We start from the raw sequence: 144,179 nt of genomic DNA, 5'->3' as shown, positions 1-144,179 counted from the left end.
AAGAACATGTGGTGCCAATATGGCCGCTGCTGGCAGAAGACCCTACCAGATCCAGATCTTCATCTCAACCTGATCATAATAACACATTTTGCCTTGTGTTTAACATTTAACTCTCCAACTGAGCAGCGGTTTGACGCATTCACTTGCCCTAATTGCACCCTCATTAAAAATTGTAGTATATCAGGAAAGCAACATTAGTTCAACCTGGATAGCTACCAAAATTACATTTGTCCTGAAACAAAGATCTGACAAACACAAAACAACTGATGATGTTGCCAAAATCGCAAGGGAAAAGAAGTTAACCTATTAATAGTTTAATTAAGGGACCCCATTGGAATAAAGCAAAGACATTATGTTAAACCAAAACCGAGTCTCCAAATAATTACTCCAGAAGGTTAGAGATTACACTATTACTATGCATTATTATCATGCAGAGTGTTAGAGGCTGGGGTGCAGCAGCAGACACAAGGATAGCTCCGTATGTTCAGCAAAAGGAACCATGCATCCTTAATCAAAAAGGCTATTCATCACATAGGCTACATCCACCATAATGATGCGCATAGATAAGGAGATAATAAGGTAAATGAGAGGGAGAGTTAAAATAATACCGTAGCCGGCACGGTTCATGCACTGTTGCACGGCTGATGAATGATACAGGTCTCTCTCCTCCCTTTTGCAGCTCCTGCCTCTTTTCTTTCTTTCCCTTTTGCCCACTGCAGCCTCATTTCCTGATATTGAGTAGAAATGGGAAAGTGCGGTGGTACAAATAATTTGTCTGCATTTAATGTCCCAAATGCAATTTGTTGGAAACATATTGACAACAAAACAAAATGTGCCAATGCAGAAGACACAATAAACCTACAGACGTAGACATACACTAGGAACACAGTTTTAGCTGCATACATACTGCACTGAGACAAATGCAGACAAATATACACAGACCTTAAGACAGATGTGGACACACACACATATGCGTACACACACACTAAGCCTCTCACGACTCACCTGTTGGAGTTGGCAGATGGTTCTGCCCAGGAGAACTGGTAATAACAGAACAATAGCCAATTAAGGAGTGATTGAGAAGCCGAGGGGGCCAAGACAGTTCATGGATAGATTCAGTCAATTAGTCAAACGCTCCATTAGGAGATTGTCCACAGACGCCGTCCTGATCGTCTTCCATTATGCACAGCAATCTACTCTGTGTTATGTTTGGGTTTCTACTATATGATTATAACATGTATGGAATTCACTATATGGTATTCATGAGCATTTAAAGTGTATTAATAATGACTTTGAGCCCGTTCCCCTCCAGGTTCTGCTTCATGCGAGTGTCATGTTGTGCGACAAAGATTCGACTTAGTGTGAGTTAATCAAGACACACACCTACAGCATGAGAATCAGCGGACACATGCAGCACGTGCTAATTGCACACACACAAAGAAGAAAAGAGGAGAGCTAGTGTGGCATCCGTGGCACTCTGTAACCTTGTGACTTCGCCCAATTAAGCACAGTCTTTGTCTTAGCCTGACACATGTACATGCGCACGAGCACACACACACATGCATATGCACACATACTCACACAGGAATCTGCCAAAAGCTGAGAAAAGCATGGCGCAAAGAAGGCATATCTCTCGCACACACACACACACACACACACACGCACACACACACAGACATATAATAGAGACATGCTCATGCATTAAACATGCACATGCATGCATGCTGAACCACGTAAACACACCCACACACACAGCATGCTGACTCCGCCATCCATCTCCTCTTTGCACAACACACACACATAGAAATGCACACGTATGCGCACACACACCGTCACACATTCTTTGTGTTGGGATCAAAGATATGCTGTCTTCAGATGTGCCCTTCCCTTCTTCATGACCTTAAGCTGTCAGTGTTATCTGCTCCAGACACACACACACACACACACACACACACACACACACACACACCAACCCAGAGCATCCCCACAAACTCACTTTGCCTCGAAAACACACACATGCATACTAACAAATCTCATGGAGGCAATTACAGAGCTGAGGCTGAGCCCTTCATGTTGGCTGTGTATCAAATGTTTTTCTCCCCTCTCCCAGTATTGTGTGTGTGTGTGTGTGTGTGTGTGTGTGTGTGTGTGTGTGTGCGCTTCCGGGGGAGCTAGCATGCTTGCTGCCTACACAGCTGTGCCACAAGTTGAGACATATGACTAACACAAATATAGCTGCTATCATTAATGCAGAGGTTTTATGGTGTTTTGGACACTTTGTGTACACTTAAGTGTCTATAACTTTCAAATATTCGAATCCTGTGCTGTTATGTGAATAAGTGGGTAAAGCATTTAAAATGTGTGTGTCTGTGTGTGTGTGTGTGTGTGTGTGTGTGTGTGTGTGTGTGTGTGTGTGTGTGTGTGTGTGCGTGTGTGTGTGTGCGTGTCTTCCATTGTTTGGCATGTGGCAGTATGCTGCCTTGTGTTGTCTTGTCTGTTCAACTCTACACATCCTCAGATTGGCACTTTTACATTAGCGCAAATAAGAAGTAAGGGAACCTGCTGCCTGTTGTCACATAACCTGGTAACAGCAACCATAGCAACCCCTCATAGCCAACCACTTTGCATACAAACGATTGTGACAGAAGTGTGTATGTGAGTATTTGCATGAGATGTGCTGGTGCCAGTTTGTTGGTGGGTGGCGATACAAATTTGGGTGTGTGTCAGTGTGTGAGCATGTGAGTGTGTGTCGGTGTGTGAGCATGTGAGTGTGTGTTTGTGTGTGTGTGTGCGTGTGCGTGTGTGTGTGTCTGCTCTCGCTTGTGTGAGCCTGCACACATGCATACATGCATGTGAAAGAGAGAGAGAAAGAGACAGGGAATTAGTAGGAAAGAGGGAAGAGTGAGAGCACTGAGACCAATTAAATTTGTACTTGCCTTTTGATTTCAGTGTGAATACGTTATGCGCTGAGGCCAGCACTTGATCTGCGCATCAGGTGGTGCTTATATTCAGGGCTTTTATGTATGAAAATGCATGAGAGATAGCAAGCCCCATTTCTGTCTCTTGTAGTTTGATCACATACGCCACCTAACATCTTTATCATCATTATCATTACTATAGCCTATTTGGTTGTTAATGTCTTTATATAATTCATGTCTTCAGTACATAGAGTATAAAATATCTGAATACCAATTAGGAATGTGGAAGAGTGAAGTTCAAGGTACGTGGGCTCCAGACTACTCGGTGCTTTTCATAAAGTTTGAATCATATTTTGAATATTGTTATATTAACTGTGCTACTATCACACAACTGTAGTTTGAATCATCGTTGTCATCAGTGTAAAACAATGAAAATATCGTCTTCACCATCTGCTTCATTGCAGCGTAAAGTCAGAATTTTGTCAAAGAGCTTTTCATATCTCAAGTTGCCCAAAAAAATTAGGCTCTTTGGCAACTAATGGGGTTGGAAATAGCTCCAAGTAATCTTGGCAAATTTATAATGGAAAGCAAGCTAGCATCAATACAGGGCAAACTAACAAAGGATAATGAAGACGCACCCGTGATTGTCAGCCTGTGTGTAAACTATGCTTATGTGTGTTTAAGTGTTTATGTGTGTGTGTGTGTGTGTGTGTGTGTGTGTGTGTGTGTGTGATGCGTATTCGTGTTTGTGTATGTGTATGCTTGTGTTTCATTGTGTGTGTAAGAGCGCAGGGAGGGAGAAACATTTGTTAAGCAACGGGGGAAGATTGTGTTGATTGTCTTTTCCTCCCCTGGCCCTGGCAGCTTGCCCAACATCTGCAGGCGTGTGTTGTAGCTCTGCTATCATATCAGGGTGGTACAGCCCATGATGGATTACAGTCATTGCACAGGTACCCATGCAAAACTAATGTGTATATAAGCAGGTGTTAACAGCTACGATGGTGTGTGTGTGTGTTTACGTGTGTTGTGTGTGGGTGTGGGAGTGTTTGCGATCAGGTGGGAGGGTGTTGTGAGTGTGTGTGTGGGTGTGTGTATGGCGATGTCATGAGTGAGTGAGGTAAAAGACCTTGGATGTGTAAACTGACACTTACCTTGTGCATCTGATGTTCCAAGTGACATTGGAGGGAAGTAGAGCAATATTACACATCAGTGTGTGTCTATGTGTATGCTTGTGTTTCTGTGTGTGTGAGTGTATGCATGTGTGTGAGTTTGCCCAAACAAACTATCATCTCATCATCTGAAACATACAGTGAGGCAGACAGGCTGACCCAAAGTTCTAAAACAGTGGAAAGCTCAACCTCTTCAAGCAGCTTCTTGGAGCTTTTAGCCTTCTGGCTGTTTCAGCTTGCTTGGTTCCCCCCTTGGCTCTCCTTTCTCTTGATATCACATGCATTGCAGTCTGAGTAGCCCAACCGGCATCGCCTGTCTATGAAAAATGGATTTCTCCCAGTCCGCATTGCCATGGCGATGTGCGGCTTACCCGGCAGTTCTGCCCTTTTAAGGATTTGCATCAAAGTTGCCGCGGCGATAGGGAGGTGAGGAGTGTGTGGGTAGAGAGCGATTTCTCCCCTCACATAGTGCTGGAACCCTTTTGTACTTGCTGGAATTCTTCAGTCCTACAGCAACCATATTTGGCAGGTGGGCTCCTATGCCCCCCCCCCCCCCCCCCCCCCACTCAGGGAAGGCAGTCAACCCACATTGGCCAGATGGTGGCGCTATAACAAGCAACTTTATGTTTTGGCCAATAACTTCTGAACAGTCATATAACCATGTGTTACTGTCCATGGACAGTGACACTCAGCGTTCACTTTGTATTGCAAATGGCCTAGCAAAAATCTACAATTTAACACATCTTAGCAAGTCTTTCATCAACAATATGAATATAAATATTTTTGATACTTTATGAGTGCAACTAAAGATGATTATTAAGATAAACATGATTTAATTTTTTAGGTTTGTAATGAGATGCCTTGTATTGTTGTGGGTCAAATTGACCTGTTTCAACTTTTTTTACAAACTGGAAAAGTACAAATTTCTTTCAGTTGAATACCCTCTCTGCTTGCCTCAATTACTGTAATGAACATGTAAAAAGAAAAAAGAAAAAATCTAATTTTGAGCATAGGCAAGCCACCCCATCATCTTTATGTCTCAGAGATAACATTTGGATCACTTTGACCAGGTTAAGTGTATGGAGACTAAATAGGAGTAAAAAGGTCAAAATTAGCCCAAAACCTATTAGATCTTTGCAAATGATAAAGATAAAGTTGATTGCCCACTTCCTCCCTCAGTATTTCTTCAACTAAATCTGTCACCACACACACACACACACACACACACACACACCCTACCCACCACCTCCCACCCCTCCAATATGTAATTGCTATTGTCAGTGATTGTGAATGTTTCAACGTCTCTGTTGAAAAATCTATCTTAGCTCGATATGTGTCTGATGATAAAGAAGCTTTATCATCAGACACAGTACAGTAAATTGCAGTCCTTTACCAAGCTAAGGCTGTTATGTACACAGCCTTGTACCCATGACTTTTTTCTTGCTTTTCTCAAATTTCAAAATGCAAATCCAATTTAGTTATACATTACTCTTGCATTGTAAATTCTCTGATCAATTGAATGAGTGGAACCACGTGGATCCAGCTATTTTGAAATCGGAGTGCTACAAATGAACGGCCAAAACATTTCTTAAACCTTGATGATGTCAGGATTACCTTGTGACTAGCCAGCTCCATAGCAGAAGATTCTTGCTTGTAGTCCATTCTGGGTTTTGTAGTTCATTATCTATGTATTTCTCTATCAACATATGCTTTATTTCCATTGGCCTATATGTGCTATTTTGACAAAAAATCTAAATCATGGAAAAAAAAATTGGAGAAAACTTTCGTACTTGCCCTTCATAGCCAAATATCAGCCTTCATCATAGTGAATAATAATAATAATAATAATAATAATAATAATAATAATAATTTAATGTTTTCTTGCTTTTTGTTTTTTACTGAAAAAAGTGCCATATTTAAAGCAAAATGGTCTCTCAGTGAAAAAACAGCTACATTTAGAATAAATATTAGTAATAGAGGTAAAGAAAATGTTAATGGCCAACATATATTTACTAATTCCATTACACTTTCACTGCTTTAGGCTACAGGTTACCCATAACTGCAGGAATAAAGGTGTGTTTTGAAGAAATGTGCAAAGACACTATAACAGTAGTGTGCAAAGAAATGTATTCAAATAAAATGATTCAGTTGTTAAATTCTGTAAAGTGGATAGGAAGATGACAGACTTCAGAAGTGGACTGCAGGTGAGAGGCTGTTCAAGCAGGGCTTTGGCTCTCCTTCTGTTTGGCAGGTCTGTTGGAGTGGCGTCTCTGCCATGTTGTCAGCCTAAGAAGAAATGAGAAGTGACTTTTTAATTTTGGTTACAAAATGATTTTGCATTTGATACAATACGATTTTAGGTTAACTGAATTGATTGAACTGTGAAAACAAGCATGAAGACTAAAACTGCAACTTACATCAGCAGATTTCTTGTTCTTCTTCCGGAATATGCGGGATAGCCAAGAAAAGAAGCCACGCTTCTTCTTCTTTGGTTTTGTCGACAGGCTGTCTTTGGCACTGGAACTCTGAGGTCCTGTAGGTTTGACCAGCTGGACGGGTGCAAGTGTATTTTCCAGGGTCAGACAGGACAGATCCTTGGTGTTCTTGGTCTCATGGAAGAAACTGCTAGACGCCTTGATGTGAACAACAGCCTCACACACATGGAGAAGAGTTGTTGCACCTGAAGCTTCAGCCTCCTGAATGGGTGGAGGGTGGTCAGCCTGGTTGTCCTTGGCTTCATGGACTGCGCTTGATACACTGATATCCTCCTGGTTCAGAATGGCTGCTGCCTTGTTGTCTGCGGCCTTCATAGTTTCAACCTCCTGGATCAGGCTTGGTGGAGCCTTGACCTCAACCTGGATGACTGGAGCCTCTGACTCCTGAAGTAGGTTGGTTGATCCTTCCTTAAGCAGGTGTATTCAGCAAGAGAGACGGGGAGAGCCTCCTCTGAGTTGTCAGGTCCAGCAGATAGAACAGTGACTTTTGTTCCCTTACAGCATTCAGGTTGATGCAGGACGGTGACAGAGCTTTCAGCAGCGGCCTCAGTCTGTGCTCAAGAAATGATCGCTTCCCTCTTGATGATAACAGGACAGTGTTCGTCCTCCTTCTCCAAGTCCTGGAGGAACAGCATCAGTTTAGAATCAGCTTTGACGATTGGCTCCCATTCATCAAGATGATCTTGAGTAGGGGCATGGTGTGCAGCGCAAGCAGCCATAAATGTAGAACTCACTGTTGAGGAAGCGTTCATGTGCTTTTCACCAAGTTCTCCTCCTCCAGGAGGACAGAGAGGAACTGCATCAGGTGAGAATCAGTGCTGCTGACAAGTGGTTCCCATTTGTCAAGATGGTCCAGAGATGGCCCATGCTGTGGGGAGCAGTCAACTACAAATCTAGAGAGATGTGATGAAGCGAAGAGGAGCTCCTCACCAAATGCCTCCTTCTCCAAGTGTCCAACTGTCTCCAGGTGGTAGTCATCATCAAAACCAAAGGGGGAGTGCTGAAGCAGCCTCAATCTCTCAATGATTTTGAAGTCATCAGTTTGAGCCTCATGGGATGGAGTCTCAACAAGGCGGAGCAGGTTGGATTGAGCCTCAACATGCTGAGCTGGGTGGATGGATGCTCCAGCATTACCTAACGCTTGTCTTCGGTCATGAGAGGGGACTCTTTCTCTGTGGGAGGAAGGTCTCCTTTGTCCATATCCAAGAGAAGTTTGCATGCTGATGAATCTGTGGTGGCTATTGGTTCCCATATATTAAGGCTCTCAAACCCACAAGCAGGTTTGGAGCCGAGACCAACAGCAGACTGAGGTGAAAGGTCACAGTCAAGCTCAGCAGTCACTCCAGAGAAACAAGAGGCTTCAGAGATGTCTTGCTTTGTATATGGTTTATAACCTAAACATGATTAAAAAAATACATAATTGAATATTTGGAATTTGTATTAAGATACCCTATTTTTTATGTAGGAAACATCTTTGACTACTTAGTTACTCATTCCCATTGCATTTCACTGTTTTAAGCCACAAGTTAGCTCACTCTAATCTTAACTGCTATCATATCTGAGGGGATACTTAAGGAAAATAATTTGATTTTGCTGAAGTTATTCATCCTCAAGTCAGATTTTCAGGTGTAGAATTTCTCTTTTCCAAAACAACCTGTGCATCAACCCATGCAGTTAATAGAAACCTGCGTGACACTTTACAATGGCCTTTACAATGGTGTATTAACCTGTGTATTGACCTATGGAAAGGTATTGTAAGTGTATAATATTACTGTGTAGGTACCTGACAAAAATCTCCCTGACTTGTACTTACAACAGTGTAACAACACAGTGTAACTTCAAAGTGTACAAACATAAATACTTACAAAAGAGTTCGGCACCTGACACAAGTAGTGCTGAGTTATGTGACATTTCCCACTCTTTTCTTTACTGAATTAATGTTATGTTGTGCCTCTTGTCCTTTCTGAAGTCACAGTGAACAAGGGCCATATTTTCCAATAGAAAGTTTGGCCATTGTGAATAACTTCAACAATGTGGTTGCATTGAAATGATAAATTTGTCACAGGCTAACACAAAATTATCCATAATAATAGACTGAGTGTCTGATCTCCACAACTTGTCTGTTTGTATGTGTGTCTGTCTACCGTCTGTAACTTTTTGGCCTATCTGTCTGTCTTTTCAAATTGTGCTTGGACTCTGCAATCGGTGCTTGCAGCCGTATTTCATAAAAAAAAATGTATTATACTGATATGCTGTACCATAATAGTATAGTGGGTGCAAGTGTGTGTTGCTCTGTAGCAGTGTGTTTGTGTTTGTGTGTGCGTGTGTGTGTGTGTGTGTGTGTGTGTGTGTGTGCGTGTTAGCAGTAGCACAGACCATCTTTCACCACTCTCCCTGCGACCCTAAGTAATTAACTATGAACACTCATCTCTTTTAACAGCATTACAATTTATGTGGCTTAGACCAGCTAAAATTGATGAATGAATGTGTAACGAGGCCTTTCCACACCTTAGAGGTGATAGGATATGATAACATATTGCTAGTAATGGTGAAGCAGTATGAAAATGCATGAATTATGCGGGCATGATGCACATACAGTGCTCATCACCCCAAAGATACCCCAAAGAGATAGGTATATGGAACCTGAAGAGATGTAACTAAACCTGTCCAAAAGAGGGAGCAATCTACCATAAACAATTAAACCAGATTAAACTTCAGGTCAAAAATAGAATTTCCAAATCTGGGTCAACATTATCCTTAAATTATGCAGATGTTGCTGGGGCAAGTTTGAATATCATTCTATTTCATGTCTTCTATCACCCCCAAAAAATCTCAGGCATTCTAAATGTTGTCAAACCCTTCATAAATTTCAAGGTCCAATGTTTCAGTGAACAACAAAGACCAACAATTCTTTGTGGATATCTGTCACTCTATCGAGACAAGGCTGCTACTTTCTTTTTTACAAGCAACACAAGACACATTGTAATCTGCTGTGAAGTGTGTCGCTGGTGGGTTAAAAAGGATTTGCCAGGCCCTTATCGTACCTTTGAACACAACTCTGATTAAGACAGAGATTTCAGACGGCTCGGATAAACAACCGGAGGTATTGGAGACTTGTAAACAAGTTTTTGAACAAAAAACACGAAAACAATAAAAGGTTTCTAATTCTATGGAGAGCTGAGAAAGCAGCTGAGTTGTAACATTTTGAAAAAGTAGTTCTCTGTTGATTATACTGAGAAGGAGGAAAGGGGAAGAAAGAATAAAGAGTATTTTTGATCATTTTTTCTTTTTTGTTATTGAGATGAGTAATAACTATTTTAGGGTCACGTTTTAACGAGGCAGTGGCAAGACAATGTTAATCAGACACATTAATTGTCAGCACTAATCTTTGAAGTTGCACGTCTGCATAGCAATGCACTCCATAAAATCCAATTTAGTCCGGCGTGCTATTAGACAGCATTTTCACCGCTAATTGTCTTATCATGTCATTTGGATCCTTCAAAGCTTTTTGTGCATGTGGTGATGGTGGCATGGTGATGCATTTACAGGCACTTAAATCTTGTTTGACCTAAGCCGAGATCTATCCATATACCATACATTCAACTCACGTGTGGATTTTGGATTCAACATATCTGACAATGAGACTATATCCTACTCGCTCACAGGATTCTGCATAAATTCCATCCCCCTCTTCCCTTATTCTCTTGGCTGCAGATGGAAATGAGCTTGATGATCTGAGCGAGCGCTCTTTCACCTGCCCAGCCAGCCAGTTAGTCCTTCTGTTGCACCTCTGGCTGCCTTGACTGTGTCTCAGGACTGACACCAGGGTTAGGACATGGTCAGTAGTGAGGGTACTGTCTCCGTCTGTTCTCTTCCACACTCCATTTCCCCCCTTTCATTCTCTTTTTGTATTCCTCTTTTTTATGCAAAGCTTATCCCTCCCTCCCTGCATCACTCCAGAGCCTCCTGTTCCTCCACCACTGTCATAACGCATTGTTTCTCTCTCTTTTCCAAATCACTCCTCCCTTTCCCCACGTCCCCCCTCCTCCCCATCCTTCTCTCTTTCCCTCTTGCATCTGTTTGCAGTATTCCCAAGGGCCGTGAGGGGCCAGAAGGGTCCATGAATAAGTCATTAACACTGGCCCCCAAGACTCTGTGATCATCGTCAACCTGTTCAAAAACATGGCGCCCCGCCACCTCTCTCTCTCCCCTGCACCCCTCTTTCCGCATCCATAAGCAATGAAAATATAAATAAATAAAGCATTAGGGACTATATGTGTGTGTGTGTGTGTGTTTGTGTGTGTGTTCCCACCTGAAGTCAAGTTTTGGCAGGGCGAGATGATGATGTTGAGATGATACTGTAACAAGAATAAGTAGCCAAATCAGTTTGGAGTTTAGTGCTGCACAGTACGTTGTCTAGTTATTATATCTTTTGTTGTCAAAGCATATTTCCATTGGTCTAGGAAGACATACATTTTGCTTCCATCCAAGTATTTTTATGCATATTATCTTGTGTTGAATTAGAAAGACTTAACGGAAATGGCGAATTTTGATAAAGTGGATTTATTGAATAAATGGTGATGTATAAACACTTTCTTTTCATGGATGTGTTTGTGACGAGGCCTATATATATTCACTTCAGCCTAGCTGATGGAAACACATCTGAAACACATTTTATTTTCTGTGACCTCTCAAAGATTCTCTTAAAATGCACTTGACAGTTGGATGAAAACAGCTATCGAGGCAGAATTTTGCTTCAATGAAGTGGAATTGCACTTCATACAGATGTGGGCCTGTGTATAAAAAATATCACAAGGGATAAAATGCCAAACTGATGACTCACGATGATTCACTTATTCAAATATGTGACAATGAGGAACCTCAACACGCTCGACCAAAGTGCAGCTTTGATCTGATATAGGTTTGGAACACATAGAAAACCATAAAATCTAAGTTAGTCAAACATGTTGAGGCCCAAGTACTGCCTCGTCCATCTATCCAAAATATTCTGCCAGAATCCTTACCTGAAATAACCTACAATGAGTGTTTCTGGTAGGCAGCAGGTAGCTGGAAAGGGACAAGAAGTTTCTTGCTCTCTGATAATTTGACTGAAAAAACCTGAGCTCCTGGTCGATGGGCAGTTCGTAAGGTCAGCCGAAACTAAATACTTGTAGAATAATGAGAATTCTAGATGAATTTGATCAATAAAAACACTGTTAATTAGTCTTCTGCTAATGAAGGAAACTCATCCTTTGAATTTCAATGTGCTGCTGTGCAAATAGGGGCAGAGTGGACAGATGTTGCTCAGGACACCAAACTTTGTTTCAAAGTAACCTAAGTTTTCTTCTATCTGTTCATTTGGTTGGTTATTCATGTCTAATGAGTAAAAAAATATAGGATTTACTTGCATTGACAAACATCAGTGAGAAGAATATGAACCATGTGAACCATGATACAAACATTACCCATCATATCTGTGTCATATTTTATCATAAACACACTCACTGACATTAAAAATGGAGCATGTGGAGCAACTGGCTACAGCTATGTTTACATGTACACCATTACTTCAGTCTTAGTAGAGAATACTGCAATCAATTGGTTATATGGGCCATGAAAATCGAATAAATCTGATCATGTTACTTTGGCTAAGACCATATTTGGAGAAATAATACATTACTATAATTAAGATGTGTGGCATAGTGCAACAGTAGTCACATTATTGGACAGTTTTTTGGAAATGCACACTTTCTTAATCGCCTGAGGGGGAAATTCTGTTTTGCCCTCAGGGTCAGCCAGCTAGTTTGATGCCTTTGGAGCAGGTGGGAGTCAAATATCTGGCTCAGGGACACTTGTTTGGCTGCACAGGATGTCGAACTCGGGCTCCAGTTGAGGGACGGGCCGTCCTCCCTTGCGGGGTCTCTGCATCGTACTGCGGATAAGCCTGTCCATCAAAAGTTTCACGACTTGCAACACTTGCAAAAATTTACCTTGAGTTGTTTTTATAGCTACAATCTTTGTGTACATCCAACCATGCATGAAAATGTGAATATTATCAAAGCCTCTTTTGTTATGCATGTTAACAACTTTATCAAAGCATTCTCATAATCAAAGTAAGGTCATGATTACATTATTGTGTGCATATAACAGGGATTTCCATGTATTAATTATCCTAGACGGGCGGCACAGTGGCTCAGTGGTGCTGCCTCACAACAAGCTCCTGTGTTTGAGTCCCAGCCGTTTCTGTATGGAGTTTGCATGTTCTCCCCGTGTTCCCCTGGGTTTCCTCCTATAGTCCAAAGACATGCAAGTCAGGTGGACTGGAGGCTCTAAATTGCCCATAGGTATGAATGTGAGTGTGTTTGTCTGTCTATCTGATTTGTCCATCTGCGTTCGCCCTGTGATAAACTGGCAACCTGTCCAGAGTATTTCCTGCCTTCCACCCAATACATGCTGGGATAGGCTCCAGGCCCCTGTGACCCTGAATAGGAATAAGCGGGTAAAGACAATGAATGAGTGAACAAGGCGACAGTAAACATGTCGTCCCCCTGTCTCCTTGTTTTGACCTATAGTAGTAGCGTCATTGTGGGCCAATTAGCGTTTGAAAATACTGAAACACAGTGGTGAGATGCAGTTTTGCCAAAATCTGACCAGTGGTGTCTGAGATATCGTGCAACACATGGACAAACAAGTAAACAAATGTTGTTGCGCCCCGCTCAGGCTAATCAATGCAATTTAAAAAATGCATCATTCCCCAAATTTTTGTCAAAATCCAACCAGTGAGATATTGTGCGTAACGGACAGACCGGGGCTGATCCATAGTCCCTCCCCCCATTTCATCGTCGGAGACAATGAAGTATCCAAGTCCGTGAAAGCTGGCTAGTTTGTCTCCTAAGTCATAGTGATGTTGGCATCGTCATACAACATGCCCAGTGATCCTAGATCAGTAGTCCAATTCTTAGAAACATATATGGACCCAGATTTATGCAAAAAAGAGAAAGAGAAAACAGAGATTCAGGATTGAGTTTCCAGTGTCTCACAAGGCTGAGTGAGGAAGAGGCAGGCCACAACCATAATGACTTCACACCCTCTAATCACACTTTGGTCCTTTTGACATTCCATGCTGGGCTGCCTTGGTGGCATTACAGCTGTGGCAGCACCTTGCATACTTAACCCAGGCACTTTAAAAGGACACAGGCTGAGAGACAGAGCTGAAGCATGAGCCTTGTTCAGTCAATATGAACTACCTAGAAAAAGAAAGGCAATTCATTTCTTTGTTTTATTCTCTCTCAGTCTCCTACAGCACATCCCGCTTGGGCTCTTACCTTCCCGGTCATACTTTTTCCCCTTCATCGCTGTCCTCATGCAACCTCTCCTCTGTCATGACTTGGTGTGTTTCTCTCTCTCTCTCTCTCTCTCTCTCTCTGCACTCACTCTCTGTCTCTCTGTTAAAAAATTAAACTCTTGTATTATATAATACCTACATGTAATGAGAAGCAGCTGAACAGTGCACACTCTGCTGTAGAGGGTGAATAATGACAGCACTTATACACTTTCAACAGCCCCCCCCCCCCCCCCACACACACACACACACACATACGTACAAAGCTTGTGGCCTATTGCAGATGAAGTCTTTGACATTTTAAAGCAGCAGTATAGTACTTTTCCAATCGCCCATAATATCTATATTTCTTTCAACAGCCCAAGGCAAACTCCATTCACATACGGCATTCCCATCTGAACAGGATAAAGAGACATCCAGAATTTGCTTCAGATTTCCAGCAGCAGCCTCTCCTCTCCTCTCCTCTCCAATTCAAGAACGACCCCAGTCATGGAATTATGAAAGGACTAAGATTCTTGTATAATGTAAAGCATTTTACCAGTTTTAAAGTTTTATTGTTTTTCCAAAAGTATTCTCAAGTAGACATCACCTCTCCAACATAGAATGGCAAAGCATTCCTTTTCTCTGTGCAAAGACCTATAATCTGTTATGTGAATTATAGAAACAACTTGTGACTGTATATTTAAAGATGCACTAGGCAGCGTCATGCTTCTGCAGCCCCAAGTGGCAGCGAGAGATAACTGTTTGAATTTTTGAATGCTTGAAGGGCTTCATTACCCAGAACTCATGTAATGTGGTGTCAGTAAACTCTTCAGACCTAGATTCCTTCTTCTTGGTGGCTTGTAGGGGTGGAGAAGGTGCAAAACATTTTTGGTAGAGGGTTCAGCCATCATTGGTAAGTTCAGATTTCTCCGGACAGACCTTTTGATCGCTGCTGTTTAGAAAATTTCACCTGACACCTGAAATTCATTTGGGAAAATAGGGTGAATATATAGCCTCTTACTGTAACTAGTGTGGATGGGACGCTCTTCTCTGTTGCAGCCCAAATTCGTGATTTAGATGGATATGAAGGGTGAAAATCTTTCTCTAGTGCAGCTTTGGTACGAGATGAGACAAGCTAGCTGTAGAGTCTAGGGCTCTTTCAGGACACACTCGTGGCAGATGAGTCCTAATGCATAAGGAGTGGATGAGCAGCTGTGTGCCATACAGGACAGGGGAGGGGGATAGAGGGAGGATAAAGGGAGGGGAAGCAGGTGGGACGGACGGGGTGGAGGAGGAGACGTCTGCCAGGAGGGCTGGCTTGGCTCTACATTGGCGGGGACAGAAGGAAGAAAGAAAGTCTCTCAGGCATCCCTCATTTCTCTCTACCCATTTATCAGTCTCTGCCTTTTCCTGCCACCCCCCGTTTTCACACCACATCTGGACTCACTCTATCCCTTTTTTTTCTTTCTTTTAACACCATTGCTGGCTTCCTCTCTTTGCCTCTCTCTCTCTCTCTCTCTCTCTTTCTTTCTCCCTGTCCAGCCTCCACACGTCCTCTCCTCTTTCATCCTCTTCTTTCATTCCTTTCATAGTTCTCTATCTATCCGTGCCACCTTCTTTCCACTTCTGTCTCTTTGTGTATTTTAGCCGTCCTCTCGTTCCCCCATCTTTTCACCACGAAAGAGCTTGGCGAGAGATCTGTGCCAGTGCGGTCTAGATTGTGCCACCCTACCAGGAGAGTGGGTGTCAAACACAGACACCGGCACAGCTTGCCAGGGAATGGAGAGATGGCACCGCGTTGGAGCCAATGGCTGCAGAGAAACATGAATATATGTCTGCTGCCACCCACTCATCCAGGACCCGATCCTTTTGGTTCGCTTGGATCTGAAGGAATAAGTCTATTTGAAATTAAAACCAGAAGCGCTTTTGCTGTGCTGTTCATATTTCTACTAAAGGAATATACCAGTGTTTTGGGAGATTGGCCCGTTGGTCAGCTTGCCTGCTAAGTGACGAGAACATAGACACCAAAATCATCCATGTGTCCCTGGTAGATCCTTTGCTCCTCTGCTCCATGCTAACTCTTTAGCATACATTGTGTTGAGTGATAGTAGATGGCACTATAGCTGTCTCTATAGTCGATGTAGCCGATGTAGTCAGGTTTATTTTTGGAACTATTTCAGGTAAGCAACCATATACTCAAGTGATTTTTAGCAGTATATAGTCTCCCATTTCCCACCACCTTCACTTTATGTAGCTAAATCTTCTGCACTGTCAGGTTTAGCTGCATATCTTTTAAGAACCATTACTTGTGACTTGTAGCAGCTTTAGAGCTGCTACAAGTCACATTTTCTCACTTTTGAGTAAATGCTAGTCGCCCACTTAACATAGTGTATGCTAAAGTGTTAGCATGGAGCACCAGAGAAAATGATCTACTGGGGACCCGTGCATGATTTTACTGTCTGCGTTCTCATCAGGTTGACCAATGAGCCAATCTCCCAAAAACTTGGTGTATTCCTTAACCTATCCATGCATTCTTGTGTGTGCCATTGATTCCTTTTGGCAATATATTTTCTGCCAAGCCATAGATAGATTTTAAAGGGAATCTTATGAGGTAAGGACTTGAAAGAGTCTCTCAGAAGATGGGTATAAAAAGTGCTGCGTCCACCATTCATTGAATCTGCGAAGTGACACAAACAGTACCTGGTGTTTTCATCTTATATCGTACACCGCAATTCTCTGCACAGCTTGTACCTGTGTGCAGCACTGCTATGCGTGGAGACAGCGTTCTATTCATAACATGCTTTTTGATTCTATATCGGGCCTTATTGAAGAATGGCACACACAGAGCTTGTGCATAAACAAGAATAGTGTGAAAAACAGTTCAGGTACCTCAAAGAAAAAAATACATGCATTAGCTCCCTGATTAGCAGGCAAAATTCACAACATGTTCAAAACAGCCACACAGAGCCACGGTGGTAAATCTCAGTGTTGTGGTGTAGGGCTTTGTCTGACAAGAAAAGAGAAAATGAGCAGGAAACTTAGAGAGAAATGAGAGAATGCATGAGAGGTGGAAACGATGAAAGAGCAGAGTAACGTGAATGAAAAAAACAAGTGGAGAGGTGAGAGATTTAAGAGTGGAAATGGGTGAGAAAAAATTGGGTGGCAATAGGCAGACACAGGCACACAGAGAAACAGAAAAAAAACAGAGGTGGAAAGACAAAGAAGAGGGCCGAGGGAAAATGAGAGAGAGAAAGAGAGAGATGCAATGAAGACAAAAGAAAATGAAGGAGCCGGTGCTGCTGATGCGCAACTTGTGAACCGTGTTCATTTTGGATAAGTCTTTTCGGTAATATTATGATCAACAAATTGATTATCAGATTAATTGAGTCAAGTTATGAATGCTGTAATGTCTTGTCATCACTGCAAGAGGTCAGCATTGAGTCAACCACTGTTTGATACTGGAGTCAGTTCCAGTGAATGCAAACCATGCAGAACTAAAGTCTCTCAACGGCATCAACAGCGTTCATCCCACCCTAAAACTGAGCAATACATACTGTATATATACAGGATGCAAAACAGCACTCCCCAAAAATGTGTTTAACTTTCCATCCCTTGCATGTGCAGTTTGTATATGTGCATACATGCAGTACTGGAGTGAAACTGACACCCAAAGCCATTATTCATAAAAGACGCATAATAGAATCATAATCGCAGTGCTTATTATGATAAATTACGACATTAGATATTACAATCGTCTCCCTGATGCCTTGTCCCAAGCAGAGGCTCCACAGAGAAATACACCATCAGAACAATCAGCGAGGATCTGAACAAAGACAAGACGGCTACTGTTAGTATTGTAATTTCCACCCCAGAGTCTATTCACTGACCCTGAAGGGAAGCCTCTTCTCATCCCACTAGAAATCCATGACTCTGCTAGGTGCACACTCAAACACACACACACACACATGTTCTCTCTCACACACACAAAACATATACACAATTTGTGCTTCCACACACAAACACATGCAGCATCAACATCACAGCCATGCTCCCGCTGAAACACCCTCTTCCACACCTTCCACACACACACACACATACTAACACGGCGACTTGTACCCCTCCTGACCCCCACAGTCCCAGTGGAAGCACCCCCAGCTCCGCAGCGCGACCGCGGGGTGGCGAGCGGCCCGGGCCGGTGTGACGACCCCGCTCTGACAGAGTGTCAATACAAAGCAATTTACAAGCGCATGAAAAATCGACCCTCGATAACAGGCAATTTCTCTGCTCCGCTGGCTCAGGAGGCGTGACCCGCCCCACAAAAGAGAGAGAGGGTGGGGGGGGGGGGGGGGAGAAGAAGACAAAGAGGAGGAAGAGGGGGATCATGGTCCGGTGGATGTGATTACAGCCTACCATGCTCACATGGGGGACAGGGAGGGAGGAAAGTGTTGGGGGGGGGGACCAAAATTGAACGGTAATAGTTCAGAGAAGGGGAATAGCCGTGAGCGATTGTAATAGTGATGTGTGGAGCGGAGAAATCACTGTGATGAGGATGATGGTGATGGTTGGAATCTGCTTGTGTGAAGAGAGATGGAGAGAGGAATGGATTTTGAGCTTTTGAACCAGAAATGGAGACTGACAAGGAGAAATAGAGAAGAACAATCAGCAGAAGAGTAGACAAAGAGAGAGGTCGACTCGGGATAAAGTGGAGGTAGAGAGAGAGGGGGGAAAAGAAGAAATAGAAGCCACAGATACGTGGGTGGAATCGGTGCATGTGAGAGGAAGGAAGGAAGAGATTGCGGAGAGAGAGAGAGAGAGAGGGAGCGAGAGATTGAGAGTCAAAGAAGAGAGGTTGAAAGCTAGGGAGGGGCAGAGGTGTTGTTGTTGATGAAATGTGGATTGTGTGTGTGTGTGTGTGTGTCTGTGTGTGTGTGTGTGTGGACCAGAGGCCACAGGTGAGGACAGAGATAATGACCTCATTCCTCTTCTCTTTTGCCAAGACACTTTCTTCCACACCACTCTATTCATCAAGCCCTCTATCCATCTCACTATCCCTCGCTCCCCTCTTTCTTCTAATTCTCGCTCTTCTCTCTTGAAAAGCCAGAGGTCATACCTTCATCCGAACAGACAGGAACACACACAAAGAAAGAAATGTGTGTGTGCGTGTGTGTGTGTGTGTGCGTGTGTGTGTTTCTCATAGGAACACACATACAATGCATGGGGATGGATGTCACGGACTGAAATTGAAAAAGAAGTTCTATTCAACAACACTTCATCATGAGTCCATCTGTGTCACGATCAAAAGCTGCCTCTATACCACAAGAGAAGAGGTCTGATCAAATTTACCACTGCCAGGCCAAAACAAAAGTTATGGAATAGGAAAGACAACTTTTTCAGACTTGTAGAAGTTTCTTTTTAAACTAGAAACCAACAAAATTCCTTGAAGTGGAGTTGTTGTAAAATTGAGATTATAATTATACATTATTATTATTATATATTATTATATGAGATTATGTGTGTGTGTGTGTGTGTGTGTGTGTGTGTGTGTGTGTGTGTGACAGTGTTAGGCTTGTTTCTCAAAAAAGTATGATCCCAGCCAACATTTTGACACTGAATAGATGCACCAGTGTTGAAAACCTGTGTGAATATAGTGTCAAAATGAAATTTGAGAAAAGGTCTGTAGTAGCTGCTACCTGCATCACTTTGTGAAATCAAAACCTAAATGTCTTTCTGATATCAGAAAGATATTTAGGTGATATCAGTTCAAAACAGTTTCCAAAGTTAACATGAATTTGCCACGATGCCACACTGTGACGATGAACTTGCACCGCCCTCCATCAAATGCCTACTGGGATATTACTGATTACTCGTTGCTCATTTCAAAAGTAATATCATTTCTTAACTTTTTACTCCCTCAGAGCAATAATTCATTCATTACTCATTACATCACCACCTCCAAATGTGGTGATTGTGTCCTCTTGCACCTTTAGAAACTGAGATGACTCAGTTGCTTCACCTTTGTGCTTCAGTGTGAATGATCAGGGTGAACAAATAGCTCGATGTCCAATGTTCTGCTCGTCCTTTTGCTAAATTCAAAGTAGAGAAAGTCAACTTTTCTGCCATTTCTCATCTATGCCAGCTCAGTGTGTGTGCCCACATCAGCTGAGAGGCTGATGGCTAATTATGAGGAAAATGAATCAGGGTGTAGGTGTAGTCATAGTTTTTTTTCAATTTCAATTTGATATTTAAAAGTGTAATAAGTAAGAGTTTTACTGTGCCATAGCACAAAATGATGATAATACATCTGCAGGGGTTTGATAGGGATGTGGATCAATACCAATGATACCAGTGACTATGGGGGTGTAACCATTCACTGAGTCAAATCGATGCACCGGGCTTAATGTGTAAGATAAGGCTACATCAATTCAGCCAGCCTGTTTCGGGCAAAAGCTGGGAGGGGATCGCAGCTAAATCGATGTAGGCTTACGATATGACACAGGTATCTTTTTTATTTTAGCATTTAATTATGTCCTTTACTTTCTCCATCTGAGTTCATATGCTCGTCTCTGCCGGTGTTGTCAGCCCAGTGAAGGCTCACGTCACGTGTCCGAAAGAAAACAACCCCCCCGTCCCATTGTTGTCATTGAATGTCAGCTGATTAGCAGCAGCACGGTGGCTCAGTGGTTAGACTGACACACACTCACAGCAAAATGATCCTGGATTTGAAACTCGGTCCTTTCTGTGTGCAGTCTGCATGTTTTCCGTGTGTTTATGTGGGTTTCCTCCCACAGTATGAAGACATGCAAGTGAAGTGGATAAGAGACTCTAAATTGCCCCTGGGTATGAATGTGAGTGTGTTTGTCTGTCTGTGTTAGTCCGCTTGCCCAATATAGGCTTCAGCCCCCCATGACAACGAATAGGATATGGACAATGAATGAATGAATGTCGACCGACAGAGAACAAATATACAACCCGCTTTTTTATAGGAAAGATAGAAAACTTGATCAAAGTGTGGCAGTATGCAGGAATAACTTGCGAGAGACGCCATAGACTCGCTGTGGGAGAGAGTAGCACCAGCAATGAAAAAGGTATCAAAATATTATTCTGTGCTTCACTCACCAAAAGCTCTGCACAGTCAACTGAAGCCTTTGCACTCTTTATGTGTGGATGGATCTGCAACCATATAGCTTGGTAGAGAATGAGGGGTTTAGACACCTGCTGCACACACTGGAAGCAGGTATAACATACCAAGCAGGCAGTGCTTCACTGAAAACTACATCACCAGGCTGTCTCACTGATTCTCATTTTCACTATCAACAAATGTGAATCCAAATAGGATGTTATCATGGTCATCAAAATGTGAAGGACACCATTTTAATGTACATCCTTCTTTTTCGCACAAAACTGGACAGATTTATGCCTCAAGATTTCTTTTTGCAACTAAGTGCAAAACTATAGTAGAAGTAAAATGGAACGAAATATTGAATCGTATCGTATTGCATTGTATCATAATCATATTGCATCAAGACAGGGCTGAATCGAATCGTATTGAATTGTTGGCTGCTTAAAATGTATCTCAGGTGCACTGAATCGTTGATTTCATATCACGATGTGTCTCAGAAAGAGAGATACACACTCCCACCAGTGACACACTCCTACCGGTTACTTTGCCCGAACTCTCTGTTAGCACTGTCCAATAATGGAGGACGATGGGCAACAAATTTTGTTCTTGTCCAAAAAAGCAAATGACAAAGCAATACTGCGCATCTTGATATATTACCTTTCACTAGACATTTCTGTTGGATCTCTGCTCTCATTAGCTGCTTACTCATCTCCACTGTGAAAATGTGACATTATTATTTATGTCAATTACAGGCCAGTGTAAGCTGTGACAGAGATCTGGCAATGTTGTTGCAATTTCTTGGTTGAGGTTGATAAAAATCATACATTCCTTAATGCTCCTTTCACCGGGGTGATGAAAGTAACGGTTAATGTTTTTCATTGGTAACTGCATTATTTCTGAAACTGGAATAGTAATTCCTTACACTACTCATTACTAGCAAAAATAATAATATCACTGCACTGCATTACTGAGGAGCATGTTACCACCCAGTGTTGGTGTGTGTGTGTGTGTTTGTGCGCTCGCAAAGCTCCTGCATGCTTATGGAATATCATATTGTTGATTCAGTCGCTTCAAATGTCAAACGGATATCACCAGTATGTACATGTAGGTCACATGTTATATTGGAATGGATTACAGTCACTCAGGATATTTCTCCTTCCAGTGTTCCCAGCATCCCTGATGTTGTTTTTGTCAGTGAGGAATGACAGGCTGCCCATTTCAGCTGTTATGTGGAACAAGCCCTCTCAGTCCAACTGACCAAGTGCTAGCCCTTCACTGTGCATGTCACAGTTCCTGGGCCGCAGGAGGTATTGAGCCACACACTGGTCTTCCTGAGACAGGAAAATGTGTTTGAGTTCCCTGCCCTCCTGTCTTGTACTGCGCCCTCACTGAACAAAGACCCCCTGCGCAGCACACCTGGGGTATCCTCATAAAAAGCTCTCCGACTAACATATTCAGCTGTGTGTGTGGGAGTGCAACAGAGTGAGAGAGAGAGAGAGAGAGAGAGACTTTGGCCTAGATTGTTCCCTCTCCACATCATCTCTGCTAGCTCAGATCTAAGAAGACAAAGAAAAAAGGGAAGGAAGCTACTTGTGCTAATAAGGTGCACCCTCCTCCTCTACATACTCTACATTTCATATGAAAAGTAATACTTGGAGAATCTAGAGTAAAAAGAATACTGCAGACTAAATGTTGAACATCAAGTTCAAGTGCACTTCTCATTGACATTATTGCAATACAATAACAACAAATCAAATCAAATCAAATCAAACTTTATTTATATAGCACCATTCAGGCAAGCAAATGCAATTCAAAGTGCTTTTCAGAATAATAAAAAGACAAATCAAATGTAAAAAACAGAATAAAAGAAACAAGATGAAAAACCAACAAATAAAATACAATAAAACAGCAATAACAATAAGAAGAAGAAAAGGAAAATCCTTATGCAAAGGCTAGGCTAAAAAGGTAAGTTTTAAGATTCCTTTTAAACGTGCTCACTGATGGTGAGTTCCTCAGATCCTCTGGCAGGCTATTCCAAAGCCTTGGACCATAGACACTAAAGGCTGTCTCCCCATAGTTCTTGGTCCTCGTCCTTGGAGCAAGAAGAAGTCCGGTACCAGAGGACCTGAGAGATCGACTAGGCTCATACCTTAAGAGCATATCAGACATGTACTGGGGGCCTAGGCCATTAAGAGATTTAAACACTAATAAAAGAACCTTAAAATCCACTCTAGAACGTACCGGTAACCAATGAAGTGATTTTAAAATAGGGGTAATGTGTGCTCTCCTGTTGGTCTTTGTCAAGAGGCGTGCAGCGGCGTTCTGCATTAGCTGAGGTCTCCCTAGTGCAGACTCGGGTGGACCAGACAGGAGAGCATTGCAGTAATCTAAATGACATGTAATAAAAGCATGCATTAGTTTTTCAGTATCACCCTGGATTAAAAGCAGCTGTACTTTTGCAATGTTTCGAAGATGATAAAAGGCCGTTTTGGTGACATTTCTGATATGTGATTTAAAGTTAAGATCCGGGTCTAAGATCACTCCAAGGTTTTTTGCTTTTGGCTTCATGTTTTGTGCTAAACTTCCTAAATGCGTGGTTATGGTTTCTCTTTTTGCCTTGGGTCCAATAATCATGACTTCTGTTTTTTCTGTGTTAAGCTGTAAAAAATTGTGAGACATCCATATGTTAATACTTTCAATGCATTGAATCAGTGCGCCAATAGGGCTAAAATCATCAGGCAAGACAGAAATATATAGTTGGGTGTCGTCAGCATATGAATGAAAATCAATATTATGATCTCTGAGGATGTTTCCAAGTGGGAGCATGTGAAATGTCCTTCAAAGCAAGAAGAAAACTATTGTATTATTGTATATGATGGAGATGAATGAGAGACAGGGAAGAAAATGGGCTTTAAGGTGAGATTTACTGTAAATGCAGCCACTGGTTCTCTCAATATGGCACAGAGGATGTGCCAAAACACTCCACAGTAAAATGAATTATGTACAAGCAGAGTGAGATCCCTTGTCATTACACGGGCTATTTTGTTCAATGATTTAAGATACTTGGTGAGTCGTGTGTATCGAATGTCAGGCGCATGACAATGTATTCTCCTTCCTCTATTGTCTGCATCTCCTTCCAAACCTTTTTTTTTACATTGTTCATTCAATAGTAATTCTCTCTCTCTCTCTGACTCTTCTCCTCCTCCCTACATACTCATCTTTTCGCTTGTCACTTTCTCTTCATGTCAATTACCATCTCCCTCTACTTTCTCCCCCTCTTCTGCCACCGCTCGTCCTCTCTCTCTTTTCGCTCCCCCCCCCCTCGCTTTCAATCTCCCCATTTTCCTCTCTGTGCGTCTCATTCCTCCTTCTTAGCCTCCATCCCCTCCACTTTCTTATCCTCCACAATTTTCTTCTTCTTCCCTGCTCGCTATGCGCGCTCCTGTTCGGTTTTTTTTATCTCCTCCCAATCCCTTTCTTATCCATTCACTTTATCCTTCCATTTCTGTCATTCTCTTCCTCACCCATCGCACCGCTCCTCTTCGCCCCCTTTCCTCTCTTGTCATCTTTCGCTCCCTCTCTCTTCTGCTAAAGCCCTAACATATTTATTTCGTCTTCCTGCAGGACTTGAGCTGTTCCCGTCTTTTACCTCTTCGGTCTCTGCTCTTCAGCGCTCCAGTCATCTCCGCTTTTGCCTCAACCGGCTCAACCCCCACACACGCACTCTCTCTCTTTCATTCCCTCTCCTCCAACATGCAGCATCTTCTCTCCTTCTCCTTCTATATTCATCCCAGCAGTGAGTGAGTGACCTGGATCTGTCTCCTTGCATTACCAGCCCCTCCCTTCCGCAGCTCAGGAACACCTTCGAAAAACCAATAGCGCGGCTGCCACCCTGCCTCGTTTGTGTGTGTATTTGCGTTTGGATGTGTGCGTTTGAACGTGAGCGTGTGTAATTGGACCTGGAATGATAAGGCATCCGGCCTTTGTGCGCTCGTAACATAAGTGCATAAGACTTGGCCGCGCCTCGTGTGTGTTTGCATGCGAGAGCCAGCTTGTTGGAGGCGATGGGTGTGAGTGGGAGAGTGTGTGCACTTTCTATACAGTATGTTTATCAGTCTGCCAAGCTGGGAGCCTTAAATGGATTTTAGCTCAAATGTATTCCCTTTTCCTCTCATTTTCAGAAAGAAAGAAACTGAAGATTATCTCACATTGCCAGTGTCTTGTGTGTGCGTGCGTTGTCTTGTGTGTGTGTGTGTATATATATATATATATGTGTGTGTGTGTGTGTGTGAGTGTGAGAGTGTGATATCTTCTATGTGCACAATGTCTGGTATGTTGTCTGTAATTGCCTGTGCCTTACCATCCATCACAGAGCTGTTTTTCTCATGCTTGCTTTATTCTCTCCAGTCACAAAGTTGTTCTCTCTTCTGCGGGGAGAAAAGCAAAAACTTTTTCAAAATGACTCTGACAAGTGTTTTTTTTTTCCAGGCTGAACGAAAGCATACATAACAAACTTTCTAGAGAGAGATTGCGTGGGGGGCTGGATGGGGAGGAAGAAACATCATATCTGCCAAGTAGGAAAACAATCAAGGCGGATCGAGCTAAGTTGTCAAAGATTGTGACACAACCAAAACACTGGGATCGCACCCTGGGAAAATGAACAACATTGCAGCAACACAAAACACAACACCCATTCCAAACTTAGTTTTACATTCAATTTATTCCCGCACTACCTCACCTAAACTTTCATTACTCAATGTATTCTACCAAGATGCAGCTGCACTAACTTTGCCAGTAAATTATCTTGGTGCTCGCTGGCTAATTGCCACACTCACCTGAACATTTTCCATGGCTTTGTTGTCTGAATACTAAGCATGTACACAAGGGAGAAAAAAGGGAAACGAATGAGAGCTGGAAAGTTCATTACCTGTAGAGGTTTTTGGTCAGAGGACCACAGTACATACTAACTAGTCGAGGTGTTTTTGTGGCAAAGATGTTCTAAAGTAGTAGATCTATGAAGAAAAGCCTCACGACTCGCACAGTCCCTTCAAATCCTATTCTTAAACAGACATTTAAAGTGGGATGCAGACAGTGAGGAGAGTCCTTTGAGAAAAATGGGAAAGTAGAAAAATTCTTCACTGCTTGTTTTCTCCCTAATTGACTAAAGCAGCAAGAATGACAGGCATCACAAAGCCCTATCAAAACAAGATAAAACCAACTGTGCCACTAAAACGACTCAGAATTCAGGGACTGCAGTTCTTGTCCATTACTTACTTACTTGTTCATTACTTACTGTATATATTCTGTCTAAATTGTGTTTTTTTTCTTATAAACTAACACACTGGATCTGTTTGTATTATTGTATTGTAATATGTTTCCAGTAACATCTTTGTGTTGATCAGTTTATATTTGCCATGTCAAGTGTTTCTGTATGTATGTCACTTTTGAAGAGAGATGACTGGCACATGGCTTAATCATGTGTTAATCATTAACACAGTTTATATGTACCTGCGAGCCATTTATTACACCCTGAGGAAGGCAGCTTGCCTGTCAAAACATCAGTAATAGGAACACGTTATTCTGTATCAAAGTTATAAGTGTGCTGCTCTCCTTTGAAGTCGTATAACCTCTGTCTCACCTTACCAGAGGAGTGTAGAGACAACACAGTCTCAAATTTTGTGTGAAATGAGCACAAACTGAAACACAGATTACGTGTTGTGGACACAAATAATGTGAAGATTACCTTCCACCACCTCGACTTGGATTTTGTGACAATAACACTAACTGGACAGGCCATTACCTAATGGTCAAGTTTAGGCTAAGGTTGGCTAAGGTTAGGGTTAGGTTTTGGTCATTAAATTAAAAAAAAAAAAACGTGCTAAAAATGTAACCTGACATGTCCGTTGTCTTGATTCATCATTTACATACCTGGCCCTTTCTTATCACTGCACTCTGACATTTGCCAGTAGCAGGAGATTTGTTCTTTCATGTCAAGAGGAAAATGTAATCGTAAAACACTGTAGCATCCAGTGGGACCAGGCACACACCCTGGAGTTCATGCTCCAGCAACAACACCAGCACAGCACCAACACATATTCTATTTAGCAGAGTAGCTCACAAGCCATCACAGGCTCGCTACAATACTGAAATCTTCATAGGGATTTTTCAAAGATGCCTTGTGAGTCCTTGCTCTTACCTTGGTTTCACAGTTAGTTAGGCATGTGACTTGGTAAACACGAGTGTGTGTCACGTTTTAGATTTGGACCAGAGAAGTGTAACCCACAGAGGAGCATTCTGCCAAGCTGAGAGCAAAACCCTCCACTGCCAATGATGTCCGCAGGGAGAAGAGAGGACAAGATAAGAGAGGACAAGATTTTAAATGCATACAATTTTCTCCATAGTTATATCCTTAATGCCAATTTGACAGTGACTTAAAATTCCATCGGAGAGTTTTTAATGTGTAAATTTGATTAATACTGTCACTTGCTTGGGAGTCAAAATGTATCTCCTCATTCCCTTCTACAGAGTGAATTTACTATCCTACCTTGACCAACCAAAATACAGACAGTGAACAGCTTGCAAGTCAACTGGTTGGACTGGTGCGCTTCACATTAGCAAAGCCAGAGAGCTCATGTTTAGTCAAAAGAATATTACGAATAAATATAAAAGTAAATAAATCATGAGTAATGAGAAAGCCCTAAGTGTGTGTGTGTGTGTGTGTGTGTGTGTTTGATCTTATCCAGTTTCAAAACAACTCATTGTAAGTTGCTCTGTATAAGAGCATGTATAAGAGCAGCGAGATATTTAGAACTTGTGACTACAGTATATGGACAATTTCAGTGTCAATATGTGTGCCTATGTGTAAAGGTGGAAAAGTGAAATAGTCTATGGTGTGTGTGTGTGTGTATGTGTGTCCACAAAGCCGGTGACCTGGACGCAGTAGTGGAGTGGGCCCAGTTAAATGGAGCGTGGCTGAGGCAGTGGACCCGGTCAGTGAGCGCTTTGCTTTAGGTGGCAGACACTGTGGGGGCCACCACTCAGCTGCACTGTGAAATCACACAGTCACAGCTCAATATGCCACATCAGGCACCGCCACACACTGTGTGGGAATCAGTGAGGTATTAACCGTGACATTTTGTTGGGAGCGTACAACATGCTGTCATTGGTTACAGTCAACAATAATCTAATGCTGTAATAGATACATTCATTGATTAGCAGCATGCCCATTTATATTTCTTCAAACCTGCATTAGGCAAGATTTGTATGTAAAAATGCACCTGTCTTATCAGCCTAAATGTCAAATTGAGACTACAACAGAGAAGAGCATCCCATTCTCACTAATTGTGACCCCTTAGATTTGCCCAGTGTGCCCAAATTAATTTCTGCCATATGGTCTGGTCTGGTATGGTCACTGGCAAGAAATCTTCTCATCGCATAGGAAGTCAAAATCAAAATTTAAAAACGAAATACAACACCGTGCAGAGATAGCTGAACTCACCAAAGATTGCTGAACCTGCTGCAAAAATACGTTTTCCACCATCCCTGCCAGCCACAAAGAAACTTCATAGATGTCACCTTTAATGATTTCTGGGTAATGAAGGAACGAATTGCTTGAAAAGAGCTAGTTAACATATTCCTGCAATGCCTCATCAAACCATCACACCATATTATCACAGTGAGCCATTTTCATCAGCATAATCAGTGATAATATTTCTTTCTTGCTTGATATAATGCCTTGAATGTCACTGTATATTATATATTCTGTACACCTGTGATGTTGTGACAATGTATTACAGGCCTTTGTTGTCATCATTCCCAGCCGTTGCCTGCCAATCATTACAAAGTTGCCTTTGGATCAGACGTTTGTCTCTTAGCTCTCAAAATCGAACCATATGTTTAAAGCTGGACTATAGGCAATATTGAAGTACTTCAAACTTTCAAAACCCCAAACAGTTCCGCCGCCAAAGTGCGATATTGCCTATAGTCCAGCTTTAAACATATGGCTACACATGTCCCAACATCACAGGTGTACAGAATATATAATATACAGTGACATTCAAGGCATTATATCAAGCAAGAAAGAAATATTATAAAAATATAAATATTATGATTATGCTGATGAAAACGGCTCACTGTGATAACATGGTGTGATGGTTTGATGAGGCATTGCAGGAATATGTTAACTAGCTCTTTTCAAGCAATTCGTTCCTCATGCAAACACTCCCGACTATTTCCCCAACCACTTACGGCAGCGTGTCAGTTCTGCAGTTTCGTCCCCGTCTTTGTTCTCCAACAGTCCGGTCATCTATTTGGCTGCGGTGCCTGGCTTTGACAAGAGCTCAGGTGGACGAATAGATGGAAGGGAAGATGGAGATGGAGGGAGAGGTTGATAGGATGACTGGCTCATCTTCGCATCACCTCCCTGGGCTCTTGGTTCCTTTCACCCCCCCCCACCCCCCCCACCCCCCCCACCCCCCCACCCACCCACCCACCCACACCCCACATCCGACCCCCCTTGGCCCCCCGCTTCCCTCCCTCTGTCTCCCCCCCCCCCTCCTCCTCTTGGACTCACTAGAGCGATGGAGGGAAACAGCCCAGCCGTCTCCACCTGGTCATTATCATCCACGCACCTGCTGCCTCTTCCCCCCTCCCTCCTTTTCTCTCTTTGTCCTCCCTTGCTTTGCTATAAGTTCCTTGTCCTCACTCAGCCCTGACTAATGGGGATATCTCATTTTTGATTTTTTTGGCAGTTTTTGTGTGGGTGTGTGCTGAGGCAAAAAACACAAAACGTCCAGGATGATAAATGTTTTTAAAAAACAGTGGGCGTCATCAGCATGTTAGTAGGGTACACGCCTTGTACCTGCATTTTCTTCTTCTTGTGTTTGGCATGATTTGTTTGTACAAATTGACACTGACAAGCTGTAGTTTCCCTTGACATCATTTATCCACAAACCACCTCCACTAGAAAACAAAACGCTTTGCCATTGTGTGAAGTGCAAGGTGAAATGTGCTAAACCAGTTGTTACCATCACTCTCAACTTTCTCCCAACAACCCCATGATGTCTCCTGTCTGACAGGTTACCATGACTACCTGACATTGAAGGCACCTCTCCATCCATCTGTGCTGCAGCAATCGCCTCCACCGCGCCCTGCTCTAACCTTCCCTCTCTTTCTCTCCCTCCCCTCCACCACTTTTTCCACTGCAACAAAAATGCCATTCACTCAGAGTGGAGAGGAGAAGGTCGAGGCTGCCGGCTTTTTTGAAGGCTCCGGCAGAACTGAACTCGCTCAACAAAGGGAGGAGAGAGGGAGCGACAAGCAACAGGGGCTATGAAAAATTCATGGTCAATAGAAAGGCACTGGGAGTCCGGCGGTATGGAGTATAAAGTGTACTGTGAACTTCTTCCCTGTTTGTCTCCCCTCTCTCTCTCTCTCTCTCTCTCTATCTCTCTCTCTCTGTTGCAGTAGTTTTTCTATTGATGTTCTCTACTGGAGTCTTAGCCTTCAGAACTTTATTGTTTTTTTATTGTACAGACTATACTGTGAGGAAATCTAAAGTGAAGTCAGTGCCACTGCTGTGAAAGTGGATTTTAGATCGATGTGCGCTCGCTACACTGGAGGACGTGATTGGAGATATATCAAAACTTTATTGAAATGTATCACTGATAAACATTTGACTAATTCCAAGCTTACCTCTGCCCTCTGTGTCATTACAATCAGCTATTCGGTAACGCTTTATTTTACAGCCCGCTAATTACGGTGTAACTAGTTTGTAATTATGTGGTACTAATAAAATAACAATACTGTAGTTACAGGATAACAAAACAAGATGTCCGGGAATTAAGGGGTAACAATTTTGTAATTTTGAGAGATTTATAGTTATGGCGTAACTGTTTTCGTAATTACTTAAAAAATTATTACAGGGTACAATAACGTAATTAGGGGGACTAAACAAATGTTATCGGTGCTTAAAGGTTCATGCACTGGCAGAAGGCCATTGTAAAGTGCTACCTATGTTTCTATTAACTGCATGGGTGCACAGGTTGTTCTGGAAAAATGTGATGAAGGAGCTTTAACCTGTTCTTCCCTGCCGCCCCCGTCACTGGGTCCATCATTACAGATGCAGGTTGCACGGCCAAGCTTTGTTCAAACCCACAGAACTTTATTTTAAATTCTAGTCAAAATAACAAGTTTTCCAAAGACACCAAATATGTCATGCTACATTCAGGGAAATGTGTATATAATGATGCACAAACATCTAGATTTTTTCCATTTGATGTAATGGTGCAGCCATAAAAACATGGCGTCTTGTATTTGAATATTTCATTCAATATAAGCAGCTAGAGCTTCAAGAAAGCGTTGGAACAGCAGATACAGAATATGGATGTGACGTTGTTGTACAGCTAGGAAAAAAAAAAAAGTCTAACTTTGAAGCTATTTAAGGGGAAATTTAAAGGTAAAGTCAGCTAAAGTCAGGGTACAAGGGGTTAAGGGAATACACATAATATCCCCCCCACAGTACATAAAAGCAGATCTGAGCATGTGGCAGCTCAGAAGTAGCAGAATTTTCATATCATGTAGTAACTCAAGCAGCAGATTGCACAGCAGACAGACTGGGTGAGCACCAGCCCAGTTTAAATAGACCGCCCTGTTCATGGAGGGTGTGGGTGATTGGTGGTGTATAACGAACATGCTGCTGAAGGTCTAGACCCAACTGCCAACTAGAATTTCCTGACTGCAGGATCCTTTCCTGTTTTGACATGTACATCATTGGAAACTTACGCACCTATGGCTGATGATTATTTGGAATTTAGTTTGAAGAGCGCAGATGTAGCACTGGTCAATAAAAAGGAGGGTAAACTATGACTTCCAGTTGGTGAAAAAAATCAATCGTATTTTCAGAAACGCAAGAAAGTTGTTTCCTTAAAAAAAACAAAGGTCATATAACAGATACAGTACCAGTCAAAAGTTTGGACACAAATTTTTCTTTATTTTTATTATTTTTCACATTTTAGAATAATAGTAAAGACATCAAAACTATGAAATAACACAAATGGAATTATGTAGTGAGCAAAAAAGTGTTAAAAACTTATACTTTAGATTCTTTAAAGTAGCCGCCCTTTGCCTTGATGGAAAGGCAAAGGCTTTAGAAAGAAATTTATACATAGGCATCAACTTATTTACTCACTATATTTGTCTAAAAAACTAATTTCAAGCATTTAAGCATAAGCCTTTAGATCAAAATGGCTTTAAGAGAATGAAAAACATAGAACATTCAGTCAGGTGTGTCCAAACTTTTGACTGGTAGTGTACGTCAGCCTGCAAATGTGGGTAAAGAGTTTAAGTGGGTTTGCCCTCCACTACACCCCCTGCTATCACAACATATTGATCCACACTGTGTTAATTATATGCAAATATACTTTGATTTTATGAAAATGCCACAAGTATTGACACACTGTAGAATGTCAAACGTCTACATGAATATGATCCTATTTTATAGGAAACCATACAGGGAGTCATTACTGTACATCCAGGGACCAGAAGGCGTAAGTACCAAGCTGGTTTATGATTGAGAGAGTGCAATAAGTTCAGACATGTGGGGATTAAGCCATATCGTGAAGATGACATCCACAGTCCCATATGGCATCGACAGTTGGACATAGAGTTATGAAACCTAAAGGTCAGTAGGAAGCGTCTTCCCCTGTAACTAATAAAGCACAAAGCCGAGCGATAACATACTTCCAGCAGCAGGCGTAATGGAGCTTCCCTGAGCAGCACTGACCTTACAACATAATGAACCTTTCTCTTATCTGCCTGCCTCAACGCCGTTAGAAACTGTACACCGGGGGTTAAACCTCCATCTCCAGGTAGTCGCCTACTCCATTACGCTCACACACACACGCACGCACATCTGATCAGACAAGACAGGATGCACGCACCCACACACAGACACACACGTACCTCAACCTCGGCCTCATCCCCATGGTTAATTAATTGAACTAATTAAGGGTCTGTGTGTCAGTTCCATTGCCAGGCAGTGTCCGCGCCTTATCTCCATCCCACAATGCACTTGATCACAAGCTGCTGTGTGCGAGACGCTCCCAAGAAATGATTAATTAATTCATGAGCGCCGGCTCGTTAAGACGCGCCACGTCCCTCTGACATCAAAGTGACAGCAGTGAATGCAGGAATGGCAGTTAAAGTGAGTGTATGTGTGTGTGTGGGTGGTGTGTGTGGGTGGGTGTGTGGGTGGGTGGGGGGGTGGGGGGGTGGGGGGGGGCATAGCGTGTTTAGAACTATTCTGTTGATCACACATGAAAGAAGCACAGACAAATTGAATGGAAAGGTTAAAGGGCCAAGCTTCAGACTATCTTTGAGGGATTTAGGAAGAAAAGTCCGTGCCTGGCATCCTCTGATACGCCGAATCAGCATTCATAATTTATCTAGGAATGTATTCTAAGTGATGGTTTTAAAATAGGCATAAACATTTTTTTTCATTCCATGGGTTTTATTTTGTTATCTTTAAAGAACATGCAATGCAATTTCATCTTTTTGACTGGTACGCATCCTAACTAATTACCAACCAGGGACATAAAAAAAAGAAATATTCTACTTATTGTCTAAAAAACAGCTCTTTTAAGAGCCATTCAAATAATTGGAAAAAATAACCTTCAACAGAAAATGTGTACATATCTATTTGACTTCTTTGTTGTGCCCCCTCAAAGCTTAATGCCACAATAGACCTAAAGAGATTCATTCTTTTCTCAGAGGAAAAGCAGTGCCTTTCAAGTTCGGTTCACTGAAGCTGCAAGACACACAGGAAAAAACTGCAGCCAAAGACACACATTTGAAGATCAAAGAGGGCTGTATTGTGTGTTTGTGTGTGTTTGTGTGTGTGTGTGTGTGTGTGTGTGAGAGAGAGAGAGAGAGAGAGAGAGAGAGAGAAAGAGCCACTGTGGACTGCAGCCATTAGCTACGATTCCAAAGCATCCTATCAATCCAGCGTGAGCCATCAGCAGGTTGAGTCGTGATTTAATCGACCGGCAATGTCTAGAGCGAGGAAGTCTCCCCTTGACCTCCCTGACCTCCGGACGACACGTAAACACACACATATGCACACACACACACACACACACACCGAGCTGGGCACGTGCATACACACGAGCACACATACAGACAAGCGTCAAGATGCCCGCACATAGAGCCACAGCCAGTCTCTCCATCCTTGAGTGGAGGTGTGAGAGGTGGGTGGACTAATCGGCCTGACACCTCTGGATCCTCGGTGGGGGGGGGGGGGGGCATGACCCCATCGCCTAGCGGGGAAGACAGGCGAGTCAGACAGGCTCCCATGCACAGCAGGAGGTCTCCACAGGGGACTATGTTTACTTGTGTGTGTGTGTGTGTGTGTGTGTGTTTGTGTGTGTCCGGGGAGGCAGGGGAGGTCTGCAGGGGTCACTGAAGGCTGGAAGGAGAACGCGGTGGCGCTCGGAGGTCAAATTCATCCTTACATCTCTATTGGTGCGATCAGAATGTGTGTGTGGCCAGAAAACTACTAATAGTCCTGGGCTCGATTCGAAACCAAGACCTTTGTCACATGTCATCCCCCTCTCTCCCCCAATCTTTCCTGTCTATGAACTATGGACTATCATAGAGGTGAAAAAGACCAAAAGATAATCTTAGGAGAAAAAAAGAAAACTATTAATCTATAGGCGGTCTTACCAGTTCAGACTTCACTGCTCTGGATGTTCTGCAATTTCAGCTTCTAATCTATTAAAATGTACCAGCGGTCACTGGTGGCTTTAGTTCTGTTCAGCAGATAACGCCAGATGATACTATAGACTGCCTCTATAAAAGCTCTGTAAAGCCCTATATAGATTGTCAACCCATGTGTGTTAATCAGACATCAGGAAGCTTTAGGTCAGTGGAGCAGGGAATGGATTTTCTCTGGCGCTGACAGGGAGACGCCGGCCGTCCCTAATGGTTTCTACCTGTGGAGAAATTAACAAGCCAGCCAGAACAGAGAGAATCGGCCGGCGAACCTTCACTCCACCTCTGATGTTAAGAGACGGTGAAGGCGTCTCTTCAAATTCATTGACTGGCGGGGAGGAGTTGCCTCGACTCACCTCACAAAGGACGTTTCAAGCACTTAATTGCGCCGCGGAAAGTTAATTAAGGGTTAATGCAGGCGAGAGCAATACTTAACTCAATATGGAATTCATGACCCCAACCCTCTTAAAATGAGCTACATGCAGCTCTAAGAGACTGGCGGTCATGCTAGGAACTTTGTCATCATTAGTGCCTAATGCTAATGTGGCTTGTGCTGCAAACTGACATTATTTGAGAAAGGTAACTTTGACTATAGACATTAATGCTATATTTGAGTCATAGATGTGCTGTTTTTCTTCTTGAAGTAAGACAGTATTGTGCAGGTTACTGCTGCGGTCAAATGAAAACCTCATGTCTGTAAAAAGTTTTTCAGGAGGGAAGGAAAAAATTCTTTGTTTCTTATTGACACCCATGTATGATACACAAAGTGCTTTTAACAGGTTCAAAAGCCCAGGCATTATTAAACTCACTCAACACATAAATGGCTATGTAAACTTTCAATGCATTAGAAAAGGAAAACTAACAAATTGAATACAGTTAGATGATTTTATTAACCGACATGCAGTTCTCTTGTCAGTCTTAATTGTATTGTCTGAGCCACCATTAGCATACTGAAGGAGCTGCCTGCTCTCCTTCAAAAGGAGTCGACTAAAATGTATGATTCAAATTATACTGACCTCAAATACATCACAAAACAATTAAATCATTGTTTAATCTTTCTTTTTTTACCACTCACCCTGAGGACAAGTACTAATCAGGCACAAGAAATTCATAAATTCCAATTGTCTGCAATTATAAACATTACAGAAATATGCAGTAAGTTTTCTAATTAAATTGATTATTATGTCTTCTAAGCCGATGTCTTTGGAAAAACAACAACTTTCCTTAAGTTGATCTATCTGGGCTCCAATTTTTCTGGAGCGTAGCGAGGCAGCGGCTTAAACACCTGACCTGACAGACTGAATATTTACAGAGCTTCAGATCTCCACACTCCTTGGGGAGCTGTGTATGCTGTGTGTGTGTGTGTGTGTGTGTGTGTGTGCGTGTGTGTGTGTGTGTGTGCATGTGTGTGTGTGTGTGTGTGTGTGTGTGTGTACAAAGGTGGTAGTGGGCTGAAGGTTGGCAGCACCTGTACTTTACACCCACTCTCCTTCCCTTCAAACACACACACACAGAGACATGCTCACACCCACAGCCTTTCCTCGGCACCGTAAGTTAGGAACAGTGACAGTAATCCGTCTCGTAGCATCCCCCAACCAGTCACGGCTGTCACCTTCGCCTCGCCAGGAGCAGCTGAACCGCTCACCGGATTTAGGGGCCCTATAGATACCGGCGCCGCTCATGGTGCCCCGGTTCCGCCGTGCTGTTGACGCAACGCGCACTGACAGATACCAAAAGACTCCTCAGCTAAAATAGAATTCCAATTTCACTGGGTTCAGCCTGTGATAAAACATACAGAGCGCCCTTCAATTGTAACTAAACGAGATTAAAGAGGAAAAGGGGGGGGGGGGGGGGGGGTGAGGGGAGGAGGGGAGGAGGTGGGGGGCAAATACAGATCATGGCTTTATTAACTACGGCAACAGAATTTTGCATGCAAGGAGAGGTGGAGGAGGAGGGAGGTGGAGGGGAGGGGAGGGGGGGCTGGACGGGGGGGGGGGAGAAACGAGCATCTTGCGCTTTGCGAGGAATTTATCATAATGTTCGCGCTGCAAGATCATTTGCCTCTTGACAGGATCATTACGAGATTCAGTGCTCCCACGACCATTACGCAATTTCAGCGTTCCTCCTTGGATGGAATTTTAATTGAATTAGCCCGGCTGGTTACACATGGTGCAAACGATAACATTTTCTGTCTATCTGGGCTCATTGAATCCACTGGGGGGTGGGGGTGGGGGTGGGGGTGGGGGTGGGGGGGAGGAAGTGCTGACGGTTTAAGCCGGGCCATGAAAAAAAAGGACAAGGTGGTTTTGGTTCATTCCAATATGCTTTCTTCTGTCTCTCTCTCTCTCTCTCTCGCTCCATACCTTCTTGTTCAGCAACAATGCGGTCCGTGAAAACCTGTGATATGAGGCCTCGCCTCGCCTCGCCTATCTGAGCTAGCTGACGAGCTTCTGTATTATACACTCAGAGCCACTCTTCCATACAAGTGCCCATGTAAGCTGAGAGCATTGCAGGGATGATGTATGGTTAGGGGGTAAACGTGTTAGTATTAACACACCCAGAGAACAAACCCCCACAAGCAACTGAAGTACATTCCCATAAGAATGATTAATGATGCTGGTGATGTTATGAAAAGCAGGCAGAGAGGGGAAGCTACTTCATATGCCGCCCTATAGGGCTTTTTGTTGAATTTTCTCAAGTTTTGACTCAGAAGTCAGGAAGGCTGGTAATACCATTGTTTTGGTTGTGAACATTTCAACAATTACTCTGTTACTAGACACTTAATTCTTTAATCCTAACCAACATAAACAGTTAAAACCAAACTGTACAAGAAATGCATGACTTCATAAAATTACAGACATGCAGAGTGAGCAATGAATGTTTACACAAAGACATGCTGTGGGCTTTTGGGGGTTGTTTTTTGGAGTGTCAGTCAGCCCTATAGGACTGCAGTGAACCGATAAACAAGACATAAGCAGCTCTGTAGTGAAGCAGTTGAGATTTTGGTCAAAGTCAGTTGGTGTGATGGAAAGAGATGGGAAAATAAGGTCCAGGTTGAAAATGGCTGGGGTTTTGCTATAAATCTACAAAACCCTCTGCCTGCCCAAACTACCCAAAGAACATGAGGTTTGAGAATCTAAGGGAGTCAAGGGGGAGGACAGGGTTACTAGCAAGAAAAACTATGAAAAATATTACACATACTGGGATCCACAGTAGCTTTGTCCATAGTGACATGGTGGGAGGAGGGGAATACCCTATCCTATAATGTATTCATAGGAACTAAAAGGCATCATAGGACCATATGGTATGAGTTTAAAATGCATTTGCAATATAACAACAGACCTTCATGATTACTTGCTGCAGGAAGGAAACCTTTTCTTGTCAGGCATCCATTCATAAAAATCCCACAAATCCTCAAATAAAAATTCCAGGCCACACTTTATTTAGCAAAAAATGTTTAATCTCTCCTTGATGCGTGTTTATTTACAAGTAGTAAATCTGCAAAATAGGAAATAACAGAATATTTACACAATGAATGTTAACCTGCAAACTTGTGACAGTCGCTTCAAGTCTGAAACTCTTTAAAAACGTATCAGAATTATTGTAGTATTAAAATTCCTTTGCCACCTCTGTCTGAAACTCATTTGCTTTGTGTTTCCTTGGATCCTATGCGGCTTTCGTTTTGAAAAAGAACAACTACTGAATTTGCCACAATTGGAAGGAAGAAAGAAAAAAAGAACACAATGGTGCCAGGACCTCGACTTGATTCAACCAGGGTTTAGAAAGGCAAAAGTGTGACTCTGCACGTCTAAAGAGCTGACAGACCTTTAGAGGATCTGAAATATGACATACAACCATATGAAAGTTGAACATGAGATACATGACTATGTGTTGACTCCACTCAAACTGAAGGCAGTCCAGCAAAAGAATGTCCAGCAAAATGTTGTTCATTTGTTCAGATTTGATTGAATAACAGTGTAAAAGCCTGCAATGCACTGTCATAAACTCCACTCGCCATGTTCTTATGATAGCATTTTAGATTACAAGTAGGCCTAAGTCAGATGTTGATGCTGTCTCCTTCTGATGACACTGAATAGCCCTGGACATGCTTTATACCACTTCAATAACAATAAATACAAGTCAATTACCACAACAAACAGTGCAAAATGAAGGATAGAGCAGGGTGGCTGGGAAGTTTCACTAAAGAGGCATCTGGACTTGCAAAGCAGGTTGATCTAAAGGCAAGCAGCCATGCAAACAGTAAACAAGCCAACTCCCTCAGCAGTCATTTAATCAACCAAATTACAACCAGAATACAACACAAACGGACCGTGAACCTGAGAATGAATGGAGGATGTTGAAGTGTCTTTAAAAAGCCTGACAGACCAGAAGGACAGCGGTCTCACATCCTCAGCTGGTGTCTGCCTGTGTGCTTACGGAGGGAGCAAGTGTGTTTGTCCCCACTGTACATTGTTATGATATTGATAATTCAAAGGAGTGCCGTTAACAGCACCGCTGAGTTTTGGCTTCAGAAGTCTATTTCCAAGCCTCGTGATCCAAGAGCACCAAAACATATGGATGCAGCAAAAACTCAGCTGTATACTCCAGGGAAAAAAACATGTAAAAAACGCTTGTAAAGCGGACTAAGCATATTTCCGTGAAGGTTTTGCAGTACTCTCTTTATATGATTGCAACTGAAATCATTTCACGTGTGTAACCTGTGCAGCCTCTCACCAACATGGCTGGCTGAAAAGGAGGCTAATATTTCTAACTTATCCAATCGTGGGCAGAGTGGTCCCTCAAGACTGTTTTTGGCTCACAGCATATCTGTAGGTGAAACACTATTTAGTCCCAATAGGAATCCAGTTGAACTAGGCTCATATAGATGCAGTTGTAGAAAGCAATGTCACATCTCAAACACGTAAACAAAAGGTTGCATTGACATGAATTTGGGAGTGTGCTCACTATTCCTGTACGAGAGAGAAGATTGTTTTTTTTTAAGGAACCTGGCATAAAAATGGATAGCAACAGCATTTATGATCAGCATAAAATGACAGCCCTAATGTTTGATAAAAAAACAAGGTACAGAGTAAAAGCAGCAAGTCACGTTTCCATCACAAAAGACACAGATGCTCATCTGATGCAACATTTTCATTTTGATCCTCGAGATCAGGAAAATAAACCTTGAGATCGGTCAAGTACTTCAACTTCAAACCCAAGAGAATTTTGTCTTCCGTGTACCGTAATGTACAATTTACATGTCGAAAATAAAGAGACAACCAAAAAAACAACCTGATTACAAAAAAAATGGCAAATAGCTTCTGTTCATCATGAAAAAGTATACAATTTACAAATGAAAACATCAACAAAAACATTATACAGACCACAGTTTGGTTTTCGGCAAGCAGAAAAAAAAAATGCAGGAAAAAAAAAAAAAACACAACATTGTTTCTCACCACAAAGTCAAAAACCATGACTTCAAGACTTCAAAAAAGAGAAAAAAAGAAATCCTCTTAAGAGAGCAGTAATAAAAAAAAAGCTTAAGCCACACATGGCAATAGGCTTGTTTTGAAACAAGGGCTGGAGGCTAAGGGGAGGATTACTCAGCCTTGTGTAGCTAATGAACAGAGGTGTCTCACCTCCATATCTCTCTATACCTAAACCCCCCCCTCATGGATAAAAAGCTAAACCCCTGTCTCAAACAGATAGGTTAGAGGTGGAGAGAAACACTCAGTATATCTTTACCTTGCCTCACTATGTGGGTATTAACATTGAGAAAGTGGAAGAAATGTGGCCTGAGGCTGAAAACAGCTTTCCCCACTTTGTTTCACCACCGAGGGGCTTGGCTAAGCTCTACCTGACCTCATTGTGGCTCCTGTGAAGAGGTAAACAAAGTCTGCAACCACCAACACTCTGCCTTTGCTCTTACAGGGCTGGTAGGACTGAGTCTAAAATAAAGCCCCAAAGTAGTATCACCAAGGTTGGCCATGCCTTGGGTGGCATACATGATGATAAGATGGCAACTGGCTGACACAAACCCAGGACTGGTGGAATCCTCCCGGTCTTCATCAATCAGATATGGCGGCTACGTGATATTGGAGGCAAATGGGAATATTCATTGTTTCAGGTAGTGCAATGTAGCTACTTCATTGTTCAGTCACTGTACCATGATCCATTAAACTGTCACTTCTTGAGCCCTGGAAGAAAAGAACAAGCCTTGGTGCCATATGCTAATGTGGCCATGATAAAGCAACAATCCTGTGAGTATATTTTTGGTTTTCTGAAACCAAAAGATTGCACTGATTGAATCAGAAACAGCAACTTCATGTCATCACCATTTTCACCTCTTTATGGAAGTGTCCTACGCAGAAAAGAATGACAATTACATGTGTCGCCTTGCTTCCCGCCGTTTTCAACAAGGATCTTGTGATGGTTCATTACTCAAACAATTCTTTTCAGTCACTAGGCATGTTCATATTTAAATCATACGGTAGCACATTCCATCTAACAAAATATCTTTGCACTAAACAACATTCAAAGAAAACATGGCACAGTACAACTTTTTTGTTTCTTTTTCATTGTTTTTTCCTACGTCGATTTTTTTACTTGAAATATCAAATCATGTTTCATTGTTGTTTTTTACTGTTCGTTGGTTAAAATGAAAAAACAAAAACAACATTTCATCCTAATCTTTGTTTCTTTAAAAACGTAGCTGTATTTATATATAATATCTATATAGTCTTCCTTTGTAACGTTTTCTGTAAATTGTGCAAATTCAGCAGTAATACAAGTGGCGAGAGATCAGAGAGTGGGCAGTTGATTACATTTATACAAAAAAAGAAAAGAAAAATCCAACGTCCTTTTAAACTGCGACGCCCACTGGAGTCACATGACCCAGAGAGCCTCTCTCCATTGGCTCATCACAGATTGGTCCATGGTCCATTCCATCCTGCTAATGACGCCAAATATGGAGTTCCTTTCCAAGTTTCCATTGTTGCTTTCCTGACCATCGCTTTATCACGACAAAACTCCAGAAATCAAAATTAAGCAAACCACAAACGACAACAGCCACAATAATCAAATGCTTTCCGGTGACATGGTCTTGGTGTACGCAGGTGTGAAAACGTCCAGTGTCCCAGTCTCGCACACAGACACATGCGCACACACCATATGGCCCGCAGACACACACACACACACACACTCACACACACTCACACGCGCGCACACACGTAAGCATACACAGGCCCGCCCATCTCTGCCGAACCCCCCCATTTTGCAGTGTACTGCTTCAGTCCTTTGCAGTTTGTCTGTCGTATTGTTGGGGGTTGGAGTTTTGTTTGTTCTCTGGGTGAGAGGAGCGAGGGAGATGGAGAGATGGAGAGGAGTGAAGAGGAGGAGGAGGACGAGGAGGAGATGGAGGTGGTGGTCGGTCCTCAGCTGGCCAGGGCCATTGTGTCGATGACCTGCTCCAGCTTGCTCCTCAGTCTCTGTCTCCTCGCCTGCTCGTCCCGCTCCAAAGCCGACAAGATCTGAAGACAGAAAGGGGAGAGGTCGGTGAGTGTTGCAAACGGACTCGCTTTTGCAATCACAAAATGAAGTTTCCGCACGAAGCGTGAACCAGGCATAAGCTCTTCTAGGTCAAGAACATGGATTCATTTTGTCCCAATCTTGGAACACTTGTAGAGCTATTTTAAGACAGTGGACACATGGAAGAACATACACACACAAACATTCAAGCATATGACAAAAACAACACATGTCCACAGCATGTAGACAGGGTGTAACTCAGAAGCTATTCACAAATTAGTGGCATGCTTTCAAAGCTGCAACTCAAGCAATGCACACTTTGTGGCTGTATAGACAGATGTATGTTTTTACATTTCATTACATCTTACAGATATCCTAAGGTGTAAATGCCCAACGAAAGCTGCTGCTGCATCAAGCTGAACACATCAGGCGTCTCACCTCGTCCTTGTACTTGACGATGTAGGAGTAGATCTCATGCAGGGCCGACATACTGTTGAACTGGTTGAGGTGCAGGCGGGACTGCTCCGCCAGGTAGGCACTCATGTCCTGGTCACTGATGGCCGGCATCCTGGAGATGTCCGAGTAGTACCTGGAGAAAGAGATGAAGGAGGGAAGGAAGGAAGGAAGGAAGGAAGGAAGGAAGGAGGGGAAGCAGGCAGAGGAGAGGGGTGGGAAAAAATGACAATATAGCAGAGAGGGGGCAGAAATGTATAGAATAGAGAAGTGTGAAGGTAGGACATGAAGGAATTGAGGATCAGGAAAGAAGAAAATAAAAAAATAATAAAAATGGAGGGAAAGAGGAAAGAATGCAAATCTTGAGATGCTGCAGGCATTTCTTTAAAATACCTTCGAGACAAAAACAAATTTGACATCAAACCGAACTAAGCATCTAATCGCATCTAAATCAATTACATTTATAGACGTGGGAAGGACAACACGTACCTCTCTACCCAGTTCTTGTAGTTGGGGATGTCTTTAGCGTAGAGCAGCTTGTTCGAAGGCGAGTCCTTCCCTAGTTTATGTTCTGATGTTGAACAGGAGTCCATGAAGGTCTGGGCCACCACAGACAAGCAGGCGTCTGTAATGCTGTTCTTATGGATGTCAAACACAAACTGGGGGTTCTTGATCACGTTCACCCAGAACCGCAGTGGAAGACTGGAAGGAATGAGGGGAAAGGGGGATGAGGTGGAAGGAGGGAGAGGGAGAGGGAGAGTTGCAGAGTTAGAAAGATTTGACAAGCTGTTAAGGTGTAGCGAGCGCTGCAATGAATGAAGCTGCATACACAGCACCGGCTGAATAAAGGAGGAGTCTGAGGGATAAAATACCTGAGGCAAGAGAAAGAGATAAAATGAAAAGGCGATGAAATGTGTCTCGGAGCAGCGCCGTACATCCGCTGCACTGGGAATGTAGAAACGCTGCATGTTCGCTGACTCACAGTCAGAGTGTAAATGTTTTCCCGATGACTCAGTGAGCTTTTCTCCACACTAAACACAGACCACCTACCAAATACTGCCTCCCTCGCATGTACACCGTGCAATGATGCCCCTTCCACATACGACACACACACACACACACACACACACACACACAGACTCACCAGTTGCTCTTCCATGTGTGCCGTACATCAGAGTCAGATATGGAGTGTTTGTCGGCCTGCTCGTCCAAGAAGTCGAACATGTACTTGATGGCAAGTGGCAGGGCGCTGCCTCGGTGGGCCGTGCTGAAGATGGTCTCAAACAAGTCATCCACAAACTTCTGGAGCGTACCCTGAGCAGAGGAGGATTCACATCGGCTTAGTTAGTTCTTTAACAACATTTGAAATGTCCCTGTCAGAAGGCAGCATGCTTATAAAGGATGCGTCAATCCTTAACACCTCTCAAAGAAATGGTTAATAAACCTGTGTATCAATTCTACAACCAGCTAGACTACTACAACCACTTCTCTGTGTATTTTGGCCCTGGTGTTGGAGAATTGTCATTAAAGCAGCAATCTGGAATACATGAGCCTATCAGCTGTCGGTACACTAGGTTTTTTAAAGTAGGACTGGAAGATAAAGAAATAAGCCTTTTGCAACATCTCATTGTACCTCACAACTAAGTAGTCATTTTAGTTGGCATTTAGATTAAGGATGGAGCCTTTGAGTTGCAACACCATTAAGAAGCTGCCTTTGCTTGCATGCTCTTTGTTGGTGGTGGTCTCGCTGCAGGCAACGGCTGTCAGTAGCGGGCATTAGAGAATGACAGTGCTTTGCTTTTTGAGACAGTTTATGATGGTGCTTTCAGAGTGCTGAGTGTACTTTACAGTATTTAGGATGAGGCCCAATGAGAGTTCAGCCGAAGGCTGTTCTGTGATGTTTTTTTCCACATCACACAACTTTGGAGACACTGAATCCTCACAAATTCCTCTGAACTTGAAATGATTTGAAATCTCCTCCCACAAGCCTGCGTCTCCCTCTTTCCCAGCTTCAAGCATCCAAACTACCTTTTTCAAAACCTTATTTAAACCAGCCAGAACTGGAATCTGCACTCTCCTATTCATCCACACATCCATAAATCAGCTTCCTAAACACACAATGCTGTGGGGGCTGTAATAAATAAGAACAAACTGCAGTTTTCCGAGTCCCCCCATTGTCTTCCTCTGGCTTGCATGTTAATTATTTCCCAATCGAGCCAGCCCTGGTCGTGCTAACCTTGCACTTTCCTACCTGGAGCTAGAACAATGGAAATCTGGAGCTAATGAGTGAAACATAGGGGGAGGGGAAGTGCCGGGGTGAGCAGATTCACCAAGCTAGTTAGTACCTGCAAATGAGGGCAAGGGGTAACACTGTTGGTAGGCTGTATGGGCAGATGAAGCACCATGTATGTGTGTGCGTGCGTGTGTGTATGCAGGAGTGTGTGCAAAGAGATTATGTTCTGAGAGACTTGTTGTTGTGAGTCAGGCTCTGTTCATATCTTGATGTTACGAGAAACCAACCTGGATCAATGTGTATTTTGTGTGAGTTTGTTTGTGTGTGTGTGTGTGTGTGTGTGTGTGTGTGTAAGGAGGTGGCAGAATGAGGGGTGAACGTGCTGACACCACATCAGTTTCAACACTTCCAGAGTATGGCATGGTGCCAACTGCTGTTTCACAAAGCAGTTTTACCGTGCTGGGAACTCGATCGCGTCCTGGCCAATGGCAGATCGACGACTTACTCAGGGATGAAATACACATTGACCCAAGTTTGTTTCTCCAACACATCAATGCACACACTGAGCCTGACTCCAGACTCCAAGTAACCTTTCAGGCCATAATCTGAACACACACACACACACCACATAAAAACCTGAATACAGATTCCACAGTGTGGTCTGGAGAACGTAGTGGAATTTGGCGAGTAATGATTGTAGGGTTAAGCCCCGGGCCTATAAGCCCCGAGGCCACCAACAGAGGGCCTAGTAGCACCAACCAAACAATTCAATAGTCAAAGGTCAGCCTCCTAATTAAGACACATACTCATTCTTGTGCGTGTGTGTATCCTTGTGTAAAAGGTTATGAAAAATGTTAATGAGCTTTGAGACGCCCACCAAACAAAGGTCAATGAGGGTTGCTGGTGGAAGTCGGCTAAATGACACGGACTTGGTGGAGTGGGGTTTTTGGCTAGAAGTGTGAGTGTGTGTGTATCTGTGTCTGTGTGTAAAAGAAGAGAGCTCTGCCAAAATATCTCACTGCCATGCCATGCTTTTCTGTGTGCATTCATAGATGAGTGTATGTTTCGGTGTGTGTGTTTATCCCTGTGTGTCGTCTCCATACCTTGGTAGCCAGCAGTCTGGTCAGGTAGATCTCAGAGACCATCTTGCTCCCTCTGTCCCCCTCCCTCTGGTCTGAGTGGTCGTGGTTCTTGACCAGGTGCCACAGTTTGGTGCCGCTCTCCAGGTCGGGGGTGATCATGGGAGTTCGGGAGCGCAGGCTGTCTGGACTGCTGGCGGTCCTCAGCATGCTCTCTGCACAGGAGAGGAGGGGGGGACAGGGAGGGGAGCTGAGTGAATGGGCCAAAATAACAGTGGCAATTTCATGGTGAGAGATGATCATGCACTTTGTCATGTTAGTTTGGTGGTTTTTTTTATTTCAAGTGTTCTGGTAAAAGGAGGTAATTTGCTGCAACAATGCCAAAGAAATTCTGTTTTCGCTTTCCCCCCCTTGTCAGGAAGGTCAGAGGTCAGGGTCATCTATTCAGGGTAGTCAGTATCTTGCTCAAGGACACTTCAGCAGAGCCAAGGCTTGCCGACATGGAGGCTTGAACCCAGGCCCTCTGGCTGAAGGATAGTCTCTCTACTGACTACACCACACTGCTGTCCTGTTATCTATGTCAATCTGCTTCTATTTTTTCTCAAGTGTAATGGGCTAAAACATCACATATTTAGGGGTGTAACAGTAATTGGAAAGATGGCACATCTATGCATGGCTGCATAGATGTGATATAACACATACTGCATCTTTCAATGAAATAGCCAGGGTATTTGTAATTTTATATTTAATTAATACATTTCGATTATATATAAGAATAACTGCGCGCAGCTTGGTGCCACTCTGCAGTTAACTACAGAGTACACGTCATTTTCTCTTATTCAACATTAAAAGGGGAACTAATTTAGGTTGTGTAGGTGGAAAATATAGCATGAATAAGAAATTTGAGGCAGCTGAAGAGAGCAAAACCTCCCCATGAAGTTAAAAGGGTTTTTGAAAGGTGACAGCTTCACCTACTTACACGTCACTCTTTCATTCCAGAATAAATTTGTCTGTCACTCTCTCCTGCTCCCTTCCTTCCTCCCTCCCTTTGTTGGACAGTGATCCCCGATTTTGTGACATCGAGCATTAGGCTTTCAGTTTGAACGCCTGTCACTTCCGTGAAGAAGCAGGGGAGGATTGAGAGGTTCATAATGTCAAGGGAGAATTTGGGACAGATTCAAGCCAGGGAAGTACAGAGTTAGTAGGGTGTGTGTCTGTGTGTGTGTGTGTGTGTGTGTGTGTGTGTCATCTAGGAAGGACTCAGGGAGTTACAGTATATAGGAGAGAGATTGAGAAAGTAGAAAAGAGGGAGAGACATAAAAGTGGAAACAAGTGGAGAAAGGTGAAAAGAGGAGTAAGGACGTAGAGAAAGTGGAAAGGAGAGAGTGATAGCAGAGGGACAGAGGCCACCTTCACACCTGGCACCAGCATGTCTGGTATCTGGATCTGATGTTCCAGGATCATATTTTCACCTGGCATACACTCAGGCATAAACACTGAAATCTGATTTCTCTTTCCCTTGCCAAAACGCAGATTATCACTTCCTCTCGTAATATTTCCGTCCTTAATTAACAGTAAATACCTACCGCTTATTCCCCATCCATGAGTATCCTGACAATCCATTTGTGACAAGTACGTTCCTATCTGAGCTGCCTGCCACCTGGTTGCTTTTGCGTTGCATTTACAGATTGTTTTTAATGTGCCCAAACACATCTCTGACCTTCTCTAAAGGGGGATTGGCTGACTGAATCTTTAATGCATCTTGGGTGCATTTACCCCACAATATAATTACAAGACGATCAGATCAGAGAGAAGAGTGGGTGAGAGCAGAGAGAAAGAGATAAAGGCACTAAACAAAGAAAGAGAAGTGAGAAGTGATCAAGAGCCTGTGAGGAGAGGAGCTAACCAGCCAGCAAGCCACATTAGCCAGACCCCGGGGTCGTCCCTGTCCCTGTTCGTCTGTCTATCCATCCACTGTGACAGGCGGAGGCTGCAGTAAGTGACGTGACACAGGCCTGCTCCAGCGGTCACGGCTCAAAATACAGACAAACTGACTGACAGAGAGACTGACAGACTGACAGACAGACCACACCCGCCACTCTCCTCCATGTCAACCTGCGCTGTCGACAGTTGTCACGTATGCCATTCTCTAGTGATGGAAATTTACAGCACGCAATTCTTAACAAGAATGTCAATTTGACAGTAGCGTTGTCACAATAACCAAAATTTCGATACTTTGTATGTTGTAAAAAGATTGAATTCGACGTTGAATTTTACAAATGTTTGATTTTTTTTTTTATGGAACTATTTTGCGTACTATTTTGGACACCCAAATGTGTGCACACATAAACGTGTACACACAAAAACGTACGTGCATGCGCACACACACAAACAAACATACACACGTACAAACACACACACACACCTTCTCTCGTACCGTATCTGCTGAGGGACTTGGTGAATGTGGAGGAGTTGGAGATGTTGTAGGCTGAGTTCTGTTTGGGCACCAGGGCGATCACTGAACCGTCTGTCACCTGAAACAGCAGCAAGGACATGACATCACTGCATGTAACGCCAAACAGGCATTATCACAGACAACTACAGATTACAGTTCAACCACACAAACACATCACCATGCTAAAATGCAATTTGAGGAATTCAATTCCAAAATGCTACATACTGTAACCATTGAAAATCTCTAAAATATAGAGAATGGAGTCATATTATCAACCGAGTACTTAAGTTACAACTAAAATGTTTTCAATTTGCAACACTTTCTAAGAGTAGGTGTCATAATCTGAGTATTTTAAAATACAACAAACTGCCATCACATTATTTCAAGGTGCTGAAATCTACTCAACACAATGACAGACACAACATACAAATACGTCACGGAACTGGCAGGCGATACAAATGCACAACAATGAATGAAGGAGGCGTCATTGTTCCCACGAGAGAGGAAGAAAGAAGGAGCGGTGAAGCAGCGGGGTACCTGGTAGTGAGCCAGAGTGTTCAGTCTCTTCCAGTCGTTGTCTATCTTAGTGGTGACGTCCTCGTCCTGGAGGATGATACGAGCCATCCTACCCTGGCGCCATTCTGTGACACACACACACACACAGGACATACAGGTAAGGTTATGTGAGTTTGTTTTATTTGAGGAAAAAAAGGAGAAAGAGAATTACGTATAGTATGTTCTTGTGAAGCAGGGTTCATCTTTGTGCATTCAGTATTCCTACCCAGGTGTGAGTGTGTGCATACATACACTCAAGGGTGGAAGTAACTTATTACAATTACTGTAGTTACTGTAACTGTACTGCTTTTATGTGTAATTCTAGGAGGAGTATTTCCAGTAATTTTACCTTTACTTAAGTATGTTTTGACTGAAGCATTCTACTTTGCTACATTTTAAATCCCATCCTTTACAGAGTATAAATTGTGTGGGCTCTCCATCTCACATTGCATCAGAAAGTGGGCAGTTGTAAATTGGCAAAATGTGGAGCTATTTTTTTTTTTTCCAATTACAAGAATCTTGTTTGAACTCTGTCTTCTTTTAGAAGCCTTTTAGAATTGCATGGAAAAGATCACATCTAACAATGTTCTGTGATCTTCTGTAAAAAGTAAAAGTAAATTGGCAACTTAAACTCTGAGTATATATTAAATTAGCTATTTTTTTACTTTTACTTTTTGACCTCTACCTAAGTAAAATTCCAGCAAAGTAACAGTACTTCTGCTTGAGTATGATATTTTGATATATTTACTCTTTCCCCCCATACACCCAGTGGTCGCTTGGTGCACCTCCCTGTTTATGCAAACAGCTCGCTCTTCCAGACAGTGAGTCAAGTGGCTGTGGCACGCAGACAGGGCAGAGGGGGAATGGGCAAGGTGCAAATTTAAGTTTGGGCTCCCCACCAGGATGCATCTAGTTTAGTAGAGTATCACCTCTCCTGTCTGAAGGGTCCCCTCTTGCTTGAGGGGTCCTGAAAATATTCCCCATTTACCCCCCACTAGCAGTGCACCTGTGTTCTGTGTGTATACTTGTTCATGTGTGTGTGTGTGTGTGTGTGTCTGTGTGTGGTTGCTCTCCCTCTCCTTACCCAGGTCCATATCAGAGGCCTTGGGTCTCTGGGAGTACGGGGTGCCCTTGTACACCGCATCCAGCAGCTTCTCCTTCACCTGAGTCACGGTGTCGCAGTTCAGACCCTTCACCGTCACCTCCGGCGCGTTCTCGTTCTCCGGGTTCACACAGTGCAGTGTCTACAGGGGCAAGGGTCGGAAGGCAAAGGGCACGGGTCACATTTAGACTAGGAGGTCAGCAGAGACCAGAAGCAGTAACTATTGATGTGTGGAAGAATGACCCCGGAGTGATTTTTGACCTGCAAACGAACACTTTACACAGCAGTTTAGGACCAATGTTGCCGGCCAGGGCTTGTGGTTAAGGAATACTGTGCGAGTACGTAGCTGTTTATGATTATGTGTTTATTAAAGGTTCCATTGATTTCCCACTTATTTATGTCATGGGTCATAAAGCTCGGGGAATATAAGGTGAAATTGTAGATGGACAATATTGCCAACATTTATAAATAACCACTGATTTAGCAACTTTGATTTTGAAGGAAAGAAGGAAGGCATGGCTTTTCAGAAACACTACACATGCTCTACGCCAATGTCAACGCAAATACTGTATCTACTATATGTGTGCACCTATGTGTGCAACTTTCTCCTTGCACCACATGTGAGGTCCAGTTGTACCTGTACCATGTATGCCAGTATGTGCTTATTCACTACCTGAGTGTCTCTGCACCATTGCATCCGAGACAAAGTCCTCCACCTTAATATTGTACTTAGCGAATAATGTAATTTGGATTCTGATATTTTGTCGTAGCTACAAGCCCACTGAGGGTGTCTACTGTGTGTGTGTGTGTGTGTGTGTGTACTGACCAAAGTCTTGTAGTCAATCTGCTGTCTGATGAGTTTGTCCTCGCTGAGGGAGTAGCGGGCTTCTCCTGTGATGGCGTCTATCGGTCCCTTCTCCATCTGCTGCTTCATGGCACAGTACAGCATGAACAGGGGCTCCCCAGCACACTCCTAGAGAGAGAGAGAGAGGGAGAGTGTGTGTGTGTGAGAGAGAGAGAGAGAGAGGGGTGAAAAATACAAGTTGATAAAGAGAGAGCGTGGGGGAAGAGAGGAAGGAATTGAAGGAAAGGGACAGAAAAAATAAGTTAAAATGCATGAAAAGGCACTTCAATACATTGCAAGTGCAACTGTGCAAAAACTTCACCTACAAGAAATACAGTGGAACAAAACAAAGTGCATAGCTTTGCTGACCAACTCTCCCTTTGTATTTCTAATCTTCTTTCAGCCAACTACAGGCAGACTAGTAAATGACAAGGCCGTGGCCTGTGTTGGCTATTGGCACACTGACAACTGACAGACACACAAACACACTCTCTCTCACACACATGCACACACTAGCCTCTCCCCTGTGTCTCTTCTCTGGGAAAAACACCCTTTAATAAGGTGTGTAACTGTGTGCGTATGTGTGTCTGTGTGTGTGTGCGTGTAAGTGAGAGAGAGAAATAAGAGAGAGAGAGAGTGAGTGTGAGTGAGTGGCAATTGATGGAGGAGTTAATAGAAGGTTAACGACTGAGGAGTGAAAAACGCTTGGAGAAGCACTTTGGTGTGTGAGACGTGTCAACCAGGCAACGAGCGCTGGGATGTTGGGCCTCTGTCTCTCCCTCTCTCCCTCGCTTTTTCACCTCTTTTTCACTCACTCGTTCTGCTGGGCTGCCAACTAAGCACTGCCTGCCTGCGTGGTTTCTCCGCTTCCTTCATCTTACACGGTTCCATATTAATTGCTTTTCATGAATGTATTTCCAAATGCACTTGGTCTCAGGATTTAAAAAGGGGCTCCATGATCCTATTCAAATAAATGTAGCGTAGTCAATAGGTTATTTCTGAAACAAATTTTGTGACTGTGTTCTCTTTAAAGCTACGATACGCAACTTTTTATCTTGAGGCAAATTATTGGAAGTGCCGTCCTCCTCCCCTCAGCTGGACAAGTTCATGCCTGAACACTTGTCAGTCATCTTAATGAGCTGTCTGATGAACTCTAGCTTCCTATGAAGAAGACATAGCAAAGCATCCTACCTGTCTAGCAGTGTGCAGGCTCTGCGTTGGGGGGGACGACAAGTCAATCCTAAGAATAAGGGAGTGGATTTTTTTTTTTTGCCTTACTCCTGTTCCCTTTGGTAAGTACAAGCCTCATCTCTTTCCTTCCTTTGAACACCTACATGACCTTTATCCCTCTCTGTTCATACCTGGATGAACTCTGAAATTGTTCCAGGTCTTTCTCTTTTAAGTGAGCCCTAAAACACACTTACAATTCAGACAAAGAAAAAGGCTGAATTGTCAAAGTTAGATAAAAACTGGACTAGTAACCTTGCTGCTAGCTAGCTCCAGTAATCATTTGCCCTCCACTCCCCCCTCTCTCTCTCTTTCTCTTCCACTCACTCTTTGTTCCCTTTCCATTTCCTCCTCCCTCCCTCATTGTCTCATTTCTCTCATCCCTCCATAGCCATTTCTATCTTACTGGCCATGCTCTCCTCTCTCCTCCCTCCATCCCCCTGCCCTTGCCTCTCCTCCCAATGTCGCTCTTGTCTGAAGTTATTACACACAGAGCTGTTTAAAAGACGGAGGGACAAGCACACACACGCACACACACACACACACACACACACACACACACACACACACTTTTCCCCGACCGCTTCCTTGGTAACCTACTCCCCTGTCTCTGAACCCGGCTCTGGTTGGGCAGTCTTGCTATTAGAGCCAAAACACACACACAAACACACACACTGACTTGGACCCCTGGGGGCCTGGCTGGTTAGCTGTCCAGCCAAAATGCCTGCTCTGGCTGGGGTTTGAGGCCTCGCTGCTAACTGATTAGCTCCAGCAGAGTTTGAATACAGAGGATGTGTGTGTGTGTGTGTGTGTTTAGGCAAGAATTTAGCGCAGCTGAAGCCACAATAATTCTCTCTGATTCCGTATCAGAGGGAGACTGAGGGAGAGGAATTCAGGAAGAGAAAGAAGAAATACATATGGAGAGAGAGAGAGAGAGAGAGAGAGAGAGAGAGAGACAGAAATGAGAGAAAGCATTGTGTTAGATCTCTGGCTGGCTCTTCTACCATTCCCCTAAGCCCCAAAGCTATGAGGGGGATACACACACGCGCACGCATACAGGCAAACACACACACACTTTCTCGGCTCTAAAAGAATCCAGCGAGGGACACAAAGAGAGGACAGGTTAGTGCGACAGGCTACGGCGATCACAACAACATGACCAACTGTGTCTGAACAGCGCTTCAAACTCCACATATACCACAATTCAGGGAGGGGAATTTACCACATGAAAGGCAGAGGTAAGGGATAGGTAGCCTGCCGCCTCTGCCTTATCTAATGCTGCAGCTGTGTGTGTGTGTGTGTGTGTGTGTGTGTTAGTACGGCATTTTTTTTTCCTATTCCGAGACACCAATAGCATTAGTGTCGCCTCAGAAGCTTGTGTGTGTCTATGCGTGTGTGTACGTGTGACAGACAGTTGTACCTTGAGGAACTTGTAAAGCAGGAAGGTGAACCAGTTGGTGAGCATCTTCTCAGCTACCGACTCCGTCCTGGGAGAGAGAGATGAAAGGAGGGTGGGGAGAGAGAGCGAGAGAGAGAGGGAGGGAGAGGAGAAAGAGGACAGAGTAGAAGGTGAGGGATGAGGGAAATAATTAAAGACGGTGAGAGAGAGACAGGGAGAGAGAGTGAGGGGGGGGGGACAGGTAAAGGCGAGAGAAAGGGGGTTGAAATATGAAAGAGAGAACGAAACGGGAGAGAAAAAAGAAAGGAGAGAATCATATTTTTTTTTCTTTTTCCCCAATTCACCACCAAACTCAGCAGCGCATAAACCACAATAACAAGAGGAGACACTGGGAGGTATGGAGTGATCCCAAACCTCTCCTCCCTGTTGCAACAAGCTCACCCAAACAAGCCCCCCTGGCTGCGATCTGTGGGCATAAACCAACACTTTCATCACGGGGGGAAAAGGCATTTAAGACACGCTCGCACATCAAAGAGAACACGCGGTATTATCAGACGCCGCGGTTAGCCTTCAAACATCCGAGCCTTTCCCTTTGCTCTCTCTCCCTCCCCCCCCCCCCCACTCTCACACGCAAACAAATTAACTTGGCATAACAAACCCCGCCATTTCTTTCATTGTTTCACCTCCCCCCCCCCTTTACTTTTTTTTCTCCTTCAAGCAAACCCACACGTCTTCATTAAAAATGCAGCAATTAGTATAATTCGCTAACTTCTCTCGTTAATCACAAACCTGCCGCGTAATGAGGGGAACCTCCGCCACGTGCACGCTCCCACACGCACGCACGAGCGCGCCCGGGCAAAAGAAAACAGAGCAATTAAAAGGCATTGTAATTAACGGACTTATTGCGTCTAATTTGTTAAACAGCTAAAAGGGAGACCGGTGCCGGGGGTATGTGGGGAAAAGGGGCACGAGAAAGGAGAAAAAAAACAACATTATTTTACTCTCTCTCTCTCTCTCTCTCGCTCTCTCTCATCGTCCCTAGTTTTACCTCCTCGCCTTCCGCTGTCCCTCTTTTTAACATCAGAGAGGAAGAAAACAAGAAAAACTGCTTAATTACCCATTCCCTGTTTACTCCTAGATGAATGAAAGATGCACAAGAGCTTCCTGGAGTTTTCTGCGGTCTTCTGCTAGGTTACTGGGTTGTGTAACTGGGCCACATTCCCACACTTTCCAAGCATCTTTACACTAGCTTCTTGTAAACATTACTTCTCCATCATTTGTCATTAGTGCGGTATAGGGCGTGGCACGCTGAAGCAAGGCTCATTCTCTTGAGTAATGACAGGAGAGGAAGATATTTTATTGTCAATTTTGCACGGAAAGTTTTTTTTTTTCATGGAGGGACAGGAAGGGAATAAAGGAACGGAGAGGAAAGTAGGCCAAAGCACAAAGCTGTTGAAGGCCTGTAGCAGGACCGAGACATGAACTCCTATGTTTCCGCGAGCCTCCTGTTTGACTGTCGACTGTTGTTTGATGTATGTGGGATTGTTTTCTTTCTTGGCTGTCAGCAAAATATAGCGGATGAAAGATGAGGCAGCGAGGGATGGAGGAACGAGGGAGGCGAAAGCACCTGGACAGAACACGCTTTTGGGCATGTCAGAGCTTGATAGTGGGCGACTCGTAACATCGTCTAACTCACGAAATCTACGTCCCTGCGTCCGTCCTTCCAAAACTTTCGATACGCGCACTGGGGGGGTGGGGGTGGGGGGTGGAGGGGGGGTTGATGCAGCTTTCCTGGCCACACACAGCGAGGCTGCGACTTTGAATACCGCTTAAAATTTGAGGCTCTGTTGTACAAATCAAACCGAATGCGCTCGATGGGAATGGCACAACTCCATCATAAGGGATGGAGCGCCACATGGGAGCAGGCAGCGCGGCTTTTCTCCTGTGCCTTTTCCTGCGCAGGCCGTCCAAAAATAAAGATTTCTAAAGCCTAACTATTGCGGTAAAAAGACCAAAACAGGGTGAACCGTGTGTAATGATTGCCGAGCTTATTAACGCCAGCTCCTGAGGCTAGTGTAGTTAGCAGGGACAGCGTGTTGTGACCATACGCCCCAAGAGGGGATTGGAAAAGGCTTCACACAGGCACACTGGCTGAGAGTCATTTATTTGATTAGATTTTTAATTAAATATCTCTCCGAGGAGAAGGAGGAGAGAAAAAAAAAAACATAACTTTTTTTTTTTTATCATTTAATGTCTAATTCCAATTTATTTGGAGACAGGCCATTTCTCTAATTGTGTCTTTCCTTAAATACGTGTCTGACTTTCCCTGCCCGGCCGTCTGCAGTAACCCATTTTTCCTTCTCTCGCTCCTTCTGCCTGCCTACTCTCTTGCCATATTGCACCTTTCTACCTTCCTACTGCCCTTCCATCCTTCCTTCCTCTTCTCTCTCTCCATCTGTTCCTCTGCTCTATCCATTCGCATCCTGCACAAGCCTCCCTCTAGACATTTTGCCCTCTCTTTCTGTCAATCACCGTCTCCCTCCCTCCGCTCCCCCTTCCTCTCTTTCACTCTGGCCTATTTGCCGTGTCTCTTTCACCTCACGCTCTCCCCTTCCTCCCCTCCTCTCTGTTTTGAGCACTGCCCATCTTCCCCTTCTCCCCTCTTACCTATCCCCCCCTCTCTCTATCCCTCACGCCGCTCCTTGTGTATCCTGCTCCTCTCTCCCTTTACCCCCCTCCATCCCTTCCATCCCTCTCTACCTATAGCCCACCTTTCTCACCATGTGTGTGTGTGTGTGTGTGAGAGAGAGGTCTCTGCTGTCTGACTGCGGCTCCGTTGGGAGTGTGTGCGCGCTCAGGGGTGTAATCCTGTCTGACAGGGACAGGGTTGAGAGAGAGAGAGGGGAGCTAACGTCACGTAGCCCTCTAAAAGCTACAGCCGCCCCCCACCTTCCCATTCTATAGCTCCAAACAAATCACTGGATGTCCTTATGGGGCCTCATCTGGGGCTTCTTTCATTTCCTCTTCTCATCCCTTCTCCCATACTTAATCTTTGTATCTATCTCCGAAGACGACCGACGATCCGCGTTTTGTTTTAAACTCTTCTGACGAGTTGAACTTATACGCTACGACGATAGTCATGGGGATTAAGATAATGTGTGTAACCATCTGCTTGGTTTCGCTGCGCGCGTTACCACTGCCACGACAACAGGGGGTCAAGCAAAATAAGAGAACTTCCACAAATTTAAAATTTTTTTTTTAGGAGGTGTAGACGGTCAGGGTGCCTTTGTTTCGGTAGGGTGCCTCTTCTCAAGGACACCCTACCCAGTCAAGAGTACGATAAACAAAAGTCTTTACGACAACAGACACACACACACACGAATGAACACATTCGAGCAAGGCACCAGCAGGAGACAAAGGGGCAGGGGCTCAAACTCGAACTCCCAGTGGGGAAACTATCTGTGCGTGCGCCTGAAATGTCTCCTGCACATCCGACATGTTTTGTGTTTGAGTTTCAACCGCTCTCCCTCCCTCCCTCCCTCTCTCCCTCCCTTCCTACCTCCTGAGCAGCAGCTTGGGGTGGTTCTTGCTCTCCAGGTTTTTGTCTATCAGGTCGGACAGGAGCTGTTTGAGGACCCCCGTGGCGTACTCCATCTCCCCCTGCAGGGCGGTCATGATGAGGGAGGCCACGTTGCCCCGGTCCCGCATGGAGAAGGAGCGCTGCGCCTCCAGCGTGCGGATGAAGGTCAGCAGGAAGTGCTTCTTGGTCAGCAGCTGGCCGAACAACGTCAGGGCCTTCTCCACGTTCGCCTGGACCTGGAGGGGAGGGTACGGAGGGATGGGGAGGAGCGAGGAGAGAGGGAGGGAGGGATGGGTGGGTGGGGAAAGGAGGCGTTTCGGTGGGAAGGGGGGAGGAGAGAAAATGAAAGGGAGGCATGGATCAGTGGATGGAGGAAGGGGGAAAGAGGGAGTCGTCGAATTAGGCGGAAGGGGTAGGGGGGGGAAGAAGAGAAAGGGGCCGAAAAGGAAGGATAGGAATGAAGCGAGAGGAGAGATGTACGGGAGGGGAGAGGGAAAGTTGGAAAGTTAGAGACGAAGGGAGGGAAGGATGGAGGGAGAGGTTGAAGGAGGGAGGGAGTAAGGGAGAAGGAGTTCGAGGGAAGAGGAGAAAAAGGCAGAGTTAGAGGCAAGAGGGAGATAGGGGTGGGAAATTAGGGAAGAAGGGAGGAGGAAGAGATAGAAGAGTAGGACAGAGCGATAGGAGGGAGGGAGCAGGATGAGGAGAAAGAATTGGTTGCGAGTTATAGTAGAGAAATGGATTAATGAGTATGTGCGAGAAAGGGGAATATAAGATGAAGGATGCATTGCAAAAGAGCCACGCATGCACACGCTCATACACTCCGGCGTACACACACTATATCATTCTTGCATTTAATGTCGCAAAGCACACAATACATTTATCTACGTAAAGAGAAAAGCAGCAAAGTCGATTCCGCTCCAGCTTCCAGATGTATCCATAAAACAGGGCGTTCAACTCTCTTCCTCCCCATTTCTTTCTCTCATGTCCTCCTGCACTGTCGTCTCTCTATCCGGTATTCTCCTCTTTTCCAGTTCTGCATCTCACTCTCTTTACCTCCCTCCATCCCTCACTGACCCCCCCCCCCCCCCTCCCCTGACTTTCTTCCTAGCCCAAAGCAAATGGGCAAGCCTTTCCCTTTGAGAGAGAAACGGAGGTTTGAAGTGGGAATGTGAGCTTCATGCCGTAATAAGAAATTGATCTGCCTGCTAGCGCGCTACTGTGGCCTGTGATTGCCTGGGCCATACAAATGAAAATCCAATGTTGCGCTAGACTATCCCGCAGGAATACAGTTGATAGCACTAGTAGATATGTCTCAAAGCCCTGTCCTTACACCCACCACCACAACCAATCATATATATATATACACATGGTGGTGAGATATGGCGCCTGAGTGTATGCCTGTGCATTAGCGTGTGATGTATATGAAAGGGTGTAGCGTATACACGGAGATGATAAAAAGTATATGTGTGTGTGTGTGTGTCGTGGCGTTACAATGTCCATATAGCCTGGGTTAATGTGAGTGATAGAGTGTTCCCTCTTGAGAAATGAGCAGTAGTGGAATAAAAAAAAGCGGAGTGTGTTTCATTGAACGTGTGAACATTGCTTTCTCAGGGGCCTGGGACACACTTGGTCCTGTAGAGGCAATCTATCACTTCTACAGAGTGTTAGTGTAGCTCAGACTGAAGTTACTGCCCAAAACAGAGCCTCCCCTTCACTCTGTTACATTAAACCGAGTAGCTTTCACCAAGAGTTCTTTACCTCACTAGCCTTAAACTGACTTCTAACTCAATTCCTTGACGATACCTAAAAAGCTGTTTGCTGCACAGACTAAGGTTAGACCAATATTGGGCTTTTATTAAATATTGGATATTGGCCAGTCATGTCGTCCACCTCTGATATGATGGAGGTTCATCCCGACCACAGCGACATAAAAACTGTAGAACCGGCAATGAAATTTTATTTTCTTAATTATATATATATTTTATATATATATATAATTATATATATATATATGTATTTTATTGATTCATTTAATTGTTCAATTATGTTTTTTGTAAATAATTTAAAGGCAGTGACGTATCCCAAAGTTTCCCCTCCCATTGAATAGGAGGGGAAGGTGAGCCTGTTTTAAAGAGCTACTAGAATTTCATTAGTCTGGGTTTCAGTGGAGAGTTTTAGTGTTCCATTAAGTAAATACGATTTCAGAGGCTTTTCCATTCTGTCAAAACTTAAATTTGGGATTCTGACACAAAATTGGCTACTGGCAGCTTTAATACAAAAATATTGGTAAAAAACCCTCAAAAACCCATATCAATCAAACCCTCGTAGAGATACAATTTACTTTTAAAAGCAGTTATCTTTTAGAAGCAAAAGAAATTTGGAAAAGAAAAGGAATTTACTAAAAGTTTTGGATAACTTACAGATCGAAATATTGAAGAATCTCCACGGAAAATTTGCTTTAATTCCCCCCAAAAATGTATTCCATCACAGAAGTTTCCTTCATCTAATCACGCACCAAATACACAGAATGACTTTGATGAATTCTCTTCTTCACAAAGCTCTGCTCTTGCTCCCAATCATTCATTCAAGTACACATACATTACAACTTCCACAAAATCTCTTCCTCTTCCAACAGCCCATTTACAATCACATATCCAAACCAACACACACAGTACAACTTCCATTCATCCAGTGTGTGTGTGTGTGTGTGTGTCCATGTATGTGGGGTGCTCTCTACTGACCCGTACCTCCATCTCCTTGAGCACGGGGTGGTCCTCTATCCCGGGGAAGAGGACCCTCATGGCGTAGGTGCGGTAGTCCAGGAAGGGGATGCCTGCTCCGTCCAGCTCCTGGGTCAGCTCATGGATGTCGGTCTGCAGCTCCGCAAAGGCTGCACAGTCAGAGGGAGGACGAGAGGGAAACGGTTATGGATATGCAATGCCTAAGGACATGTTTAATATGTATAAATGAAGAGTTTGGTCCAAAATGAGATATGCACCTTTTGAATTACTAATAAATACAGACCTATTCTTGTAATATGATTGATAGCACAAAATGGAAACAAATTATGCAACTTTTTAAAGTACAAGATCCTTGTTTTTCTTTTTTGTCCATCATTTTTATTAAATGATGGACTTGTAATCTCCAGTAATTATTTTTTTTCTTCCCCAAAATGGATATACAGCGTTGCAGCATTCAAAGGCTACACGGGAGAGAAAGAACTGAACTGAATTACACGGTCATTATCTAACCACAATGGCAAAATTATTTAACACAACAGATAATTGGCTATGAATTAGTTGTATCTTTACTTTGAGTACTTTAGTCTCAGTCGTTAAGAATTTCAGAAACAGCATGTGTTAGAGAGGGAAAAGGGAATGAAATAATCACCGAACTGCAACACAAGTAAAAACGTCAACTGGGAGGAAGAGATGGAGGAGTGTGGGGGAGTAGCAATGAAAAGCAGCATTATGTGAGCGCTCTGTGCTAACAGCAGAGAGAGAGATGGAGGGAGGGAAGAGAGGGAGGATTGTAGGAACTGTTCTGGTGCTCGGTGGCTTGAGGGGAGTTCAGGATGGAATTGCGCACAAGAACATGAGCCTGTGAGTACACACACGTAGCGGGCTGCCACCTCACATGCTTGTACATCTGTGGATACACACACACACACACACACACACACACACACACCCTTTCCCGTCTTGCCCCACAGCTGAACATATAACCTAGTGCCCAGATGATTTATGTGAGTGTATGTGTCACTGTTTTTACACATTTTCCATTCCCAGCTAGTGTGTGTTCTGACCCCATTCTGCACACCCCACTGCCTCCGCTCCCACAAGTCACATCTACTGGGACCGGCTGGGATCAAATCCATTCTCTCACTCATATCCCATATCATTAACAGTGAATATGCCTATTGGTTTTGGTATACTGGCTACATTCTATGTTATAAATATACAGCTCCCTTGAGGAGATAATATACAGTTGTACGGTTCCATTAGCATGACTGTGTGTGTGTGTGTGTGTGTGTGTGTGTGTGCCCCCTGTGGCATCATCCAGAACACACCAACACAGGGATACACACCCAAACAAATAACCAAGCAAAGCCCAGACTAACAGATGGCTTGTGTCACCCTACCCCTCTCTTCCTATCTCTCTTTTTCTCCCTCTCTCTCTTGTTCAAAGTGAAGTCTCAGAGGTCACCTCTCTCTCCCCTATAGCTTTCTCTCCTCTGCTGCATCTCTCCATCTTTCTATCTCTCTCTCTCTCTCTCTCTCTTTCTTTCTTTCTTTCTCTTTGGCTCCCTCCTTCTCTCTCTGCATCGCTAATCAGTCTCTCTTTCTCTACCTTGATCCATCTCTTCCTTGTGTCTTTTCTTTCATAAATCTTTGAAGACAACTTACATTGGTTTTGAATGTGTTTGTTTGAATTTGCATTTGTCATGCTGCTGCTTTCTTGGCCAAGACCTCCTTGAAAAAGAGATTTCAATCTCAGTGGGACTAGAGTAAAAAGAAAATCTTCACTTACTGCCCCTCCATCCTAATATCCATCCATCCATCCCCAATCTACTCTTATCTCCTTGTCTTTCTCCCACATCTTCTAAACAATCCCCCCCTCTTTTCTTCCCTGCTGTCCTCCTATCCATCCATCCCATTCTCCACCCTTCTATTCATCTATCGTTATCTCCCTCTTCTTCTCTGCCTATCTATCCAACTCCCTTCTCTCTCTTTTAGTGTTCTGCAATCTGTCTCTCCCAGCCTTCCTCCCTCTTGTTTCTCCTCTCTGTCATAGACAATCTTCTTATCCATCTCTCCTTCCGTGTTACCCCCCCCCCTCACACACACACAAGTTGTCCTCCTATTTATCTCGCTCATTCAGTCCCCTCTTTCCATCCATCCTGTTGTCGTCTTCCAGACAGTGGTGACAGCGGGGGACAGACGGGGTCGGGGCACCTGGACTTACCACCACACACCCCAGCCAATCACTCTGTGGCCCGCTGTGTGTGTGTGTATGTGTGTGTGTGTGTGTGTGCCTGTGTATAGGTGGTTGTGCGAGAGCAGGACATGACGACTTGAGTGTCAGTGGGTGTGTGGTGTGAAATGCACACACACACAAGAACACACCGTTTGAGCAGATGACTGGCACAATTATGACTCAGGGAAACAAATACAGAAAAACCTTGTTAAAATGCTGTATATTGGGGAAACTTGTATTCGTTTTCAATTTTATCTGACCATTGAAAACTTGACTCAACTAAAGTAGTGCAACAAGTCAGTGATCTACAACACAAGTGAACTCTTACGCCCCGGTATCAATATTCTCTCTCGCACACTCTCTCTCTCTCTCCCCATCTGTTTCTCTCTCTCTCTCTTGCCAGACAAACAAGTAACAGCATCAGTAGACTCCCACTGGATCCATGCTGTCCCATGCCAAATGAGTAATGTACTGGTCTCTCTCTCTCTTTCTCTCTCCCTGCTTCGGTCCCCCCTTTCTTAACCATCCCTCACTTCCTCGCCCCCTTCCCCTTATCTGTCTAACCTCGATCTCCCTCCCTCCATCTCTTCCTCTCTCTCAGTGTGAATGGTAGCGAGGCCAGCCAGGCGGCTCTCTCATGGGGTGGAGAGCCAACATCTGGTGGCTGGCTCAGATCAAAGTGTTCCTCTGGAAACACACCAACACACACACACACGCACACCACTGCCACCGAACAGCAGGGGACAGTTGGCACTGAGAGGTAGGCAGAAATGGAGAGAGTGTGCGTTTGTGTGTGTGTGAGAGAGAGAGAGTGTGAGTGAGAGAGCAAAGACAGAGAGAGAAATGGATAGGCCTACTGAATGGGAGTGCGGCATTTGAGGTAAGCTGCAGCAAGGGAGAGCTTTACAGGTTATTTAGGGACACAGGAGTTATTTGGGGAGAAAGAAGAAGAGCGTGGACGAGAGAGAGGGATGAAAGGAGTATACAAGAACTGTCAAAGTAACTTTTGACAGGCTAGCGTCGCCCCCTGCGTCACTGTGACTCCTGACCAGATTTTGTCCAGACCCACCTTCCTTGCACTCCAGGGCCACCCTGGACTCCAGGTTGTCCATCTGCAGTTGCAGCCGTTTGAGGGTGCGGTCGGCGTCCCGCGACTTCCTCTTATACGCTATCAGCACCACGATGATAACCAGTAGCAGCAGGCCGCCGCCCCCTCCGATGCCAATGATGGCAGGCAGGGTGAGCAGGCTGTCGGAGTAGATCTGCAAGGTCCCCGGGGAATACTCGAAGCCTCCGACACGCACCTAAAGGACACACACATATGGAAACGTTAAGTTCTCCTTTTGTTTAACAGGTGGATGAATGAGTTAAATAAAAACACAGAATTGATACTAATGCTCACATACCTACAGATGTGGGAAAAGACAGAATGAAAGGCACAGGCTCCACACACATGCACACACAGAACAGCAACAACATAAAAAACAACTCTGTTAGTCCCTGGGCTAGTATGGGTCTGTTTACAGCAATACTTGACAGGGCTCCAAGCCAAAGCTGTAAAGCGCTCTCATCTACATCAAGTAGCAAATGAATTAGCAGCTGCTACCAATATGATAACTATGTACCATGCACAGTGCTACAGTCGTACAAGAATTTTACAGAATCATCATTTTGGCATTTTCAAATTGTCCTACTCTACACAAGCAATAGTTTCACATGCTGATAACCAGTTTTAGACCTAAACCGGACTACAAATCCAGTCGTATATTAAAAACAATGCGAGTTGCCAATGCTGAACCCAATGTTGTATCCACGTTGGCAAACCAAGCTGTGCCAAGCTGAGCCAAAGCAGGCCATATCTGGGTTGGGGGGAAGCAACATCTGTGCCCCGGGGCTGTCTTTGGAACCACCAGAACACACACACACACACACACACACACACAAACACAAACACACACACACACGACTTTCAACCATATCACTTCAAACCAGTCCTGGTTCCCCTAACATATGAATAAGAAAGGGTGGAATATGTTTTTTTTCCTCTTCTTATTCCCTTTTATTCCATCTTCAACTGGCTTAAGTCTATGTAACGTACCAACTGGAGGAGAGTAAAAATAGACGCGGACCTCTCTCGCCCACTAGCCATTTTCTGGTCTCCGTTGAATATCAATACTGTTGAAATTCCCAGAAGAGCGCCAGCCAAACGAGACCATTCAACAGCCGCTAAGACATAAATGCAGTCGCAAACACAGCCAACAATATAAGAGACGGGATGTGTGTGTGTGTGCGCGCATGTGTGTGCGCAACTGTATGAATGGGGAAGATAAATCTAGTGTAATTGAAGAGATTTAGTTCTGATGGATGGGGAGGAAAGAATGAGACGAATGAATGAAAAGGCAGGAAGTGGATTGACATGAAGAAGGGGAGTGAAGAGCGCACAGGAAGCACTGCAGAGGGAACAGGGGCTGTAGAAGAAGACGGGATGAGAGGCTGAAAGAGTGTGAAAGCAAGACGCTGGAGTGGTGGGAAGAGAGACGATCGAATAGCAGGTAAATTAACGTAACAAAATTTAACTTGGAGAGACACAACGTGCATTTTCTGGAGTATTTCACAAACCCTGGTTAGTGGCATGCTCAACCCAGTGAGTGACACCTCAGTTTGAAGGATAAGTTCTGCGATTCTGGACTTATATATAATTTCCCTTACATACGTACATGTAATATTTGGATCTGCATACAATATTGACTCCTAGGTCAGCTCGATTGAAACAGCGAGCTCCATTGCTAGGCCTCTTGCTGCCAACAATGAGTACAAACAGGGTTTTTCCAAATATCTTCAAAAAAGCCAGTCTATCGATATGGCGACCAACTGACGTATTTATATCCACAGCCTGGAAAGCAGCAGCACCGCACCATTTCCACTCATGACCATCCGCAAAACTAGATCACACTGCTAGTAACGCACTTTCACCCCACAGCAGGCTGTGCTGCGGCAGAGAAAAACAGTTCCATGATTTCCTGATTAGTGAAATGGCGGAACTATGTCATGAAATCTGAGCTAATTTTAATTTATGTAGTTTGCAACTTTTCCATTTACTCTCAACTCCCCTGTGGAGATATTTTGACAAACCCCGTTTGGACTCATTGTCAGCAGCAAGAGGCCATAGCAACAGGAGCTCTCTGCGGGTCCAGGTCTGGCATGTAAGACACAAATTATATATAGGTCCAAAATCGCTGAACTTATCCTTTAACATAATGACGACAGACGCGTTACACCATGAGAAAACACACAACAGACATAAAAGTATGTTCCAGCCCCAAAATGACTGGTCAAACAGTAATGTACATGAGTAGTGTAGGAGTACTTACAGTGACTTTGTGTTCTCCGGTCAGGTTAGGCCACTCACACAGCAGCTGGCTCTCAGACAGGGTGAGAACGCAGGGCGTCTCCCCGATGAGCACCGTGTAGTTCAGCTTGGTGTTACCTGGGGCCGTTGGAATCAGGTTACGCCCCTGGAAAACATACACAGACACACGGTTTCAGTATATATACATAAAGGAAAGATACATAAACTGTGGAGAAATCTCTGTCTACCTATACTGAAAAGGTAAACCCCTCACTATGGAAGCAATGCAGCAGCTCACGTTGTGTTTCACATTGCCAAACCATGATCAAATCAGTGGCTTTTGCTGTAGCCTGTCACAGTAAGAAAGCTGTGCAAAGAGGCTGGTTATGTGCTGTTTGGCTGAGGGTGGGGGTATGTGGGGGGGGGCAATTATAGGGGTATATAAATCCTACCGAAATCCCCCCTCTCTTCGTCACTCCTCTCCTACCCCTACACTTAACTCCGCCCCTCCTCACCCACCATGCTTTGGTGGTGGTGGTGGTGGTGGGGGGGTGGGGGTGGGGATTAATTGCTTGGAAAATCTCGATGCACGTCTAATTTCTCTGCAATTATTTAATAGGATGCCATTCCTGTGCTGCTTATTTCTGCAGCTCTTTACCCGCAGCACGGCGGTGCAATCAAAGCTTTTCATTATAGAATTTTTATTTAAAATTACGGGGGAAAGAGGCACAATTCTTCATTCCTAAAACTCCACCCTGATTGGCCAAGGGAAAAAAGGCTTTATTTTTCCATGAAATTGCATGATAATTTTCTCTCTCGCTCCTGAACCGCTTTGAAGTTCAAGGGGAGAGGTGACGTGACAAAAGAGAGCGTGGGTGGGTGGGGCAATGCCTTTTTAAATGCACTTCGCATTCAAATGCGTAGGAGATGTGCCTCTATGGCTTAGAGTAAACACGGCTATGAACTCTCTCTTCAGAACTTATCTGATAGAAATCTGAGCAGGTGGCAGAGCGGCGCATGGGTCCATTTTATAAACGTTACTTTTCTTTGTGCCTGATTTTAAAGGGGGGCGTTTTAGAAACTACTTTTTTCTTTTAAAGGTCTCCAAACCCCATCGGAGATAGGAGGCGAAGAAGTAACATCTTTCAAGGTTGAGTCAAATCTGAAAGAAGACTGCGTTGAAAGAAAACCTCTCAAAGCGAGGGAGGAGGGTGGAAACTGTTGACGCAGGAATGTTTGGAGTCATTTCAAATGCCTGTCAGTGCCTTATCATCTGTGTTGGATGCTGGCTGGGAGGTCGGCACAGCGTTTTCTAAAATGCCTATCTGTGAGATTGAGCTTTTCACAGCTAGACAATACTCAACATTAGTAGCATGCCTCTATCGCTATTGCTGCTCTACCAGTGTGCCAACTGAGTGTTAACATGCAAGACTATATGCAGCTAACCTTTTCTTGTCAAGAGTCCTGCTTTGTCTTAAGATATCTCTTCTACATTAGGTCTCTAGGATACAGAGCAGCCTTGGATACAAATATTTAATGTAGATCCATTTCTACAGCACAACCTCTATCCTGAGACTGTCCACTCGATGGGAGAAAGGAGAGTAGGAAAGAGGCAAAGAGAAGAGCAAAGGTAGGGAAGACATAAGAAGGGAGGCAGAGCAGAGAAGCAAAGCCAAGAGAAGAGAAGAGGAAAAAGAGAAAGGGATGTGATGGATGTAAAGCAAAGGCAGGTAAAGGCAAGAGTACAACAGATCAATGCACAGAGATCCATACCTTGAGTATGAGGGGCGAGCTGGGCTTCAGCTCCAGCATGCCTGTGGGGCTCAGGGGTTCGAACACGGGGTCTGGGTGGTAGCTGAAGCTCTCGTTGACCACCAGCACAGAGCGCACGTCGTCCATGACGAAGCCGATCTCATCGGGACTGCTGCCTGCCTCCGAGAAGCCCTTGTCAGATCCGGCCACAGAGGGCGCCAGACACACCATCACCGTGTTGTTGACGACCGTACAGTTCTAGAGAGAGAGGAGGGAGAGAAAGAAAAAGAGTAAGACAGAGAGAGAGAGAGGGAGCAGTAGAGAGTAAGAGAAATAGCGATGTAAGAAACAATATCATTTGAGTTAAATTACACTTGACCTTGTGTTTTAATTGCCTATCTAAAAACCTAACTGCCTTGTTGCTACTGTCGTCTGCCATGGCATCGATTGACATCTACAATGACATTGATGTGGACAAACAGAAAAAAATGTAAATCATTGTATACAAGGTTGTGTTAACAAATACCAAAGTGGTCAACAACATGCATGATGGCTGAAGCAGAGGTCAGACTGAGGCATGCCATTGTTGTGACGTGGGTGATTAAATGTCTCCATAATGACATAATGAGTAAGAGGCAGGCTTAATAACATCAGTGTTGTAATCAGTGTTGATATCATCTCGAAATCCCCTGTGGGGCTCGACACTAAACTCAGTCACCGAAGAACAAATTAGACTGTAATGACATACAAAGAAACAGGAGAGGTTAGCCACTAGCCAATAACGATAACATGGCATGGCTAAAGAGACATCTGGGTAGTTTCACAGTGTGCCTTTAGCCTTATATTATGTGCTATATGTCACAGTCAATTTACTACCGCAAAGTAAAACCAGGAAGATCTGTGCGTATAGGTCAATGAAAACATGCATTTAACCAAGGGAAATAAAAATGATTGCAGATAGGGGGATGGAAAGACTGGATGTTTTTTTTTTGTTTGGCGGGTGGGGCGGGTGGGGTGCGGGGTAGTGGGAGAAAGGTTAGCCAAGCCCCGTGGTGCTAGGTGAAGAGGAGGGGATTTGCCAGAGCGGCTTTATTGCTGGTTGACATTTCAAAGGTTAAACTGCTAAAAGGAAATTCAACATCAAAAACACAGAAAATAGGCCCTTGGCTGGGTGACCGACAGGTCAGGTGTGTGTGCGTTTCTGTATCCCAGGTGTGTCTGTGTGTGTTGTCTGAATATCTGTTTTTCCAGAGAGAGGGAGAAAAAAAGGAGAGAGAGCAAGAGAGAGCGAGAGAGATCTGTGTGTCTATATCTGTCCCACCCATCTCACTTGCCAAGTCATTGCTTTTTTTGTTTTGTCAATAAAGATTGTCTGCGGGTGTCTGAGTTCAACCACTTACATTGACTGACTTGGCAGCTCCGTACTTGGCTCTCATTTTGGGCTCCTTGATGGTTGCCAGATTGGTTCCAGTTATGGTCAACAGGGTTCCTCCACTAGAAGAGAGAGAAGAGAGACATTAGCGAGGAAATCCAGACAAACATCATTAAAATGAACCACCATGACAAGTTGCCATCAGACCTGGGAAAATCTAGTTACATATTCATGGGTATGGATAAGGTACTTTTTCTTGCAGGGTCCAAGTACATAAACTATTGAGCGAGCCTATCGGTTGAGTTAAATGTTAATAAATCTGTTCTCAGCGGGAGCCAAGAGGGCCCTCCAGTTGGCGATTTAATGTTAATGCTCACTTCTGCTGTAGCTTCCACCTGCTTATTCATTGCAGCCCATTTTCAGGTAATGATAGTAATGCCAAAGCTCTTGCATGAATGTTAAAAGCTCATTTAAACTGTTATCGGGGCTGGAGGGAGTAAAAGAAGCAAATATATAACATTTCTCCCGAAAACCAACCTCTGAAGTTTTTGGCCTCTCTTCATCGTCTCTTAAAAGCCAGGGGAGATATTTTGGGAGCGTACTCAAGGTGCGCTGCGGTATTTTTCAGCATAAGATACACTACCGCATAGTTGTCACTGATCTGACATGTTGTTCTGTAACCTTTACACCTGTGACCTATTCAGGTCTATGTGACGCTGACCAACAGAGACGCGGGTAATATGGGTGAGAGTACCATTCCCCCACACCGACTTCTCGACAGCCTCTGCTGGCCTGAGAGGCTGAACTTTACCTGATGTGAGGTATTCCGACAGCACCTAAATAAGTTGGCATACAACCTAAAAACTGGAGTGCTTAAAGCAAGGCTTGAAGCCCAGTGCCTCAGAGAGTCACCATCGGCTCAATCAACAACAGACTCACAACATGTGAATGATCGGTAGCAGTAGCAACACTGACCATTTCATTGCTAGCTTTCATAAACACATGTAACAGCAAGTTGATACAATACTAAAACAGGCTCTATTGTTCATATTCTGTATCATTGTACCAAATCAAAAAAGCTCTCCTAAAAGATAGCAGCTGTTAAAAATGTCTGCCACTCATTGGCTCTGGTATCTTTCCTCTAAGAAGTAACTGAGGCCTTTCTAGCTAACCAACCAAACACCAATCCATGGTGGAATCAGAGTGCCCTGTGATGTCAACATACACACACACACACACAAACACACAGGCCAGCCAAGAGAAACATCCACATCCAGGTTGTTGGCTGCGTTTTGCGGGGGCCAGATGGAGCTGGTCTCTGGGGAAGGGAGGTGAGGCCAGGCCCAGGCCTCGGGGTGAGAGGAGGCCTTGTACCGGGGGGCTGGGGAGCTGGCAGGGAGAGCGAGTGAGTCGACTGAACAGCGGCGAAGCGGAGGAGGGGTTAGGGCCGCTGAGGAGCGTCGGGGAGACGGACAGATGTTGAAGTGGGTGGATAGGGACTGGCGTGAAAACTGAGCAAAGGACTTCACTATTGAAGACTTTTAAACACCTTTCTGAGTGAAACAGCACAGGATAGAGCTGTGAGCATGTGGAGACAGCTGTGCACACAGCTCAAAATCACTGAAACTGCTTTGTTTCAATGCGTGCCAACGCCCCACAAGGGTAATTCTCAGACAGGGTAAGAATCTTTTCAACACATACAACACACACTATATAGTGCATTGTGTATGCTGTAATATATTGTGTAAACAGGATATAGTGTCATACAAAGTGTCTGTGTTATTCAGCTAAGAACCTCCAACAGTCTCTTCCTAACACCCACAGCAGGGAGGGGAACAAGTCTCAGTCATGTCAGATTTGTGTTTTGGGCTGCGGCGGCTCGGCGCTGTTTGAAATAGCCCTAGCACCAGGGTCACCAAGGGGGACATGCCGACAAAATAGCTTGGTAAATACAAGCGCGAATGGCCTGGAGAACCATGCACTTCCTCTGGGAGAGCTGAGAGAAACACCAAATACAAGGCGAGCGGCGAGGTCATTTCCCCCCCCGAGGCTGCAGCCAACGCTCTCGTCTTGTTTCCCTCTACCTTTCACTCACCCCATTCCAAACGAGACTTCTCATCCGCTCACACCTCTGTCGCATGATGAGGGACTTTCTGTCTCCCTGCAGAGTTTTAAACGCTGCTCCCATTTTCACCTCAACCCCCTGTGATGCCGGTGTAGTGGATTGTTCCCCTCCCTGGTGGACATTTTGTCTGGCGGCTAAATTTGTTTTGGGCTGTCCTGAGAGATGCAACTGCCAATCAGATACCTGTGTTTCCTTAGAGGAATGTTTCCATGGCTCTGTCAGAGCAAATAAATAGTCTTTTAAAACTCTTGTAAATAACAGTAACATAATGAAGAGTAAACAATGTAGAGTAGAGAGTGGGAAAGCTTCAAAAGGCAACAATGACAGCAACAGAACAACAACACTACAGTAAAGAGCTCAGAAATTAATGGATGAGAAGTTCCTGGAACAATATTACAGTAAATGAGACAGTCAAAAGCAAGTGTGTATGTATATGTGCTGGCTTCTTTTCTGAGCAGAGTAGTAAAGTTTCTAGGTCATGCTAGTGAGCCCATTAGCATTTGGAAGCTCCCTCCTTTTTTTCCACAACACAGCTTGTGTATGCATGGGGAATCTTCCTGTGGCTATGTAGTCTCATTTCAATAAGTCAAGTAATATTTACAGATGCATCTCCACGGCAGCTCATCAACTAGCACTGCACTGCTTCAGGAGCCTCCTTTCCCGCTGTTCGTGCTCTCAAAGATTTACTTTTGAAACATAAAGATAAACAGAATAAAGAATATGCCTTTGAATGCAAGACGAGTCTGAAAATGGAGAAGAATGTTTACTTAGTTTTGCTTCGAGACTGAGCCGAGGAGTATGCCAGCAGAATAAAACATTTATCGTCTTCTACCTAGAGTTCATATTTCAGATTGGCTGGCCATGCTCCTAGAGAAAGACATGAATGCATGGCACAACCACCACTAGGGATTCATAAATAATGGGTGAATTTCTTCTTTAATCTATCTACTGTATGCATCTGTACGTATCTGTTCTATACTGTAGATGCACATCAAGCAGAATTGTACATCAAACACTTTTGTGTTGATGTATAGTATACATAATGTAAGACCCATATGCCGATGGATTTTTACAATGATGGCTGATGGAACGGATCATATGGTGCAACAATGGTTGCGGATCTGTACTGCATTAAACTTATAAAATATAAAGTTTAATATTGACACATTTTTAAGCCTTTACTCAGAATTCTAGAATATGGATTACTTCTAGGGTTGACACACACCATGCACAAGATTTCTATAATTAATCAATCACCCTGTTATATTTTCAATCATTGCGCTCCAAGGAGGTTTCTACGCAAAACATGGGAAAAGACATTGGATTTTCTCTGTGATCCAAAGTAACGTGGACCATAGATTGTGGGCCATGTCCAGGGTTTACACCTGGACTAGTTGGGTAAAAAGGCGCTGTGTGTCTCCTCACCTGGCGATACTCCAGTCGGGCTCGATCTTGAGGATGGTGGGATCGTCGGTGTAGTTGAACTTGACCTCCGGGTTCCTCAGCTCGGCGGCGTTGATGTCCACCATGACCGGGGTGGTGCCTGGGGCCTGGCCCGCCGGAGTCACGCACACGATCTCCTTGCTGGCCCGCCTGGAAGAGGAAGGGAACGATGGAGAGGGAGAGATGTTAAATAGGACGGCGGGAGCGTGCCACTCCTAAATTAGACTCTGTTCCAAGGACCTGTACCAAGACGTCTTGAGGGCAAGTTGACTCCCTGGCAGGCCCAGACATAGACAAACAGACGAGAGTGTGCATGCAGAAAAAAATCCTACTTCAGTCCTTAAATAACACATAAAATATTTATCAGATATGATAAAAAATAAGGCACATACACACACAGACAGTCAGCCATCTCCAAGGCCGACATCTTTCAGTCTGGCCAGCCGTGGTTTCATCAGCCTGTATCACAGAGTGCTGTACTTCAAAGCCCTGCTCTCTCTCCCTCTCTCTCTCTCTCTCTCCCTCTCTCTCTCTCTCTCTCTCCCTCTCTGGCTGATAGATCTGAAGTGGCAGATCAGGCTGGTCGTCTCTCTGTGTGATGTAACCCCCTCCCTAGCAGACAGGCAGCCAGCTGTGGCCTGCTGGGAAACTTTGTGCCGCTGCCAGGAACTTTGCGCTCCACTCCAGTGCCTCACTCCACTGTCCCCTCCCCGGTCAGAGGGGAGCGCTGTTGGCCGAGCAGTGAGGGAATGACCGTCTCCCGGACAGTGTGTGTATGTGTGTAAGCAGCACATTATGTAGGTGTGCACTGGGGGGGGGGGGGGGGGGGGGGGGGGGGGGGGGGGCATTGTGTGGAAGTCTGTGCATTTGCATGTCCATACAGTATGTAAGCAGCACATTAACACTGTGTAAGGATGCGTTTTATGTCAGTTCATTGTCTGCGTATGTGCTACAGCGCACTGCACGCGTGTGTAAACGGGTGTATGTGCATTGTGCGAGCGTCATGGCAGGCTGCGCGGTGTGAAATTTCCAACATGAGAAGAGCAAGCCGATCCGTACACAAATCCTCCCCCGTTATCTGCTGTGAAAGTGAAATCCGCAGAAAGACGGAAGATGATGGAGGAGATGAAAGAGTGAAAACCTATTTTGCCGGCGCTATCCCTGCGGCTTGTGCTGGGGTGTGGTGGGGTGTGGTGGGGTGTGGAGGGGTGGAGGGGGGGCTCGGCAAAAAACGGGGTAAGAAAGCAAAACGGGGGGGAACCTGGCGTTTTTTGCCGGGCACATCCCTGCTGTCTCCCGGGAGGCGATTTCAACAGCGCCCTCCACTAACGCTTAGCTGGAGAGGGGACTGAGGAGAAGAGGGGATGAAGATGGAAGAGGGAAAAAAGGAAGGATGAAAAAAGGTTTTCCACATTCCGCCAGTGCCGGGTCTCCATGGAAACCGTTTTCACAACACCGTCGCCATCGCGAATGCCTGTGGTGCCGCGTACGTATTTTTGACGAGGTTGCTGTCGCACAAAAGAAAGCCAAGAGGGGATACAGAGAGAAAGAAAAGAGAGAATGAAAGAAAGGGGGTTGCAGAGGGAGATAAGAGGATGAGTGACTCAGGGTAAATAGGTTTTGATTAAAGCGGAGGCCCCGCTGAATACAAAGACACATTAAAGAGATGGACTCAACCAGTTCATTACTTTGGCCATAAAGGTTATTGCTGCTCAGTGAATGAAAGGCCAAGACTATTATGTTCACCTTTCTGGGGATGTGCCACAGTACTTTAAATTGGCCTTTACTTTGTTCCTTTGATATCATATAAAAAGAACTTGATAGGTCCAAACTCATTAGTTTAACCTGTCGCTTTTTGCCCAAGCAGGAACCCGCTATAATAACAACAATAGTGTTATATTGAATTTGCTCTGAAACAAAACAAAAAAAAAACCTTCCACCTCCTTCCCTAGCTCTTACTTTTATTTCTTTTCCCAGTATATCTCTCTTACACGATCGTTCTATGGAGACAGGAATATTTTCATGGCACTATGTCTCTAACCCTTGCTCTCCATACTATTGACTGCTTGCAATTTTAGTAATGTGGGAAATTAAGCTTATTCTAGTGTTACACTTATTCAAAATCAATCGGGACAAGGGTGTCAGCTACATGCAGAAAATGTGCAAGTGAAATATATTAAAATATTTCCCGTAAAGCTGATAGTCATCTTGATTACTGTAGCTTCTGCTTGGATTTTCCTTTCAGTCTATTATGTAGGTGCTTGTTGTACAGGCGTGCTAACAATCTTCACTGTGAGGTTTCTTTTCTCTGCCATCTGCCAGACACCATACATGAGTGGATTTAGTCCAGAGCTCAGTTGGCTGTCAGTTTGCCAGGAAAGGACAAAAAGAAACAATAGAGTTCTTGGCTGGTGGAATTAAAGTCATCAACATATCAAATTGGATCCATGTCTCCTTTTCTTTAAATCCTGGAACAATCTCTTGCAGCCTGAGTGACAACTGAAGATAGCAGAGGTAGATTATTGTAAAAACTCAAGCAAAATAAAAACTTCTTGAATATGGGTTCAAAGCAGTCAAAATGTGAGTTACCAATTACCAGCAACACCATATCATTCCTTCCAAATTATAGTGGGTCATGCACTTCAGAAATGCACTTAGTCATTCACAGAACAACTGAACGATGATAGCGGCTCCCCTGAGAAATGCTATACCGCCATTCTCACAACAATTGCTGTCAATTACACTAGTCATTTGTCACAGCTGTTGTAAATCAAAGGCATACAGTGAGTTTCTAATATAAAATAACGGTCATTATGAGATGCTGAAAAAGGGGAAAACATGGCAGTATGCCCAAGAAAGTCCCACAGAGACTGGAAAAAACTCTCTCATGATAACATGACTAGCAATTGTCTAGAGACGACCATAAACCAAAGACCTCAGATTGTATAACATCATGGTGACACTGAACAAAATAAACTAAAAATGGTAAAGTTTTTAAACCATTATTCCAAGAGGCAAGTCAGCTGAGAAGAAAATTGCAGCCTTCAGATGAATAACTACATAAGTTTGATGTGTGTCTTCCAACTTCCAACATGCCTGTGGCTGTTCAGGCCTGCAGTTATACAGTCAATCCAAATGATTTGGGGTATCAATGTTATAAATCATCTGAAACACATACCCTCTATTGTCATTAATTATGAATGTACACAACACTGTCCTACAAAGCCAAAGAGCAGTGACTGTGTGAGCAGTGAGACTAAGAAAAATGACTTTAAAGTTTATAATTTCGTGCCCCAACAAAAGTTGTGTTTCTACAGATAGACCATATATCGCAATATAATTTATGGGTATATATATATATATATATATAAATATTTTACACTAAATCTAAACCCTAGGCAGGACCTTTAAAACACACAAAAGTAGTGTTGTCAGTCTGTTACAGTCTGTAAATAATGAGATTTGAAACCATCACTCATCTGAAAGCAAACTTGTAAGTCTCTCTTCACCTGAAGGATTCAAACTTTATTTGGGGTATAGCGTCACTTGGGTATGTTGGATTCGCTCACCTCTCAAAACGGCAGGAGTGGAGACCAATCTTTACGGCGACAGCGCTGCCTGCGTTGAGGTGACTGCCTTCAATGGTGATCCTGGTTCCTCCGGACAGTGGCCCGTTGGACGGGTGGACACGGGTAAAATACGGAGACTGAGGAGGGAGACACAGGCAGAGGACAATATGTATAGGAGAGTGTGTATGCTTGCTTGACTTGAGCGGAGTGTCAAATGCAATATCAAATGAATTGAAATAGCTTAGTCTCATCCGTCAATATCTCAGGTGGATGAGGCTGTGACACTGACATGCATGCACGCGCATATTCACACACACACACTTACCACAAAGGTGAAGGCCTTGGTGGAGGTGGCTTTGTAGTCAGGGTGTATGCAGTCCCTCACACACACTTCCACCTGAGCCTCCTGCACCCTGTAACCTGTTGCATCGTTCAGCCGACACACAATCCTGAGAAAGACAGAGGGAGAGAGGGAGAGGTGGAGGGAGACGCGTTTGATTATCAGTGACATCCAAATAAATGTATGGACTTCATTGTGTTCAGTTTGCTTATTAATAAGACTGCCAGTTCAGATGAACGGAGCTTGGCGGGAAAAGGATCAAGCAAGGGAAAGGAAAGTGAAGGGAAATTACATCACTACCAATGACAGGGTGACTGACATTTCTCTTCTGTTCTGTCCAAGTCATTAAGATCGCCTTTACCATAGACTAACCTGTATCTGTAGCCTTGTTCATAAAAATAGCCACAATTAGACCAATTCTCCTTCACTGCCATTGGAGTGCTAAGTGTGAGGTGTGTGTGTGTGTGTGTGTATGTATATCTGGGTGTCTGTATTAGTGCATATTGTAGAACCATAAGCCTTGCACTTGGCACTGGGCGCTGGCTGGCCAAATGAAAATCCATTGGAGAAATGATTGAGCGAGAGGAGTGGCAGCATAGCCCAGGGGGAGAACACACACACACACACACACACTCTTACTTCATGTTTCACCCACTGGAGACACACTTGACTGTTAATTAGCTAGAGCGAGCGAATGAGGCAGAGAGAAAGGGCGAGAGAGCGGCAGTGAGAGAAAGGAGGAGGGAGAGAGCGAAGAAGAGACAGAGAGAGAAAGAGAAAGGGAGAGGGTTAAAGTGAGAGCGGCTGATTAATTGCACAAGCTCGTATCCTACACATCTCTTCACCCTCCCTCTCTCCCTGAGATGAGTTATTAACTCTCCTGCTTCTGTCCTCCCTGCAGGTGGCCACGGCAACCTCACCGTTGCCACGACGATGACATCCGCATGCCGATGCTGTGTGTTTTTTTTTTTGGTTGTTGTTTTTTTTTCTTTTCTCATTTATTTCTGGGTCTCCCGCTACGATCAGGGCCATGATTACAATGCTGGACAGCTCTCCACTAGAAACGCAGCCTTCCTTGCATCATTACTGCGCAAATAACAGGTGGCTACATTCAGTTGCTATTACGTGGTTAGAGAGACTAATGTCAGAGTCCAGCAGATTTTACGGTAGATTTTTAAGGACGGCAATGTTGTAAATTATACCTCCCTCAATCAAGTAATGGAGGTGTAATTAGACAGTAAAAAATAAAACATATGGTAAATTCCGGTAAATTGTTATATAGAAACTACTAATAATGCAGTAAAGAGAGACACTGTTTTTCTCACTGCAATGATTTACTCTCCTCAAGGTGGAATCAAAACCAACTATCTAACTAATAAATATTACAGAACTAAGGTAAATGACAGGCCTGCTAGTACTAAAAGAACCAGTGGTGCCATATTTTGTTACTACCTAATTCCTCTCCAATTACAGATATAGGAAGCTGCCATCTAAAGCATTACAGAAATAATATATAACAGGGATTGTGTCTGTTCCTGTAAGCTTAAAAAGGGAACAGTCTCTTGCTGTGTGTGAATGTATGCCAGCTGTATGAAGTACAAGTGCTGGGAGAGAAAGAGACAGATAGAATAAGAAAGGCAGGGCGAGAACAACGAATCTACATCATGTCCGTGTTCGCCAGTCATCACACCTCCTTCCCTCCACTCTCCCCAGCAGTTGACCTTTGACCCTGTGCTGTCAGTTCCGTAACCCCGTCCTGTCTCCTGTGTTACAGCTCTGATGGGGTCAGGGAGATGACGAGAGCAATCGGGCCACTAATGGCACCGCATGGCTGACATCACTTTTAATTAGCATGACAGCCTCACTGCCGGCCGCGCCCTCCTCCGCCTCGGTGCCATGGCAACAGGCCAACGCAGCGTTACGGGGTTGACGGGGTTAAACGTTGACGCCTTTGTGGTTTTGGACAAAGTGAACACGAGGTAAAGAAAAAGTTACTATGTAGAACCACCTGATTTTACTGGTTAGGTAGGCTTGTCATTTTGTGTCTTGTGCTTTGTTTTGCTTCCTTCTGTTTTATTTTGTTGCATACTGTATTGCATCATTTTGTTTTGTGATTGATTGTTGATTAGTTAGATCTTGGTAGAATCGTTCTCTGTCAAGTCCTAAAGAGACATGCTTGTGATGAAGGGCTATAGAAATAAATGAACTTGACTTGACTTACTCTGAGACTACAGTGGTAAATGCAAAAGCAGTACGAATGCCACAATGTGGCCGTACTAAATCAAGGTTGATACACCACTAGCATATTTCTAAACCCATTTTGGGGACACCTGTCATCACTGGTGAGAGCTGCGCCGCATTCTATTGTCCTAACTGTCAAACCATCAAAATCACATTTTTCATGTTTCCTTCTTGGCGAGCGGGAACAGAGAAAACAAATTCTGTTGGGATTGCACTGCAGAGCTAAGCAAATGGAGCATTTGTCTACGAGTGACAGTTACATAGTTAGAAATAGAATATTGAGGACGTCTCCAGCTGTGACGAGCGTCCCTGATTTTTTCACGTCCCTAATTGTATCGCTTTTACTTTGGATGATTTCAAGACAAAACAGAAAAAAGGGAAATAACGACACCTACTTTCTAACTTATCTAGCAGTAGACATTTCTAGGTAGCTATAGTGATGTAGTGTTGGTTTTAGACAACTGCCAATGTCACAGTAATTGACTTTTCAACAGCAAAGAGTGCAGGAGCACCAAAACACACCATGAGCTAGCTTGCAGGGACCTGGTTTTGCTTGGGGGGGAAAGCAGCATTTAACCTTTGGAGGTTTCACTGAAACATATAGGTCTGTGAGAGAGTCGCTGTGTGTTGTGTTTAGTACTCAGTGTCACATCGATATTGGACAGAGACAGGGAGGGAAGGAGAGAGTCACAGAAACAACACAGAAAGAAAGAGAGCGAGAGTGAGGGGGAAAAGGATAGAAAGACAGAGATGGTGTCAACGTACTGCTCAGCGCTGATGTACTGGTCCTCCTGTGGGTTGCAGGTCACCTTGCCGATGCGCACCCCATTCTGGATGTCTTTGAACTGCAGGCCCAGGTTCTCCCCTGTGATGGTCAACATGGTCCCTCCCTGTCTGGGACCCGTCTCTGGATGCAACTGGATGGAAGAGCAAACCAAGAGGGACAAAGAGGGATAAGTTAGTCAGAATAACATACATAACATCATTTATTTGGTGGTTGCCTTTATCCAAAGTAGTACCATGAGTGCATATATTTTAGCACGGATGGCACCGGTAGAAGTCATCTCCCAGTTTACTAAAGTCATTAAGGTCATTTCCTATTCAGGTTGAATCAAATACTTGCAACTTCAATTAGTGAGATGAAAAATTACCGTGGATCCATTAACTCCACCTCAACTCAGTCAAAACACGCGCAATCTGCCAACTCGCACACTTAACCCGGACCCACCCATCAGGCCCTTACTTAAATCTCTCATTTAACCTTGTGACGATTAATCTACTGAACACAATTACTGCGCACAGCGACCTCCGCTCCCCCTCTTTCCCCTAGAGGTCCGTGAAAGGTGTGCGGAGGTGCTAATGGCTACCCGAGGCTAGCCCAGTCGCTAATCACCGTCCCATTCATCTAGCCCGCGACCCAGACAATGGCCCCCGTGGTCATCAGTCATTACTAGCATGATTACTGCTAGGGCTAATTGGATTAGCACTGAATGGGGGTGGAAGGGGGAGGTGGGGGGGTCATTTGTCCCAGCCCTTCTGCGTGTGGGGGAGGGGAGAAGGGGATGAAAGGTTGGTGGGTGGGGCGGGTGGGGTAGGGTGGGGTGTAAGGTCACACTTTGACCTGGCTTTGGCTGTAAAGGAAGGTTAAGATTTAAGATTTAAGATAAGATTTAATGGACAGTGGCTCTCATTTAGACACGCACATCAACATACACTGGACACCCATTATGTGCAGGTACATGAGGCTCACACATGCGCACACAACCACAAATACACATATAAATTCATACATCCAAACAAAAATGTAGACAACGAAAGTAGACATAGACATCCGGATAGCACACACAGTAATCTACACAGACATACTGTATACAGATACATGGGGAGAGGCGGGGCTAAGCGGCCAAAAACATGCTAGTACAAACTCGTCCTCCATTCCCATCCAAACCACATATTTTAAGTCGGCGAACCAAATCGTAAACCAAATCGAATTTGTATTTTTGTTGGCCGGTTCTGATGTTCGCAATGTCGACTGTAACAGATTTACGAGTTCCCACTGTCAACAGACTGTGAGAAGGTAAGAGCTGGGAACATTGTAGTGGATATGGAATGGGTTATAATGGGGATAAAGAGTGCGTGGGCACCAAGACTGGTTATGTGCATCTACTCTCTCGCACATACGCCTTCCCAGAGTACAGAATGATCAATTTTCTCAACCCCCTCTCTACAACTCTATTCCTCAGCCCAGTAGCACAGCAACGAGACCCAGTCTAACATCATTATAGAGAAGGTGCAGGCTGGTGAAGACCACAGGTGCTCAGGACTCAATGCTAAGACTGCGTACACACACACACACACACACACACAGGGAACAAAGCCCAGTGTGGTACAGGCCAGAGCTGAAATGTCACAGTGATATAATTAAGCAGCGTTTTCCACCTAACACCGGCTAGGCGGATGGCCCTTACTTGGCCCTAACTTCTCTCCTCCCTCCCCTACTCTTTCCCTCCTCCCTGCAACTCCTTTTCCCTCTCTGGAGTTCTGTCTCTGTAATTCTCTCTTTCTCTCTTTGTCAATGTGCCTGAATGCACATATTTTGTGTTGGAGACAAAAGAATGAGTGGCACACAGTCAGAGTCTTCAGATATGGTAATCAAATCTCTCTTTCTCTATAAGCACTGGCTTATCAAAACACACACACAAGTCGCTACATCCACAACTAAACAACACAAACAAAAACCCTTTTTGATAAAAGCCACCAGCCTAAACACTCCTTCTATTCTCCTCTCGCCGTCGCAGCGCTCTACGCCCATTCAAACTCCCTTTTTTCTCTCCGTCTCCGACTTGTCCCGTTGTGTCGGAGGCTTTGTGTGAGGCCTATTGTGGCCGGCTGAGCGGCAGCGCGCAGATAGCATCTGCTAGTTAGAGAGAGGGAGAGAGAGAGAAGAGGAGGAGGAAAGGAGCAGTCGGGGGACAGAGAGAGAGAAAGATGGATACAAACACGGCGTAGGGCTGCTGAAGTCTTATCTGTGATATGAAAGAGAGGGATCTGGGAGAGGAGAGAAAAGCCACTCACACACATACTGATGGGGGCAATGGAGGGAGTGGAGGGGAGGGGAGGGGGCGGCAGGGATAAGTCTTTACTACCAAATGTCAACATGCGACTGTGTGAAAAATATTATGTTTGGCGGCATAAAGACAGAAAATCATCAGGATTGTTATTTCATAGAATTGAGTCAGAGAATATAAATACTGACAAGAGGCAAACCTGTGACAATTCACTTTGAAGTCTGAGGCCACTGAGGTCTTTATTACTCAGAATTTCATCATCATTCAAGAATTTAAACTTCAGGAGTTATCAAGGTACAAATCCAAGACATTTAAAGGCCAATGGGCAGTTGTGTTGCAATAGAGTGTGGGTGTTTATTCAGTATTGGCTTGTTTTTCTTTTTTTTTCCCCCTCAATGCTGTAACAGCGAGGCACAATGTTCAGCTCTAAAACACAACGGCAAATCACTGAAGCCCGGTCGATACAGACCTCTAAAGAGAAAGACATCTCTCTCAATGTTGGTCCAAGGAGGGAGGGAGGGAGGGCAGGAGAGAGAGAGAGAGGAGAAAGTGAAGGGATGGAGGGAGGAAAAGAAAAAGGGGATGGAGGGTTTGGGTAAACGGAGGGAGAATAGATGGCTGGAGGTGGGAAGGAGGGAGAGAGGGAGTGAGAGACAGAGGAACATGAAGAGAGAGAGGGAAGGAAGGATAGGGAAATAGAGGACAGAGAGAGAGAGAGAGAGAGAGAGAGAGAAAATGTAGAGAAGCATGAAATGGAGATGGAGAGAGTGACGGAGAGAGAAAAAGAAAGAGCTTAACCCAGCATGTCCGGCAAAGGCCAATATTGCAGCTTAACAATACATGGGGGAGAAATCAGTGGCCTTTCACAAGCACATGGGCCAAGAGACTGGACACACACACTGAGACACACGCGCAAAACCAGAAAATATTCAGCACACACACACACACACACACACACACACACACACACACTAGCATGGCCTGTGTTGTTTTAATTGGTTTCTGAGGGCTAGCTGTAATGCTCTTCCTGTCCCCTAGGAGTAGCCAGGCAGGCGATGATGGATGATGGAGGGCCAGGCAGCAGCCAAGGCCAGCACTAGGACACTGCTACACTACACTGGGAGACAGCGCCAGACACTCTGTGTGTGTGTGTGTGTGTGTGTGTGTGTCAGTGTGTGCGGCTGTGAATGTGATTTTGAACTTATCATACAGGCTACGAATTGTAAGTGGTAGCTGATGTGCGTTTCCATTTCTGATTTTGAAAACATCTTATGTCCAAATGTTGGCTTCTCATTGTGTGTTTGAGTGTGTGTGTGCATGAGTGTGCTTTGTTCCTGTGAGTGTATGCATTTGTACACACTCGAACACACACACAAGGCATTGTATCGAGTCTCCAGGGACCTGGCTTGTTTGTGAATGGAGTACTAATTAATCTAGTGCACAGTGTCAGAGAGCAGAGAAAAAGATACAGTGCATTAAAAATAGCACTTTAATAGCTTAACAGCTAGATCCTATAGGTTAATGTTACAGCTGCAATGGCTAAAACCAAGCATTTACAGCCTAGAATGCCAATCTTTGTCTTTGGTGAATAGAACTTAGGTGCCAGAACTATTAGTGAAATGGTACCCGATTGCGCACTATTGAACAATGTCAAATGGGCAATACACTCGGAAATGACACCAAATGGGTTTAACACTTGCTGCTTTGAAAGCTCTGGGTGGCTGTGTGTGTGTGCGTGTGTGTGTGTGTGCATGTGTGTGTGCATGTGTGTGTGTGCCTGTGCGTGTGTGTGTGTGTATATGTGCGTGTGCATGTGTGTGTGCGTGTGGTCCCACTCTCCCTCCACTGGCGTTTCCTTCCCAGTCGAACACACGCTCTCCGGTCCAAATGAAATTAGCGGCTAATCCGCTAGCTAATGGCCACACAGCGGCTAGCGTGCCACAGAAACTAACAAAGCAGCCTGAAGGGTTCAAACGGAGGGAAAGAGGGATTTGACCGAACGGATGGGAAGAAGTGGAGCAATATTCAATTTGCGTGGCGGATGTGATGCTCTTTGGGAGAACTAAAGGATGAAATGGCAGAAGGAAAAAGGAGAGGTTTTCTTTGTCGGCGGCGGATGTTCTTTTAGCGTTAAATGTCACGCTGCAAATGTCAAAGGTGGAGAGGAGAGGTGAGGCTGGAAGTGTGGCTCGGCGATAACGCCTCCTTGGGTGTTACAGTGGCGAGTCGCTCTCTCTGCTTCCCCTCTTCTTTGTCTCTCCGTTCCCCCGCCTTGTTTTCAAACCTAAATTTCTCCCCCTGCTGTTTTTGAAGCTCTTCTACGCCTGCTTTTTGACTGCCACCAACATCTTGCCCCGAGGCCAGGATTTACCCCTCCGTATGCACCCTTCATACACACACTTTCCCAGCTCTCTCACACATATGCGCGCACACACACACACACACACACACACACACAACCCGATTGCCTATGCGTGCTTGTTTCAAAGAGATAACTGAAGCAAGCGGGAAGAAGAGAGAAGAGAAGAGAGAGGGAGAGCGCATTAGCTAAAGGTTTTATCTATGTGCCAGTGCCCCAATTATCCAATATCTCCATTACGCATTCAGAGAGACGAACCCATGTCACACAGGAAATGTACCGAGGGCTCCAGCCATACAAGTCTGTGTCGGTAAAATGGGCATGCATTATACACTATACATATATTTCACACTCATTTAAATGGAGAGAAATGGCGCTCGTTCCGACTGACACAGATGCTTCGTCTTGTTTGAGATAGGATTGAATTTGGAAAAATGCGGCAAGGGAGAAGTGTGAAAAGAACGAAGAGAGAAAGACGGAGGGAGGGAGAAGGGGGGGGGGGGGGCAGAGAGAAAGAGAGGGAGGCAGAAGGACAGATGAATATGCAACAAGAGAGAGGATAGCATTTGAGACAAGCTGACGACGAGTGCACTTCTTGACGCATCTCACACAGCAGTGCATGGCTTTCAAACCGGGCTCTGTGTGTGTGTGTGTGTGTGTGTGTGTGTGTGTGTGTGTGTGTGTCAGTCCCAGTGGTGGGCTGTAGGGATAGTGACCCAGGTCACAGTCAGACGAGGACCACCGCCACGGTTACCGGCGGCAACAGATGGGTACGCCGTGGTGTTTAGACGCCTTGACTCACCCGGCCTGTCAGACGCACACACACACATTCTGCGCCTATGTCTCTCTCTCCCACACACACACACACACACACACACACAGTGAGACACAATTAGCACACTTCCATACACATTCTCTCTCTCTTTGTCTCTCTCACACACACACACACACACACACACGACCCCCACCCTCTCCCCCTCCCCAGGTGTGTGTGTGTGCGTGTGTGTGTGTGTGTGTGTGTGTGTAACCTAGCCATCATCTCTCATCATGTCAGTGTGTTCAGACTTGGTGTGTGCGGCCTGCCTCCTCCTGGCCAGCCCATCTGTGTTGTGGTTGCAGTCACTGTGATGGCTCCTAACTTGTCTATCCTCCCTGCCGCCTTCCCTCCTACGACGTACCCTTCACTCACCGAGACAAAACAATGACGCTGCACCAGGAGGAATTTACAAACTCTTCCCACGAGCTAACTTTTAATTATGGATCGACTTTGTCAAGTTTCTGATTTCTGAGTTGCTGGGCGATTCTAACCAAACAGCAGCTGACGTTTCCATCTTAAGTTTGGCTGTGGCAAGAAATTAGTATTTCCTTAATTCAGCAGCTGCATACAATTTTGTTTTTGGGGTGGGGTGTTCCCTGACCTCATGGATCTTGGGGGTGTTTATGTGTGTGTGTGTGTGTGTACACCAGTGTTGGTACCAGTGTCGACATATACAGTATAATGTCAGTTACAATTTTGAAATGAAATTCATTGTGTTTTATTGTTCTTTACATGCTAAGCTGAGAAGTGTAATTCAATTTCTGCTCATTTCTTTTTAGTGGACGATTCTGAAAGACTTCTGCCTCAGAAATCCTATTTGGTAAACCTTTAATGTAAAGCCTGGGAAAAAAACGGTAATGTACTTTTTTGTATGATACCCGGGTTTGCTAAGGAATATGTTTGTTCTACACTAACTGCAATGGGATGTATAGAGTGTGTGTAAGCCCTTGTAGGCTGAGCGCTTAGTGTGTGTGTGTGTGTGTGTGTGTGCAGTCCGCAATCGTCATCTGTTATCTTGGTGAGCTTGGGCTGCACACTGAGTTACTGTATGGTGTGTGTGAGCGTGTGTCACTACATCATGGCTTACCTTGATGATCTTGGGGTGAGCGCAGCGGCTGTTTCCGGTGGTGGCGTGCATCCAGCTGCTCTCTGGGGGAGTACACTCCTGTCTGAGGGAGCACTTCTTCTCCTGAACGCACCAGCCGCACTCGAACCTGGGGTCTGCCTTCAGACACATCCCGCAGCTGTCCCTCAGCGCGTAGCACTTGTACAGGTGGGCTGGTGAGGAGACGAGGAGAGAGGGTGTAAGAAAGACGGTTGGAGAGGTGAGAAAGTGGTGCGCACGAGGGAGAGAATAAAATGACTTCTCTTTCAGTGTAGCTTGTGTTGCAGCCTGGAGAGCAGAACAGTTTGAAAACAACAAAAATGAACCAAAATCCATCCAAATAAGCCCCCCCACCCCCCCACCCCAACTCCCACGCAAAACCTTCAAAACCTCCTCAATGTCACTGAAACAAAGTTGAGTTAAAGCACCATTTCCCAATGGCCGCGGGAATTGTGCAGAGGAATGTTTCCCCCCCCCCCTCCTCTATCCCATCCCCAAATCCCATTGGTCATGGAACAACTTTAAAGTAACCCTGTACCAATTACTGGCTGCTAAATGACTCCTCTCTAATTACATTAACATATCAGTATTTAAGGCGAGCGAGCATCGCTTGCACTCTACCAGATGATTATCATGACTGAGAAATAGGGCGGAGGGAGGGAGAGATAGAGAGAAACTTATAGAGAGAGAGAGAGAGAGGGAGATGTCTTTAGGCTGTAGGTCGCCTCAGGAAGCACTCCAGTAGATTTACACTGGGGATAACACACAATGCACAGACACTGATGCATGCCGCTGATATTGTACACTGTCAATGCTGCTGCATGTTACAGATGCCATTCAACAACGCCTTGTCCTTGGGAGAACCATATGCTGTCAAAGCATGTTATGTCGCCTTCGTGAATGTAAACACCCTGCCATTGTGGGCCGCAATACTGAAGCGTGTTTCTCATGCACAACTGTACATGCCAAGAACACGCCAAGATAACACAGCTCAGTCACAGCCAGCGGCCTGAGAAATATTTAGCCTTTCTCCTTCGGGACAGATTGGATATTTGAGCCTACAATGTCATTTGCGTTGTGCAACACAATGGGCTGCTCTGTTGAACGCAACACAATGATGCAGTGTGACAAAGCACGGCACGGCTCATATACCATCACTTATTGTTCAAACGTATTTGGTACATCTAGACTGCAGGGAGTAACAAAGAAAATGGAACCAAGTGACAATGTATCATTATCTTCTATTACTAGCACGGCTTATAATACCAACAAAACGACAATGACCTCACAGCCTCACAGACCTCAGGGTTTGATGCAACTATCCCTTGTGTGACTGCATAGAAAGACTCACCCTACACCATGACACAAGGCACAGCAGCATCAAATCCTGCGTACCGCTCACTGTGCATTTCACCATCACAATCTAACAAAGTGGCTCCCTCTGTTGTACAAAACTCCTTATGCATGTCACCCACAGCCTATATGTACTGGTAGCGGTTGATGATGTTTCTTCACCTCACAGCAGGAGAACAGTGTTACAGCCCCCTGCTGTGCTGTGCAGGCCACAATAATTATTGAGGCGGCACTATAAAGACCGTCTCACTAGTAATTATATCCCATAGACATGATCTCATTGTCTTCTCCCACAGTGGTGTGTGTAGTATGTGTTTCGTCATTTTCCACACGGTCCTTTGTTTGAAAGTTAAGGTGTGGTTACATACATTGGGGAATGCTGTGTGCAAATAGATGCACAACTACAGAGTGTGGAGAGTCATAGTTATAGATATTATGCACAAAAATTCTCCCTGTATTTTTCCTGTTTCCAGGTATCAAATTAATGTTGAATTATTTTGTTGGAATGACCAAATAAGTTAAAAATGACTAAAATTATACAGCGTTGTCATCATTATTAAAAATTGTATACCTACTTTTGACACACCCAGTATCTTCCTGCATGTAAATTATGAAAGGAGTTGCCGACCTAATGTGCACTCTTACACAGGTGTCAGTGCAAAAGTCGATGCATCTGAGCACATTCCTGAAGTTGCAATCTTTCACAGATATCTCAGACATGCAACATATGCCTGTAATGCACACAGTTCAATGGCATACTGTACCAGTATTTCTCTCACTCGCCCGCACACACACATGCTTAAGTAGGTCTGCAGTAACCAGGTGTTTGCGCTGCTCACAGACCAAGAATATCAATTGCAGAGGGTGGGCTAGCCGAGGTCTTCTGGTCACACTATAAATGATTTACTATGCAGTTGGAGCCGCAGCACTATGTTGAAGTTCCTGCAGGTTCTGGGTTGGCGCTTTTATGAGCCGTTTTACTAGCTAAGACTAGGATGAAGATGACAAAACTGACCAATCATCTTAGTTTTAGAAATGGGATTGAATAGTTACTCAATTTTCACCGAGTGGCGCCCTAATTCCCATTTCCTCACCAGTCCTTAGTAAGAATAATAGAATTTGCTCATGAAATTTTAGACAGAACCAATAGGCTGTGATAAAATATGAAACCCATTCAGATCATCTAGTAGCTCCTATCGGTTACCTTTGCCGCAGTGGTTACAGTCATAGTGCTGACTCACCTTTGATGTTGTAGGGGTTGTCGATGACAAAGTTGCCGTTCCAAACCACAGACAGGTCCACTGGCAGGTCACTGATGTCATTGCCCTCGTAGTTATACTGAAACACAAACAAACACGCTGAGATTAGCATTTATGGTCACACATCACAATTACGTCACAACATGCAACAAAATGGTAGTTAGTTACATCAATCACTTTTTTATGAGACATTCTGAGTTTTATATTAGAGTTAAATATTAAAGCACTGACAGGCTACTTTGCCAAAATGGAAAAAAAAAAAAAAAAAAAAAAACCCTTACCAGCCACAGCCAGAAGTGAACCCAATTCGGCTGGTGGCTGGTGGCTGGTGGGAATGTCATGCCCTGCGGTGCTTGCAGAGTTGAAGGGCCATAAAAATGAGTGATGAGAGACAGGCTAGATTGTGATTTTAACACGCGGCACATCCTCCGCCGCCTGCCAGAGCACAGAGCTGATTAAAAGAGATTGGAATCCCCATCACTGTGTGACTCATTCCATTCAAGTGATGAATGAAAAGCGTAATATATCTTCAACAATAATATTCTCATCTAATTTCATTTTTGCATCCTGAACTAATAAGAGTTGAAATGTAATTGACTCGTAGTCGGCATAATCATTTTTATGGAATTGCTCTAAATGAGACAACAAGCTTCAAATGCAGTAATGTGATAGCGGTGCGTTAACTGTGGGAATAATAGAGCTACAGCTCCTATGAGAACCCCCCTTCCCCCCTTCCCCCTGCCTCCCCTCCTCCCCAAATAAATTGTCTACAACTGATTTTCACTAGCAAATAAAATGCACCTTTAGTAATCAAGCCCCCCCCACGCACACGCACAAGAAGCCAAAACACTCAGGTAAATGCTTACACACAAGCCTCTAAAAATACTCTTCATTCATCAAGGGCCCCGCAGACGCCATCCAAGACAGATTTTGCATTATTAACTACTCTATTCATTTGTCTTCTCTGACACAAGATAAAACAGATACTAGATAGAAAGAGATTGCCTGTTCTCGGCGTTGATGATATTGCTGTAGGCCCGTTGCACTGATGTGAGGGTGATGGCTGGTAAGACTCCAGACAGGCCATGTTAGCCTAATGCCCCTGTCAGTCAAAGGCTGCCCACTCACTCTCACAGCACTAGCAATGGTCACTATCTTCAATGGCCTCGGGGTGAGAGATAGTAGGGCTATTCACCTCTAGTGGAGTGGTGATAAAATCCGATGTGAAAGCCCCAAGCCTGCGGCTATGGGCCCAACAGATTGGATCTGGCTCTGACTTTGCCGCTATGTGATATCGCCCACTCCAGTGTGATACTCAGTGGTTATCTTGACATTGGTAATAATAGTGAATTCAAATGCATTTGAGAGGAAAAGCACAGCAAATGTGCATACAGAAGATAAGGAAATGAGAGGACACGGCAATGTCACCATGTGTGATTGGCTGATTAATTCATTCTTCACATTTGCGATTGGATGATTTACATTCAGCAGCCCCAAAGGCGCAGATGCTGATATCCAATTACAGGCAGACGTCTCCAAGTATCTCAGAGGAAGTACTACTTTGCACTCAGAGTTTACTTTAAGGTAAATTTCTTTGAAAATGTTCGCCCAGCTGTGTTTTCAGGCACATTTTGGTGCTCTGACTTATTTAGTAGCAATTATTTATTGAAGAGGCAACTTTTACCCCCCGAGTGACTCCATCCGGGAGCTGGCCCGCAGTACATTCACTGAGACAACTTTTACAGCAAGTTAGTATATATATATATAGCAAGCCAGCTCGCTATAGACTGCACTACTGTACTATAACTTGCTCTTTATGACTTTTCACACCTTGGGAAAGTTGGAAAGAGTAAGAGAAAAAAAGACTTGAGGATTATGCAGGCTTTGTGAGAAAAGGGGCTGTTCTTTCAATCCCAGAGTGCACCTAGTATCTTAGTAGAGACAACATGGCACGGTGTGCTTATTGCACTGTGGCGGAGTCAGACAGAGAGAGGGGAAAGTAAGGTGGGAGGTGAGGAGAAGAGGGGAGCGTGAAGGTGAGAATGACGTTGGATAGAGTGCCGAGGAAGGACGGAAAGAAAAGGGGAAACGAGGGAGACGTGATGGGTGAAAATCGGTCTGAATGGCTGATGGGTCAGAAAGACAGATGTGGACTGCACTGGGAAAACGGGAAAGGCCGGTTTAATGAGCAAAAAAAAAAGGGAAGAGATGGTGAGAGAAGGATGGGAAAGAGGATAGGAAAGGGGTGGAGGGAGGATGATACAGCAGGAAGGGTAAAGGAGAAAGAGAGAGAGGAGGAGAGGGAGAGAGAGGGAGATGGATAGAGAGAGGTGATTGTGTGTTATGCTGCGGACACCATTCATTTACACATGGAATAAGAGGCAGGGGCCGGGCTATAAGCGCCTGAGCTGGTGGGGGCTAAAGTGAAATTGGCATTTTCAATTTGTTCCCTGACATGTCTGCCTTGGTCTTTTCACACATTCCTCTGCCTCTCCCTCTCTTCCGATCCTCCTTTCCACCCCCTCTCTTTCCCTTTCTCTCCCTCTCTCTCTCTCTCATTATTCCTTCCCTCTACCTCTGCCTAACCCTCCTCCCCTATCAATCTCTCTGCCTTTCTCTCCCCTCCCTCGATCCCCGAACGCCCACAGTCAAACAAGGAAATATGGAGCAGGTTCCTTTTCGCATATACCAAACACGTCCGGGGAAACACATGTGCGTACTGTAAATATGCATTCTGCGCACGGGACAGTTTCCAAGAGACACACGCCAGCAAATGCATCAAAGACGGATCGCGTTGTATATACAAAAAAAAATAAAAAATAAAAAAAAAACCTCATGCAGGCACAAGCGAACGCAGGCACATAAAACCTCACGCAGCAACACATATCTTCGAACGTCAGCTATTATTTCTCCTCACCACAGACCTAGCATATGAACTTCCTCAATCTTTCCCTCGCTCCCTCCTTCCCCCCCCCCCAAGAGACCACCCAGTCTGCCTGGGAACTAGAGCACTCCTTCACCGGGAAGGGATGGAGGAAACGTGTGTGTGTGTGTGTGTGAGAGAGAATGAGAGAAAGGACGGAATAAGGAAGAGGAAAGGAAAGGGAGATGCTCAGGAAGACTGCCCCTGAGAACATGTGAAGGGAGAGAGAGTGAGATATGGGAGATAAACAGAGAAAGAGAGAACAAAAATAACAAGTGACAGAAAAGGAAAAAAAAACAGAGAAAGAAAGATCATGAGAGAGAGAGAGAGAGAGAGAGAGAGAGAGAGAGATGTTATCCAGCTAACAGGACTCGGGAGAGGCAACAGTAAAGGACAAGGGGTCAAGCCTCCCTCCACTTCCAGCTCTCCCAACCCCACAGCGAGCCGCCGGGGGATCACCAATGGGATGCCCCCGCTTCTCCGCTGACCGGCCAATCAGAACCCGGCCTGACCCCCCGTCGACTCACATGAGAGAGCCCGTTCCGCTGATAGAGAAATAGATGATAGATGTGTGTACGCCCCTTAACCCTGCTTTACACCCCGACAAGTCTTACACTTCCCCCTGAAAACGAGCACACACACACGCACACACACACGGGTTGCAGCTAAAACAATAAGACTGCCCGCCCTCCTTCCCTTGCGTATGTCCAAGTTACAGATATGCGTGTCTGTATTTGTGTATCCGTCCTCAAAGGAGGCCTATGTCGAGAGAGGGGGATGTTGGGATCCGCCTGAGCGTGCATCCTCACTCAACAAAAACATGAATATTTAGTTAGGGAGTGTGTATGTGCGTGTATGTGTGTGTAATGGGCAACGGGGGGGTGAGGTGGGGTGGTGGTGATTGTGGTGGAAAGGTTAGGTATGATCCCAGAGCCCATCTCCTCTCATTGCACCGAAGGCTTATTAAACTTTCATAGCCAACCAGCATCGATGCACAATGCACAGTCCAGGGAATACACACACACACACCTCGCACATGGTTTATTCACTTCACAGTGGATTCCAATATCAAAACACAAACATTAAGCAGGTTACTCTCAAAAGGTCAGTATGTGTGTGTGTGAGAGAGAGAGAGAGAGAGAGAGAGAAAGAAAGAGAGAGAGAGAGAGAGAGAGAGAGAGAGATAATAGTAGTAACTATTCTCTGTACTCTGATTTATTCCCAAATTCTGTTTATAATGAGGAGCTGATGCTATAGGAAACAGTAGAGTCGTTGCACCTAAGGCCCTTGACCTGAGAAGACGTGAACAGCCTACCGACAGACTGAAGGTGAGAGGAGAGACGCTACGCAGCAACAAGGGCCCACTGGTGATCAGGATTCTTTGAACCGGATGGGCAGAGAGATGAAGAGTGTGTGAAATCTAAAGGATGGACACTGAAGAGAGGTAGTGAGTGGTAAATAGACATAATAGACAGGGGAGGCCTATAGAAGAAAAGAGAAACGGCGAGAGGGAAGGAGGTACAGAAAGACAGAGGAGATGGAAGATGGAGATGGAAATATATACGGGAAGAGGGAAATGGAGAAAAAGAGAGAAACAAATAGAGCAGGAGATACTGAGAGAAATAGAAGGAGAGCACATCTATTCTACGCTCCCCCTTTCCTTTTCCCTTCCCCTCTTTCTGACAACAAAATAGACCATGACGAAAAAGTGTGAGAAGAGTGAAAATCTGGACGAGGGAGAGAAAGAAAGAATGAAAGAAAGTAAAGAAGAAGGAGAGACGGTGCCCCACAACAGGCTCTCGGCAGAAAAGTGCCGACACAAACACCACCGACTCACCAGCTGGACCTCCGTCGCTAAAAAAATTGAAGAGGGAAGGAGAGGAGGAGGAGGCAGGGACGGATGGATGGAGAGGAGAGGAGGGGAGAGGAAGGGGGCGGTGAAGAGAAAGAGGTATGGAGTAACAACGGGTACCTTCTGTGAGGGTCATAGCCTGATAATTAGTCATTTTGAAGGTGTACGCAAGCTGGACGGCTAAAAATATCAAACTAGCCTAGGGCAAGCCTGTACCTGGGATAGGAGAGGTTGATCTCTTTCCTCTCCTTCTTTCTCTCCCTCCCTCCCTCTGTACTTCTCCCTCTCAAGGTGACAATGACAGTTGTTACAAAGTGAGAGACACTGATGCGGTGACGCAGTTGTAAAGGATGACACATCAGGACGATGCGAGAGAAGAAAAAAAAAAAAGTTGGGGATACAGATTGAACGCTGGCCCAAGTGAAATGTGTTTTGCCAGTCTAGATAAGGCTTGGCACACACAATTCTCAGCAGTATATGTCAACGTATAGATGCACTACCCTACTATACACATACACACACACAAACTCCCAACTTCCAGGCAGATATGGCTTCCTAATCAAGGATCAAGTGGTAATCCTTCCTATAGCTTAGTGTGTGTATGTGTGTGTATGTGTGGGGTCAGGCGGCGTAGAATTAGCCCCAGCTCATAATAGGGGCCTGTTAGCCAGCGCTAATCGCTAATGCTAACAGGATTGGAGCATGGCTGGACCCAGTTACCCGGCTTATCTCTTGCACACACACGCAACACACACACACACGTGCATATGCACTCGCACACATACTTTCTTCATTGATGGAAAGAAAGCGAGGGAGAAGGGGAGAAAAGTGCTGGCTTGAGGGAAAAATAATGCTGCCATAGCCAATGTTTCCCCATTTTCCAGCCTACGCATTAAGCTAGTGTAAGCTTACTAGACCTCTCCCCGGACAAAAGGCTGATTTTTGGTCGTTTGCAGAAATGTCCCATGTTTTTCGATATCCCCCCCCCCCCCCCCCCCGTCATTTCATTCCATCCTTCTGTCGGTCATTCTTCCTGCTCCAAAACACGTTTTCTGCAAACCACCAAGCCACCCAATCTATATAACCACTCTGCCTAGATACAGGCTAGATTTTACTATACGCTCAGACACACACCTACATTACCTCACCATCCCTAAAGTAGCACTCTCTATCCCACAACACACACACACACACACATACAGAGAGGGGGAGAAAATAAAACACTGAGATCACCTGTCAATCAAACAGTGTGTCCAGTACTGTGACGTCTTTTTCTTTGGATTTCCTGTTGATAAAGTTTGAGTTTCTGTAGGTGGCGCTCTTTATTCAGCAAATGTAAAAGCTTTCATGAATTGGGTATAATTTGAATCACTACTGCGAATTGGCAATAAAGAGTAGCGTATCGGACATTTATTTATATGAAAATGTTGCAGATTATCACTTTAATAGGACTGAGTTACTTGACCTCATATAAATACCTCAACCGCTCTACAGACACTTAACTGTCCCCTATCCAACTGAAACATCAAATTGACTGAATGTCTCACCACCGTATAATCAGTTTGCCCATTGCAGCGGTCTCACTACTTTTCAGTTGGGTTGGGTTGATACTTCATTTGCAGTCTGTATGCAAACGTACAGTTGGATCAAATTAAAATGCGTAGCTGAGCAGGGTAGCTGGTCAAGCACGGAGCGCTCCAGTTCAGCGTGTTACACAACTGGTTAGACAGGTTTCTCAGCTGTTTGCATGCGAGCCGTCGAGGATGCCGTTCAGCATACAGAGCCATACAGAGTGGCTGCCTTTGAGTTGTCTGGGTTTGACTCTACGGATTTAAAATGGCTGCAAATGTAATCAGACAGAGGCAGGCAGAGGTGCTCACCTCCAGTTTAACCATGTGTGACAAGCCTCTCTCTCTCTCTCTCTCTCTCTCTCTCTCTCCTCTCCCCACCTTTCCTCTCTCCTCTCCTCTCCTCTCCTCTGCACTGGCTAAAGTCTGGAGATTACTTTTGCAGCCTCTCTGCCCCATCAAACCATCTCCATACAGCTGAGAGCAGGGAGAAGGAAGTAGGGTGGGGTTCAAGAGAGGAGGTAGAGATGATAGGAGAGCGGTAGAGGGGCAAGGGTGTCGAGAAACAAGGACAGGAGAAGAGGAAAGAGGGAGAGAGAGAGTGGCGTGAGAGTAAAGGTTAGAGATAGCGGAGATAGAAGTCGAGAGGGAGTTGAGTGAGAGAGGGGAGAGAGAGCGAGAGAGAGAGATACAGGGAGAGAGGGGCGGAGGAAAGGTGGAGAAGCTGCCATATGCTGATAGCTGAGTGGCAATTAATTCTTATTTAGCCAGGACAGGAGCGTGGGAGCACTGCTCTTCACCTGTCAGAGAGGAGGAGAGGCAGTGAGCCGAAGGAGGGATGAAGATGAAGAGGGGAGGAGGAAAGAGGGAGGCAGGGAGATGGAGCTAGAGGACGAGGAGAGAGAGAAAGAGAGAGAGAGAGAGAGAGAGAGAGGAGTGAGAGAGGGAAGGGAGGGGTTGTTTAGGATAGAGGGAATGCATGATAGGGTGGAAAACTGCGAGGCACTGCTCTCTCTCTCCTCCCTCTCTCCCTGCTGCTTAGGAGAGAGATGAATGGGAGGGCAGTCAGTGAAAGCATGCATACACAATAAGTCACCCAGTAAATGGCCTGAACACACACACACACACACACACACACACACACACACGCACGCCTCTCACAAATTCCCATAAATATAAACTCTCTTTGAATTTTCGCACTCCCTTTTACAGCATACACACAAACACAGTGTCTTAATCTGACTTAATCACACACATTCCCATAAAAAACAACAACAAACAAACAACAAGGCAGCACTAACCACTTCGTCCCCTGCAAATGATGCAGTCCACCTCTTGGCCAATCAGTAACAAATATGTTACCTTGGCTTCACCTTTGTCAGCCTTTAATTGTCAACCTGTAATTCATCCTATAATAGAGCTCAACAGTGACCGCCCACTTTTGAACGGCTCCGGTTCCAGGAAGTGAATTTTCCATTCATTCCTCCATTGACGTTTCAGAAAATCCTTATATAAAGAGTTTTAAGCCTGGAACCAAGCCAACCAACTACGAGATGAATCGTGACCATAAAACATTTGATTCGGAGCAAAAGAAATTGGAAAACAATCCAATTTATTTATTTTTTGCTCCGAATCAAATGTTTTATGGTCACGATTCATCTCGAAATTCACTTCCTGGAACCGAGGTGAGCTCTATTGAGATGCATCATTCCCCCAGTGTCTGTGATATTGCGTGCGACACATCGAAGAAAGAACAAACGATGTAGCGCCCCCTTGGGTCAATCAGTGTAACGTAAAAATGCCAGGACACAAGGGTGGGGATGCATCATTTCCCCGAGTTTCATCAGAATCTGATCAGCGTCGTCTGAGACATCGCATATGACGAATGAAACCAAAGGAAAACGAAGGAACGGACGGAGACTCCCACAATAAATTCCAGTAAATTCCCCCTGCACTTTCAACCCACAAAACTCACACAAAACTCACACACACACACGCAGTCTGCAAGCCAATTAAAACGGTATCAGTGTGCGCTGTGGCTGACTGCGGTGGCAGGTCTAGTGTTTATATCTCATTAAGCTGTGCCAGGCCATGCCAGACCAGACCATACCATGCTCCGCTGCGCCCACTCCCTGCACCGCCCATCACTGAGGCCCTCATTAGCCTTGTCTCTGCCACCTCCAACACTGTGTTTGTGTGTGTGTGTTGTGAATACGTTTTTTTTCCCCCTCTTTTTAATTTAGAGATTTTTATTAGTTTTTAAGTTAAAGCGAGATCGGTCGAAAAGTATAGGAGAAAAAACATTCCACAGACTCCAGAAAGTCTTCACAAAGTCTGAGGAAATGAATAACTTTGTAACAGCGCTGTCACTCTCTCTCTCTCTCTCTCTCTCTCTCTCACACACACACACACACACACACACAGAGTAGGGGTGTGTGACACCATTAGACCAGTGTGGTTTGTATTAACCACCATCCCTGCAGACACACTTGGCCTCTACCTCTTCTCTAGCCCTCTATTTGCTCCATCCATCCATCCATTCATCTATCCATCCATCTTTCTCATCTGCCATCCTTCTCTCATTTCCCATTGGAACAGAGCCGATTATTTCTCAGCTATGCCCTCTCTCTCCTCCAAACTCTCTCTCTTCCAAACACTCTCTCTCTCTCTCTCTCTCTCTCTCTCTCTCTTTCTCTCCATATGGTCTCATTATAGTCTTATAGCACTCCTTCCTTTCTTTCCCTCCTCCTCCTCATCCATCTCTCTCATTCCTCCCTCTCTTTCTCCTGGCATCTCCGCCTCTCAACTTCCTCGCCTTTCTTCCCTTTTTTCTCTTCCTCATCCTGCTCTCTCTCTCTCCCTTTTTTTCTCTCTTCCCCAGCCCAATCTTCTCCAAATCGTATGGCTTCTTTCCTTGTTTGCTTCTCCTCCTGTCTTCCTGTGTGTGTGTGTGTGTGTGTGTGTGTGCATGAGCTCACGCACACAAACACAAACAAACACACACACAGGCGTCCGTCTCCACTGCCCGACTGCAATTCATCATCATTTTATCTGCCTTAATTGGATGCCATCAGGACCCCTGATACTTCCCATCTCTGCTTTAACAAACAGCTGCTCTCTACACACACACAGAAAAATAACACACAGACACACACCCTATCCCAAACTAGATTTTCTCCTCCTGCCCCCGTATCTTTTTTTTTTTGTCCTCAGCAGTGAAGGAGTGAGAGAAAGAGGGTGATGGAGTGGCCAACTGGTTTATCAGACGGAAGGTAATGGTGTAAGGCCTGCGCTGATATTATCTGTCCTCTCTCATTCCTGCCCTCCAGGGAGAAACAAGAAAGAAGGATAAAGAGGGAGAGAGAGAGGGAAAAAAAGGGAGACACTGAAGTATGGATGGAAGAGACAAAATGTGAGGAACAGCAGAACGAGGACGAGGAGAGAAAGAAAAACCAACTGAGATAGAAAAGTTCACCTCCCTTTGCGCTCCTCTTCCTCTCACCCTTGGCCTTCAAACGACACCCAGCTGTGTTCAATCACCCTCTCTGACCCCAGAATGTGTGTGTGTGTGTGTGTGTGTGTGAGAGAGAGTGTGCGTTTGCAAGCATGCGTGTGTATGTGTGTTTACTAGCTCCCATGACCCTTGTGGCTCTCTGAGCACAACTTCCCAGCCCGTAGCGCAGCGTCTGATTGGCCCTTGGGCCCTAACCTCAGCCTCTGATTGGCCCACACACCAGGAAGCTGTCTGGACAGGGTCAGAAAACAGGAAGGGACTGGTCAAGACACCAGCTTGTTGTTTGGGTTGCTGCTGACCGTAGCTAACCGCGACCATAAGGCCTGGCGGATGGCTTGGTGTGTCGCAGTGGTAATGTGGGCTTTTTTGGGGAAAAAAACCAAAGAAATATGGAGAGGACATTTTTTAAATGATCAGCATTTTCCTCCAATTAACTCGGTATAGGGCCTTGGACAGTCTGCCTTTTCATCAACTTTCACAGAATATTGAATTATGTTTGGCTGAGTACACGACTTCTCGAGTGAATTCCTCAAAGAAAGGGGAATTGTGTGATGGGCCATTCCTTTTACAATGTAAATGTCAACCTTTTTAAAGCTCAACACAGCAAACTTTACAGCTTTGAGCAAATTTCAAAATCCTTACCCAAAACTCATGATTCTTCAAAGTCTTAAGACCTTGACTATAAAGCAGCGTATTCGTTTCATGTCTCAGCTTCAAAAGCCAAGTTCTTTCCAATACTTGTTCCGCTGCATTCTTTCTCATGTCTTGTGATACGCTTGCTCTTTTCCCTTCGGGATGAGTCGGTATGTACAATAATCTAATATAGAAATGCCGTAGGACCAATATTTTCCCCCATAAGCGGATATGGACAGCCAATACCAAACAAGGTTAGTATGGAGCTGAAGTTACACTATCATATATCATGTGTGTCACATATACAGTAGGTTATTGACAGTCTCCTGTTAGGGGATACTATACAAGAGGATTGAGTTGTTATTTTCAATGTAAAAGGAGTAATGTGTGCGAAACTGGAGTTAAAACTTGATCTGGCTGCGGATATCCTGAATATTCTGTGGATAGATACCTCTTTTGGATGGTGTCATGATATTGTATGATAGTAAGAGAATGGGTTTTGGCCTTGGGAAACATTTTTGAGCAGATTCTCTTCCTCATACCCTGTCACCTCTTCTGTTCTTTGTTCTCATCAATATATCGCTCTCCTTCTCACTTTTCTCCATTCATCTCACCTCAAATTGTCTACTACGGAGCGTAGTAGACAATTATGTGATTTCCCCACATCTTTCTTGCCTCTTCTCATCTCCATGTTTTGCCGTTTCCACTGTTTTCCTAGTATTGTCTCTCCTCCTCTCCTCCTTCCTATCCTCCTCTCCTCTTCCCTCAACTTCTCTGCATGTATCCTTTCCTCTGCTCTTTTCTCCTTCTCCCTCATCTCCTATTTCACTCTAGGAATCCTGTCCTCCCTCTTCCCCTCCCCTCTCCTTCATTACTTTATATGAATTCTTGACACAACTCTCTTCTCCCCGCCCTTCCTCTCGCCTTTCCTACAATAAGTGAGTGTGTGTCAGTTTGACACAGTGGTAAACACTTGTGTGTATCTCAAACACAAGGCTAAACTGTGGATTAACACCCGTGTGTTTATCCCATTGATTAGCCAGCCCCCCATCAGTCTCTCTGCAATAGCTGTTGGTATAATGGAACCACACACACACGCACACACACATACACAATCATCCTGGGATACATAGCCTTAGGCGTATTGAAGGATGCACATGTGCACACACTCACACAGACTCTGATTAACCCCTATCCCCATAGCTGCATGCCTATGCACCCAGGCAGCAGTGTGTACGCAGCATAGCAGATGAAGTCTATTTCTACTGCAGAGTCATACATGATTCATTGAGGCAGTGCTGAACACTGTCAAAGTAGGAACAAACATGGAAGGGTGCCCATGAAAAATAGAGATATGAAGGTCTAAAAACGAATAAACTAATATTTGAGATGCTCAGTCTTTTGAAATACCGCTCCAGTGCTATAAAAAGACTCTCATCCTAATAATTCATGACACATAATTATACTCATAAGCTCAAGCCTGGATGAATTATGCTTTAATGGCAACTTCATACAGCTGGCACCTTTTTCATCCACTAAATCTAACCGAGCCCTCATGCAGACTCGATGTACACGTCGCATCGATATCTGACTGTGCGGTCAAGTCGGCACGGCTAATTGCTAACAACGGCTAAGCGCTGACAGCTCAAGGCTAATTGCTGCTAGCATGTCTGCTTTGTGGGCATCAAATGGAGAAATTCAGCTTTTGGCTGGGCCTGGGCTGTGCTGCTGATTAGCAGTGCCTTGCTGCTACAATAAACAGTCAATAAACAGGCTTCTCTGTGGAGAGACAGCCCTGTCGCTAGCTAATTAGCCCTGCCTTCACAAACAACTGGCTAGCGCGTGCCAGCACCTAACGACTGCCCGTCGATAAAGACAGAATCAGACATTACGCTAGCTGTCACAGCGGCTAGCCGGCCATCTATACAGCTAAGCAAAGACCGCTGTTCGGGTATGTTAAACACGTGTCTGCTCATATCTATATGGCTGGATAAACATGCGACTGCGCTGGTAAGGTGTAGCATACTGATGTGTGGGAGGTGTTAGCGCTTCAAAGTGCCAAAGCTAATTAGCCGAATAGTGAAGGCTTCTAGGTGTTGTGGTTGATGTTTTTTTTTTTCTTTTAATCTGTCACATGTTGGCTTCCGTGTCTGACATGTTACAGTGACAGCCGCAGAACCCTCATCTAAAACAGAATCAATAACACCAGCTCTCATCATAACGTTGCACTGCACTCTACCTTGAAATAGGAAAAATAGACAGGGACAGAAGCAAGCAGCAGCAGAAGTGAGTGCTTGAGAGAAGAGGAAGAGGCAGAGAGAAAAGGAGGGAATGGGAGGGAGGAGAAAGTATGACAGACGGAGGGAGAAAGGCAGTGAAAAAGATGAGTTCTACTTGCACAGAGAGAGAGAGAGAGAGAGAGAGAGAGAGAGAGAGAGAGAGAGAGAGAGAGAGAGAGAGGTATAGAGTCGAGGTGTAAACATGATCAATCCGCTTCCAACTAGGTTCAGAGACAGACTTCCTCTTCACATTTTCAGCCTCAGTGAAGCGCGACGCTAGCTACCTCTTATCTGTCACGCTAGTTTGAAGACTCACAAACACATGCACACACACACACACGCACACACGCACGCACGCATGCACACACTGCCTACCTGTAAATCCTCTAAATATACACACCTTTATAGACACACACGGAATTTCTCTTATGAAAACTTCTGCAAAAAAACATTCTTGGGCACACCTTAATCTGGCACACACCGCTCCGCATCCCTACCAGCCGAGCCACAGCTACATTAAAAATCATAAAGGCATACCACAAAACTATGATGGTTGACCAACGCTGCTTCACACTCGACCAACAGTCTGAATGATGTATTGCACAAACCATGCTACCTTGTAATGATTTAGAGCAGTAATCAGATTACTGGGTTATTCCTATGGCACGTAGTGAAGCCTGATCATAGTTATGGGCTCCAACATACAAGTAACATCTATGTGAACTCTGTTGACCTCAATATCTATTTGCCAACTATCAGTTCAATGTGGAAGATCAGTATTGGGTCATTTGTCTAGATTGTGACAAAGCCAGTCTCCAAAGCGACGCATGGTGATCCATCAGGACAATGAGCATGTTACTTGACAAAGTGGTCATTAGTGGTGGGAGGTCATTATTTAAACTCTGACCGAGTCAATGTCTTCACTGGGATCATGATTTAGTTACCTAGTAACATTGATTAGTTCAAGAGCAATAGCATTAAATGGCTATGCCTCTGGCCTAAACTAGACTGTAAGTATCTTCCATGCTTCCTCTTCCTCAAAGGCACTAAAATGTTTCCTGCAAGCTTAGATTGTGACTATAAAGCAGTCTATAGGATAGTTAGAGGCACTAAAATGGTGTCATTTGCCACTACACTTTACATTAACTAGAAAATTGGGCAATACATTGTCTAGATTATTCTGTGCTTTCCAGAACCAAAATGGCCTCCATCATTCCCAGCCAGTTTCTCCTTATCCAACTGTCAGCATCACCAATGTCCTCTTGATACCAACAAAAGCAATGAATCCCATAACTAGCTGAAGTAACCATAACTAGCTCGCATGCTTCATCAACTGCACCAAAATGGCGCACAGTGAGTAGTGAACTCATTGTCATTCTCGGCACTGTTCTCCACCATCAGCAGCACCAAAATGGCGTCCACTCATCCCACCCATTTGCCACCTTTCCTCATTTCTATCCACCCATTTACTCACCGAGGTTTTCTGGCACTGGATGGAGGTGCTGTTGAAGCGGAGGGCGGTGACGCTGTGGGTCTCCCCCTGGATGTGGAAGACACACTCGTAGTTCCTCTGTCCCGACTGGGGCTGGGGCAGGTTCTTGGCGGCCAGGGTGATGGGCTTGGTCACCCCCACGGGGATGTAGATCTGGGTGGAGGGCAGGATCTGGGGGCAGTCCTATAGGGTTAAGAGAAAAAAGAGAGGCAGACCGGTTACTCGTTTGTTTTCCCCCCCACAGGAAGAAAGAGAGAGCTTGTTCATTAGAGTCAGAGGAAGGGAGAGTGACACCGAGATAAGAGAAGGGGCGATGAGTCACATGAGTCACTCGTTTGTTGTTGTTAACAGTTGGGGAGAAGAAAAGAGAGGAAGGGTTACGTGTTTGACTCCACGCCAGCTTGGCTACAAAACACAAAAAAAGTGTAAAAGAAGTGTGTTGTGATAAATTGTGTCCACACACATCATGGGCTTGTGCAACACACATTAGCCTTGCACCAGATTTTATTGCGACATGACACTTGAGTGAGGGATACTACAGAGAGTTTCATACTGAGTTCAAACAGTATTATCTACCCCATGAAACACTACTCTCATAACAACAGCGCTGCATTGTTATGGCAGGAAGATAGGCTCCAGTGTATTGTGTCCATGTGTGGAGTGGAGTAATGAGCTCAAGAACACTGTGTTGCTTGTGTGTGTGTGTGCGTGTGTAGGTCAGCGATATTGGCTGGGGTTGACAGAGTTTTGTTTAGATCATCTGGAAACAGCCCATCCACTGGCTCACACCACTGGAGAACACAGTCCTGGAGGGCGTGAGAGTGTGTGTGTGTGTGTGTGTGTGTGTGTGTGTGTGTGTGTGTGTGTGTGTGCTTATCCTCTTGAATTGATGTATTTGGATGGATACTAGGTTTCTCAGTATGCAGTTGCATTCATGTTTGTCCATGCGTGTGTGTGTGTGTGTGTTCACTTTATTGAACCAGGACAAGAAAGGACAGTCCACTCAGTCCATAGTCTGTCATGGATATACAGTACATGTGTATGTGTATGTGTGTGTGTGTGTGTGTGTGTGTGTGTGTGTGTGTGTGTGTAGGAAGAAATGAAGTCATTACAGTGTTTATACCACACTTTGGCAAGAATGCAAACTTTGTCAGCACTAGGAATCAAGGGGAGAGAGAGAGAGAGAGAGAGAGAGAGAGCGAGCGAGAGAGAGAGAGAGAGAGCGAGCGAGAGAGAGAGAGAGCGGTGACAGATCTTATACAACATGAGTTAAAGCCTTGGGTGGAACTAACCCACCCTGTACTGTACTGTTCGCGCCAACAGCATGACTAACCTAATCACTTCTGACATATCACACATTTAACAACCTAGAGACACTATTAAGTGACTCACACCACAAGTGACAGGCCTACAGCGAGTGTAATGGGAAAGGAAATGAAATAGACTATTTCATATGGGAGGAAAAAGGGGCCTTGAAAAATAAGGTCTTAGGTGTCAGGGCATTGGATCATTCGCCTATCCTGAAAACTGTCAGTGGAACACAATCATACAAATTTCTTTACCCCGCCCTGAACCCCAAAAAAGTGTCAGTGAGCATCCCAATCTATCTTTTTACGTCTGTAGCAGCGGCACAGAGGGTAGAAAAACCAGGAGGCGACAGTTCGTCCCAGCCAGTCAGAGCTGCAGGATGCAACAACACACTCGCGGTGACACGTCTCCCCCCACTTAGAATAGAAAAAAAAAAAAAAAACATGGACCGGATCCTTGTAAAATAGTCACTGCACACAAGGCGCCGTGTACGCCAATACACCCTCCACTTGTCATTTTAGCTTTTCCTTCATGCAGATAGCTGGCTCTCTGTCAGTGAACCCCCCCACCACCACACACACACACACACACACACACACACACACACACATTGAGCTGTTGTGCATTAGAAGCTACGGTGCGTCCCCAGGGCCTGAACACAATGCTGGGGTTTGTTCATTAGCCTGCTTAGCCCTGGCCTTGTGTGTCTGATCAAACACACACAACACATAATGAGAGAGGGGAATACTATAGGAAGAAGCAGGCTACTGACAACCTGGTATGTAATCAACTAGGAGGTGAGGAGGGGGGGAGGAGGGGGGGAAGAGGGGGGGGGGGGGGGGGATAAGAAGGCAAATGATCGGCTGAGAAGGAGGGACTGAGGTAGGGAGGGGCGGTGGGAGGAAGATGCAGAGGATGAGGAAGGAAAGGAGGGGGAAAATGAAGGAGGGGTGGAGAGAGAATGAGGGGGAAACAGGGCAGTGGAGAGGAAGGGAAAGAAATTGATGTGAGAGAAGGAGAGAAAAGTGGAGAGAGAAGTTGATCTAGGGAGTGTGGTGAAGGAGAGGAGCAGAGAGAGGATGGACAGGAAGACAGAGGGAGTGGAAGAGGTGAGTTTAATTGGGAACGGAGCGAAGAGAAACGGCCCGAGTCAGAGAGCTGTTGATGTGAGGAGAGGAAAGAGAGAAAAGGGGGGAAAAATTGGCCAAAGAGACGGATTCAACAAGGGAAGGGAAGAAAAGGTACCAGACAGAGAGAAAAGAAACAGCGAAGACAAAAGTGTGACGAGAGGGCATGTTAGACTGGAGAAAGAGAGAAAAAAAAAGTCAGAGGCTTGCCCGGCTCTTCCTACACTTTCTCCGTCTCTTTATCCATCCCCTCCATCCATCCATCCATCCATCCATCCATCCATCCATCTATCCACCCTACAGTCAGAGCTTGATCCAGTCACATCAGCAGTGAATGGCTGCGTTTCACACCGCACCACGTACCCAAGCCCCCTGACAACATCCTACTTAATTAATTGCCTGGAGCCTCAGACAAGGCCTGAAAATTGATGGGGAAAGAGAGAGAGAGAGAGAAAGAGAGAAAGAGAAGGACAGATTGATTTGCACTAGTGCTGTTTGAAGTCCTGACTCAGAAAAAGCGATGCTCGTGTCAAAAGCTGTGAGCTCGCGGCGTCCAAGGCGCCACAAAAGTACAAAAAAAAAAAAAAAAAAGCTCATGCTCTCTCTGCTCAAATGCAAGAAAAATCAAAAGTGATGCTGCGTGAATTTTGATGTTTCGTAGAGGGTTTTAATACTGTGGCACTTTGGCATCATACCACTAAAGCTGTGGCAAAGCTAACTTGTAGAATACAGTGTGTCAGAAGCTAGCGTAGCCCCTAGCGCAGGCTGCTGCTAACCAATGTTTTATTCATCCGTCCATCGACTTTACGTCGGCTCGGCTGTCTGCTTGTCGTTTTCTCTGGCACTCATCTTTCCTTATAGCATCCCTTCCTTTCATTCTCTCCACTGTCTAGCTAATGCATTGTCACCTCGAGGTACGGCTCAGTGGAAACATTGAAAAAATAAGGGACTAAATATAGTCGTCTCATGAGTAATATACAGGGATGAGCCCGTTTTTTTTTTTTTTGAATAGTGTGGGAGGAGAAGCAAGCGATACACAATTACCGTATCTGTCTATAACAGTTGTCCACCTTTTCTCATCTCCCTTCAATTATTCGTTATCAGTGAGTTAAGTACAGATGAGAATAGTGAATAATCTTACAGTAATTAGGGGTTGTAAGAGAATTTCTAAGAAAAGTTCCATAGGATCCAGTGGAGTCACCACTGCATCCTATAGGCTTAATCAGTCCTGCACCGCTTCACATCAAAGACTTCATATATACTGTATGGGTCTGACTCTTATAATGGTAATGTAAAGCCAGCCAATAGCAATGGAACCACTGCTGGAATAGTCCAGGGGATGAAATGTTGCAAGAGTGCGGAAATCACGTTGCATACAGCCTCCGATTTCCCAAAGACAAGATCACATTACTCTCAGAGAGAGTGAAAGGAGGGATGAAGGGATGAGAGTGTGAGAAGGAGGGGGGGAGGGGGGTAGAATAGAAAATGCAGAGAGAGAGAGAGGGAAAGAGGAATGCAAAATGTGAAGCAAGTTTGAGAGAAAGTGAATGGGGAGCTTGAGCAACAGATGGAGGGAGGGGAGAAGGGAGAGAAGAGAGGGAGATGAGAGAGGGAGAAGGACAAAAGCGCTCAGCAGAGAGAAACTATTTCATCAGTATTTGTGACAGGTGCCAAAACAGTTCAAAGCCGGCATTAGGGCTACAAAGTGCAGAGTACATTGATACAATACTTCACCGGGGGGATTCGTTTGAAGCTGGGAGAGAGCTTTTTTTCTCCTTTCCCCCCCATTGTTTTTTTTTTGTTTCTCGTCTTTCATTTCATCTGTGAAGACGGATGCTGTGGTTTTCTTGGCCAGATGTGAAAGTCCATCCGGTTCATTTCAGGAAGACCGACTGAGGAGGAAATGAGAGGGGTGTGTGTGTGTGTGTGTGCATGTGTGTGAGGTTAAAAGAAGGTGGGCTTGTGTGTGCGTGTAAATGCATGTGGGAGTGTGTGTGTGTCATACGTGCATCAGGCAGTGTTGCAGGTATCAGGTGAGCTGGCACAGAAAAGTGTCTGATAGTGACTCGAGAGTCGACCGCAGGGCGGCTGGATCAGCGCTTCTCTACCCATAATTCCCCTGGGCGAGGGCTTCCTGTAGCGCACTACAGCACACCATCAAAAGCCTGACTTCAACTTTACCGCTAGGTACGAACAGTTTATAATAAAGTTACGCTTGTACGCGAGCTGGAATGGATGTGTGAAGGAATGTATGCCACAGATGGTTTCTCCATACCAGCGCACGGCACAAAAACATCTGCTCTAATTTGAGATTCTGATCATTTTCTTTGCATTTTGACATCTTCATAAGCATGTTTTTCAACACCAACAGATGTTCGTACTGTAGAGAACAACTGTCATTGCCAAATATGAAATTCTTTGTTTCTGACTGCCCAGCTGATGACAAGTTGAGTAAACAAACACCCACAGTTAACTGTGAAATAAGCTCACACACACTGATTGGATTGGACTAAAAGTGTGCGTGTGTGTGTGTGTGAGAGAGAGAGTGAGAGAGAGAGAGAGAGAGAGTGTGTGTGTGTGTGTGGTTGGGGTGGCGGATGTCCAAGTCCCCTACTTCTGTTCAATGCCAAGCTGCCAGAGGGCTTTCCTTACCTCTCTCTGTTTGTTTTCCCTCGAATGCCGCTGTCGGCTTTGCTGCCTACGGCTGGCGCGGCAGGTCCCATACGTTAACAGTAGAGGCATAAATAATTATGTAGATTATTAAGATGTATGTATTACTTCCATGGAAGCCAGTTTCCTGCGCGCAGGAGAAGATGAAATAGCTTTCTTCTGGTTACCCTTGCAGTCGATACATACTTTAAGCGCCCATTTATTTTTATTTCGTACTGCGTTTTAGGGGGAAAATAAGCCATCATTCAGCCAAAACCATTACTCCTAACAATGTTATTCTTACACTCTTACAACGCCTGACCTAAATTGGACTACATCTCATTGCGACGCCTGGATGCCAGTTTTGATTGAACATCGCCATGAGCCTTCTCAAAGGCGAGCAGCTGTCGTTCTAGGTCAGGCCCGTTCTAAAATATTCCTCCCTTCATTTGTCATGCACTCTGATGTTTACCACACCACGTCTTTCCACACCGCTCCAAACGTGGAAAAAAAACTATTGAAAAAAAAAATATAGAAAAAAACAAGTGTTCAAGGGGTGGATGAGATAATCTTCACTCGCAGGTGAGCAAAACACCTTTTAACATCCGCCAAGAGCAGATAATGAGACAGTCGGCAGGCGAGTGTGTGTGTGTGTGTGCGTGTGCGTGTGTGTCTGTGTGAACATGTATCTGCATGCGAATATGTGGAAGGTGAGAGATTAAAATCAAGAGGCGGGGGGGGGAGGAGGGTGAAGACGAAAGCGAGAGCGGGTTGCTATATAAATAAATAAATGTATTAAAAAGCCAAAAGAGTTCTGAAGGCTTCGGCATAGCCTGACAAGATATAAATTAATAAAGCTCCAAAAACACCGCGCATATGTAATGAGGCGGGTGTCTGGCCGTTTTTTTTTTAAGGCCCCCCCCCCCCCCCTCCCCTATCCCCCCTCTGGTCCATCCATAATTAATTAGCCGGCTCTGTGATGTTGGGACTATAGATCAGGGAGGAGAAAAAATAACACGCTAAATAATGAAGTAAAGCGATATGGGGAGCCCGGGGGAGGGATGAGATGCCATGGATGGTCACAGAGGAGGGGGGACACGCTGGTACAGAGAGGGAGGACAGGATGTGTGTGTGTGTGTGTGTGTGTGCGTCTCTTTCAGGGGCCTGACAAAAGGGCTACATGGAGAGTGTTGAATACCCCCCCGCCGCCTGTCTACATGCCCCCCAGGCTTTGTGACAGTGGTCTCACACAGGACACCAAAAAGCCCTTTGTGGTCTTTAACTAAAGATGTCACCTTCTCTGCCTTGTTAAGCCCGCTGTTTTACAATTCACCGTTCATTAATATTAAATTATAATATATGCCATTTGGTGGATGCTTTTATCCAAAGTACCTTACACGATTGGTGAGTGCATACGTTTTTTGGTGTGGGCGGCTCCAGTGGGAGCAGAACCCCTAATCTTGGTAATGACAGCGCCACGCTCTTCCACTGAGCGAGACACCGTGCTGAAGACTATTAACTGGCTTAGGTTCATTTACAGTGGATCTAAACTTAACAGAAGATATCGCGCTTGTCATGTGAAAACCTGCTAACTCCAATTCAGGTGACTGTCATTCAACTGAAGGATTACATGCTCCTCTATGGGTTGACAAAAAATTATACCACTTGGGCTTATGAAACGCCATTGGATAAACTCAAAAATGCCTGGTGGTCAATCTGAAAACAAGGCTGTTTTTCTTAGTTACTGAGAAGTTGACATTTGGGAGATACAAGGATTTTACTTCTACTACTAAATGAATTTTGCTCCCAAAGCACGCCTTAGTAAATAAAAGGCATATCATATCATATAACAATATCATATTATGGCATATAGTGATAGCTAGAACCACATATTCACTGTATCAGGTGTCTTCTGTGTGAGTATCAAAGTATTAAGCTGGCCATCAGTGCAGGGATATGGAAATAACGCTAAAGTGTGTGTGTGTGTGTGTGTGTGTGTGTGTGTGTGTGTGTGTGTGTGTGTGTGTGTAGTCGGCTGAGCCAGGCTCATTAGCTGGCAGAAACGAGGAAGATGTTGTGACCAACCAGACACTTACTGTGAAGGGTAGAGAGAGAGAGAGAGAGAGCGAGAGAGAGAGATGAGAGATAGGAAGAGAGAGAAAGAGATTGTGGAACAACTTAATAAGGCAGCAACATGTAGAAGAGCGCAGGAGCGAGGGAAGCGGAGGAAGAAAAGGGACTTTGAACCTTGAAAGGGACTGTGAGATTGTCCGCCCACTCCCTTCGTTTCCTCGCGAAGGAGTGATGCAGGGAGGAAGAGATGGAGGAAGAGGGAGAGAACGAGAGACAGGGAGAGAAAGGAGAGAGAGAGAGAGAGAGAGAGAGAGAGAGAGACAGTGTGAAGATGAGTGAGTGCGGAGGAACGAGGGAGCAGACAGAGAGGATAGAGGGAGAGTTTGAATTATAGAGAGATGCCGGGGAGTGTGTGACATGAATGTTATTCAGCCTGGATTATCAAAGTCTCACAGAGCAGGAGCTCGGCTGCCTCTACCTACATATACGTCCTCTTATACACACTCACACACACACACACACACACACACACACACATATATAAGCTCTGTGCTTTGATGTTCCAACCAGGCACACATACATGTAGATTTCATCTTATAATCCCTTATCCTTGACTTACAAGCAAGTTGCCAAACCTACACAGTTTATCCCCATGACGTTAGACAGCACAGTATGTTATAAAACAATGAAATCGTGTGAATGTTTTGTCACTTGAGTCAGAGGGTCTTTTTTCCTTATGGGTTTTCATGAAGAGAGAGAGAGGGGGAGAGGATGCCTGGCACCCAGCTATCATTCTAACCCAGATATGTCAGCAGCGATCAAACCTTGTGCTTTTCAGCTTTTCAAAGACAAATCTTGATTTCAGAGGTAGATATGCTCTCCTATCTGCTGCCTATGGCTCTCCTCTGCAGACAGCGCCATATTTCAGTCTTAGGATAGACTGAAACACAGTGAATTTGGTTATCAAGTAGAAGGGGACATACCCAAACGATCTAAGCTCTTACTGAGTTTAACTTGGTAATCAAGGATCCTGAGCGCGAATGTATATAGATTATTTGCAAGTAATCAGAGTACTGACAGTTGGGCTATTTAGCACTTTGCTGCAGCATTCCTCAAGACACACAGAAGCATAGAAACCAGATGAACAAGCCCAGCAACGTACCAATTTGTGCCATAAAAAAAACACAGAAGCATCAGTCTGTCTGATCCAAAAAACATGCTGATCTGTGCCTCCGTCTACCCCACCATGCTGAGCACTTTACGCTCCATCTGCACCGGGGAACCAGCAGGCTTCACAGAGCCGCACTGAAGACGTTTTAAGACCCTACCTGTAACTGAATTCAACACCAATTTAACAGCCACAACAAAGGAATAGAAAATCTGTCTGATGGAACGTAGCTAATGAAAGTTCTGAAACTATATATGGGTAGCATTAGAAAAAGGACACCAATAAATTAAATATACTGAAAGGGTTTGATGTCCAATTATGTTTATTAAAGTAGATGCAGTGAAAAGAAAGCATGTTTGGCATATTGTACAACTCTGTTCTGCATTAATTTAAGATTTAAGATCAAATTGGTATTGTAATCGGTCAACACTTCAACCAAATTTCATATCTGCATCATAATGAAAATTACAAAAATAAACCTGTCATTACATGATGCTTTGTAAGACCTTAAATTGAGATAGTTTAAGGTTTGTTCAGACGTTATAAGAACCCGGGGAAACCCTGTGCACCAGTGGCAACGGAGTCAATCTCCATGTCTTGCTTGCGTGTGTGTGGTGGATCGTTGCCCGTCTAAGGTTTCCACAGCAGCCCGCGTGTGGCGGTTAAATGGAGGTTGGAATAAGAATCAGCGCAAGCCACTTTAGTGAAACAGCAGGCTGAAATGTCCAACATGACAGAGAGAGCTAGCTGGTCTTGTGAGACAGGACAACGCAGCACGCTACGGGACTTTTTTATCCCTCCCTCTCTCTCTCTCTCTCTCTCTCTCTCTCTGTGCCTCTCCCTTTACGGCAGGCGGTCGCTATTTCTCAATCATACTCTCTCTCCTTCATTGCTCTCCCTGCATTTTGTCTATTTTTCTTTCCTTTGGCTCACTTCATCTTTCTTCAACTACCTTCATCTCTCTTTTTCTCAGTGACTCTGCATTTATCTTTCTCTTTTTCTCTCTCTCTCTCTGACACACACACACACACACACACACACACAGACACACTAGGCTTGACGGTGAAAATGCAATATTCATCTGTGTTCTCCATTAGGCAGGCAGACTGTGAGGGCTGCGGAAATGAAGATTTAATACAGCCTGAATAATTAAACCACCGGGACCTGTGACTGACACACGCACACCCGCGCACAAGCACACTGAAACACACTCATGCATGGCCTGGGAACCCCTGTGCATCTATCATGTCACCATATTCCATATGTGTGTGTGTGTGTGTGTGTGTGAGCCTTGACATTAGCTCTTCATTAAGTCCCTCACTGATCTAGTATTCATAGCTGTAGCCAGCATGTTGGCATAGCTGAGGTGACTGCGTCAGTGGGCTTTGCCCGGATGGCAGAGGATTACATCAAGGGGAAAACAACCCCGCAGCAAAGTTACACCACACACTTTCTTTTGCCAGCACTGAGCAACTAACTGGATGCAACATCATGTTTTCTCAATGTCACTTCAGCATAAACACTTTTCAACCAATTAGGCCATTATCCAACGAAAGGGCCCAAAACGTCCTTCGAATTTGCATTAATGTAACACTTAATGCAAGCTGCATTTGATAAACTCCGCCCTGTTCCCTAAATATAACAGCGGCGTCCTTGCACGCTTGTATACTAAGCATACTTCTTAGCGTATGATAGGCTGGTCTCTCTAATGCTGTCTTCCGGCCAAGGCTGTTTTTTCTTTTTTTTTTAAACAGCCCATCTTTCCTGCCTTCTGTCGGTAAGGGATTGATGCACGTTGCCAGGTAGTGCGGCTTTTAAGAAAAAGCGAGGGAATTTTAGGGAGAGCTGCTGCAGGCGCGCTGTATCATGTCAAATTAAAAAAAAAAAAAAAAAGAGGGAAGGGATGGAGGAGAGGAAACGGGAAGATAAGCTGTGGGACGGTGGGGCTAAAAATAGTCCAAGATCTCACAGAGAGAGAGAGAGAGAGAGAAATCAAACATCTGCATGCATGTGCGGAAGATTGTGCATGTGTGTTTGCCTTTGAACGTGTCTGTGTGTTTAGTGCACAGTTACATTCTCCTGCCTTCTCTCTCCCTGAAACATACAATTGTGTGGGAAGTACACGCACGCCCAGACACACACACACACACACACACACACACACACACAGAGGAGCAACGTGACTTTGAAGAGCTGAATTACATTACCAGTGCTCCAAAAACGCTTACACTTTCTCAATTCTCCTCCCCGTTCTCTATTAACAAATTAGAGGGACGAGAGAGAGAGCGCGCCAAAACACCTGATACAGTCTAAAACTGATTTCCCCGAGGTGGAAATGCGATTATTGACTCTTGGACAAGTCTCCGCTGAGAAGTTTCCAGAGAAAGTTCACAAAGTGGGGTTGGGAGGGTTTGGGGGGGGGGGGTGGGGGCCTCTCAGAAGTGGTTTGTGCGGGTAGCGGCGGCGTATCGCTACCAAACCAAACCAAGGGTTAACAGCGGAGGGTCACGCTCCGGCGAGGATCCATCTGGCAAGGAGGACATGCGGTTACTTCACCCCGTCGCCTCCACTTCCTCCCGCCATTCCTTCCCCCCCTCTCCCTCTCCCTCTCTCTCTCCCTCTCTTCCCTCCAACCATGGAGAACATTTGGAAAATAAATTGCGTCATTCTGAATGTAATCGGCCGCTTGTTACTGCCAGAGTTTCTCTATTTCCCTCCCTGCCCTTCTCTGTGCTTCTTTCTTTCATTCGTGTTTTTCTTTCTTTTCTTCTTCTCTCTCACTTTACATCTGGTCTCGATTAAGGAACCTCTGTCCGTCTTTGGTCGTCCTCAGTGAAATACATGAGTTGGAAGAGCTGCATTGTATTGGGAATGTGAGGGGGTAAGCATCGTCCCCCTCCCCACATACACACACACACACACACACTCACTCATCTCTCCGCTCTCTCTCTTCCCGACATGGTTTATATTTTATTAAACATGGCTCAGGCATGTCTCCTCTTAATGAAAGGCAGGAGCGTGCGTGTGTGTGTGTGTGTGTGTGTGTGTGTGTGTCTGGCCGTGCGTTACATGGTGTGGTGAGGGGAGAGAGAGAGGAAAAAGGAGGACTAAAAGATAGGGGGGGTAGAAGAACAAATAAAGAAGAGTGAGAGTTAGCCATGGGGATAAAAAAAGGGAAGATTACCTACCTAAACAAAGACAGGGACGACAGCGGGGGGGGAGAAAAATAAGCCGGGAGAGAGAGGAAATAGTAAAGGAATTAAAATGTGATAAATTAAATACAAAAAGGGGAAACGTTTGCACTGACTGAGACAAGACGAGATGTGAGGAAAAGAGGGATTGGTAAGGCTTGTAGGAGAGATGGATGTGTGATCTTGAAAGGTTGAAACAAATGCTAATTTACAGACTACTGATACACTAGGTGAGACTGAGATGGAGGGATGGAGAGAAGGATGGATGGAGGGAGGGAAGGAGAAAGAGATTGAAACGATGAGAGGAAGTGGCGGGAGGAAGGGACGCGTGAGGATAGACGAAGCGCGGGAGGGAAAGATGAAGAAAGAGGGATGCTGGAGGGGCCGAAACAGAGGGAGGGACGGAGGGAAGGACGGATAGAGAGGAAGGATGGACAGAAACGGGTGCTGAGGAAAAAAGGTTGAGAACGTTGGCTGGATCGTGACAGAGGGCAGAGAAAGCGAGAGAGAGAGCGACACTGCAGAGCCATAATGTGTGGAAAAGACACGAGAGGCAGAGAGAGAGAGGAGAGAGGGGAGGAAACGGGAGAGCGAGAAACGAAAGAATGAAAGGATGATGAGGAGGAGTGAAGGGAGATATTCCTCAGAGATAGACACTCAGAGGGAAGGAGAGAGAAAGAAAGGGTGGATATTATGCGTTTTCTTCCCCCCCCAACCCCGCCTGCACCCCCGCTCTGGCCCTGCGCTGCTGGTTGTGCTTTCGCCTGATAAGAACCAGTGACAGCCGCGCGCACACACACACACACACACATAATACACACACACTCGAACAGTACACGTACACACACATGTATATACACACTGTGAGCCCCTTAAGCACAGCGGCCTTGGCCTACAATCTGTGGGATGCCCTTCTCTAGAGTGTGTGTGTGTGTGTGTGTGTGTGTGTGTGTGTGTGTGTTCTGTTTAGTGTCTGGGTACCAGCCAGGGTAAACACAGTGTGCCAGAATGTCACGGTCCGGGGCCTTCACACCTCTGTCACAAATAACCCTGCCAGCCATAGAGGGTGTGTGTGTGTGTGTGTGTGTGTGTGTGTGTGTGTGTGTGTGTGTGTGTGTGTGTGTGTGAGAGAGAGAGAGAGAGTGAGAGAGAGAGAGAGAGAGAGACAGAGAAAGAGAGAGAAATACACAAAGCATGTGTTTGTGTGAGTGTATCTATATGTGTGTGTGTCCCTATGAGAATGTGTGTGTGAGAGAAAGAGAAAGAGTGTGTTTCAGTGTGTGTGTGTGTGTATTCTTATGCTTGGCTCTGTGTGCAGCCTATATGGAGCCTCTCTTGTTTCTGGGGGAGAATGTGTCATACACTAACATTACATTTTACTAATTGGCAACAGACAAGAGAGAGAGAGAGAGACGTCTGTGTGTGTGTGTGTGTGTGTGCGTGCGTGCGTGTGTGATACATGTTTATGTGCACTATATGCCTGTAGTCTAAATGCATTTTCAAGTGCGTTAAGCACAAACATGTTACTTTAAACATGGATGTGAAAATTAGCAACATCACAAGTAGTCAAAGGCAGGACGGAGAGGAGGAGGAGGAGGACGGAGAGGAGGAGGAGGAGGAGGAGGGAGAGGAGGAGGAAGAGGAGGAGGAGGGAGAGGAAGGTGTTGAATTTATAAGGAAGGGTAAAAAAAATCCATCACTGGAGCCATACATTCCATGACACACAGATGTGGAAAACACACTGGACAATAAAAGAGAGCCGTGTTGGAGAAGCAGAGCGACCCTGAAGAGAAATAGATCTCTTATGCTGCTTAGAAACTGTAGTTCAAACTGCTTCGTGAAAAGATATTGTAACATCTGACTTGTACAACCTTGACGATTAAAGGAGTCCATCAAAAATAAAAGGATGGAAAAATTCAATTGCCAAAAATAGTTGGTCGTTGGAGTTGTTAATTACTCCTAAAAAAAATGACAAAAAAGTAGTGCAGGAGACAGACAGACAGAGGAGAGGTAGCGACAGCCGCAGACTTAAAAAACAACAAAAAAGACAGTGCTGTAACCACAAATCTCAATCAAGCTAACCGCCGCCTTGATTGCCGGGGTGAGATTGTGCCTCGGTCTGCAGCAAAACAAACACGTAAGCATGTCTTAACATAGCTGAGCCCAACCACCCTGAACACTGCCTGGCACTCATCAAGTCTTTGGCTCAGAATAGCACTTTCTCTCCAGGGGTGTGGAAGGAGGAGGAGGAGGAGGAGGAGGAGGAGGAAGAAGGGAGAAAGGAGGAGAGGAAGGTATGGCAATAAAGTTCCTTAAGGGGAAGGAGAGAAAGGGAGGAAAGGCAAAAGAGCGATTAGGAATTACATAGCAACGAGTCGTTCCCTCCTCCGCTTTGGCCCCCTGCCTCCACCTCTCTAGCCTTCCTCTATCTTCAGGTTTTTTTGTTTTTTTTTACCAAAGTAACTCTTCCTCCTCTCCCGCAATTTTCCGCCCGGTCGCCCCTTAATTCGAGAATTTGTTTGTCGTGCCGTTGGAGGCATTGTTGATTTATGCATATTTGATTTGGAAATGTCACTCATTATATTTATTTCCTCCCCACTTCCTCTGTCTCTCCATTTCCTTCTCTGTCTCTCTCTGCTCTCTCTTCCTTGACACACTCTGTTCACATAAACAAACACTACAAGACTTTTACTCCTTGGCTGGCTTGTTTTTTTTTTTGTTGGATTTTTTTATTTTTTCTTTGGTTTGTTTGTTCACCTATTTTTTGCCCGACAACCGCAAATAAGAACTTATTCCATATAATGCAATTTGGTCGAACCAATTACAGATGGGCGAGATAGCGCTGGTTAAGCCCTTGTGAGAGGGGGGGGGGGGGGGGGGGGGGGGGGGGAGTCCTCGTCGGGAACACACCAGTCCTTTTGGTTGCCATGGCAACGCGAGAGTCAGATACTGGAGGAGATGAGAGCGAAACACTTGAGGAAGACATAAAAAAAGGACAGAAATTAAGGGGTAGCGAGAGAGAGATATAGACTGAGGGAGAGAAATGGAAGGAGAGTGCGAGGAGAAAGAGAATTGTTCCAACTTCAATTGCTGTGGAATGTTTATTATATTATGGCTGATCACACTGGTATTTATTGATTTTTCATTAACTACTACTATTGATCTTTTAATGTTTCTAATATTACCCCAATTGATGTTATATTGCTTTATTAACACAGGTTTCTGTGTCCGGCGACGACAGTAAAGCAGATTTGAATTGAACTGAATTGAGAATGACTGCGGGATAGAGAGGGAGAGAGAAAGAGAAAGAGAGGAATAGAGAAAGTTTGTGTTTAAGAGCGTGGGGAGTGAATGTTGCTGGTATGAAAAAGTGAACTGCATACGCTCAAGGTTCATTTGGCCCGATCTCTCCACCTCGGTCAAAGTTTCTAAACGTGGGAAGATTAGTTGGACGGACCCGTGTGACCAGCTGGTCCCACCTCGACTCTCGCAAACGGCATCGAGTCAGACGTGAGGCACAGTCACGTCTCGACCCTGTGTGAAAACTTCTATCAGGCCTTTGATCACAGTCTGAGGACGAGTCCTTTCCAATCCTGCCAACTGTGTTCAGCTGCAGTGGAAAAAGGCAAAGGTCTGAGTGAAATGTCTGCTATCAAGTGGACAGATTTTACTCTGTTATTTTGACCACTGCTATTTGGATTCTGGGTTAAGCTACAGCATGGCAAAAAGGATCGTTTGAGGTCTAAATGAAGAGCGCAAACATATGCACACACACACACACACACAGACAGACAGAGGGACACACTAGGCTGAATAGTCCATCTGAGCCTTGCCTACTATTTTAGACAAGAGCAGAGCAGAGCAAGGCAAGCCCGCAGAGAGGCAGCGCACATTCACACACACACACACACACACACACACACACTCCTGATGCCATGCCAAATCATTCCCTCTACACCAGCAGATAAAGAGGCAACACCATACGGTCTGAAGGAAGAGGGGGGCAGGGGGCAATTTTTGTCCCTTTTCTCCTTTCTCCCAAAATATAATCCACAATCTAAAACACACACAGAGGAAAGAGAGGGACGACGAAGGTGAAGACAAAGGAGAAGGAAAAGAGAGAGAGAGAGAGAGAGAGGGATGGGGTGAATGAGCATCTAATGAGTGAGCGATGGGGCGGATGGGTTAGAAAACAGAGAGATAGAGAGAGAGAGATGGGCTGAGGAGAGGAGAGGGATAAGTCTAGCCTACAGGAAGAGCTGTACTTGTTGGGGCATTGAGAGCGCAACTAATGGATATGGCAGCTAGGAGAAGGATGATGAATGACTGTGAGGTGTGTGTGTGTGTGTGTGTGTGTGTGTGTGTGTGTGTGTGTGCGCACGCTCTGTCAGAATGTTTACGCTTTTGTGCATGAGAGACACAAATACCGTGTGTGTGTGTGTGTGTGTGTGTGTCTGACAGTGCAGATGATGGATTCTCTAGCAGAGCATGTGGCCGGTGGTTTCTTGGGCAGACGAGGTGACAGGAGAGGTCTCTCTGTCCACATGCCACTGTCAGCCAGTCTGTCTCTTCCTCCCTCCCTCTCTCTCTCTTCCTCTCTCACTCTTCCACTCTCTGAATCTCCTCGTCTCCCTCTCCATCCATCTGTCTCCTTCTCTTTGTCATGCTGTCTCTCTCTCTCTCTCTTTGTTCTTGCCTATCCTTTTTTTTTTTGCCATGCTTCTACCTCTAAACATATTGCACCAAAAATATAATTTAAAATCAGCCATGAATAGATCTATAGGCAAGAGATTATAAAATGAGATCCTTAGAGCAACCATATCAGTGATATTTTCAAAATATTTTACGTCTACGTGCCTCAAAAAATGAATTAACTGAGCATCTGGTCAGATGTAGACTTTGCTCTTGTGCATGCTATGCCTCTGCTGGTATTCCAAATTTCTCCATTCTTGGCATTGCACTTCACCAGTATCACCACTCATTCTATATGTTTACTTGCACCCTTCATCCTGCCTTCCTGCCTTCCTCTGTTTCTCCCTCCATCGCTGCAGGCCTTTCCTGTTTATCCATCCGCTGCCCCTCTGGCCTCTCTCGGCTCGGAGTGTGCTAGCCAGCGCGCTCCCCATGTCTTGCAGATGGGAGCACTAATCCGCTAGCGTTAGCTCCGTGAGGCGTGAAGGCCGGGCCCCTGTGTTGTTTTGGATGGGGACAGTGGCTGCGGTTAGCACACTAGCGTTACAGCTACTGCACGGCTCCGGTTGAGGGAAGAGATAAAGAGGAGAGTAATTGGATAAAGGTTGACCAATTAATAAAGGCCGGTGATTCAGGCCAGCCTACCAGGGGGCTTTAATCTGCATACAGATAACAGAGAGTCGGACCGCAAACATAAGGAGATAGGGTGGAAACGGTGTGTATTTGTGCGTGTGCATTTGTGTGCGTGTGTGTGGAGTCGAAGAGATAAAGCGCAGGCATGACTGTCAGTCAATTGGGACTGCAGTGGATTTACATCCATAAACCCTTTGAGAAGATATGCATTTAAGCGTGTGTGTTTGTTTGTGTGTGTCAATATAGGCACGACTATGTGTTTGTGTGAATGATCGAGAGAGAAAAAGAGAGACAAAACCTGTGTACACATAAACGTGTTTGTGTGTGTGTGTGCGGGTCCATCACTGCCTTCTTGTATACACTCTGGCAGTTGACAAACACACTTGTTATGCCTCGCGCGTCGCCCGCTCCAGCCGCCACTCTGCGCGATTGATATTAGCTTTTATGCTAATGTAGCATTTGGCTATGTTAGAACAAGGCAGTATTTCCATAGACAGTCATTCATCCAGGCCTGCTTATGGCCTTATGGGCCAAGACAGAATTACTGCTGCACGGTACACAAGCTGTTGTCAGCGTGCCAAGAGCCGCTATCGCACATACAGACAGCAGACACACAGCAGGGTGAGATGAGGATACCCCGAGGCGAAAGCTACAGAAGGTGAGGGTGAAGGTGTGTGTGTGTGTGTTGCTTAAATTTGCACATATATGGCTATAGATAGAGTATAGAGTTTGTATATGCACGTGTTAAGAGAGAATACTTGCTAAAAACACTTCCACAGCTCATGCAATGCAGACAGCATTTCTCTCACTCCACTATCACAGCCACAGCGCATGTACAAGCAAAACACTGTCTTCCCAGTAGCTTATTGGGAACTATGGTGGTTCTGATAAAACTTACAGGTAATAAAAATAAAACTGCCCAAAATTCACCAAGTCTCCTAATCAGCATCATCTGTCACATCGCTTGGGCTCCACTTTTATGGCTTGTGTCAAAGGAGACGCACATAAAAATGCAACGACTGAATTACAGCGCTCTGGCTACCATTATAACGGTAATAAATATGAATATATCGATTTTGAGTTACACTAATGACTGTATTATGTGTGATATGTGTGAATATTTTAGATTTAGAACTCCAGTATCGCCCCGTGTTCCAGCAGGATAGACTTATGTGTAGAGGCGGGACAGAAAGTGGCGGGACAGAAAGCGGCGGGACAGAAAGCGGCGGGACAGAAAGCGGCGGGACACTCACCTCGGAGATGTTGACGCGTCCCTCCTGGAAAGAGCAGTCGTTGGCGTTCTGGGTGCACATGTGGCGGTACTTGCACCAGTGGCATGGGAACGACCCGTTCACACAAGACAGGCAGCTGTAACAGGAGAGGGAGGGATGAGAGGGGATGGTTAGGGAGTTTACAGAGTCACTTGTAGTCCGACTGACGAGTTTTCATCATTTGTTTTAACGCATCACTGCTTCGTTTTTCATCCACACAGTGGAGAGTGACAGGAGAGATGGGAGAGAGAAGTGTTGCAAAATTTGCATGCGACAAAAAATAATGACTTTGAACCAATAACATGTCAAGTGTGTTCAAAATTAGACAGCTTGGTCAGGACTGGTCTGCATTATTATTTCTCTTCCACATTTCTTTCATAAAATCTATTCACCAAGCAACTATACTGAAATACAGAACATGCATCCCAGGTTTTGAATACGGATCGCTTCAAACTGTTTCGGAGAGTTCGGGCGGCATATAAAGCAGAGCGGTAGATAATGAATAGGATGTTCTGGTGTGCTCTCAATATAATTTAATAGTGTGACCATCTCATCTTTCCCTCTGTAAATCTATTTTGTGACAGAGTTTTCATGGTCTCTTTTATGATATCAGGAGATATATCGTAAACAGTATGGGGTGGAGAATAAGGAGGCAGGTTAATAAAGACAAAGTGAAAATAGATAATGGAGTTTTCATCAAACGGGGTCGAGACAATATATAGGACATGTGATATGTGAAGTGAAATCTACCTAAAGACTATGGTATAATAGAGGATATACTGCATTATAAACACTCACACTACTGTATTCTTTCCTCTGTAAATCTTCACTCTTACTTCTCTTTGTCTCCCTTCCTCTGGCCATCTGATGTCTGTCTATTTATCATCCACCGTCAAATACTGTCTTTTCCCATCCTGTCTGTAGCCCTCTTTTCTTCCTCTCACCTTTCATCCTCCCATCTTCCCTCCTATCTATCAACTGTCTTAACCTCTCTTTCCCCCTCTCTTCCCTCATTCATCACTCTCTGCTCTCCTGTGACTGTCCATCGCTGGCTTCAATACGCTCAATGATCACCCTCACAATCAGCCTACTCTCTGCATATATTTCACCCCTTTCCCTCTTTCTGCATCTCTGCTGTCTCGTTCTCTCCATCCATTCAGCCTGAGCCTTCCTTTCTTTCTTTCTCCCCCCCCCCCCCCTCCCCCTCGCTCCATCTATCCCTTTCATTCCCTGCTGTCTCATTTTAAAAAGCTCTCCCCTGTTCTTTGTCTAAAGCTCTCTTTCATCCATGGGGCTAAGAGCGCTCCACCATTTTAAATTCACCTGCTTTAGCCGAGGCGAGGTGCGGAGAGACGGGGCGAAAGAAAGACGGGGGAGAAAGAAGAGAGGGAAAGAGAGAGAGAGAGATCAAAAGCAGGTGGATTTCCCTGGGAGAGGTGGAGACGCCAGGTATCGTGGGAGAGAGGGAGGGAGGGGGGATGCAGCCCGCGGGGCTCTGCGTGGGTGTCTCGTGGGAGAAGGGGGCAACAATAGGTTGGCAGTTGGGAAGTGTGTGTGTGTGTGTGTGTGTGTGTGTGTGTGTGTGTACATATTCACGTCTAAGGGGAGCCTGGGAGGAGCGTCAAGCAGGTTCAAGTGCCTAGTTTATCAACGCTGCCTCATGTTATTGGTCCTCTCTCGGCCCTGAGCTTTGTCAAGTGCAACTCAATCCCCCGCAGCACGACTTGCTACCTCATTTATGCATGCCGCAGTGTCTAATGCAGTTATGATTAGTTTACAAAAACAATAATTTCATCAGAAAGCTTATTAGGGCCTTTTGTGTTAATCATAACAGTTTCAGAATTACTTCTATGTCTCTTTTCATTCTGCACTTATTGTGTGCAGCATGTGTTTTATTAAAAGAATAATAAAATCCCACATTTAATGCAGTCGAAGCATGCAAGTGTAGATCCAGAACAATGAAAGAGTGGAGAGAGGTGCTCAACATGCAGGCTGATTTGTATTCAACAACATCTGCCTGGAATAAATTCACACATCTGTCTGAATCGATATGGGCACGCTCCTGACGAGCTCTCGAGTGCGTTTTAACCCATGTAAAATGGCAGCTACCCTTCCCCTTATCCGCATGAAAAATGAGGGCTTTAACTCTTGAGCTCCGAGATGGGGCCCAAATACGAATCCATCAAACCCTGACGTGGATTCATTTGGATCAATTAGGGCCGCTCGTTTGTTAGGTGCGCTCTTTAAGCGATCGTTTCCAGCCCAGACCCCTCCTTTTGAGCGAGATCAGAGGCTGGAGCTTAATTCAATCCCACTGCCGCTTTAATTGACCAATTTAGCATTGTGCTGAGAGAAGCTGTCCATTTAGAATGAGGGATGGGCGGCTAAGGAAATAACAGGCCTCTTAATCCCACACAAGAGCAAGAGGGAGATTTGTCAATGTTGCCAACAAATGGAGGGAAAGTGATTAGGCTACGCTAGGTTAGGTTAGCATAGTGTGCATATCCTCAAAAAGCAGATCTGGGGTTTCGGCTAAAGGTTTTGTTTCCAATGAGTTGGAAAGATACTGGAGATGGGCCTCTGCACTGAACAAAAGAGCAGATGACATTGACGCAAGACAAATGAACATGGGGCGAGTTAGCCATGTGGCTTGTTGTGCAGCTTGTTAACATTTGTTCGCTCAGCAACGATCGCTTCTTTGAATTTCAAAGAGTCTTTTTGTTGGGGGCCAGGCAATGGATCACTGCTCATCAAAAAACAGTACAACACCGACTTAGCACAGCAGGTAACCAGAACCAAGCAGTGAACTGTACAATGTACAGTTAGTAGTTCACACCCAAACACCAGTCAACACATCTGTCGCTAATCCCCGATAATACCTCCTTTTATCTGACTTTTATGTTTTATTCATGTCAAATCAACCTTGTTAGTGAACCGGTGACTTTGAAATAACAAGCAAAATATCAGCATGCAACCACCGCCAACTTTCTGCAATTTTCATGACTACCCTCGGTGCCATGAATAGATCACGTCAGCCACCCTGGGCCAGCCGTAGGCCCTGTCTGACAACCCCCTACTGCCCACTTTTGGTTCCTGCAAGTAACCAAGGCCCCCTGTCATGAGTCGCCCCAGGACCTCAAAATATCTCTTTTAGCTTGGACGCCAACCCTTTCAAGGAGGGCCCACCCAAGGCTATTGGGGGACGTTGGATGATTCTATTTCTTTTGTCCAGGGGTGGGCTCCTTTCGTCGGACCCCCTAGTAACTCCCTCTTCCTCCTTCCTGTCGCTCACCATAGCCCACAGCCACTCAAAAACCCTCAGCGGCTACAGACACGCTCCCCGTATGGCCACGCTCATAATGTTAATTTAATCCGTTCATATTCAGATGCTAATCGAGCTACGCTAGCTTTGGAGCAGTAGTGTTTTTTTTTAGCCCCTTCACAATAGGCTGTGATTTTCTCCTCTCTCCCTGGTCGATTTGGAGTGCTAAATACAATCCCCTCTCCTTGTGAGGTGCGTTTGACACCCCTGCACTTGGTGGAATGAGTTATTTATTGGCTACTATTCATTTCAAAAGAGTGGAGCTGACTGATTTAATGGTCCTCTGGAATAATCTGTCCTGTCATTACTGGATCCCTTCAACATTTTTCGGGATTGATATAAAGAAAAGTATCAAAACACGACATAGTATGTGTGTACACTAGTGCAATCTGAGTATATCTGCCAATGTTAAGGCCAGACGTTATGTGGCAGCTGGCAGACAAAAGAAATCCCAAATGGTAAAACTCTGATTGTATGCCACTTTACTTATTTTCAGATGGACTGGTGCCTTCAAACCTCTTTTAAACTGCACTCACATTCTCTGTCTTTCATTCTACCCACCGCTCTTTACATTCATCTCTAGCAAAAAACTTCCTCCCTCTACGAATGACAGATATTTAATTCAACACACTTTTTCTCCCTCTGTCTATGGACTAAATTAGTCTATAAGCACCCTCAATCACACAACAAATGACCCAGTCACTGCCTGAGCCACATTAACCACGGTGAGAAAAGGTGCTTCATATTGCCTTATATAGACATTTAGACCCCAATTCATTGCCAGACTATCCACCCTATCTTTAATAAATGGGGGGCTGTGGAATGAGAAAAAGCGTATGGAAATATTTAATTAAGGAGCAATCATGGCCGTGGGTGATTTTCTATTTCAATCTCCGCAACCCTTAAACTGAAACAGTGGGATTTCTAATTAGATTAATACCGCTATGCAAATTTATGGCATTTTTTAAAAGGCAAGGGCCACAACGTAATCAGCTGAGTAAATAAGCGGGGAGGGGTGTGTGTGTGTGTGTGCTTTTGGGCTTGGGGGTTGGTGTCGGTGTGTGGGTGTAGGCTATGAAGAAACATGAGGGGGCATTCTAACGTTGAGCTCAGTTTCTTGCACAAGGTAGTGTTGAATTAGCAGTGTACAGAACCATTCTGTGGGATAGCGGAGAACAGTACAAGACAGCAAAAAATAGACGAATGGGAATTCAAGAGGGGACAGCTAATGCGTGTTGTTGCTGGAGTCTACTTGGAAACGTGCGTCTGTTCCTGTGTGTTTCGAGAGTGTCTGCATGCCCCACCACGTAAAAGCCTGCAGTATTTTGCGTCTTGGCCCATTAGAGGAGAACTTATCTCTGTAAACAATGATCAAACAGTCTGGAAATAGAGCCTTGCGTCTGGCCATGTGGGCCCGTAGTCATTACGCCAACGACATTACCAGTCTGATCTCATCAGACGCCACACGCTGACGCCCGGGGGGCACGGCGGGTACCCGGGCAGGAGTGCCAGCTCCAAATGGGATCCTTGTCTCAGCATCTCTCTTCGCCATCAGCTCATCAGAGTCGCTGCCGAAGACGCGACGTGCCATATCCGTAACTTCATTAAACGTGTCCATTACATCACTCTGAGGCTGTATTAGATCAGCCGAGGGAGGGGATTTAATCAGAATTCATCAGGGTAATATCTTCAAATGGGTGACTTTCTCGTCTGCGTCACCTCTAATGCAGCCCCTGCATTAGTATTGTGAGTTCATTGCAGTATTAGGAAGGATGCTCGGAACTTAAATTTGACATCACAGTTTTATGTATCCATTTATGCGTCAGTGTTGGGCCATGCCTATGACTAGGTGTTTGCATCTTTAGATAAAGCTATTTGTATCCACAGGGGTTGTATCTGATATAAGACGTATCCTAAATGGTGAAAGGCACTGGGGGGGTTAGCACACGCATCATGAGGTCCTTATGGGAGTTGAATTAACCGTGAGTTGACATTGTAAACCACCACACCCTTAACCAGCTGAGCTAATCAGCGCTGTTGCGGCAGGGGATTTGTGTACGAGGGCAGGGAAAGGGGGGGAGCCGGGGTAGAGGTCACAGTAACGGATTAGGTGTCCGAGACATCCAGGGCTTCAGTGAGCTGTAAGTGACAGAGCGGAGCGAGGTGTGGGCGTGCATGTCTGTGTATGTGTATGTGTATGTGTGTGTGGACAATCCTCGAAGGAGGCTCATCTAACATCCAGAGGGGAGCGAGGACGGAGCCCTGCGGTACCCCAGGGGCCTCCGAGCCATCTGCTGCCCCGAGGCTAATACCCCAGCAGACGCCCCGGCCTACCCTGGATGAGCCATGGCTGGTTAGGAGGGAGGGGGGGATAGAACGGCGTGGGGCAGGGGGGGGGGAGAGGCATCTCTTACCCCGGCAAGGTGCATGGGGCTTGGGGCAGGACTGACCTAGGGGTGTGGCTCCATGGGTGGTGAAGATTTTCAGCAGACGGTGGATTAGGGGAGGCAGTGAACTGCGATTGGGCAGACAGCTGAGGGCATTTGGAGTGTGAAGGAGACCGACTCAGTGGAAAAGGCTGATCAAAGATTTAAGCAGTGGAACCGAGGTCCTTTTATTCACACTATTACAGTATATGCCTTGCTTTTTCTGTGTAAATGAGAACCAAACTGAGCATCTGAGCGCTCAAAAAAGCTTGAAGTATTTGTTTTATCAAGTGGAGAAGAGGCACAAGTGAGCTTAGGGTCGGTGTTTGGGAGGCATTATGGCATATCGTCATGTGTAATGAATTAATCATTGAAATATCATTAGGGTGTACCGTGGGTTATGATAATAAGACTAGAATTACCATCTCATATCCCAATCGTTTCTCATACACGGCACATTCGATTTTTCACTCCGACGGTAACACAAGCCTCCTGTGGAGGTCGGAGGGGGGTGGGATGTGTGTGTGTGTGTGTATGTGTGTGTAAGCCCCCACATCCTAACTGTATCTCATGGCCAGTAACATGAGACAGCCCAGGGGGAAAGTGGACAGAGAGACCATCGCTCAAAAGGAAAGGATGGAGAGAAAAAAACAAAGACACTGTCCTTCCTCCCAAAACCTCGTACAAATAAGAACATGAATATAAAATGCTTCCACAAAGAAACAGTCATTCCAACTTACGACTGGTGGACGCTGCAGTTGTAGAAGACAAAGTCGACGCTGGCGAACTTCTTGCCCGTCTCCTTGGACTTGAGATAGAGCTTCACCACCCGTTTGTCACCTGCACCACACAGACACACAATTAACACTAACAAAAAACAAATGCATTTACATTCCAAACACTGCATATCCAGTTTTAGAAAACCATATTACTTGAAATTTATCACCAAATAGTTTGAAAATAACTTTTCCAACAGGAATTTTAATCTCATGTCAGCTATGTACGCGGGCTATTAAATGATGTAACAAAATCGTATCGAAAATTTGCATACCACTTCTGTGACCTGAACAGACACACACGCACGCACACAAAAACACAGTATCTTAGCAACACACCACTCATGTCACACCCACAGTGGGGCGGCGTTAAAAATAGCAGCACCAATCAGTGTTTGGATGCTAGAGCTGATGAGAACTCATAATGGGGCATAATAGGTGCTGTTGAAAAACTACTGAGATGTCACTTTGTGGAAACTTAGAGTGCACTCCCTGACATGTCTTTGGTGCTTTGAAGACAGATACCGAACAAGTTTTTTCATCTCTGTGGCGTGACAGAATTGGACATGAAACGGGTGCATAATGTTGGGGAAAAAAGATGCAGGTATTTTTAAATATAACAATACGCCACGCTGAAGTTATCGCTTTGAAAAGAAGTTACAAGCATAACCAGCATCGTTTTATTACCCAAAAAAAAAAAAAAATCAAACTGACAACGGTGCATAATGCATGATAATGGGAATTCAAAAACACTGCTATTTTCAGAAGATAAATGCAGACTTGTGTTTGGGGCTTTGAAAGGGAGTGGAGGAGCGTTATTGGTGGTGACAAGGTATTCTGAATATAGATACACCGAGCAAGTCATCCGGTAACATTAATATGCAGTTCTGGTCAATGCACAGCTCTAGCCTGCTCCAATTCCAACATACAGTAAGCCCCTTAGGAGGAGAAACTTCAGCCCATGGTGACGGATATACGCTATAGATAGGCAGTGGGTGGGGCACGGGGGGGAGAGAGAGAACTGGTGACAGAGAAAGAGGGAGAGTAATGATGAGAGAAACTGAGACAGACAGGAAAATGAAAACAAAAAAGAAATTGAAGGGATGATGAGTTTAAGAAAAAAACCCCAGCTCATAACCAAATTCCACACGTACTCCATTACATTTTCCTTCACCGCGGGCCAGCAAAACCCAATTCCGCACTTATCCGCACCCTGCCCGCCCAACGCCGCCACCCAATGACCTCATCATCCCGCGCCCTCCCTCGCCTGACCTTTGTTCCTGGTGATGGGGATGATGTCCCGCACGGAGGGGGACAGGCAGTAGATGTGTCCGCCCTGGATTCGCCCCTCCGTCTCCACGTAGTCCTCGAAGGAGCAGTTGACCCCCGCGGATAGATCGGGCACGTTACGAGCCTGGAGCACCAGCTAGAGGAGAGAGAGAGAGAGAGAGAGAGAGAGAGAGAGAGAGAGAGAGAGATGAGAGAGAGAGAGAGGGTATAAGATCAATGGAAGGACATGGTGTACATGGATTGTTATAAGATATGACATGAGGGTTAATGGGTGTTGGGGGGGAAGGGAGGGGGGTAGTGTGGGGTGGTGGTGGGTGTGAGTGCAGTGTGCGTATGTGTGATAGTGCGAGAAAAAAAAGAGTGTGTGTGGGTTTTACGTGTGTGTGTGTGCGTCAGTCATAACGGCAGCCATTATTGCAAGGTTAATGTGTACGTGTTAATGTGCAGACAGAAAGTGAGGCAAACTATAATCAGTCACTCCTATGTAGTTAAACTGAGGTACTGCTGGCAGTTTGAGGGCACTCACTCACACACACACACACACCCGCACACACACACACACACACAAACAAGACAGACATACCTGGACTTCAGACATGGTGACAGAGATGTTTCTTGGCTGAACGCTGAGCTCCACACACTGCCTCTGGTCGGAGGCAAACCGCTGGGGCTCTCCTGCCCGTTCACAACGGTCCTTACGGGAACAACTAGGAAGAGGAAATGAGAAAGAGAGAGAGAGAAAGAAAGGGAGAGACAGAGAGAGAAAGGGGAGGATAGAGGGATGACAGACAGAAAGAGAGGTGATGGAAAAGGAGGAAACAGCAGAGAGGAGTGAGACAGGAGGGGAGAGGAGGAGAGAGGGGAAATGAGCCACTGTTAAGCTAATATGACAATCATATAAAGATGACAAACATGCACAGCCATCACCGTCACACAGAAATGGGAGCAATAATAGAAGACAAATAGGCTAATAGCTTTCCCCAGCCATTACTATGAGCCTTTACATCATTACCTTATTGGCCCTGACATTTGTGCAAGTACCGTTGAGCTATATGAACATGGAGTCTCCCTCATCTTTTCAGTTTACAACCCCACCCAATTCAAACTTCTCGGGAGATATACAGGCAATCATTAAAGTTCCCCTGAACCGTAAAAATGATACAATTCCTATCAACGGTGTATCAACGGGGTCAGCAATTTTCCCCGCTTATTACGAGCCGACTGATCGTGCTAAAAAAAAAAAAAAAAAAAAAAAAATCAGCATACAGCCCCCGTATCCTAGCGGTTTTACTATTAGCCATTCATAATGCATCAGCTATCACTTCACCTTCGCACTAACAACAACTGGTCCCGGCGGTGAGGGGAAAGTGCTGACGCGGCGCTCTGCGAGGCCTTAACAATAAGAGGGAGGCAGAATAAAATGCTAACTGCCTCTTCTGCGCGCAGCCCCCGTCCCCTCGTTTAGTTAGCCTTCACTCGCGCTCAGCAAGAAAAAGCTGTCGCCAACCGCTCCCCGGTGAGTCACTAGCACACACACACACACACACACACACACACACACACACCATATAGGAATGAGTAGAGATGCACGAAGGTACGCACACACACTTTCTCATTATGGACCTCCTTTGCTTCTTCCACTGGTCCTCCGGTGGGTGACTGTGTGTATGTGTGTGTATGTGTGTATGCATGTCAATGAGGTGTGCTCATTCTTCTAGAAACACCTGTGCATATGTGTGTATCCCCCCCCCCTTCAATTCCACTGTTGATTGAAACTACTATGGCTCTTAATAAGCTGTGGCTAAAAACACCAGAGGGCTGAAGCGGGCTTATAAATAACTGCCTATTAATACCTGCCCATTTTAACTGCAAGGGCCTCTGCTAGATTTGGCAACACTATCAAGTAGGAAATGAGCAAGCCGCGTTCAAGACACAAGGTCAAAAGCTGCCGAAACGGAGGGTTATCAACGGTTCAAGTCCATCATGATTGTGTGTGTAATTGCACCTGAGTGTGCGTGTGTGCGGATGCGTGTGTGTGCCTGATTAAAAGGAGAAACCCCAGAGCTGCTGTGTGTGTGTGTGTGTGTGTGTGCCTGGAGGATAGAGAGGATGGTGATATGTTTTGTACGTTTAATTAATGCGCCGAGAGATGGCATTATGCCAAATGCTCGAGGTGTTCAGAGTGTGGTTTAACATCCCGCCACCTTTCAGCAACATCTAACCGTTCGTGCGCTGTTCTCTCGTGCACGTGCACGCATATACCCTCAAGTCATGCAAGGCAACAGGAGAAAATGGAAAGACTGCACGCACACACACACACACACACACACACAGAGTTATCTCGTTATACTTGTGAGGACCTTCCATAGACTAGGTTCAATCTTTAAACCCTACTACAGATCTTAACTGTCAACATTACATAATTAACCTTAAACATTACCCGAACCTTAACCTAAGACTAAACCTAACACTAAAATTGAAAGTGGGGAACAAAAATCCTCACAAAATTAAAAAATGCACACCTCTTCACAATATAACAAACATACACACACAGAGGCTGAATACCTCTAAGGTATATGGGATGGTTAGCAGTGCAAGCTGTGTTCTGTAGGTGTTCGGTCTGCAGGTCTGTCAACTGGCTAAACCTGTTGAGTAACAGGTTTAGCCAGCTGACAGACCTGCACAGAGGATCAACATTTCACTGTACACACACAAAACTAGATTTCCTCTATGAATCATAACGATGAGAGTAATTGGTAGGTGTTAGCGGCATTTTACTAAGTTATTACCAGGTGTCAAAGTCAACACAGGACACGTTCCAATATTGACTGACTGTATCTTTTAACCCTACTCCTCTCCTGTGTGCAGGATTTTAAGAGCTACGAATTGGACCCTGCATGTGTCAGCCTGCCCAGGCCTTTGACTACAGAGACAATTCCCTGTTGAATTACTGTCCAACTCTTCAACTGTACTGAAAAACTAGGCTGTGTCTAGTGTGTAATGCAAACTACTTTCATCCGGTCTATGATCAATAAGTTATACAGTGATGAGACAGTGTTGGTACAGAGTCGGCCATTTAAAAGGTGCAGCAATTCATTTCTCTGTGGCTCAGACAGCAGTGCGCCGATGATCCATTATGCTCTAATGTGTCTCTAAGAAACAGCTTGGGGAGGTCCAAGAGTGGGCCCAGGGACACCCCATGGGCCCTCACTGGTTTCCAGCGGGTCCCCAGTAAAATTAAGAAAAATATAATTCACTCAAAGTTGCCACCAAGCAGAATTTCAAAAAATTGCTAAATTGAAAATCAGGGTCTCTGCAAGCTTAATCAAGTTAAATTTAATACTTTTTTACAAAGATTTTTTAATGCCAGTTAGAATGAAATATATGACCAATTCCACAACTGAAAAATGTTTCCTGATTCCTGATTTTGAGTTGCAGCCCCTTTTGCACAATCCAGTTGGTTTATGTAATACAAGATAACTGAGGACATTTTAAGACTTTCCGGACCTGCAGACACCTGGAACAAAGATTTCCCCTCAGTGTGGAGTCCAAGGGGTGACATCTTTCCACACGGGGGTTCCCTAGCCTGAAGTGTAACTATTTGAGAGGGTGCTTGCATTCAAACTTTAAGAAACCCTGTCTAAACAGTTCTGATGCATGACTGAACCAGGTCACACTATACCTGAACATCTCCACAATTCTCTGCTCTGCTCTGCACTGCAATGGGCTGCATCTGTAGGCCAGTAAGGTAGACAGTGTGCGTGTGTGTGTGTGTGTGTGTGTGTGTGTGGTACTTACACATTGTGGAGAACACACCAGCCACAGTGAGGGTCTCTGGAGCCCAAACACTCCCCACAACTGGTGTACTGCTCACAGCTCTCTACTGGAACTCTCACCACCTAGAGAGAGACAGGAGAGAGAGAGAGAGAGAGAGAGAGAGAGAGAGAGAGAGAGAGAGAGAGAGAGAGAAGGGGCGGGGGTAGGAGAGGGAGAGAGGAAAGTGATGAAGAAATAATTAGTATCCTGCTTTTAATCAATATTGTAAAACAAGTGCTATATTCAACTGGATAGAGTTGAGCATTTGGCAGCTTATCAGGCCGATTCAATTTCAAAGTTGTGCTCAGCAAATAGCCTGTGTGTATGTGTGTATGTGTGTGTGTGTGTGTGTGTGTGTGTGTGTGTGTGTGTGTGTCTCTTTGTGCATGTGTGTGTGTGCATATGTGTGTCTTTGTGCACGTGTGTGTTCCGGTGAGTTATTCCAGTCCAGCAGTGTGTGACAGCCTCCAGCGAAGCGTGTACAGGAGAGGCCTCGCAATGCATGCTGGGGCGCCTCACAGGTGGCTGTGGCAACAGCACTTTGATTGACAGGTGACCTCCAAAACCAATGGGAGGCAGAGGAGCAGAAGGACAGACCCCCAGTGTGTGTGTGTGTGTGTGTGTGTGCGTGAGTGTGTGTATGTGAAAGAGACAGAGAGAGTGTGAATTCAACTGTCTGAGCAGAACTTCAGCAACAAGGTGTGTTAAGACCATGTGCCCATGATATGTGTGTGTGTGTGTGTGTGTGTGTGTGTGTCACATTCACAGCCATTCTGGAGGTACAAGCTTGGTGATAGACTACAGATGTTGCCTAAGAAACAAGATCAAGTGTTCAAGTTAACCCTCCACTCCGACTAAAGGTGACGACAGATGGTTAGCAACATGGCCCCAATGGGTCTGAGAGAGAGAGAGTGTGTGTGTGTGTGTGTGTGTGTCTGTGTGTGCATTTCAAGATATTCATGAGAGATTGAGCGTGTGTAAGAGTGTGACAGACAGATTGCTAGCATGTGTGCAGGTCGCTAGTGTGCAACAAAGTATGCACGTGTGTTTGTGCGTCTGTGTGTGCACAAGTGCTGAAAGCGTCAGCACCACATTCAATTCTCTTCACCAACAGGCCCCGAGTTGTTGAGTCGCTTGATCCCCATCCTGAGTGAGTGTGTGTGTGTGTGTGTGTGTGTGTGTGTGTGTGTGTGTGTGTGTGTATCAAGTTGCCACTGCAGGCTAGCTTTAAATCATGCAGCACAGAGTGAGCCGGCTGATCAGTAAGTAACAGCATTTAACAACCCTACCCTTGGGTAACACTATTATAACGTGGACACACAGACACACACACACACACATATACAGAGACATAACCATGAGAACCCCATACAAGTGGTATGTGGGGACTCAGCTGGCATTGGGCCAAGTGGGGGCTGACTTTTTTATGAGGTAGGGATGGGAGGGAGAGCATATGGTAGAAACAGAGGAGAGACCTGAGGTAGGAGATAAAGCTGGTTAGCTACAGGATGGAAACTGGGTGGACAAAGGAATGCCGTGGTGAAATATTAAACTGCAGCAAGGATTTCAGCGTGTGCTTTAAGTACAACACAGATATGAGGCGGATGTGACATGATGACAACTCATTTCTACTCCAATGTCATGTATCAGTCTAGCTTCAAGGGTTTGACAGGGCAATATCGCACAAGCAGAGGGCAGACACACAAAAACACTCGACACTGTACGCTATTAATCTCGCTTTTCTTTCTTTTCTCTTCTTTTGTCCTCTCTCCCACCCCATTTTATATTTCCATTATTCTCTCTGCTTCTTCTGCACGTTTCTCTGCGTCTGTATTTGTTGGATTTGTCAAACTAGGGATTTCACCATAATAGTCCAAGCTGTGTAGAGTTATACACACATGCATGTCTGAGATCGTCAGGGAGTTTCGTGCCGGCTCTCAGTCGTTTAGCCCCAGCATTGTCCATCCTACAGACTAAAGCGTGCTGCTACCCCTCCGATCTCCAGTTAATACAGACTTCAGTACAGTACCTACCATTTGGCTAGCTGCCCAGAAAGAAAGAGAGAGAGACAGAGAGAGAGAGAGAGAGAGATGGATGAAATGATGCAAATGAACGATGGCAGGAACCAGGGGGAGGAGACACTGAAATGGGAGGCGGTCATCTACTGGAAGTGCTGGGTGGATGGATGAAGAGTGAAGAGAGGAGTAATGGGGGACACAGAGAGAGAGAGAGAGAGAGAGAGTAAGAGAGAGAGAGAGAGAGAGGGAGAGAGGGGAGATTGGCAAGGACGTTGTCCCGAGTAGATGGGATATGGTGGCAGACTGCTGCTATGTGTCAATGTCGGAACGAGTGTGAGTCTAGTTTTCATCTGAAAGGAGAGTTGAAGGGAGGAACAAGGGATTATTGTATCTCTTAGAGAAAATGATGACAGGGGGAAAAGGGAGGGTGGAGGAGATGGGTGGGGATGGATAGATAGATGGATGGATGGATGGATGGATGGATGGAGAAGTTGAGGATATGGGATGAGGCACCTTGGGAAAAAAAAAAACATGAGGGATGTCTTTCAAACAGTTTCGGATTTAATGAAAAATGAGAAAGAAAGGAAGGAGCAAGAATGGCCCTTTCCCCATATCATCATGGACGACAACCAAATCCCATTCTCTTCACCATAAATCATTATAACTGTGATTAACGACTAGGGTCTGCATATATCATACTAACACTATGGTTCCTTGGTGAGCTAGCATAACCTTATCACTGCCCCGTGTTATGATAGATATGGCCTATTGTTCACTAGTGTCCCCATACTGGGAGTAGAGCAGTGGGAATGGTATATGGTGGGAATGGTGGGAGTGGCATAGAGAGCCGTTTATGGGGTAGTGGGCTATGATAGTTGTTTTCCCCAGTGGGGATATAAACTGCTTTACTGGAGCCGGGAATGTACTTGTGCATGTGCATGTGTGTGTAGATCCAAAACACGTGTGTCTGTGTGTGTGTGTTGGGAATAAAGCCACTACCTACCCCCCCGCCCCACACACACACACTCACTGTCTCCCTCTCTCTCTCGATGGCTCTTTTAATGAAAGCCCATTCCCGACAGCGCGCCACATTACTCCTTTAAATGACCTTATAAACCAAGCCCCGCCATCTCCTCTCTCTCGCCGTCTCCTTATTTACAATAGCATCCACTGCTGTAACTCAATTCTGCTTTCTCGCTCTCCCTTCCTCTGTTGTCAACCTCTACCCCGACCACATCGCAATGCCACGACATCTCCTTTCTGCTATAAACTTTCCACCTTTCCTCTCCAATCTGTTTTTACAGAGCGCTATCACCTGCCTCTAAACGTCCAGCTAACAGGCTTTGCGACGGTCACCCCCAAAACCCAGAGGACCTGTAAAGCTTTCAGCACAGCTTTTCATTGGTTGTTAAATCTAAAGACATAAAAGGATCGGCCTTGTAGCGGCTTTTTTTTCTTCTTTAAATGGAGGGAGGGTCCAGAGCGGAGGAGAAGAGGAGGGGGGCTTAGCGGAGATGTCTACCCGAGAGAGAGCCTCTTGTCTGGGTTACATTCTCTGGGAGCCGAGGGGGAAGAAATTACAGTTTATTTTAAATTCTTCAGCTATTTTTAGATATCTGCTTGAGAGTGTGCAACATGAATGAATAATGTGCTTGCTTCCCTCAACAACTACTATCAAAGCCCTTGAGCAGGGCACTTAACCCCCAGTGGCTCCAGTTCAGCTGCTCAGTGGGCAACAGTAGAAGTCTGTGGTTGTACTGGGTAGCAGGTCATTGCTAGAAAAGCGTGTGTGTGTCAGTCGGCTTTCCCTGGACACATTTAGGAAAAAACAGAATTAATTCAGAAAAATATGAGTGTTTTTTGTGGTACTGTACCGCCGAAAAAAATCTTCATCCCATAAATGTGCGGCTCAAAGTAATGCTCCTTTCCTTTCCTCCGCACCTTACGCTATAACTGAGGGTCTATGGTTGGTGGTGCCAGGTAGGTCTGTTAGGACTGTTAAGTCATTCCAACATTTTATTTTGTCTTGTGCCTTGTTTCGTTCCCTTGTGTTTTATATGCTGCATACCGTACTGCATCACTTTGTTTTGTGATTGATTGTTGATTAGTTAGATCTTGGTGTGTTCATTCTCTTTAAAGTCCTTTGAGACATGCTTTGTGATGAAGGGCTATAGAAATAAACTTGACTTATTATTATCTTTCATCATCCCTCCATCATCCGTCCATCATCTCCCCTTAGTAAGCGGACGTTAGCCACACCAGCATTGTTTCAATAAACATCTATCATCTTCCATCAGTGGTGGTTTAATCTGCGCCGGCATCGAACCGCCAGCACGCTAAAGAATCAATACCTACCTACATAGTTACCAGTTAAGAGAGAGAGAGAGAGAGAGAGGGAGAGGGAGAGAGAGAGAGAGAGAGGGAGAGAGATAGAGAAAGAGGGAGAGGGAGGGAGAGGGAGAGAGAGAGAGAGAGGGAGAGAGAGAGGGGGAGAGAGAGAGAGAGAGAGAGATAGAGAGAGAGGGAGAGGGAGGGAGAGGGAGAGAGAGAGATAGAGAGGGAGATAGAGAGAGAGAGAGAGGGAGATAGAGAGAGAGAGAGAGAGAGAGAGAGAGAGAGAGAGAGAGAGGAGAGAGAGAGAGAGAGAAAGGGAGAGAGAGAGAGAGAGAGAGAGAGAGAGAGAGATAGAGAGAGAGAGAGAGAGAGAGAGGGAGATAGAGAGAGAGAGAGAGAGAGAGAGAGATCTCTATTTATGTCAGGGTGCAGTTGTAGCTGCAAAGTGTCTAGATTGTTATTGCTGTATAGTGATTGTAATTTATTTTGTCACGTTCTGCTTTGGCAATGATATGGAATCCCTTTGTCATGCCAATAAAGCACCCATTGAAATGAAGAGAGAGAATTTGAAATACTGTACTGCTTTGGCAACATATGTTTTTTTTTTTTCCTAAAGCATATTTGAATTTGAGAGAAATTAAGACTATCATTAGAGAGGGGAGTGTGACCCGGCCCAACTAGCGCTTCCAGCTAACCGCTTTAGCCTAGCGCCAACACACGGCTCTCCATGGAATGTAAGTGAGCCAGTGGGCTAGCCTGCTTGGGGGGGGGGGGTTATATCAAAGGCTATGCTAGCATGTGTGCATTGACTGGATTGTAAGGGGCTTAGCAGATCAATGGCCGGCTGGCGGCTCAATGTGTTGACTGACAAACAAGGAGGGAGAGAGATATTGAAGGATGGGTGGAGAGAGGGAGGAAGGAAAAAGGGTGCAGAGAAGAAGAGATGTATCACCAGAAATGAAAGTGAGGAGCAGCAATCAGAGGTATCAGTCTCATCATTGTGTTCCATCAAAAGTCGTCCGCTGTCACCATCAATTTGCTGAATGATGTCCAAAGACTAAATCGTTGTCACACTGTAGAGATGTTATTGACAGATCTGGCCGTTGTGGTCAACTGAAATTGTTTGGTGCCGACGTGTTTTAGTGAATTAGGTCTTTATGTGTCACAGGGGAAGAAAATGGCACCTACTGTGATTGCTATCATCTCCTTTTTCTCTCTCTGAACACTCCCTCCACTTTTCTTGCGCTCGCTGCCCTTCCCCGCCATCGTTACCTCTCTCATACCGTATTTTGTCTCTCCATCTGTTTCTACCGTTTCTCCCTCCTGATCAGCTTTCCTTCTCTTCCGCCTCTGCTTCTTTCTTTTGTCGTTTTTTCTCTGTCCCGTACACGAGGCTCACTCATTCATCCACTCTATCGCTTCCCCTCTTCTGTAAAACTTTGTTTATGATTACTTTTTTTCGCAATCCCGATGAAAACAAGAGGCAGATGCAAAGATTTATTCATTTGTAGTTTGTGTGTGTGCCCATCTTAAGGTCAACAAGGGCAATACTAATGGCAACTCAAATTCCCTTCTGCCAGGAGACCACCATGACACAACACACACACACACACACACACACACAAGCACACACACAGAGACAGGGCCCCCATAATCAGATTGCACCGTAGCAGTAGGAGTGATTCCTCTGTGTGTGTGTGTGTGTGTGTGTGTGTGTGTACAGTAAAGCCACAATAGACCCTTTGATAGAGAAGGACTTCTTTGGCAGCGAGGTACTGCTTGGATTCTTCCACATTGACCTATGCTCTGTTTAATGAATACACTGTGTGTGTGAGTGTGTGTGTGAGGGGTTATGATTTGTGTGTGTACCACATGTGTTGCACTTGTGTTAACACATCTTTACATATGTGCATTTCAATGTGTAATCGCATTACATCTGTGTGTATGCAAGTGCGTGTTGTATGTGCTGTACGTTGGCGTGTGTGTGTGTGTGTGTGTGTGTGAGTGTGTGTGTGTGTGTGTGTGCTGACTTCCTAGCCATTCCAATCCTCTTGTAACTGACTGGCTGAAAACAAAAGTATGTGAAAAGAATGTCAAGGTGTGAGGCGACAAGACTGAAAGCACTGAAGAAAGGTATGTTTGAACAAAGTTTAAGAGTAAATCAACAGTGGATAGAGTGCCAACACAAACAAATGAAAAAAAATCAAGTAAAGAATGAAAGAAACCCAGAGTGAGTGAAAAAAAAAGGAGAGGAGAAAAACTGAGACAGAGACAAAGGACGAGATAGAGATTGAAAAAGCACAGAAAACAAAGAGCTGGAACAAAGAGAAGGGAGAGAGAGAAAGAGGTAAATGTGGCCAGCTAAGGTAGACAGGCCTTGGGGTCTTCTAATTAAGTGTGGATGGGAGAGGCCGGCTGCCTGGTAAATGACTCTGTCACTTTAGTAAATGGACTTGGTGAGGAGTGAGGAGCCACACAGCTGGCATTTCCATTAGCACTGCCAAGCAACCCACCACCAAGCACACAGACAGAGAAAAGCAGAGAAGAAAAAGGGGAAAAGAGGACAAATGCTGCTTTTCTTTATTTGCTCTCTGAAAAGTTGTTGTTTGAAAGTCGTGTCTGGTAGGTATGTGGATGGATAGAAACTGGAAGGAAGGCGCAATGACTTTGGAGTGCTGGCAAAGGACTGAGCGAACAGAATCTGTGTCTGACTGACTTTCAGCCGATATGTTCCCATCCAAAATTGCTTCCAGCGAATTTCAAGAGAAGTTTTGAAATATCACAAAAAAATTAAATGGGAATTTGTTGCCTGGATTGCAACGACTGAATGGGCTTCTTGCATGTAGCTACGTCAAAAAACAAATCCACAAGAACGTGGAAATAGTCCTTCAAGAATTCATCAGTACCGGGTGTGTTGTTCTTTGGTGTCAGCTAATCTTGACCATAATTACATGATTTCATCTACAGAATAAAATAAAGAAACGCACTTGGTTATATTCGAATGATTGGGTACCTAATGCATGGGAAAGACAGCAGGTTGTGGCAGACAGATATTTGACAGAGAGCCTTGGCTGCACATGTCACTGCATCATTATAGATGTGACAAACGTGTTTCCAATGGTATTTATCATGTCATGTCTTTATTGACAAAAAACTGACACGTGTAAAAACTTCAACTTTATCAAAATTTGCCATTTCAAAAATAGCTGTGGTACATATAGTCATCTTATGTGGTCGTGCCCTAAAATTGCAATTTTTTGGCTATCAGTTCAAAACGAGATTAAGAAAATATTTGGGATAGATATACCACTAAATCCACATCACTTTGTACTGGGATTAGACTCGAATTATGAACGCAGGTACAGGTATATTCTTAGAATTGCTTTATATGCTGCACGCCTCATAATATTACAAAAATGGCTGGACGAAGAGCCCCCTGATATTTTAGCGTGGTATGAAAAACTTATGTCCATTTTGCCATTGGAGAGACTATCGCATGTGTTAAGAGGTGCTCTGGAGGAGTTTGTAAGGGACTGGTCCCCAATAGCAATATACCTGAAAGAAGAATGGTCAAGAGTGATAAGTATGGGGGTAACAAATATAACAGAATAAGTACATGCAAACCACTTTTAGTAAACTCACTGGGTTGTGACTACTGCTGTTTTTTTTGTTTTTTTTAGTTGTTTATGTTGTTTATGTGGTTATGTTTGCTCTTGTGTTGTGGTTTTCGGTATGTTTTGTCTTAATTGTAGGTCTTTGCATTGTATCATTTTGTTACTTTTGAAAATATAAAAAAATATTGAGCACGAAAAAATTTGCCATTTCCATTTAGTTGCTGATTTTATACTTCATAATACACACAACAATGCTTGAAAGGAAACCCAGCTAGTGACTAGGCCTGCTGTGTATGCATTTAAAAACAGATTTGACTCGAATTCAAAACAATTCCCTGTGCCGCCGTGCGTGAGCCACACTTCATTGTACTATCCACTGTGGTTTGCGGTTGAGGCGCGGCACCGACGGCGGTGACATGCCACTCGCTCAGGCTCCGCAGGCCGGGCCAGGTTTTGATTGGCCTCATTCCATGTCAATCAGTCTCAGCCACATCTTTCCTCCCCAATCAGTGTCAAGCAACAGGAGGACTGATTGTACGGCTGATTGATAGTGATTGAGAAGAAGGAGGGGGAGAGGGATAGAGAGAGAGAGAGAGAAACCATTAACCTCTCTATCCATCTCGCCATCTTTTCTAACCCTATCAGTCCGCTCTATCACTCCATCCTTCGGGAAAAGACAGCAGAGTAAAACAGAGAGAGAGATGAGAGAAAGACGGAGCTATCTAGTGACAGCTAGACTTCCATTAGGACCGATAGCATCGCGGCCAAGACAAGTGTCTGAGCGCACTTTTTTGGCTGGTACGCACACACTCTCAATTAGAAAAAAAAAAAAAAAAAAAAAGAGAGAAAGACTGCAAGAGAGAAAGATGGGACAGGAAAGAGGGGAGGGGGACAGAACGTGAGAGAATGGCCAGCAAAAACAATACAGACAGAGAAAAATGGAGAAGCAACCAATGTGAGAAAGAAACAGAGTGGAGTAGAGAGAGAGTTAGAGAGACGTAACAAGCCAGGTCTGAGATATTAAGACGTGTGGAAAATCATTTCTCCCTGGCAAATGGTGGCAGCTTGGTCTATCTCCCCACATAGCTGCCACTTTCAGAGGGAATCAACAGCGTTTCTCTCTCTCCATCCTTTGTATCAGAGAAGGGGGAGAAGAAAAGGACAGAACGGGAAAAAAACGATTTCTCTCTTCACATTTCTAAATACGACCTTAGGATTGGACCCCATTAACTGCTAGAGAGCTAGAGGAGAGTCAGAAGGAGAGCGAGAACAGGGAAGTCTTAGTAGAGGCGTAACATTTTTCTCCCAATGTCTATCACTCAAAAGTACAACAGTGAAGAGAAACGGTGTGAAAACTGTATTGTAGAAAGGTCTCCCTCTCTCCCAATTCAGTTCAATTCAGGATCTATATTGGCATGACTGTTAAGCAGAAGCATGATGGAAATTTTCAAAATCCACAAACAGTTTATATATTCAAATCATATTGAAATGAATGATGAATAGATTGTTTGGCTTGAAGATATGTACAATATATGAATTGATACATATTCATTGTTTGGTTGGTGAAGAGATAACTATTAATTGTGCTCTCTCTTTTCCCACATACACACTTGAAGTAGGTAGACAGTCATACTGCTGACAGAAGTAGTTGTATGGTATATACCTATCACAGCAGCAAGACACACACACACACACACACACACACACAGCCACGCTGGGTGCCCCTAGTGCCTGCCGGTCTAGTCCACACTACAGTGTGACATGTCTGGGAACGGGACGGCCCGCCTCTGAGTCTGGCCAATGTACTGCGCAAACCAATGCAAAACCCTACCTTTCTTTCTTTCTTTCCTCACTGACGTCTGTGGATTTATTTAAAACCTTCAGGCCATCACATTTGTTTTTGCTTGTATAGGAGCAATAAGCTAGTCTTTCAAATGTCAGACAAAGTCGGCTGTAGGTTACAGGATCACAAATGGGAAATAAACACAGCTCTGAGGTCTGTTGGAGTGGAAAACAAAGGAGAGGATGGTTGACTTTGGATCAGAGTTGAGAGGTTGGACAGGGGTTATACACACTTTATACACAGAGAAACAGGAGCCTCTGTGTGTGTGTGTGTGTCTTCATGGTACCGATATTTGTCTAGCTTCCTCCTAGCCAACACAAAGCTGACTGTTTTCAGTGTTTGGCTATATCGCACCTCCCATTCCCATTTGTGTGAGCCATCCATCCAGTGGTGTGTATGAAGGGTCATTCTACACCCACGAGTGTGACCAACACACCCACGACTGATGAGACGAATGTGTGAATGCCCAATTCACACATCACGCACATACATTAGCTGTGAATTTATCACAAAAACAACATTTGAACAGCTGAAGTGAGAAAACAACTCTTTAGTGTGAATCTGCCTGAATAGAATAGAATAGAATAGAATAGTTTTTGGAAGACTGGCCCCTTGGTCAACTTACTGTTAAGTGATGAGAACAAACACACAGCATACACTATGTAGTTTTTTTTATTATAGGGCCTATATATTCATACATTTATAAATTAATTATTATTACCTCACTACAACTGATGTAACCATTTTAATTTTGGAACTATTTCAGGTGAGCAACGATGCATTCATCTGACGCCCAGTGATTTTTAGCTGTCTCACATTGCCCACCACATTCACTTCCAATGTTAAACAGGGAAAATAGTCCCTGCTAGTTCAAAACAGTTATTTTTGTATTATATTGTGTGTAAATTTGACCAATTTCTTACACAAAGCTGCCAGATTTAGATGGATATCTTTTAAGATTACTTACCACTTAACTGCTGCAAGTTCTTGTTTTCTCACTTTTCAGATAATGCCTTCTATCACTCATCATAGTGTATGCTAAAGAGTTAGCATGGAGCACTGAGCAAATTATCTACACATGGATGATTTTGCTGTCTAAATTCTCATCACTTAATTTGATCAATGTGCCAATCTCCCAAAAAATTATATTTCTTTAAAGGAGGCGCAGGAGGAGAAAGGAGCAGGCTTGTCACTGGCAGCTTAAAATCTCCAGACCAGCTGGGAAAATGTTGGTGGGGAAAGTGAAGGGGAAACGCTCTCCCCTCCCTCAGCAACAAGGCACCCTCGAGCAAAGCATCCAAGCCCTAACTGCTCCTCCAGTGCATGTCCAGCCAGCGAGACAGAGCAAGAGATGGAACAAAAGCGAAGACAGTGGAAAATGGGCAAAGGGATCAACAATAAGAGAAGGAGGCTGGGAGAGAGGGAGAGGGAAAGAGAGCAGAGAGAGACAGGGAGAGCAGAGAGAGAGACTAAGACTGAAGAAGACTGAAGACTAAAGACTGCAACAAGGGAGGACATTTGCACGCATGTGAGTACGCATCAGTGTGCGATTACCAGTGTGTGTGTGTGTGCTCAGTTCCGTATGGAGGAGGGTGCTATAGTGGTTTGAACTCATGTAATTGAGTGGCATTCCTACATGGCTACCCCCCTACCCCCCCCCCCCCCCCACACACACACACACACCCACACCCACCCACACCCATCCCCCCCCCCCCCCCCCCGCCTCTCTCTTCTAGTCACTGTACTCCCGTCTTCGCCTCGCTGCACCAGGTCTATTAACATTTACATAACAATGACCACCTCCTTGCTCAATTCGAGTGTGCGTGTGTATGTAAGAGTGGCAGTCTGCATGTGTGAGTGTGTGTGTGTGTGTGTGTGTCTGGGGGGGGGGGGGGGGGGGCGCATGAGGAGTAGAGCACAGTATATGCGAGCATTCTTTCAAGTCCTGCGATGTTGAGCCAATGAGTGGAAACGATAAAACCAGAGCTGTA

General features: G+C 44.9%; 1 protein-coding gene across 1 annotated transcript; it reads right to left on the bottom strand.

Annotated features, from left to right (window-relative positions):
- Positions 1-39,929: 39,929 nt before the first annotated feature.
- LOC139907957 (plexin-A1) lies at positions 39,930-137,997 on the bottom strand. The gene is made up of 29 exons (XM_078283606.1): positions 137,920-137,997; positions 132,362-132,462; positions 129,147-129,270; positions 128,546-128,699; positions 127,238-127,337; positions 120,732-120,846; positions 102,620-102,820; positions 88,359-88,455; positions 85,747-85,937; positions 79,181-79,332; positions 76,160-76,283; positions 75,835-75,971; positions 72,248-72,415; positions 68,726-68,819; positions 67,347-67,583; positions 65,596-65,739; positions 63,294-63,528; positions 59,995-60,137; positions 57,227-57,483; positions 53,689-53,755; positions 51,024-51,170; positions 50,180-50,339; positions 49,078-49,181; positions 48,523-48,619; positions 46,110-46,300; positions 43,918-44,087; positions 43,263-43,475; positions 42,759-42,909; positions 39,930-42,322 (listed from the first exon to the last, which is right to left on the bottom strand). Exons 1-29 carry the CDS (start codon positions 137,995-137,997, stop codon positions 42,227-42,229), a joined length of 4,248 nt encoding a protein of 1,415 aa, XP_078139732.1. The 3' UTR covers positions 39,930-42,226.
- Positions 137,998-144,179: the final 6,182 nt, after the last annotated feature.

The sequence above is a fragment of the Centroberyx gerrardi genome, chromosome 5, assembly GCF_048128805.1.
Source record: "Centroberyx gerrardi isolate f3 chromosome 5, fCenGer3.hap1.cur.20231027, whole genome shotgun sequence".
NCBI lineage: Eukaryota > Metazoa > Chordata > Actinopteri > Beryciformes > Berycidae > Centroberyx > Centroberyx gerrardi.
Note: the sequence above shows the minus strand (reverse complement) of the source record. Positions and strands in the feature narration are given on the sequence as shown.

Coding starts and splice junctions, on each gene's coding strand:
- LOC139907957 (XM_078283606.1), bottom strand. CDS start 137,997: ATGGCGGGGAAGGGCAGCGAGCGCAAGAAAAGTGGAGGGAGTGTTCAG. Junction 72,416..75,834: donor CACTCCTGCCGTTTTGAGAG/GTGAGCGAATCC, acceptor TTCCTCTTCCAG/GCGGGCCAGCAAGGAGATCG. Junction 46,301..48,522: donor CAAGTCCCTCAGCAGATACG/GTACGAGAGAAG, acceptor TCTCCTGTGCAG/AGAGCATGCTGAGGACCGCC.